This window comes from Xyrauchen texanus, chromosome 6, assembly GCF_025860055.1.
Source record: "Xyrauchen texanus isolate HMW12.3.18 chromosome 6, RBS_HiC_50CHRs, whole genome shotgun sequence".
Classification (NCBI taxonomy): domain Eukaryota; kingdom Metazoa; phylum Chordata; class Actinopteri; order Cypriniformes; family Catostomidae; genus Xyrauchen; species Xyrauchen texanus.
In genome coordinates, this window is record NC_068281.1 from 34,398,739 (window position 1) to 34,542,917 (window position 144,179).

The following is a 144,179-nucleotide window of genomic DNA, read 5'->3' on the forward strand; positions in this document are numbered from 1 at the left end:
GGATGGGGAGGAAGTTTATCTTAGATGACAATTTGCTGACTGTTGTTCATGAGACTCTCTAGAAAAAAGAGTAATGTAACACCAAATAACAGGCATTTTAGGGTGAACTATTCCTTTAACCCAAAATTGTTTATCTTGCACATGTGAGGCTTTTTGTGTGAGGTCTTATGTCAAATAAGACACCAGCAACTGAAATTCTTGTTTAATGACACTAAAGATCTTATCGGATCTTTTAATTGGAGAGATTCATTATAGAGAACTGGCTTGAAAGTGTGGTATTATGGTCTGTTTGTCATTCACTCCCAAACATTACATAGGTATTCATTCATATGTTTTCTGTGCACTGTCAAACACTGCAAAACCTGAAAGAATCCCACAGAGTTTGTGTAAGGTTAAGGGTAAGCTAAAGCAGGTAGGGAACTTTCAATGTGTTATGCTGAAAATGTGTGTATGGCTCCATCTATGCAGCTTCTTACAACAAACTGATAGATTTTCCCTGACTTTTTTCCTGTATTTATGGCTAATTAAAAGTAAAACATTATTAAATCACTATGACCGAGCAGACCACATTTCTGAACAATGTAAATGTGACAAGTAAAACCCCAATTCCAAAAAAAAGTTGGGACAGTATGCAAAATGCCAATATAAACAAAAAAGGGGTGATTGGTAAATATAGTTTGACTTGGATTTAAACATAAACAGTATAAAGATGAGGTACTTCATGTTTTACCTATCAACAGCATTTGCTTTTTTTCTGAAATTGAGGACAACAACACATTCCAAAAAAGTTGAGTCAGGGGCAATTTAGGACTAATAACAACTCTGACAAGTTGAAATAACAAAGTGATGTGAAACAGGCGATGTTAAACTGGTGAGGCAATCGTGTTAGTGTATATAAGGAGCCTAAAAAAAAGCCTTGTCATTCAAGAGCAAGGATGGGTCGAGGTTCGCCAGTTTTATTACCAACAGAAGTAATCGGGCGCATTGAGAACAATGTCCTCCAAAGACAAATTGGAAGGATTTTGGCCATTTCCTACAGTGCACAATATAGTTAAAAGATTCAAGGGAGGCCGAAAACCACTTCTGAATGCTTGTGAACCCTCACACGTCACTGTCTTAAAAAACATAATTCGTCTGCAATGAATATCATGACATGGGCTCAGGAATACTTCGGTTGACCTGTTAGTCAACACCATTTGCTGCTGCATCCACAGATGTAAGTTAAGACTCCACTATGCAAAGCAGAAGCCATACATCCTTACTGTCTAGAATATACAGTGTGTGTTATTATATTATAAACTCTCCTTTTGATGATGTTTTCAGCATGTCACATAATATTTAGTACAGATAATATGTACAGACTCAGAGCTTGTTTCTCACCTTTTTTCTTCTTTGAATGTATTTTCTGACATTTTGTCATTTGACATGCAAGTGGCAGCTTTACAGGTCAAATACAGAGGTTTGCGCTACAAATATCTGACGGACTGAGTATCAGAATTTACATTGTTCTATTTTTATCTATCATATCATTTAAAATTTCCCTAATACATAGTATCTTTAATATCCTCTCGATATAATCAACACGTTTATTAAAAATGGCAATGCTTAGTAAGCGTGAGTCTGTTCTATTTAATGATTTGCAGGGTTTGGGAACTAACTTTTAAAAGTGTACTTAAGTTCCCCTTAAGTACACATGAGGTCGCTGCACACCACTCATATCCCGGGCAGCCTCAACGCGGCAGCAGACGCGCTATCACGACAGGGCATGCTCAGCGGAGAGTGGAGGCTCCACCCCCAGGTGGTCCAGCAGATTTGGGAGCAGTTCAGCAAAGCACAGGTGGACCTGTTTGCTTCTCAAGATACCTCCCACTGCCTGCTCTGGAACTCCCTAAAGGAGGCTTCCCTCGGTACAGATGCGCTGGCACACAGCTGCATCTGCTTTAGATGAGTTTTAGATATACTGAGCAGCTCTTTGTTTGCTGGGTTGCCCACTGTGTCATCAACGCCATGGCTGGCCTATCAGACCCAGGCCATGTTCAAGCACACTCTACGAGCAGTGTGGCATTCTCATGAGCACTGGCCAACGGCACCTCCCTAGCTGACATCTGCAGAGCGGCGGGCTGGGCAACACCCAATACCTTTACGAGATTCCACAATCTCAGGGTTGAGTCGGTCTCATCCCGTATTTTCTCAGGTCCGAGCATGCATAACTCCTGTAATGCGGAATGGCTGACCAGGTGTTCAGCTTGCACTTAGCGCCCTACCCCTCCACTGAGGCAATCATGTGCACTCTTTCTCCCAGGAGAGTCCACTAAACTCATGCTCCCTGGATGTCTTTCCTCCCTAGCTTTCTGGTCCATGAATTCAGCAGAGGAATTTCCCGACCAGACCCACTACGGTTACTAACTACTCTGTACTGGAATAGGTGCTCCACAGGGTTTGGCCATCACAGATGAATCCCCCTGTGTGTATTTTGAGGGGGACATTACCCGTGGTAATCCCAGGACTTGTCCCCCTCAAAATATATTGTTATGGCCCTGGGTGATGTCGTTAATGGGGCCCCCCTGTGAGTTGTGGGCCCATGGGCTTCAGACTGTCCTCAGGGGCGGAGCCAGGTGTTTTTTACAGGGGTGGCTGGGCAGGGGCCAGCGATCAGTCTGTGGTGGCACAGAAATTTTCAGGCAGTACATGTTAAGTCTTGTGCTCAAAAATGGCAATTGCGAGTGGGGTGGCCAATGGGGTCACCCCTCTAGGACACCCTCTAGCTCCGCCACTGCCCTTGCTGTTATAATGTGATTCTGTGAGACCAGGTTGAAATGTGATCATGTTTTACAGTGTGTTTATCTGAGTGACATCAGAAAGAAATACAGCGTTAATTAGTTTCGATAAATTATCTTTTTGGGCTGGTGTGGAAGTTTTGAGATGTTTATTTTTGTATGTTGAAAAGTACAATAGACGTAATCTCAAAAGTCAAGGCAAATTTGATTCCTTTTGATATGAGCCCTTAAAAACACAGCAACAATATTTATTGCCATGAATCCCACTTGGGCATTATTCTAGTGAATTAAGACATTTTCACTGTAACCCTTTTAATGCTCAGAAAACAACAAGAAAAAAAAAACACAAACAAATTAAAATTTGAGGTAAAATTATCTTGCATATCTAACTGTTTTCCACCGTTCTCCAGCACAGGCACCGATGCAGCGCTGTAATCTTGGCTGGCCTGTGGAGATGACTTCAAACCCTATAATCTTCCGGCCCCATAATTAGAAGCACCGGGTGCTGGTCTGACTTTGAAAGAGAGGAAGAGGGAGAGGAGAGAGAGAGAGGGCTCTGCACATTAGGGCTGGCTTCAAAGCTACTGTCATACAATGCAGCAAAGGGGTATGACTAGTGAGGATGTATTTTAAAAGCAAAATTGAATTATATCTCCCAGTTTCTGCTGAGTCACCCCATTATCCTATTCGTCCAGCTAATTTTGATTTGTGCCTGCATGTCTTTTGTGTGAAGCCTTAAGAGTATTTTAGGATATAATTTTTTTCCTGCTCTCTGCCCTCTGTAATTTGGCAGTTTTTAATGACACTAGCACCAGGGTTTTTAACCCTCAGGGTCCATGGAGAGGATAGCTTGTATAAAAGAAAAATCTTAAAGCTTTGCACAGTAACGTAAAAATGTGCTTCATGTGGTAACCTAAATAACCACACTAAAATAAACTAATCTAAGTGGTTTTATACAAAAAAAGCAGCAAGACATATAATAATAAAAACATAATTATACATATATGTACATACACACAGACACACACCTTCATACATACACACATACACATACGTAGTGCAAAACTGATACAAATCCGTTATATAAAGTACAAAAATACAGAATGTTATGTACAGTGCAATGTAATGGCACAAGAGGATATGTTGGATAATATAAATAGACAAAACTGTGTATTGCACATAGTTATTGCTCAATGGGGTGGCTTTAACTGTTTATGAGATGGATAGCCTGAGGGAAAAAACTGTTCCTGTGCCTGACGGTTCTAGTGCTCAGAGCTTTGAAGCGTCGGCCAGAAGGCAACAGTTCAAAAAGTTAGTGGGCTGGGTGAGTGGGGTCCAGAGTGATTTTTACAGCCTTTTTCCTCACTCTGGAGGTGTATAGTTCTTGAAGGGGGGCAGGGGTCAACCAATAATCCTCTCAGCAGTCCGAACTGTCTTCTGTAGTCTTCTGACGTTTGATTTCGTAGCCGCACCAAACCAGACAGTTATTGAAGTGCAGAGGACAGACTCAATTAACTGTATCAACAGCGCCTGTGGCAGGTTGAACTTCCTCAGCTGGTGAAGTAAGTACAACCTCTGCTGGGCCTTTTTCACAATGGAGACAATGTGTGTCTCCTACTTCAGGTCCTGTGAGATGGTTGTGCCTAGGAACCTGAATGACGCCACTGCCGCCACAGTGCTGTTTAAATGGGTGGGGGTGGGGGGATTGGGTCATTGTTGGGGTGTTCAGTAAGTTGTTAATCAAAAATCAACATCAAACTCCAGTAATAATCCAGCTGAATCCAGTGTGATGTGAACATTAGCATCACATTCTCAGCCGAGTCAGTTGAGCTTTTGGCTTATTATTCATTTGTCAGCTGAAAAAAAGGGTAATTTCATAATGATTACACTCAAGGTCTAGAGGTGAATGAACATCAAAATTCACTAGGACATTCTGCAGAAAAAAGTAGACTTGTATACTTTTTACAGTGTAGTTTATCAGATTATACTATACACATATTGGTGATTCATGGATAACCCAACTTTAATAAATATGAAAAAAAAAAACTATACATATAAAAACTCTTCTATAGGCACTTGACGAACACACACCCTTTCAAAACCGCTTCAGAAAAAAAAGTTCAGAAGTCTCTTAATCTCATCAGTGTGCTGATTCCATCTCTTCCTGTTTCTTAAGCACAGAGTTATGCAATCCAAGCGCCATCTCTGTGACCACGTCAGAGAGCTTAACTTAACTGGTCTTGTTGCCTGATCTCTATCATCACTACCAACTGTGCCCTATCAATAGTGTTTAAGCACTCATACTTCTTCTACTACACTCTTTTGACACAAGGTCTTTATTAGCACTCACAGCAACACAGTAAGACAAAGTTTCATAACGGTACTGTTCACTTCTTCAACATGGCCATAAAGGAAAACTTGTAAATTCTGTTCTAACTCTCTTCCAGTCAAATTACACCATAGACAAATAAAATAACAAGAAAGAAAAAACATCTCAAGTCAGTTTACATGCTTCTCCTTAGATCTTGTAGATTTATGGGCAAACACAAACCAAATGGAGGGGAATGAATGGAAATGGATCACTTACGTATGTCTGGCAGCCACTCAACAAACAAGGACTTATATTTTAGCTAAATATGAAGATTTCAAACAAAATATGAGGCTGTTTCTCTTACAAGAATTACTTATAAATGTGTATGTAAAGTTTCTTGCTGCATGCATATAGTGCCCATATTCTGTGTCTATGTTATGTGTGATTAACATTCAAGACCAACTGATGTATTGAGGTGACATCTGGTTTTGGTTGGTCATTGGGAGTCAATTAGTTGGCCATAAGGCAAAGTGACATCCTACATACAGGAACAAACATCCTGGCCTCTTATTAAGTCCTCAGCCACTGGAATGCACTCCATCCCATGTGACAAGGAAGTACAGTTTAATGTCAAAGATATGTGTGTAAGTGCATGTTTATCTTCTCCATGTGTACCTGAGATAGAAAGAGGGAGATGATAATGTGGAGTCTAAGGGCTTGGCTCAGAGGCAGACAGTTTTCTGTAATTACAAGCATGACAGGACATGATAGGGGACGAGCTTGTCGGCTGCAGTAAGCCTCTATAGAGTTGTGTGCTCCTTCGATCAGCTACTATCAGCCCCATACTACACCTCCCACAAGTCAGCACAACAGCTATTGACAGACAGCTACCAAAATATAGTATGTTGAATCAGCATGTACTGTACTCAGAAAATTGCCTGACTGCTGCCGGTTCATATTGACAGGAACTTGTAGCAACAAAGGTCATTTTTAATGAGCAACATGATATAATTAGCAAGCGCGATCGTTGTCGATGTGTTGCAGCATCAGTTTAACTCCAATTGTCTGACATGGAGAGTGTTCCGTGACTGCTATCGGGTCCTTAAATAACATATAACATGTGAGAAAAGGCAGCCTGTGGACTTTTTGGTGCCCCCTAGGGTAAGATGGTGCCCACTCTGGGGGTTGGTGCACTACACAGACAACATGATCACGCAGGAAGTCAGCATGTTTTTTCAGAGAGTTCCGGTACCCTAGGCCCACAGCTAAGAATGGCCACAGTTCTCCAACCCGTGACCCAAACATATAGTTATGTTAAGTCTCAAAGCAGTAGTTCAGGTGACAATGCCTGCTCTGATTGCTGCTCTTCATTATATCCAACATAATATCCAGATCTGTTATTTGCAAACTGTTCTATTGTCTTCACTCTTTACATGCTCAATCGTCAGTCCCATGACTGATATGGACCATTTCAAGGACTATTTGTTGGTCTTTGTTCCTTGAAAATTTCCTAAGACTAGTCATACTCATTTATAGTGACTTTTAACATGATTAACGTTACTAAATTTAACACTTTTGTCATAAAATGCCTTTATTAAAATGTTGACCATGTTGTTCTGTGGCTGCCTCCCTGGATGCCTGGATGTGTTTAGATCTCTGAAAAAGCAACCTCAAATGGCTGCATTGAAGAGAGACAGCTGTAATAACAACTGTAGCACACATCTTATCTCTGGTAGGTGAACAAAATGTATGTTTAATTGTAACTAATTGTAAGTTTGACAGGTAGAGCTCTAAAACAGTCTATAGATAGCTCCCATTATACGCCCACGGCCAACGAGCCAGCGCCCATTCCTGCCACAGCCAACGAGCCTCGTTCATGACTGCCATTCCCACAGCAGTGCTCCCAGCCATAAGGAAGAGGGGGCCAGCACTCCCAGACATGGAGGCCGCTCCCCCATCACTGCCAGTGTCCACGACCACAGAGGTTGTTTCACTGTCCCTTCCTGTACTCACAGCCATGAAGGCTGTTCCCCATCACTGCCAGTGTCCATGACCATGGAGGTCATTCCCCCGTCACTGTCTGAGCTCACGGTCACTGAGAATGCTCCCCTGTCACTACCAGTGTTCACGACCAAGGAGACTGTTACTCTGCCACTGCCTGTGCTCACAGCCACTAAGACTGTCCCCCGTCATGGCCAGTGACCGGGCCTTCCACAGCGTTGCTCCCTGATCCTTCCACGGCTTTGCTCCCTGAGCCGCTCCCTTCCTGAACCATGTCCAGCAGACACAGCCCAGAATTCTGTCTCATCTGCCCTGAGGCCACCAGACCACATCCCTTTCTTTAAGATCTCTTCCTGGTTTCCCTCCCTCTTTGTACTTTATGTTCTGTATTAGTATTCGTTCTGTGTGTTTGGTGTCTTGTTTGACGTTCCCGCTTTTGGATTTCTCTGTCAGTCTGGGATTATCTACCCATGTCTGTCTTTGTGAGCGTGCGGTCTGTTTTATTCCCGGCCATGCACTCTTCGGTCTGTTGTATTTCATGTCTGGAGTATAGTGTCTGGGTCCTGACTTCCTGTCTAGTTAATTTCCAGTCTGTGTCGGAACCTGGACATTCATACTCTTTGTCTGTCTCTCGTGTCCGCGGACATGCATTGCACTCACTTTGTGCCGCATGCCTGGGTCGCAAAGCTGTCTTCTTGTTTGTGCTGAGGTTCAGTCACTTTGGTAAGGTGTTGGGTGTGTATGGCCGAACTCTCGCACTCTGCTCTCGTCTTGTTTGTCGATTGGCATGAGTGTATATCGCCTCAGTGTCTTGGTGATGTGCGCTCATGCCAATCAGATGTATTTGCTGTCCAGTGTCAGTTCGTATTGTATTGTTCTCTGGTCAGTACCTGTGTATGTTCTTCTGCGTTCCAGTCATCCTGTCACCTTCCTGGTTCCAGTGCGTTCTGGTTTGTTATGTTCCCTGTTTTCCCTCTGCCCGATTCCCTGGATTACTTTTGTCCCCCTCGTGGGATTTTGTTTATTTTTATTGGTTTTTCACTCTGCGTTTGGGTCCTTACCTCTCCCCAAAACTTGTGACAGTTTCATGACACTTTAAAATGAATAGGAGAAATGGGAACACCCAATTCGTTGTGTGTAGAAAAGAAAGTCCTGTCTTAAAGGTAAAAGTGCCATTCACCTTTTAGATACAGACAAGTCCTGTAAGTCAACTCGAGAATGCACATGCACATTTGCTGAACTCTTTGGTGTCATCTGAACTAAAGAATCACAGTTTATGAGACCATTGTGGTTATATTTTACTGCTGATTTGAAATGTTATTTGATCATAATCCTGACCAACCGTTTTTAGGGATTTCAGTCTTTCCAAGTACACAGGAGCTGTACTTTAATGCCACTGACATCCATGGAAAATTGCTGCAAGCTATCCCAAGATGGCTGCAAAGTGGACTGACTTGCCTTAAAAGGGACTTTCTTTAGACTAATTCCCAAAGGAGCATACATATTATGCCTTAAAGAAAGTTTGCAATCAAAAACCCTAATGTTTTTTTCTAATCTGTATGACTTGCTTACTTTGCGAAACACAAAAGGAGAAACTGATTGATATTCTATTATAAATATTAGCGCGAAACAACGGGTTGTTTGTCACCAAAACAAATCATATGGCTTCAGAAGACTTGGAATATGGCACATGAATCACATGGATTACTTTTAAGATACTGTATTTCTGCATCTTTTTTAAGCTTAAAAGTGAATCACTATCCACTGCCATTGCATTGAAAATACAGACAAGGTTATTTATGAAAACATTTTCTTTTGTATTCTGCATAAGAAAGAAAGCTTTGAAAGTTCAGACTGACCTAAATTTTCTTGGAAGATTTTCATTGAACTTTTTCATCATAAAAACTTTTTGCATTGGACATAGTTTTAGAAGACCTGAAAAGGTTGATTAAATTGTAACTTTTATTATACAAAGTGAAAACTATTACATTTTTATTCATTTAGCAGATGCTTGTATCCAAAGTGACTTAAATGCATAGGAAATTGTACCCTTTCGTACAATGTACGATTTTGGCCACGATTCTGCCGTCTGAGACAAATTTCGGGAATCCTGAAAGATTTCTCTAGTTGCACGGCAAAATTGGCAATCTTACAACATGTTCACATATGGTCGATTAATAGCCTTTGCGATGATCTTTAGCCTCCAAAATTTGGGAAGTGTCTGAAATTTTGCATCACAGCCGTATAGTGTGACTGCTATTACGACGGCCAGATGAGATATTCCCCTCCTCTCTCACACTCGGAAAGAAATCTGCTCCACATTTGCACTATAGCAACATTTGTGGCCAGTTATCTCACTACTTGAGCACTTTCAATGTTTTTTCTTCTTTTCATTTTATATAAAAAGTTTTAATAAGTAAATAAGCAGAAAATACAAAAAAGAAAAGTGTAACATGTCAGCAATATGAAAGCATTATTCTCTGAATTAAATAAATACAGAGCTTAGGCTACAAAATTAAAATTAATTATTTTCAATTTTGTTTTCTTTACATTTATCATACATTTTCTTTACAATGTTATTTTAATTACTATTTTACTTTTAATTAATGTACTTTAAGCGTCTGTAAACTTCTTTAGTTAAGATTCACATCACTCCAATTTTATTTATAAATAAATAAAATAGAAAAATGGAACAATTTATACTGATAAGTATTTATGGGGCATTTTAATCCAAATCAGCAAATACAGTTGATACAATTACAGAAATTGTTCAGGCCACAAGTCTTTTTATTTCCACAATGAATATTTGCTTGTGGTAGCTTATTATTACTGTAGGCTACCTCCCCCACTGTCGTTCATTCTAAACATCTGTCATTTTCTGATTGTAGGCCTATTTGACAAAATCCATCTTTCTTGTAAATGTTAGCCTATGCTCGGGATGGAGTGGTATTGGAGCAATGGAAATGCTGATGTCCTGACTTTCAGAGAGAGAAAAATGCTCCTCCGTGGAGACATATTTTGAGAGAGCTAGAACACTGATTCTGGTCATATTTTTTATTAAGCTAATTTGATGGGTTTTGCAGGGGTTTGTTTCTTCTTTAACATGTTTTATTTGACTGCAGGGACACTGGACTCCTTACAGTTTCTAAGACTCTCATTAAACTCTGATATTATCTGACATGTTTGAGCAGGCAGATATTAACAGCACTTCAGAGGACGAGAGTGTACTGTATGTATGAAACATGCTGATGGTTATTGTTAACAACTCATAAACATTTGTGATTCCAATGGAGAGGTTCATAAATACATCCAAATATGATATAATGGATTCAGACAAATTCCAAATACTGCAATCCGGACAATCATGAGACACTCTTATGACACAATATTGATTACCAATCCATAAACAAGCTTCATAGTATGTTATAACCACAGATGTATTTTGCAGCACCAGTGCAGGGTTTGTCAAACACATTGAAATATCTTCTGGAATAAGCAGCCCTACAAGGCAACAGAAAGAAGGGTGGTCCTTTTTCCTCTACCCTGATGTTAACCTCTGCAAAAATGCACATTAAACCATTTCAGAGTTTGTTTTAAAATACATGTGGGCCAGGGAAGAAGTTCCCTGTTATTACTGTCAAAAGAACATGCCTTTTATCCAATTCACTGCAATAAAGCTTGATTTCTCCTCCAATGGCAAACAATAACTGTTAACTACTGGTGCATTGAGCCAGAGGCTTAGAGTGCAGGGCTGCAATTATTTGGAAAGTGTACAGGGGACAAATTTGAGAGGAAGCATATGAAAGAGACAGTTAATACTCGGTATCCTAAAATGAACTATTTGCAAAATGACAGTACCTGTTTTTTCCTCTGAGAGCATTTCCTGTATTACCTCCTAGTATAAAAACTACTTTGTGAGGAAACAAACAACAGTGTTTAAAGCTGAAGTGAGCTTTTTAGCACCACTAATGGCACCAAGCGGAAATGCAAAAAATAATGACCGTTTTCAAACAGGTTTCCAGCCAAAGGGATAGTCCCAACCCAAACTCAAGCCACTGGTTGCGTCAATGTTGCTGTGCCGATACTAAAACAGAACAATTATTTTATAGCACCACAGAGCCAGTGTTTACAATCGTCAGCGTAATCGAACTACTTCTAGTTGTCTGCATATTGTGCTTTGATTTTATTTAAACACATTTCATCCTTATGATCTATACTGACAAAATAAAGCCAATGTTAAAGAGAGATTCTATGCTATAAGACATTTTTTAAGGGGATTTTAGGACTCACTTCACTTTGTGTTTGCAATACAGCTAAATTAAGGAGTACAAATGGACTGTCTAGCTCCATTGTCAACCACACCTTCCTTCAGTACAGTGGAATTAACAATAAGTAGTGTGATAGGCTAAGTTTACATAGAGGATAATTTCCCATCGAATTCCAGCAGCAGTGTGAAAGTTTGAGGCTGACTGAGTGACTGTGGCCTGGGGAAGAGTTTCCAGGGTGAGTCAGTAAGAAGTGTAGTGCTACTGTAAAACAAGACATGATTGTAATAGCTACCACACTACACTCCCATGTCCTCATGCTGCTGCTAATGATTCCAATGTCTCAGTCAAGCGGTTGCAACTGTGTACGTGTTGACACAATGAGACTTCAGCCAAGACTTCTCCCTCTGGGGATAATGAGCTTGTCAATATCGCATGAAACAGCCTCACAGTACAACCCAATGTGGCGCCAAACACTCAGTGAATAAGAGCATTATAGAATAAAGCGCTTTGAAAGCAAAAATGACACTACTAAAGTGATTCCTTGTTGAACATGTAATATTTACAATGAAAGATCTGTACAGTGAGCAAAATCTAAGCAGATCAAAGGTGACTGGTGAATATTAACACTAAAAAGTCAAACAACGTCCAAAACGTAGAGAACTTGCTGGCTACTGCCTATAAAGGGCTGTTCAAACCGAATGCAATCTTGTGCAAAAAAAACTAGACAAACTGTGAATTTGGAAAAAGTATTTGGATATTTCTTGTGCTAAACTCCTTCTGTGCTTCAGTTTATGGGTGAAATGTCCACAGAGGGATGCCAAAAGTGAGTTGTTATTTACCGTAAATGTAATACAGTAAGAGGAATGCCTGCTTTAGTAACAGTACCTCCAAACCCCAACCCTAAACCTAACCATCAGTGGAGTGCAACCTTAGAGGGGAAAAACACAGAGAAGGTAATAGCGCTTGAAGTGAAGCAAAAATGTCCATCTAGTGTATGTTTACAAATAAAAAAAAATGGAAAAAGAGAGTAGACGCACACAAAAAAAAAGGGTTCCGTATGAACGGCCCTTAAGGCAGCATGATTATAAGAGGCTGATTTGGAATGATCTTCGCAGCAATGTTGAGTGTATTGCAAATATTGCTCCTCACTCAAACTCACTGGAGATTCAACTAATAATTTATTCCAGTAGATGTTGATGATAGCATCAGTGGCAGAGCTAGGGCATGGCCAGGGGAGGCCGTGGCCACCATGGACCGAAGCCTGGACAACCCATTGGCCATCCCACTAGCAATTGCTGTTTTAGTAATTTCTTTTGGTCATTTTTTGGCGTGAAATCATCTCTGTACAAATGTACAAACTTAACATGTTTGCACACCAAGGTCGCCAAACCTCTCCGTCCCGGGTGTCATTGTATCCATCTAAGAAGGCTTTTGGAACAGCCTTCTCACTGGGACCTTAAAACGCTGCCTGTGTAGGAAGCTCACTACGTTTCAGAACAGAGCAAATACACACACCAGAGGTTATCTTCAACTAACTAGTCTAACACAACTAATAAAGCAGACAAACCATAGTCTCTTTATACAAAAAGTGCAAATTTCAAAATAGAAATATATTTTTGGGAATTCTTCAGGGATAAGACAGAATACCAGCCCGAAGCCGCTCAACATCTCAGTCTACAATTCAAAACAGTCACTCTTCTCCTCAAGCCTCTTATTCAAGTAAAGTGCTTCTAGAGTAAAAACTATACGGTTAGAGCTTTCAAGTGTTCTCTTTTTCTCATTTCTTGTTTGCAGTATCTTCTTTAGAAGGATTCAAGTTCAAGTCTTATCCCAATGAGTCCTTTCCGAATTGACAAAGGAAAACAAACTCCAAAGATGTCAGACAAACTCCAGCTTCCCTCGGCCACTATACTTTCCCCACTGGACCAACGATAGAAGTCTCTGGCTACTAAGGTCAGAGTGCCGAACCTTGTCACAGGTCAGGCAACTGTTCTCATGGCCTCCGACTGGCACCATACACTCTAGGTCCAGTTTGGCCACCTGACCCTTGGTGAGGTGCTGGCTGTGGAAGCTGTAGTGAAGTCGGGAGAGCATCTCTCGCCGCTGCTGTAGCAGTTTGCGGTTTTCACTACGGAGCATGCGCAAGGCCAACATAATGAGGAGGACCAAGATGAGGCCACCAGCGATGGGCACGGTGATGACCGCAGCACGGAACCATACCTCCTTGGAAGATGAGATTTCTTGGAGTCGTGCTACCACATGTCGATTCCCTTCGGTTTGATGTCGACTTCTGTCTGAATAAGAACAGATGCATGTGTCAAGTCTCAATGAAGACATTACAGAAAAGCACAGACAGAAGTAGTTTTATTTCATTCATTTTTGGGAGACTAAATTGAATACTTAAGCTTCAGTTTATCTCAGAATAGCCAAACATCAGCCAATGTATCTTTCTATCCCTAGCAATAACTAAAGACCACTCTTTATTTTATTAAGATATCATCATACCTTGACTTTCTTCTCCTCTGTACAAGAGATCTTGCAGGCCTCTGTAATTGCACATATCCTCATGGCAACACTGAAGTGTAGCATGTCCATGGATGGTTTCATATGTTGACTCTGGATGGCAAATGTCTCCTGAGTTCAGGAGAGGGTCGTAACACCCGTGAGTGAGAGGAGACTTGGTGCTTTGAGGGTCTAAGATGCGTGTGAAGCAGGAGTTCAGCTCTGATTTGCACATGTAACCAGTAGCCACGCAGTGGGGAGCATCGCAGTAACATCTTATTTCTCCTGTTAAAACAAAATAGAAATGTAACATAGTCCTGCCTATGGCACATGTTTTGATGAAAAGCAAAACAGAGGTTAAACAGAGAAAATGACAAGTTTGGCATTCAGTTTCCATTATTAATCTTTACATTTTAATTCTGACATTTATTAATCATTATACATTATTGTATAATTATTAGCCTATATATTATTGAAAGTTCATTTGGTACATATGACTAACATTTCATGTTCTTTTAGACCTTTGTGAAGATGCTGGTCAATGATAGTAATGCAAAACATAACGTTTGTTACATTTTAAATTAGTGTTCATATTACATTACAATTACTGCATAATAATATTGCACTTAATGTGTATCTATGCTAATTACGTGTAAATACCCTGTAAATATTATTACAATTGAAATAAATCACATATGCATGAAGGCTAATGTGTGTAACATGGACACAGGTCGCTTCATTCACTAACCTCTAGTGAGGAGAACAGCCATCGCGCAAAACTCGAGCTGAAGCCACATGGAAACGAGACTGCTGTGTCGCTCCATTTGAGAAAAACACTTTCGTCCTCCGTTTTAGATTTTCATCGAGACGGACTTTAGACCCATTAAGACTGCATTACTGTCCGATACGTTTTCCAGCTCGCTCTGTTCAATACTTCACGTACCATTTTTAGATGGAATTGATCGCATCGTGGCTCCGTCTTCGCGGTTCTTCAAGACTTCCAGATAAAATCATCTGCGCGCAGAAACACAGAAGCGCGGTTGTTTGAATACGGGTTAAAGAGACTTATTAGGCATAATCCATTTTCAGTTTAAAGATCAAAGCATTATTCTTATGCTCGACAACTGTTAAAACGGAAAACCCCTTTTGTAGTCTGCTCTTGAGCACTGTTAACTGTTGAAGACTTGAGAATGAGAGAGCAGAGTCCTATGAGTCATAGGGCCAGTGGGGCTTGTTCATTGACTTGCATGTAGAGGCTGTGACTATTGCCTCCCCATGTGCCCATAGTCGGCAAATACAGTTTAACCCTCATGCTCTGTAGGAATGTACTTGACTTTCTAATCGTTTGGGGTGCCAGTGAAAGTATTAATAGTAAATATACGTTTCTTTCTATTGAAAATATAGAAGATAGTTTGCCGAATCTTTAGACAAGGGACAAAACATGTTTTAAATATTAGTTATATATATATATATATATATATATATATATATATATATATATATATATATATATATATATATGTATATATAATTTGATATAGATATATTCGTAGACAAAGATAACGAACCATATGAAAAACAACGTTTATGAAGTGACATTTTTCACTTCATAATTGACATCCTGTTATTTGTGTCAACTCCGTCAGACACACTAAAAATCATGCTATATTAATTTTATCCATCCAACAAGAGTGTAAAGTCTTAAATATCAAATAATGCTGTTTGGAAAAGGAGACGTGTTAAAAAATAAAATTAAAAAAAAATGTTTTTTTTTTTTATAAAAAATTATATAATTATATAACAATTCTGAAGTTGACGCAAAATGAGGACATAACTTTGATAGGCAGTTTTTATTTTATTTCATGGAAAATATAATTTACATTTTACTTTCTTGTTTGATATCTTGATATCCTTACCTTACCTTACCTTTCATTTAATATTTATATTTATAAATGTATTGCATTTTTACACCAACATTTTGTTTGGCAGTTTAACATTGTGACCTCTTGCTAAGGACAGGTTAAGTTACCTGCCGGGCAGGGAGGAGAATTTATGATAAAACAGGACTTAAATATTTATCTGTTTCACTTGAAGTTGTGTGGATACTTTATGCTGCCTTGAAATGCTTATTGGAGCTTCATATTTCTGGCCACTATTCACTTGCACTGTATGGACCTACAGAGCGGAGACTCAATCTTTGTGTTCAGCAGAACAAAGAAAGTCATACACATTTAGAGTAAATTATGAGAGAATAAATATTTTGGGGTGAACTATTCTAAGTAATCAATTACCTTCTATGTTCAAATTTGCACATGTAATTCCAATAGAGAAAATCAAACCAGAGTTTACATGCCAAGAAAAAAAATGTCCCCTGTACTTTAGCAAATTATTCCACTTTAATAATAACTAGCAAGCCTTCTATATTTACCATTGTAAACTGAATTCTAAACACTTCCTCTTTCCCTGCATTGTCATTTTCCACATGCAATTAAACTGTCCCATGAGGGCGGACATGAGAAACTCTAGAATCTCTCAAGTTCTTTCTGAAAAGTCAATTACAGATCGGTTAATTAAACCAGCCAAATGACAAAATCAAACAAGTACCAAAACATAATGTGGTAAATGTTTATTTCCAGTAACTTTTAGAAACCATAATTTACAAAGCAACATACCATCACTAGTCTGACAGTGATCTTCATTTACACAGTCGAAAGCATTTTAATTCGTCTAAGCTCAAACTGCTCACTGGAGGGCAGTGAAGACAGAAAGGATAGTGGATCAGAAACTATGAATGCAAACATCTAAAAGGATGCCCCTTTTTGCATTCTTGTCACACACAAACTGACAAATTGAGTAAATGCTTACAGAATTTTCAAAGAACTTGTTGATATTTTATGTGAAAGCCGAGAAAAACATGATCTGGTTCTCCCTATTCTGCCCCGCTGGCCGGCTTGCACAGGCCCATGGTCCTATTCCATACTTGAAGGGTGCAATTTTGATGTGCAACATTAGCTCATGAATGAAATACAGAATCTTTTCACTGCATCATCCTAAACTTGGGAAATAAGGGAATAGCTTAACTCAAATCTATGAGTTAAAGTACAGCTGAGCAAATCTATATGATTACAAAAATGCAAAAATAATCAAGAGTGCTGGGGTGCAGCATGAAAGTAATCTAAGTTAGATGTGTTAATTGTACATAACAGAGACAATAGAGGCATATAGTGACCAAACCATTTTACCAGGGTCATTATCTTGGAAAATGTGCATGTACCACAACGGCAAAAGCTTTTAAGTGCCTGTCATCAGTTCAGAAATCCTTAGCACCGCTTTTGTTTTTCTTAGTGAAACAAGCTTGTTGCGATTTAAGGAAGATAATTTATAAGTTCTATATAATCCTGCTGAGAATCAGCATGTTATGCCTAAAGTTTAAGAATGAATACTCAGAAGTACATTGAGTTTATTTCAATTGGTCACTTTGTTAACAACACCACATTTGGAAATGTCCTTGTACACTGATAGCCCTTCTGACATTATTCAAAATCACTGTCAGTCACTGCGGGACGGAGGTATATTAAACCTTCAGTGTGACAGTGAACTTTAGGATCCATAAGCAAAACCTTGAAGAACCACCACATGAATCACCAGATCCAATGTACAGTGTGATTCCTCAAAGGTTGCTCTTGGTTGGAGAGTGCTTCTCTGCACATATCTCATCACATGTGGATTGGAGAATAGAGAAGTGATGTACATCAAAGGATATTCAAATTAATTTATGATATCAGGACTTTATTGTGCCTTGATAAGCATGTTTGTCAGCTTCCCTTCTCTCAGTCCTGTTTCAGGCACTACAGCCAATAGTTCAACTGCGGTTCTGAGAGCTCGGCTCAGAGCAGGGGTCCTGAGAGCCAGTGGCTGGACTAATTTGAAGAGAGTGCCATGAGCTCCATCATGATCTCTCAAACCATGAAGGAATTCTGATTCTTCAGTTTGTCAAGTTCTTTGATCTGCTGTCTCAAAAACAGAATTCTGTGTGGAAACAATGAAAACAGTACTTTAAGGTTCATGAAACATTTCTTATTTCGTTTCAATACTGAAACAAATCCAAGATGACCTTGGATGACACAAGATGGAAAGATATTTGATTTAGTCTCAATCTGCATTACATACCTTTGCTCTCTCAATGTGGCCTGGATTTCACACACTCTCACTAGTGAGCGAAGGTTTTTCAGCTCAGTGCAGATCTCTGACATGTAGAGGGTTCCCATGTTGTGGATGTCCTCACACAGCCGTGACACCTGGTTGACAGGAAATTGAGAAAGAAAATAATCAGTTACAGTTGAAATCAGAAATTTACATAAATTGAGTTTAAATGTATTTGGCTAAGGTGTAAATCACAATTCTTGACATTTAATAATAGCAAACATTCCCTGTCTTAGGTCAGTTAGGATCACTACTTTATTTTAAGAATGTGAAATGTCAGAATAATAGTAGAGAGAATTATTTATTTATTTCATAATTCCCAGTGGATCAGAAGTTTACATACACTTTGATGGTATTTGGTAACACTGCCTTTAAATTTGAACTTGGGTCAAATATTTTGACCACTTCCAAAGTGAGGAAAAAGGCTGGAAAATCACTCTGGACCCCACTCACCCTGCCCACTACCTTTTTGAACTGCTGCCATCTGGCTGACACTTCAGAGCTCTGAGCACCAGAACCGTCAGGCACAAGACACAGTTTTTTTCCCTCAGGCTATCCATCTCATAAACAGTTACCCAATTGAGCAATAACTATGTGCAATTCAGTTTAGTCTTTTTATATTTATCCAACCTCTTCTGACATTACATGTGTACTTGCAAACTGTAGTCTGGCTTATTTATGGCGGTTTTGGAGCAGTGGCTTCTTCCTTGCTGAGTCCTTTGCTGTTGTTCTGGGATTGATTTGCACTTTTCGCACCAAACTATGTTTATCTCTATGAGACAGAATGCATCTCCTTCCTGACTAGTAGAGATAAACTACAATGTCAAGCAAAGAGGCACTGAGTTTGAAGGTAGGCATTAAAATAAATCTACAGGTACACCTCCAATTCAGTACACCTCCTATCAGAAGCCAATTGTCTTAAGGCTTGACAGCATTTTCTGGAATTTTCCAAGCTGCTTAAAGCCACAGTTAACTTGGTGTATGTAAAATTCTGACCCACTGGAATTGTGATATAGTCAATTAAAAGTGAAACAATCTGTCTGTAAATAATTGTTGGAAAAATGACTTGAGTCATGCAGAAAGTAGATGTCCTAAACAACTTGCCAAAATATAGTTTGCTAATATTAAATCTGTGGAGTGGTTAAAAATTAAGTTGACAACAACCTAAGTATGTATACTTCTGACTTCAACTGTAGATATCTGATGTCTGATCATTGAAGATTCCAAACCTGCTTTACAAGATCTTGTTAACATTTGATAAACGTATGCTTGCACCTGCTTCTCTACATGTTCTGCAGGCCAGCCTTGAACATGTCTGATGAGATTTTCATCAAAGTGCAACACTAGAGAAGGAGTGAAAGTGCTCTGGGTTCGAGGGGTGCTGACTGGGGTAGAGATGATGCTGCTGCTGCTGCTACCCGCACTGCTATTAGAGCCCAACATACTCTCTTGACTGCTATAAAACAAAAATAGCACATTCATTAATCTATAGGAAAACATCTTCACCCTCTTAATCAGTAAAAACACAAAGGGCAACTATTTATATAAGAGAGATCAATATTTGGTTGAATAACCCTGAATTTGAATCACAGATTTCATGTGTCTTGGCATGGTCTCTACCAGTCTTCCACATTGCTCTAGATCTTTATGCCACTCCTGGAGCAAAACTTATTGATCACCTTGATAGACCTGGCAGTGGCATGGAACATTGTCCTGCTGGAAAAGAGCCACAGTGTCTCGCACCCACTGTGAAATTTAGTGGAGGATCGTGATGATCTGTGGGTGCTTAAGCAAGGCAGAAATCGGGCAGATTTGTCTTGAAGGATGCATGAATCAAGCTACGTACAAGGTTATCCTGGAAAAAAAAAACTTACTTGCTTCTGCTCTGACAATGTTCTCCAACTCTGCAGATTGTTTTTTCCAGCAGGACAATGCTCCATGTCGCACAGCCCGATCAATCAAGGTGTGGATGAAGGACCACCGGATCAAGACCCTGTCATGGCCAGCCCAATCTCCAGACCTGAACCCCATTGAAAACCTCTGGAATGTGATCAAGAGGAAGATGGATGGCCACAAGCCATCAAACAAAGCTGAGCTTCTTGAGTTTTTGCACCAGGAGTGGCATAAGTCACCCAACAGCAATGTGAAAGACTGGTAGAGAGCATGCAAGACGCATGAAAGCTGTGATTGAAAATCAGGGTTATTCCACCAAATATTGATTTCTGAAATCGTCCTAAGTTAAAACATTATTGGTATGTTGTTTAAAAATGAATATAAACCGTTTTCTTTGAATTATTCAAGGTCTGATATACAATGTAACTTTTTTGTTATTTTGATCAGTTGTCATTTTCTGCCAATAAATGCTCTAAATGACAATATTTTTATTAGGAATTTGGGAGAATTCTTGTCAGTTCTTCATAGAATAAAACAAAAATGTTCATTTTACTCAAACACATGCCTATAAATAGTAAATCCAGAGAAACTGAAAATTTTGCAGTGGTCACATTTTACCAGAGCTGTATTTAAACATATAAACCCAGCCTTGAATGCACTCACACATTGAACAGGTAGATGGTGCTCAAACATAACTTTTCATAGGCTGCTGCCACATTGTCAACAAATAAATGTATACATGGCAATCCTTGCTGAAACAAACTTTAGGACTTCAAGGAAGCACGCCCATGTTTTCTGATTTTAATCATCAGAAAAAGAAAAATAAAAGGCTATTTTCTTACAATGTTAAGACGAATGAAAATAAATGATCATTACATTTGCCTGTGAAGACGGGGATCACTGAATTGTTTGTCAGAGTTGGTTGACTGCTGGGATGTTGATCCTGATCTCTGAATTGATGCAGTAACCTGAAATTGAAGAGGAATTTTCTGCATCTGAACTGTGTGTTGACTGAGAGGTTAAAAACATAGATCCAAAAAAAGTATAGGGACACTTAAAATGTGTGTTACATTAGATTAAAATTGTTTACACCAAGAAGCATTTATTTTAAAGAGAGCAGTTCACAAAAAAGAAAAAAAAGTTTACATTATAAAAATATAATTAAATATATTCAGATCATAATTGATGTAATTATAGTAATGATTATAACTGATTTACTTTTTCAATTATATTTCAATAGATACAATTGAAAAAAAATATGGCTGATGTCCAATCATGGTTTGCAGATGCTGCTTGATTTGATATTCAGTACCCATGTAAAGAAATTCATACAAGCCTGGCTTAAATGTCCAGATGAAACATTGGGACATATTTTCATTTCCACATCTAAGGAAAAAAGTAGTAAATAACTGTTGGCTGCTACTGACCTTTGGTTGAGAGAAGAGGGTTGCAAAGCTGTGCAAAGGTTTAGAGACAGCATTGGTCTGAGGTGTGCTGACTCTAGGAGACAGATACGACCTCGGTGAAGAGGCATCTGAAGCCAGTGACATGGGAGACTGACCGGACTGTTGAGCTGTTCATTAGAAACAATGAACAAGATAAATTATACTTTGGACCCCAGTAATTATCTCATGTAATCAACAGTCCAAACATTTAATTAGCAACAGATAAAATGTAAAAACCTGGGACCTGTGGAATTCCCACATACACACATCGGGAATTATACAAAAATAAAATCATATGCAAAAAAACATCATATGGAGGAAATTTTGACAAACTTGCGACTCCAGGTACGTCTTTACTTGCTGAGCAAAGATTTCTTGGATCGTGATATTTTCAATTCAAGGCCATCTGCTTGGAATTGTGTTTGTTTCCCTTCCAGAAAAAACAAAAGCAACCCCCGGACATATTTAAGCAAAACACACGAGCGGTCAAAGTATATTGTGGTAATTTGATGGTTATTTTGTGAATTCCAGTTTAATTAAATTTTATTCTAAAATTGGTGTCTGATCAAATTAAATAATTAAAACTTTAATTTTAAATCATTTTAATTTGTTAAATTTTTCAACATACTGCATTATTTTTATCAAATGAATTGCTTTTACACAATTCTCACAGCACAATCCAAAACAACACTTTGAATTTTTGTCAAATCAAGTGCTGGACAACAGAACATGACATATGTGAGATATTCCTTTAATACATGTATTTTGAAATATTAATTAGTAAACATTACATTACTATATAGTAATACGCTGTTGCCTTTTCCTAATTTCACGCATCCAACTAAATCAGGATTAATTTAGGAATTTCTGTGCTTTTGACAGTAGTTTCTCATCTCCGGATAAGCGGTTTGATACATGGCCCAGTGTGATTATTAACCCCCAAAAAGCTGATTAATTTAATAAATATTTAGTCTGTATGTACTGCGTGCTTCAGAGTGAATATGTGCTCTGCTCTCTGTCATCTACCACGTACACACAGAGCTTGATGATCATGATGAATTGTGTTTAGTGTATTAACAGGTTCACATATTTTTAAGTGTGCAGCACGTTAATTATATATTTAATTACATTGCAGCCTTTTGCCATTTAAGAAACACAAGAGGACATATGATTCTGTCCATGTTTTCCACATTGCAGAAATATTTGGGCCCTACATGTGGTAACTGCAGTATAGTGAAATCCGATTGTTTAATTATTGAAAATTAATTCACATCCCAATTTATATAGGAAGCATCACCACGCTACCACCTTGGTGTGTGAATTAATGTCGTCATTGTCTAAAGATTACAACTCAAATATTTTTGTTATAAACACAACAGCAATGTTGGAATGAAAGAATTACATTTTGCACTATATCCATACTTAAACTATTTCGTCAGAGCAAAGCAGAGATTACAGCCGATGAGCAGAAAATGTAGGTAACAGAGATTCGTTCATGATAGTCAACTGTTGATGTTTCACAATGTGCAGGCTGTGACAAAACAATACAAATTTGAGTATTTGACACTTTTGCTGATACCAGATTGTTACCATGTTTTTGTAAGAAAAACATTTTATTGACTGTTTAAACATCTGCCATTTGAAATGCTAAAATTTAATATAATTTAATATCCTAATTTTGGTTAAATAAACATATCTTGTTTCTGCACAGGGTTCTGATCAGTTCTAGCTTTAGCCATTGAGAACTTTCTGCCAACATGTTTGTGTCCATATTCCTGTGTGTGTGTTTGTGTGTGTGTGAGTGAGTGAGAATGTTAAACATTACTAACACACTGGTGTAACACAAGTCATGACTAGGACTTCAGCAATACCTTGTGTGGACAACTGAGCAGCTTGGGAAAGCAGAGTAGTGATGTTGAAAGTTGACGTTCCAGCAGTGAGAAGTTTATGAAGCAGAGACTGCAAGGAAGCTTGTGTGACAGCAGCTGTGAGGACTTGAAAAAAGACAAAGACAAACACACAAACAATCAAAGCAGTGCTAAAGACTGAAAGCAAACTGAGAAAGGTTATTTCTGTGAATATAAAAGCAATATTTTCTGCTTATTATACATGTTCTCAAATGGACAGAAAATGCCACATATTGTACACAAAAAACAGGTGTCAAGACAACCAAATAACAAAAAACAGCTAGAGCACAACATTTATAACAGTTTGGGTGTAGGCCTAAGCAAGTATTTGCTGCTCTGTGAATACATTAGGATAGATCCTTCTTTGAAGATCAAAAGGCAAGAAATTAGGTAATTTAAGAATGTCAAGGAAATCTATTGAATGGCCTCAGGCAGACTCAGGCAAATTTGCCATTGACAGACCAAAAGCACTGATTTCAGCAGAAGCCTATTTGGAGCACATCTCATTCAACTAGGGTCTAGGGAGCATCTCTTCTTGATCAAGGGCAGACCACACACTTAGACCCCGTTTACACCTGGTATTAAGATGCATTTCAGAAGATTCGATTACAAGTGGTCAGTGTTAAATACAGGTCTAAACGGGGTGCAAAATATTTTGTGATCACAAAAATCACATACGTCATCAAAAACATATGTGACTACATTCCATATGATGTGCAAATGCCTGAATGCATCCCGGACAGCATTGTAGCGCCACCCCTCTCCTGTCAATCAACCGCTGCACTACAACAACAGTTTAAACTTTGCCCTGTTATGAGCGGCTTTAAAGGAAATAAATAGGAAAATAAATTGGAAATGTTTTTGAAAATTTGAAAAAGCAGATACATACACAAGCATGAGGACTTCATGTAACTTCAGTGTTTTTGATATTGACGTGCAGAGGCACAGATGACAAGCACACACGTCTGAAGCTCAGGTTAATACTAAAATAACAGCGAATTCTGCTTGAAATGTTGCGTTTGTGCTGGATTACATTTTAACTGAATCTGAGAGAAATGGCACTCTGTTTTTTTTTTCTCTCAAGCTTTCTATATCTTTTATGACTTTTTTTGTGGTTTATTATCATGCAGTAACACACTGACATAGTGATTGATATTGTTATCAACTAAATAAGAGACCAGAGAAACCACCCTTGAAACATGAAACATGAAACATGTGTGATCAATAGCACATTTTGCAAAGCCTTGAGAAGAAAATGGCAGCAGCAGCAACTAGAAAAGTTTAAGGACTGCTGAAAACTCTTGAATGCGAAAAGATTTATAAAACCAAAAGTGTTTAAAATAAAGATTTGGGTTCTTCAGGAGTTAAACGGCAGTTGTCGCATGCCAAAATTGGGCTAATTATTCTTAAAATCAAGAAAGAAGCAAACAATACATTTCAAATCAATCTCACCTTTCAATCTCTCACATTTCATGTTGTCATTAGCCTTGGATTCAGAACAAACTATGCTTGGACGAGCTTACCTTCATTGATTTTGCTTATATCAGCATTGGCATGGTTCATCTGCAGGGTGGCTTGCAGTGCAGGCAGCAGCTGTCGGAGGAGTGCTGGGTCCTGGAGCAGAGTGGAGGCTGAAGCCTGCAAGGCAGGAGACACAGGCACCGTGGAGGACGAAGAGGAGCTGGGTGTAATGGAGGGGTTTATGGAAGAAGGCTGAGAATAACTGGAGTTTGATATCGGCTTCTCCGCTAGAGTTGATTCTGATGGGAAGAAAGAAGATTGAGGAGAAACAAAGACAAATGTGTTATAAATAGGGCTGAAACGATTAGTCAATGTTATTGTCGACAAACATTTTCACTGTCGAATAGTGGTTTGATCTCATTAAACATAACATGAGATCACATTAAACTCTAATGATGATGCACAAGAGCAGCACAGCAGTACGCGTCTGATTGAGGAGATGAAGAATTACACAGTTCACAGTCCAGATGCACTCTAAACTTTCACAGCTTCAGGTGATGTAGATCAAAAAGTATGAGGGAATTATAATGCAAAATCTGTACTCGCAGAAGTAGAACCAAATATAACCAAGTATAATTTATCTTGTTTTAAGGATTTTTAGACAATTTTAAATGGAAAACGAGACAAAAACTCTTGAAAAGATGGACAGATGAAATGAGTGACACTTGATGGACCAGATGGATGGGCCCGTGGCTGGATCGCTAATGGACACAGGGCGCCACGTCGAGTCAGGTGCCAGCAAGGTGGAGGAGGAGTACTGGTATGGGCTGCTATCATTAAGGATGAAGTAGTTGAACCTTTTTGAGTTGAAGATGGACTGAAACTCAACTCTTAAACCTACTGCCAGTTTCTGGAAAGTACTTTCTTCAAGCAGTGGTACAGGATGAAGTACTCAACATTCAAGAAGGCCATGATCTTTATGCAGGACAATGCTCCATCACATGCATCTAAGTACTCCACTGCTTGGCTAGCCAGCAAGGGCCTCAAAGATGCCCCAATAATGATTTGGCCCCCTTCCTCACCAGACTTAAATCCTACTGAGAACTTGTGGGCCCTTCTCAAACATGAGATTAACAGTAAGGGAAGACAATACACCTCTTTGAACAGTACTTGGGAGGCTGTGGTTGCAGCTTCAGCGAAAGTTGATCGTGAACAGATCAAGAAACTGACAGACTCCATGGATGGAAGACTCATGGTTATTGAAAAGAAGGGTGACTATATTGGTCACTGAATATTTTTGAAAGGCCAAAAACTTTATTTAATTGTGATTTTGTGTTACTTATTTGTTGCACCATCTCTAAAAATTAAGAATAAACTATAGAGTTGGGAGAAATCATTTTTGTAATTTAGTTGCTGAGAAAAGACAAACCTTGCTTTTTCTTTGTTAAACATTTAGGTTTGAGGTTCAATAACATTTTGGTGTTTGTTCAACAATAAAATGAATCCTGAGGAATACAATTTGCCTAATAATTGGGCACGCAGTGTAGAAGTATTTTTAAAAGATGATTTTGTCCTCATTATTTAATACAAACTTTTAAGTTTGGCACAAGCTGAATAATCAGTTAAGAACTAATGATTAATCGTGGCAATAATCGCTAAATGGTCATATAATCGTTCTAATATTTGTTAGATTAATAGATTATCAAAATAAACGTTAGTTGCAACCCTAGTTATAAACACCAAACTCATAGGAAATTATATTTTTACTTACTAAAACCACTTTATTAATAAATGTGGTCTAACACCACCTGGGCCCCGTTTACACTTTACATTTTGGTCTGTTCTCACTCACAGCCAAATAGATCGGCTCAGAAGAAATGGATTAAACCACTTGAGAGGTATGGATTACTTTTAGACTGCCTTTGTGCTTTTTGGAGCTTCCAAGTTTTGATAACAATTCACTTGCATTGTATAGACCTTCAGAGCGGAGATATTCTAATAACAAATATTTTGTTTTCTGCAGAAAAAATAAAGTAATACACATCTGGGATGAGAGTGAGTAAATGAGTGATTTCTTTTTATTTGTGGGTGAACTATTCCTTTAACATCCATCTCATGTTATCTGATCAAAAGAGGTTAATCAAGACAGAATTTGTGATTCTAGAGCAAACTTATATGATCTACATTAACTCATTTAGCAGATGCTTTAATCCAAAGTGAATTATTTGTTTGCTGTATATAGATACCTGGCATATCGAAGATATGTGAATACAAGTATGGGTTTTTTGAAAATTTTAATTAGAAAGATATTTTCATTTAAACCCATACCTAACTAAAACCCAAACCCTTTGCTGTTGTCCAGGATGCATCAACACATTAACGTTTATACTACAAATCAGTGGTGCCAGATAAATGTAATGAAGGTGTCCGTAAATATCGATTTAAATTAATAGGTTTCATTAGCCTAATGTTCTTTTTATTTCTAGTGAAATTGATAATAATTTTTAATTACTCTAATAAACGTATCAATACATAATAAACTGATTAAAAAAAAAAAAAAAAATAAAAAAATCACATGTACATAAGTATTCACAGCCTTTGCTCAATACTTTGTTGAAGCACCTTTGGCACCAATTACAGCCTCAAGTCTTTGAGTTTATTTGAATAAATCTATTTGAGTATTTTTGGGCAGTTTCTCCCATTCTTCTTTGCAGGACCTCTCAAGCTCCATCAGGTTGGATGGGGAGCGCCGGTGCACAGCCATTTTCAGATCTCTCCAGAGATGTTCATTTGGGTTTAAGTCTGGGCTCTGGCTGGGCCACTCAAGAACATTTACAGAGTTGTCCCGTAGCCACTCCTTTTTTATCTTGGCTGTGTACTTAGGGTTGTTGTCCTGTTGGAAGATGAACCATCGCCCCAGTCTGGGGTCCAGTGTGCTCTGGAGCAGGTTTTCATCAAGGATGTCTCTGTACATTGCTGCATTAATTTTTCCTGTGATCCGGACTAGTATCCCAGTTCCTGCCACTGAAAAACATCCCCACAGCATGATGCTGCCAGCACCATGCTTCACTGTAGGGATGGTATTGGCCTGATTGGTGGAGTGCTGCAGAGATGGTTGTTATTCTGGAAGGTTCTCCCCTCTCCACAGAGAAACACTGGAGGTCTGTTAGAGTGACCATCAGGTTCTTAGTCACCTCCCTGACTAAGGCCCTACTCCCCCGATCCCTCAGTTGGCCGGGCGGCCAGCTCTAGGGAGAGTCCTGGTGGTTATAAACTTCTTCCATTTATGGATGGTGGAGGTCACTGTGCTCATTGGGACCTTCAATGCAGCAGAAACTTTTCTGTACCCTTCCCCAGATCTGTGCCATGATACAATCCGGTCTTTGAGGTCTACAGACAATTCCTGGGACTTCATGGCTTGGTTTGTGCTCTGACATGCACTGTTAACTATGGGACCTTATATAGACAGGTGTGTGCCTTTCCAAATCATGTCCAATCAACTGAATTTACCACAGGTGGACTCCAATCAAGTTGTAGAAACATCTCAAGGATGATCAGTGGAAACAGGATGCACCTCACCTCAATTTTGAGTGTCATGGCAAAGGCTGTGAATACTTATGTACATGTGATTCATTTGTTTTTTATTTTTAATACATTTGCAAAGATTTCAAACAAACTTCTTTCACATTGTCATTATGGGGTATTGTTTGTAGGAAAATAATGAATTTAATAAATTTTGGAATAAGGCTGTAACAATAAAATGTGGAAAAAGTGAAGCGTTGTGAATACTTTCCGGATGCACTGTATAAGAATTAATGGTAATTTGTATTATTTGTGTGAAATTGTATTCCTACTTGGAAATATAAATTGAAATGATTTGATATCTCGAGAAAAAAGTCCCCACTAACAGCAATTAATGGCTGAAATTACGGGACAACTCAAATTAACTGGCACAGCATCTGCGAAGATCATCTAAAACAAACACGGGTGTAGTCAATATTTTTACATAGTTTTTTTTATCATAAGTTGTATTTAAAAGCATAAATATTATTAAATTTAACACCAAAGTAAATTTACAGCACATATTATGGTGACTCCAGCGCTGCTGGCGCATAAGCATTTCATTGTAAATGCTAGAAATGTCCCGCCTCTTACTGAAACAGAAAATATGATTGGTTAGCAAATATCCAATCGCATCTGATGGGTTGCTCAGCTGAGTAGGACTGCCTATCTTTCCCGTGCCTTCACTTCACCGCTCCCGCTGCTCTGCACGCTTTTAGAGAGAATCTGTACACATTAAAATTTTTATTTTAATAATAACAATTCACTCAACAGTTCTGCTCCAACACCTCAGTAGATTGAAAAGTTTTGGGTCAAAAGCCTACTTGTTCTGGCACCCATTCTCATCATCACTCATTTAGTTGAGCATATGCTAAATCCTTAGAAATATATAGGTAAGCATATGGTGTATGCTTGCATATGTATGCACTAGACTGCACTACTACTACAAATGCAAAGTTGTCACATGAATTTCTGGTTTGAGTGATTCAATCATAATCTTTGCTTTGGGTCCACTTGTATTTGGCAAACTCCAAAATACAAACTATTAAAATACCTGTTTACACTTGTATTTAGTGCTTTCCACTTGCGATCAGATAACCTGAGATAGACGTTAATACCACGTGGTAAATGGGACCTTGAAGGGACCAAATAAAAAAATGCCTGTGTTTCTGAAGGTTCTAATACTTACTTGTACTACTGAGGGCACTTGTGGAACTGGCCTGCATTGCCTCTTGTCTGTAGTCTCTGTCTTTGGGAAAGCTGTTAACCACAGTCTTTGAACCTTCTCTTGGTCTCTGTTCTCTGTTCAGACAGGATGTTTGGGGTCAGTTGATGGTTGGAGAGAGGCAGTGACAGTTATAATAACAGGAAATCAAAAATGTATCACCTCTCCTGCCATTCTTTAGGTTTCTCCCACTGAGAGACCTCTGTCCTGCAGTTATAATAGTACTTTTTCCCAGAGGAACTGATGTGCTCTGACCAGTCATCTGCTGGCTCACGAGGCTGTAGCAGACAGGAAACATGTGGGTTCATTTAGATGGACAGAGCAGAGATATCTCCCAGGAAGTGAATGTGTAAGTAACTGTCATTTAAAAGAAGTGCAAATAGGAATGGGTTAGGAATTAGGATTGTCCACTAGTCATCCAACAAAGGACTAGTCGATTAGTATGTTTATGATTTTAGCAGGGGTACCATAAAGGGGATGTCAGCAACCTAGAACCCTCTCTAAACTCATTGCATTGAAAGTAGGGATGCACCGAAATTTCGGCCGCCGAAAATTTTCGGCCGAAAATGGCACTTTCAGCACTTTCGGTTTTCGGCCGAAAGAGAAAAAAGGCCGAAAATATGAGCCGAAAATATATACCTCCTCGCCCCGCCCCTCAGTGCTCAGATTTCAATCTGGATCGATCTAGCCCTTATCACAGCGCTACCAAACAAAGGCGATCATGTCAGCGGTGTGGACATTCTTCAAAGTTTCTGATAAGGACATCAAATTTGCGATCTGCAGTGTTTATTCAGCAGAACTTTCAAGATATATATATATACAGAGTACAGCAAGAGATTCTACAGGAAAATGTCACAACTAGCGCAGCTACAACACAACTTGAGACGTATCTAGCAGAACTACGCCAGAAGCGACAATCCCCTTGACTACGGGCGCATAAACAAAGACCGCTTTCCTTTGCTTGAGCGGATTGCGCACAGGTATTTATCTGCCCAAGCACCAGCACAGAGAGTGAGAGACTGTTCAGTGCAGCATCTCATGTTCTTGATGAGCTTCTGACAGGAGAGACTGTTAGAAAGTTTAGCAACTTTTGTTCTTGAAGAGAAACCTGTCACTTGTACTTAAATAGAAAGCGGTCCAATATGATGTGTATAGCAATTACATTACACTTGTTCTTCACATGAGGATACATCTGTCGTTTACAGTTGAGGTTGGATTTAGTTCAATTACTGCTGTTTTGCACAATAATGTTCACTTAAAGTGTACATACGTTTACATAAACAGAATAGAGCACTGATCTATATATATAATTATATATTATAGTTATATATAGATCAGTGGAATAGAGGCCCTCTGCCATTCTGTGTTCTACCTGTTGTTTTAATTAAAATTACTGTTGCATATTTAAACGTTTTGAAAGATGCTAGCTAAGTTCATTACTTGACTGTTGTTTTTCATATAATAGTTTTCTAAAACTTGACATTATTTGGATAATTGTTAATAATATCTGTAAAATTAGATTTTTACAGAACTGAAAGAAGAATATTTAATATAGTTTTAATATATTTTTTGTCCAATTTTGGTGTGCTACTTTCAATAAAAGTGTGATTTATTTTATTGGTTTGTAGTTTTTCAATTCAGATTCATTAAATTCATGAAATTAATGAAAGAGTATAAAATTAATACAATTATACACAACATTTTTTTTTTTTTTTTAAATAGGTAAAAATTTCGGTTTCGGTTTTCGGCCAAGTGCATCCTGGATTTTGGTTTCGGTTTCGGCCCAGAATTTTCATTTCGGTGCATCCCTAATTGAAAGCTCTGCTGTAATAGTCAAACTACAATCTTTTGCAAAAAAAAATTCCACCTTCTGCAAAAAACAAGACAATTAGTCAGTCTGCACATCATGCTGTGAAAACTGTTCCCCTTATTATGCATAATCCACAGGTTTCTCTTTGTTTGTTAGGACTATGATCATCTTGTGCAATAAAAAGGCTAAACAACTGTAACCTTTTATTAAGTTATCCTATTAAAAACCTTTTGCTTGGCATCAACTATATATCAATACACCATGAAATATCACCATATATCAGTTCACTATCACAAGAAAGCATCTGGTTGGTGTCTAGTGTCCAAGTTATACAGGGCTTTCTTAAAGGGATAGTTCAACCAGTAATGAAAATGATCTCATAATTTACTCTCCCTCATGATATCCCAGGTGTGTATAACTTTCTTTCATCACCAGAACACATTTGAAGGAAAATAGAAAAATATCTTGGCTCAATACGTCCTTAAAATGCAAGTGGATGGAGATCACATTTTTGAAGCTCCAAAAATCAGACTTAAATTAAACTGTTAAATGAATGTCTTCTAAAGCGACAAGTTCACTGGTACGGAAAAATATAAATGAAGTACTTTTGTTTTTCTTACAAAAAGAGAGACATTAAGTATTTAGATTTTTTTTAATGTCATTCACAGGTTTGATTCCAAAGGAAATCACATATCCCCATTTTATTTTTTGATTTATATATTTGAAGCTGAATATGTAAAAATGACTTGTGTATGAAGCACACACGCACCTAAAGAGATGACAATTCATATGACAATAAATCAATTAAGCCCTAAAAGACAATTAATCGGCATTGCCATAAAACTGACAATTAATCGGCATAGTCGCAATTATTTGTTTGACAATTAATCGTCATCCAAATTTCATAATCATCACAGCCCTTTTTGGGAGTAAAGAAACAGATAATTACAGATCAAAATCCAAATCAACAAATCTTCTATACAGCAATTCATCTACTCACTAAACAGTGCTGCTCTTTCATGTGTGTCGCACCCGTCAGTTCTCATGTCAACATGATTACATCACAAGCGCATGCTGCTGCTGACTGGAAGCGATGAGGAGTTCAAAAGATACTTACATTTTTATGTTTTTCTAACCAAAACCATATAGCTTTAGAACACATTAATATAACAGCTGGATTTGTATAAGGGCTGCACGATTTGGACAAAAAGTGATATCGCAATTATTTTGAAAAATATTGCGATTTGAACTGCGATTATGAAGGTTAATGTTTTCCACATGTTCAACTGCTACTGGGGTTTTCACATTTGAGCCCTCTTAAAAATAACCAAACTGAGAAACTTTCATTTCAACCACAAACAAATAAATATATAAACAGTGAAACAAAGTCTTCTTCATATCCAAATGTTACCATCCACAGTGTACCTGTTTTTGTCCATTTTGTGACAGGATCTCAGCCCACTAATCATCATCATTAGTTTTTGAAACACAGTCAACTTGCTCCAATCAGGATTTTAACATCCGATACCGATCTCCAATTTTCTTTTCATCTCATCACTCTATACGATCATTTAACTTTTATCAGCAGCTCTGTCACAACTGGTTATATGTAAGCTTTCTGCTCAATGTCACTGTTAACTAAATTTCCCTGTTGGTAAAACCATAGTTGATGCCAAGTTTTTGCTGTCAAAAATAATGTTGGTTGATTGAATAATTCAGTATACACAAAATATAATTTTAAAATATAAATGTTACTCTTTATTCCAGGCCTTAAAAACTAGTAGGCCTATACTGAAGTTGAACTGATAACCCATTGGTGTAATTAAATTTAAAGTGAAAAGCTTGGTTAGTTTGTCAACATTTAATTTAATTATTTGTATTCATTATTTTATTATATTTAAATTAGCAATGCATTAGATTATAGTAACTAAATATTTGATATAGATGTATTATATGTATGTTCCTTTTCATTTTGTTGGAAGTTGTTAATATTAGTTCCGCTTTCACTTGTTTCCGTCGAGAGGGAAACAAATGACAGGAGAATGAATAGTGCATGTTTTTGGACTCTACAGGTGTTTCTGTTAATGCCGTTTGTTCAGCAATCATTTAATAAAGATGTTTGAATTATACCCCATCTTGTATTCTGCGATATTATTATAATACCCGTGCCTTGCAGAGCCGGAGATGCTGCTACCGCAGATAATAATAAAAAAACCGTTTCACGCAGGACGCACCAATTTAGTGTAAATAAAGAGTTTAGCACACGTATGTAAACGGAACCGAACTCAGAGCACTTCTGTTACTCTAAGCATGAGAGGGAGTTGTGGAGCACAGAACCGCTCTGAAAACACTGTAACAATGCGCTAATTTAATATAGACTGAACAGAGTAGTGCAGCGCAAATAAATTTTGAATTTATTTAATTAAATCGCACAAGGTCATATCACGGTTTCGATTTTATTTCAATTAATTGTGCAGCCCGAATTTGTATGGCTGACGTTTATGCTGAATGCCTGGGTTTTTTGGAGCTTCAGGTCAGATCATCACCCACTTGAATATTAAGGACCTACTAAGCCAAGATATTTTTCTTCAAATGTGTTCTGCTGAAGAAGAAAGTCATACACATCTGCGATGTCATTAGGGTGAGTAAAGGATGAGATTTTTATTTTTTTTTTGGGTGAACTATCTCTTTAAAAGGTTCTCTCAATAACAATAGTGTTTAGTTTGAGTGAATACCCAACAGCATAAATATAGCATCAAACAAAAACAGTTTGAAGAAGTTCCCAGTTACCAACGTCTTTGTAAAAATGCACTATTCACAAACAGGATAATTGAGATTATAAGTAACAATATAATCTCCAAGACTGATATGAGTAGTGTAAATAATAGATTTTTTTTAATTATTATTATTATTATTCTAGAAGGGGTGGGTAATATGTGGCAAAAATGTATGCTTTGATATTCTTGTCGATGACAATATTTATTATATGGGTCCCTGTAATACCCTATTTTGATTGTCAATGGCACCATATAGGAGTCTGATATTTTTCAGTAACAACCGCTCATCTGGGTATTGCGAGCCATCGTTCCTGCTTCACTAGTCACTGTGCCATTTCTACTAGTAGGCTAATCAAATAATTTAAAGTCAAATCAATGTTTCATGTGCATTTATTTATTTGTCAAGTACTCTTGTAAGAAGATGCATAATGAGCATTCAGACAATTATTAATTACAAATAAACACACAGAAGTCCGACACAAACCAGAGGTGGAATTCAGCTGTTCAGCGATTTATTTCTGCTCACATAATTACAATTAATGTTTCATGTCTATTTATTTGTTTATTTGGCAAGTAGTCTGGGTAACGAGAAGTCATATGCCCATTTTCACAGAAAAAGCACCAACAGAAGACACATTCCAGAGGTGGATTTCAGCTGTTCAGTCATTTCATCTCAAATGATATATTCAATATATAAATATAAATTATAATTCAATATTTTGTTCATGTATTTGATTAGTAGCCATGTAATAAGTGAGAATTTACAGTCAGCCCTTTGTTATCGCAAAATAAACCCAGACAGGATGATCAGGACCCCTAAGCGAAGATGGGTCTTGCAAGGGGTTTATTTTGCAATAACAACCAGCTGACTGTACCCTTTCACACATTTTTGTAGATTTACTATTGATGATAAAAATAATGTAATAATGTGCATTTCCTACCATGGCGTGGCATTTTGCATAACCGCAACAGGAATGATACCCAAAAATTGTTATCTGTTGACACATTTCCGCTGGTAAATCGATTTATCCACTCTATCACCCACCCCTTTATTGAACTATTACAATTTCTTTCTATTTAAAAGTTTAGCAATTAGTAAAAAAAAAAAAAAGACAGAGTACACCTTTAACACTGACTAGTCTTTCGGTCAATCCACTGGCTAGTCGATTTTAGAAATATATAGATCTCTACTTCCATACAGTCAAAGAAAATTTAAGATGACTTACGATCTCTGAAGTTCTGTTCTGATGAGGGTGAGAGCTCGAGACATGATGGGAGTTTTCTTGAGGAGAAGAACTGATGCCTGAAAAATTAACAAGATTTGAAAAAACTACCATGCTTATGAAACTCCGAAGCCTTTCACAGAATATTAAATAATTGTATTGAAATAACATATAGTCAGGCTTCTGTACTTCTGTTTAACACACTGAGCATCTAGTTTATAGGCTTGAGATCAGTCCAGTGACTGAGATTTGGAAACATGGCCTTATGACAGGATGAGCTACAGTTTCCACAGACTAATTATATGACCAACTAGACATGGCTTTATAGTCTTTGAGATTTTCACATTTTTGTTCAGTAAAAAAAGACGGCCAAGTAATTTGAGTATACCCATGTTAAAGTATGGTATTAGAAAACTAGCAACAGAGTCAAAAAGTGATGCTATAGGCTCTATAGCAAAGTAGAGTATAGGGCCTCGGAATAGTCACGATTACAAGAAAAACAGCACTGTGCACCTGCTGCAGCCTCATGCTTGTGGCAACAACAGGAAGTAGAATAGCGTGAATAGCGCACAAGATGTCTCAGAGAGAGTATTCTGTGTTTGTGTAATGTGCTTGTTTTACTTCCTGATAAAGTATGGTGATCATATTTACTACATGAACATTAACTGCCTTCATCAGTACTTCAACATCAGTAAGTTTTCTCAAATTATCTCAAACCCAACAGCCTCAAAATGTACTTTAATACCCTGTCATATCCATGTCTGATTTGAACTATTTTAAGAAACAGTTCACACAAAAATGAATTCTCTCATCATTTATTCACCCTCATGATATCCCAGATGTGTATGACTTTCTTCTGCAAAACAGAAAGATTTTTAGGAGAATATTTCAGCTCCGTTCAAGTGAAATCTCCAAAAAGAACATAACGGCAGCATAAAAGTAATCCAAACAACTCCAGTGGTTAAATTCATATCTTCAAAAGCAATATGACAGGTGTGGGTGAAATACATACATTTTAAAATGATCTAATTATTAGTACATTTACTATATTGAATACAAGGTAACCGTGTTTAATATATGTTTATGTATTTATCCTTAACTTATAAGCGATAATGTTTTTCTTTATTTACCTATACCATCTGCATTTAATATTCTGCAACTATGACACCGATATTAATCCTATCAGGGGAAAATTAAGTATTTTTCAATTTAATTCCAACTTTTAAGTACTTTTTAGTATAAATTCTCCTCCTTGCTCAGTAGGTGGCAATATGCATGATGTAAATAGCCAAAAACAGAAGAACTACTCTTAGGATAGAAGTGAATGCATAGGGGGCTGTTTGTAAGTGGAGATTATTAGTAAAAAAATGACTTCAATATGAATCTGTTTCTCACCCACACCTTACAAATCACTTCTGAAGACATGGATCAAATCACTGGAGTTGTATGGATTAATTTTATGCTGCCTTTGTGCTTTTTGGAGCTTCAATATTTTGGTCACCGTTCCCTTGCTTGGTATTGACCAACAGAGTGGAGATATTCTTCTAAAAATCTTAATTTGTGTTCTGCAGAAGAAAGAAAGTCTTACACATCTGGGATGGCATGAGGGTGAATAAATAATTCGATTTTATAAATTGTTTTGGTGAACTATTCCTTTAAATCAAATAACCCATCCCAAATCCTCATGGTAGTTCTGTTGTGACAAGTTGAGATCTAACATTGTAACTTTTAGAGAAACACATGAATTCTAGCACTTAAGGACAACAAAGTTTAGAACATAAGGGCATCACAACACCTGTACTAACAGACGTAAAAATTAAGAAATAAAGACATTTCCCCATAATATGTTGGGTTACTGCTGAATTAGGGCAACATTATCCATGTCCAAGCTCTTCTTGCTCATGTTCTTACCGCTCTCCCTCTCTCGGGGCCGATGAATGTGCAGTGCTGTAGTTTGGCTGTGTGTCCCGTCACTGTGCTTTTTGTCTGGACTGTCCGATCGCCGCAGCATTTTAGTTGGTGGTGTGGAGTCTGACGAGTCTCGCATCTTCTCATGCCGATGGTCATTTGCTGAATGAGCCTTTGAATGGTTTTTGACAGACTGCAAATTCCGATGGATGAGAAAATAACTACATATGAGCCAAAGCCAATGAGATAATTTAAATAAAAAATAAAAGCAAATGAAGCAGGTAAAACCTGATACTTTTCACAGGAATTCAAAGAGGATGTTGACAAACTAGAACTAGATTAAGTGCACCCTTATCTGTGTTTGTGTTGACTAAGTCAATATAAAATAACATTTGACACTATATCTGATAAGTTCACAAGCTGATAGTGGTAATTTATGTAACATAATTTATAACTAATGGTATTGGTAAATGTAATTAGGGAAGCTCACTTCAAAACGAGCTAGCAAGCTAAATACGTAATTTGCAAAGAGACGTAAGCTCACTTGAAAAACTATTACTGAACTTTATAACTAGTAGTATAGTTAAACTAGACAATAACTATGCCAAATATTGAAAACTGAACGCTATATGCGTAATTGTAATGTATGTCTTAGTTTCAGTTATCTAGCAGGAACTAGGCCTGTGAGCACTAGTGTTATGCTACAAGTGAGCTACAGCCGGCTAATCCACAATTTCGTCTTCTCTCCCAAATATATAACTACTTGTGGTGGTAAAATACTTATCTATGTACCTGGCAGGCTTGAGGATCTCTTCGATCATTACACCTGTAAAAGAGAGAAAAGTTAATAATGTCAGAAACGCTTTTTGGCTAGTCACCTACAATGCTAACTTACTTAAAATGACTTAAAACACACCAACTCGCTAGCAAACTTAGAGGAACCAATATAATTTGAAACAATTTCTTCAAACATGTGTAGTTTAAGGTTTAAAAGATAGAGTGAAGAGGGTAAACTGAAGGTAAATGTGTGTTTACCCATCATTGACTCTGGATGGATTCGTTGCATGCATTACCATTAATGCTGCACGAATGTGGAAAAGTGTTTTTACTGAAGCAGTTCTGCTGAACTACAGCTCTCAATCGCTTTACAGATTACTGTCGCCAACAACACAGTTTGATCTGTAAAAATAGCTTTTGCTGCAGTGCTGCTTCGCTATTCGGGAAAGGGCTGACGATCCATTGCTTCGTTCTGCTCGCGACTGCGCCCCGCAAGTGCACGAGCACAACGCAGCTACTAGTGCCAGACCCGACAGTTTGCTAGGGCTCGTCACCGGCCAGGCGCGGGACGCGCACGTGCACGAGGTATTTTTTTGCTCGGGCTAATTTAGATTTTGTTTTGGCAGCTACAGTTATGTTGACACATTATTTTATACAATTATTAACTTACTCACGTGACTAGTTATTTAGCTTTAAAATAAACAAGTGGGGGTGGGGGTGGGGGTCAGGGTCACAGGCATGCGATGTAGGCCTACATTTTAAGTCGGTGACTTCTGAACAAATAATTTGTTTACATTTTCAGATAAGCAATTATAATATGCTTAAATTAGCCTACATCAATTAATTTAATCTATTTTACATGTATTACCACAAAATGATATGATGTTCTATAATATCATTAGTAGGTATCCCAGGTGAACAACACAATAAAATTAGCTAAGCAAATAAAATCTGAAAACGAAATTTAGCCACAACATGAAGAAAAATCCACATCAAAACATTATTAAACTGCAAAACAAAATTAACAGAAAAAAAGAAGGCTTAATTTTGTTGTGCTTATTTCAATTTTGTTGTGACTTATTTCCATTTTGTTGTGCTTATTTCCATTGTGTTGTGGTTTAATTTTATTTTGCTGTGACTTTTTCATTGTACCTTGGCTTAGATTTGTTGTGGTTTAATTTCACTGAACTATGGCTTTTCTATTATCTTGCGGCTTAAATGTGCTGGCATTTATTTCTGTTGTTTTTTTTAGCTTTTATTTGCTTTGCTAAAATTAATCTGGGCCACCATACTAAGGTAACAAATTAGCTTTGTATTTGTTTTAATGAGATAGTCAGGGAGAAGATGGGCTCACACAGAATTTGTTACTGAAAAAACTATGAAATTAGCTCTTTTTTTCCTTCTCTGCACTGGAAGATCTGTCAGTCTTCAAAAATGAAAATAAATAAAAATAAATTGTCAGCTATTTACTCAAATTGAGTAACAAAATTTTGAGAGTTTATTTACTTATTTGTTTGCTTGTTAGTTGCAGAGGGCTGCTGTCTGTGTGATACAGGAGCTGACGAGGTCGAACACGATGCTGTTTTATTGAGTACTTCTGCTTGTCTATTCCATTTGGGTCAGTATTGATGATGAGCAGACAATTATACCATTTTAAGTCTTTGCTTAGACTGTGAGTGAGCCACTATCACTGTATTTTCCTTCATTCAGAATTCAGAAGACAACTGGACTATTAGTCAACGAGAGTGGGCTATTTGAGAGTAAAGGAAGTGGAACCTAATTGTGCAGGCTAGGTAAGCTATGTATAAGAGCAATATATATTTTTTATTACATACTTGCCCAGACAGATTGTGACTTGAACAACATTTTGTAACTGTCTGGAGATTAGGAGCCATAGTCAGACTCAACCCTGTTGTAGTAAAGATTGCTTGTACCTATAGGAATATTAGGCTAAGATATATGCAAAACATGTATGTTGTTTTGCCATATACTGTATGTTGGGTCCATTCGTTTGGTCATTTGAAAAATCTGTTACACGAATACCAAGTGAACCGCAACAATGTGCTGCAAGGAATCCTTTTATCACATATAGTAACTAACTGCATATTAATATGTATTTCTTGAAAGTATTAAAAATGCATTAGTTTATTGAAAAAGCGACTAACAAATGAGGATTACATCAAAAGCGATTCATTCTAAGGAGGCAATAATAATAATAATAATAATAACAACAACAAATATTTAATTTGAAGTAAGATTAAATATTTTTAATTATAAAAAATCTAAAAGTGCAGATCACTATAGCATGATATTTGCTAACAAGATAAACACATTTTATTTGTGACAATAAAATCATGGAGTTTAAAGGGAAATACTTACCACTAGATGGAAGTATCCTCATTTGTGAAACCACTTACAATTACACATTTACATAATTTCAATCTTTATTTGGGTTTAGTCTATATATATATATATATATATATATATATATATATATATATATATATATAGATAATGTTTTAATTATCTATGTTTTTAATAATGTTTTAACTTGTGTAATGCAAATAATATCTATTGCATCCAGCATTATGGATCAAAGGTAACAGTTGTGCAAACATTGTCAAAATTCTTTTTATTTTGTTTTTTGGGTGATTTACCAAGGCATTAAAGCATATCTTCTAAATTGTATTTTATTCACAGAGTCATCAAAGATCCTTCTTCTATTGTCATAGCACCATAGAGTGATGATTAACTCAGCTGGATCAGGAGGTGAGTGATGTTATAGTGCTGTGATTCTGAATGGTAAATTATAGTAGAAGGGTGATTGTGCTTGTGAATAATATGTCTCAAGGCTTAGGACTGTTTGCTGAGGTTATTCAATGGCATGTTAGAGGCCTCATTTAACTTCTAGGTTGGCCTTACACCAACTCAACCTGTGATAAAAAAAAAAAAAAAAACTCAACCTGTGATCTGTGAATGTAAAGTAATTTTTACTGATATGCTCAGCTTTGGTTAAGAGGAGGATGTGAACAGGTGGACAACAGCTGGACTAGACTATGCATCAGTTTCAACAGAGGGTGAAAGTTGCAAACTTTTACTTTGTGCCAGTAGAGGAAATTATTTCAATGAGAAAAATCTGTCTGATTGCAGGAGGACTACTTGATTGAAAGAAAATGTATATTGTATATTTCCAGCAGCCTTCACTCCAACACCTTATCATTGAGTAATCATGCTAAATTACAAATTTTTTTAAGCTCGCGAGATGGATGAGATTTCGATCGCTGCATCGGAGAGCGCCGTGGTGATGTCGGACGCCGAAGACTCGATTGGGCTAGCGCCTTCGGTTGTGCTCTGCCGACGCAGAGCTGACCACCATGCTTACCCGGGCCACCACGAATGTCAGGCTAGGGTGGAACCCTCCACCTGTCCCTGAGCATTCATGGCTTGACGCTTGATTCCCGGGGTCGGGGTGCAATTCACGGCCACGCCCCCGGTCCCTTTCTTCCCAGAGGTGCAAGATGAGCTGACGAGGTCGTGGGGGACACATTTTACTGTCCGAACCCGATCCCTCAGCTCGTCCACTCTCACTACCCTCGATGGTGGGGCGACTGAGTGTTATGCCGTGATTTCTCAGGTGGATAAAGTGCATGCAACGCACTTGTGCCTGCAAAGCGTCGCCACCTGGCAGAGTCGACCAGCACTCCCTTCCAAGGCCTGTAGGACTACGTCATACCTGGCTGCCAAAGCCTACAGCGCCACTGGACAGGCCGCCTCCGCCCTGCATGCCATGTCCCTCATGCAAGTCCATCATGCCAAGGCACTGAAAAAACTGCACGAGGGTAGTTCTGACCCCGATGTGTTGCAGGAACTGCACTCGGTGACCGACCTCGCCCTACGGCGACGAAGGTCATGGTGCGAGCACTCGGGCAGACGATGTCCACTCTTTAGGTCCAGGAACATCACCTATGGCTGAATCTGGTCGAGATGAGGGACGCTAACAAGGCACGCTTCGTGAATGCGCCCATCTCCCAGGTCTGCCTTTTCAGTGACACCTTCGAGGACTTTGCCCAGTATCTAGAAGCGGTGAAGAAACAGACAGAGGCGATACAGCACATCTTGCCTCAGTGTGGCACAAGAGTGTATACCCCTTCTGCTTGCCGAGCCATCCCCCTGCAGCAGCAAAAGCCCATGCGGCTCCACCCCATAGTGCCCCCACAGGAAGCTGACACCCCCAGCCTCACGGTCTGGCAATCTGACCCCCAGGAAGGCTCCTAAGCACCCCTAAGATGGACGACCCAAGGAGGAAGATGTCCACCGGGACCATGGAGCTGGTGACCAGACCACTCCATCCCCTGGTGGAGGGCCGGGAGGTGAGTCTTGTGTTCACTTTTGTTTTGTGTTCGACGGACCCTGGACGGGCTGTTGTACCCACATTGTCAAAAAAGAGCGGTTTCCTCTTGCCTTGGGTCACACAGCCGGTGCCCATGGCCACCGTTACCATGGCAACTGAGCACTTGCAGCCAGGGCCCCGCGAACATGGTCCCCCCACTTTGTGTGTCCGACTGCACCACATAAACCACATCCCCGGCCAGCCGGTTGTGACGAGTCTCGGCGATGGCCCAAAAGACCCTTCTCCTCAGTCCCTGACCCGCCCTACGCCAGGCACGTGGAACATGGTAAGTGCATTGAGGTTCCCCTCAGCGCAGCCACCTCGGGATGAAGCGATGCTCCTCGACATGCCGTTTCCTGTTCCCTTCCGCAGCGAGGCCCCACCCCCAGGTATGTCAAACGTGATTGTCCCCTTAGATAGCGCTTTCCTACCCGTCGTATTGGCTGGCCAGGACTGTCCGACTCGGCTACGTGATTCAGTTTGCACTGGTTCAGCGGCATCCATTTCACTTCAGTGAAGGGCGAGAACGGAACCGTCCTGCGCACGGAGACGTCCCTCCAGCTGAGATGAAGAAAGGGTTTTACAGCCTTTTACAGGACCTGCGAGTTCTGAACCAGGCCTTGCACAGACTGCCATTCAAGATGCTGATGCAGAGGTGCACTTTGGCGTGCGTCCGGCATCAAGATTGGTTCGCGCCAACATTGAGACTGAGTTTAACTCCATGCCTAGAAAAGAGATGCTCTGGACCAGGGAGAGCCTCTTTTCCCAGTTGTCCTGAAGCCCTAAAGGCACAGAGCAACTCTCGAGATGGTGGTAGACCTGAAGGATGCATACCCTCACGTCTTGGTTTTACCTTGACACAGATCCTTCTTAAGGTTCACATTCGATGGCCAGGCATATCAGTACAAGGTCCTCTTCTTCGGCCTGTTCCTGTCCCCTCGCGTCTTCACGAAGATTGCAGAGGCAGCTCTAGCCCTGTAAAGGTAAGTGGGCATCTGCATACTCAACTACCCCGACAACTGGCTGATTCTAGCGCATTCTCGAGAGTTGCTCTGTGCCTTTAGGGCTTCAGGACAACTGGGAAAAGAGGCTCTCCCTGGTCCAGAGCATCTCTTTTCTAGGCATGGAGTTAAACTCAGTCTCAATGTTGGCGCGCCTCATGAGCGAGCAAGCGCAGTCTGTGCTGAACAATCTGAAGTCATTCAGGCAGAGTACGGCGGTTCCACTGAAACACTTTCAGAGGCTCCTGGGGCATATGGCATCCTCAGCGGTGGTCATGCCGTTCGGGTTGATGTATATGGGACTGCTTCAGCACTGTCTTCAGACTTGAGTCCCGAGGTGGGTATGGCCCCGTTGCACACATCGCGTGGCTATCATGCCGGACTGCCACCCCTTGTTCAGCCCTTGGACAGACCAGTGCCAAGTGTGTCGTGGTTATGACAGATGCCTCCAAGTTAGGCTGGGGTGCCGTGTGGAACGGCTCCTGAACAGGACCACGGCTGTACAGGTACATCAAACTGCCTCGAGTTTCTGGCAGTATTGCTCACCCTGCGGAGGCTATTGCCATTGATCCAGGGCAAGTAGGTGGTTCACAGGTGCCGGTTACCTTGGTAGCCCCCTGAGATGTATCTTCCGCGGTACGGTCTCCCTTTCAGTTGACCCGCCTCTCCCTTGGGCAGAGCCCTCTCTGCCCCGGTCGCTGTGTTTGTAGAGCTCCTTCCCTTCGCGGCAGGATCTACCTCCACGCCTCTACCATGTGCGACTGTGAGCCCATGTGATGTATTAGCCACATGTTAACCTCCCCTTCAGGGCAGAATATGGTCTCCGCTGGATCTTTTCCCCCTGAAAGAATAGGATAGGAATATAACACCTTCCCCGCCACATATAATGAGTGTTAAAAGGCCCCAGCCGTATAACTAAATACTCTGTGGAGAGAAAACAGAGAGAAAAGGCCACGGATGGCACGGCCTGCTCCTATGCTTGATACATCGGGATGTGGGGAACTATAAGATGTTTTGGTGTATTCGGGGGAGACTATATGCTGTCCAAGTGTATCTGCTTTTACGCACGCTGTAGCCTGCTTGCACTTGCATCGGCAGTTCACGTAACACAGTTCAGCTGTTGTGGCATTTTTTATAGAGACCCCTACTGTCACTACATCGACACAACGTCGAGTTAGTGACAGACGGGGAACATCTCTATTCCCTGATGGAGGGAACAAGACATTGTGTCCCTCTTTCCACAACGCTGTACTACCCGCTGAAATGTCCAGGACCTTGTCTCGGCTCCTTAGTTAACGAATTGATGCATTCCAGCTCCTTTTAAACCCGTATGTCCAGGGGAGTGGCATGCAAATTCCACTCGCCAATTCTTTTTGGCCTTTACTCAAAGATCTGAGGTGTTTTGGGGATCCCAAGATTGACCCCTAGTGTCACTACATGGACACAACATATAAGTAACTGTAATCCACTACAGTTACAATTTAAATAATTGGTAATTATAATACAGTTACATTCAAAATTATTTTAATTACTGAAGAAATAACTTTGCATTTTAATATCATTTGTTTCATTTCATATTTAGCGCTTTCAAAGTATTTAATATTTTAAGATTTAGTCCTTTTAGCATATAAATGATGCGATCCAAAGTGTATTTGAACAGGGGTGAAGCACTTTCTTATTATGTGTTACATTCATACGAGCAGACAGAGAAGTTTGAAGTATGTTTGCTCAAAAACTTCTTTGTGAATACACTTTATTGTATTCCTCTTCTTCATCTTTCACTTCTCATCTTCAGGTGTGTGTAGGCTGCTGACCTCTTTGCTTTTTGGGCTGGAGTCTCACATGGACACCACAGAGGACATCACTTTTCTACAGGACATGCTCATGGGCAATACTCTGCATCTTCTTATTAAGGTCAGACTTTATTTTAGCTGCAAGAAATATATATGAGTAGGTTAGTGTTGTTAGCCCACTTAAGTGAACGCTCTTAGCAACTGGGTGAAATTCTGCAGTTAAAGTTGTTCCATCTGCTTGACCAGAACAAGATTAAGCTTAATTTACTCACTTAATCACTCACACATTATCTTACTCTCTCACTCATTTGTTCACTCACTCAATTACACAACATTTTTGTTCATTAATTCATTCAGTCACCTTCTCATTTACTTTAACACTCGCATATTTATTGACTCAGCCATTTGTGCACTCACTCACTCACACATTTACTCTCTCTTTTAATTCCAAAGTGCTTTACATAGTATAGGGGGAATCTCCTCAACCACCACCAGTGTGCAGCATCCACCTGGATGATGCGACGGCAGCCATAGTGCGCCAGAACAGCCACCACACACCAGCTATTGGTGGAGAGGAGAGAGTATCGTTATGTAGCCAATTCAGGGATGGAGATTAATACAATGCCATGGTAGATAGGCCAGGGGCATTTGGCCAGGACACCGGGGTTACACCCCTACTCCTTAGGAGAAGTGTCCTGGGATTTTTAATGACCACAGAGAGTCAGGACCTCGGTTTAACATCTGCCTTTTTTACAGTATAGTGTCCCCGTCACTATATATTGGGGCATTAGGACCCACACAGACCGTAGGGTGAGCACCCCCTGCTGGCCTCCCTAATACCACTTCCAGCAGCAACCTTGGTTTTCCCCAGGAGGTCTCCCATCCAGGTACTGGCTAGGCTCAACCCTGCTTAGCTTTAGTGGGCAACCAGGAAAGAGATGCAGGGTGATATGGCTGCCGGTTTTATTCATGTACATCATGTACATCACTTTTTAATTCATTCACTCAATCAATTATTAACTCAAATTAATTTAGTCACCTACTCAATCATTCTTGCATTCAAATATTTATTCCCTCTGTTTGTTAGTTCACACACTCATTCATTCACTCACACACTCAATTACCTACTCTTTTATTCAGTCTCACACTTACATATTAATTCACTCAGTTATCATTCACTCCTTCACTCGTTCGCTCACTTACTCACTCAATTACTTTCTCAATAACTCTAATGCATTCAGTCACCCATTAAACTCACTCTAACACTCACATATGTATTTCCCCACTCTGTTGTTTGTTCACTCACTCATTCATTCACACTCACTCACTCACTCACTCACTCACTCACTCATTCCTACACTTGCTTATACCACGTATCTGTTAAATGCTTGATTCAGATTGGTCGACAGATATTCTAAGTTGTGCAATTATTTACCAGTAAACGCACGGCTATGAATTAGGTTCAAGTCTTGACCGCATAATGGTTCCATATCACTTCGCCAATAATTTCAATTATTTCAAACAGTACAGGCTACCACAGCAAAATAACCAATTAATACAAAGACATTTGCTAAGTGCATTGGATAAGTATGACAATGTCTATAATATCCTAAATGTATTTCAATTTCGTTTGAAAAGCTCCCACGCCCTACCCCTCTCTCTCTTTCGCAATCACCTCACCCACTCTCACACATGCTGACATTAACACACCTACATACACACACAAACAAATGCACACACACACACATACACACATACACACACACACACACACACACACACACACACACACACACACACACACACACACACACACACACAGATGTAAACACAATAGTTCCCTTTTGATTCATTTCACTTAACATTGCTTGCTATAAGGAAATACTTTCTCCTACAGCGAAAATCGGTTATTACAATTTTTTAGTGTAAACTCGCCATAAGTAGATTTCAGCTCCAAAGTGTTTGTTTGTACGTGTTTGCTCCTTGAAAACAAAGGACAATTCACACATAAAACTCACCTCTGCAATGCCTTTTGATTATTTTATCAAGACATTTCTCATGGTATACTGACACACACACACACACACACACACACACACACACACATACATATATGGCAATTAAAGAGGTGAATGAAGAGGAATCTTCATATGTTTTCTGTGGGTGTTTTATGAGAATGTGGGACTTTCAGATAAATTTGAGGAATGCCTATGGTTTGCATGTTCCACAATATATTGTTACTGTTTCGTGCAGTGTGGGACTCGCACTGGTCTGGCCTTGGTCTTGACTTGGTCTCAGTTTAGGTGGTCTTGACTACAACAATGCCCACCAGTTTAGACTGTCGGATCAGCTCTTTAATTGTTATGGAAGATCCACTAAAGACATGTCCATCTCCAAACAAAGCTCTCTCACTGGATTGTGGATGCGATCGCCCTCACCTACGAATCACAGGGCGCAAATTGCCCTATTGGTGTCAAGAGCATGGCATCTTTATGGGCATGGACAAATGATCTGTCCTTGCATGGCATGTCTTGCAGCATTCTGGTCTTCACAAAACACATTTGTGAGTTACAACCAAGACGTGGCATGCATCTTTTCACAAGTCCTCTCTTGAGTGCTTATTGACCTACATTCAGTGGTGAACCTAAGCCATTTATATGGGTAGGTTACCTAATATATTAATACAGACACCCGTATGTAGGCTGTCGTTGGATTACACCCCTTAAAGTTACAAGTACATTCAATAAAAGTAAAATCTACTTTTCTAACCACAGTTGTGAAAATTAAAAATTGTACTGTGTATTTTTATATGGTTCATATGGATTCCCAGATTAGATTAATTTACCATCTGGTTTTCACCACGTGGGGCTATTCATAAATTAATTATACTCTTATCTATAAGTATCTATAAATATCTATGAGTCTTCACCCTGTAGGTCTGTGACATCTAAATCTGAAGAAATGGTGGTTGAGCGCCCACTTATGTAGGCTGACAGCGCACCTAGAGGGCAGGGCTCATACACCATAGCCAATCAGAGGATTGACGTTATTGTACAAGGGTTTCAACTCGGTCGTAGGAAAAATTATTTCCCCACAGCAGGCAATGTCTCGTTCCCTTCATCTCAGGGAACCGAGTTTACATATGTACCTGGAGACGTTTCTATATTATCTGAAATATCTGTGGGAATCAGTCTCACTCTCATGCTCCCCTCTCTTTCGCTCTCACTCGCACACAAAGACAAAGACAAAGATCCCCCAATTAGCCTTAACAGACTGTAGGGGCAAGTGCTGTTAGCGAGCACCTATGAAGGCCGGAACGGTACACGAGGGGGTGGGTGGCCAGCACCACGCCCGACCGCCTTTGTCTCCCCAGTGGCGATGTTTTTACACACCGCACCAGGTACTCATCAGTCTTGATGAAGCAGGTCTAGGATTGATAGTTTATTATTTATGGACTCTAATAGACTGACCTCCACAGTTGTCGTTCTTTCCTCTGAATCAGCAGAGTATTCACACAAATTTTTCTGGGGTTAAGTCATGTTGGTTGTCTTAAAGAACTACTCGTCAATGAAGAAAGAGTTTCTCTTTTTTGATTACTCTTAACACAAATGCACACAAACGCACACACACTCTACCTTGTTACTCCAGTAAGTGCAAATCTCGGTCTGTATCAAAGCAAGATGCTGAATCCGTGGCGGAAGAAAGTAGTTCCACTCACAAGAGCGTTTTAGGGATGAAAACCATAAAATGTCTTGACATAAAACCCTGAACGATGTCTTAAGGTGTGGTAACCATGGTATAAGTGGATAGCTGTGCGTCGTGGCCTTATTCCAACCTCAGGTGTGCCTTTTTTTTCAATAATTCAACAATCCATCATTCATTATTCCTTGCATATTTAATCCCTCACTCTGTCTTTCTATCACTACCTCAGTAGATGAATTTATTCATTCACTTTCACTCTCACTCATCCAGACATTCATATCTACATTCACTCACTCTCACTCACTTACTCATTTCTTTCATCACTCACTCACTTACTCATGCTCAAATAATTGGCACTGGTATTTGTTCATGATGAAATCTGTTGTAAGCTGAATTCTCTAAACACTGCAGCGAGTGCACACCCAGAATCATCATTTGCTGGCAGACGGGTTTAATGAATCCAGCACATGCTGTCTGCGACACTGAGAGGGGGAGGTGTGGATAGAAGGAGGGAGGGAGGCAGGAGAGGTCGAAGGGGAGACTGCGATAAAAGCGCAAACAGAGCTCAGCTGGACTGCTTGGTGCTTGGTTCAATGAGTCATGTGTAGCTGTTAGGAAGTACTCAGTGCTCTTGCTGAAAGTTGGTTGTGTAATGCAAAGACACAATCAGATTTTCCATTTTATCGGGTGTAGACTACAAAACTGCTCTAAAATTGATTTTGATAGCAATGACTGTCAGTGATACAGAAAATACTGGTCAGATTTATGAATACCTACATTAAATACTCAAAATGTACCAATATTTAGAGTTTCCCCAGTGGTCTATGAATGAACCATCCTATCATAAGACATATACTCACTAAAGCATACAAACACCCAACTCCTGAGTGACCCCATCAAAGTTTAGTGTTTGTTACATTGATAAGTGTCTTTTTAGAGGCAAGCTTTGTAATTATTTACGAGCAATTCATTTCAGCGTGAGTCTGAATTATCTCAGATTGATATTCCATTTCTCACAGCACAGCATGTTCCAGCTAATGTTAGAGTCCAGAATCTCAGCGCAGAACATAACATGCAACTAAAGGATTATACTAAGTATGCATGAAAAAAACGTTCTAGCTTTTTCCAAGGCATGGACTGTAAAGGATATCGGACTCTTTTTCTGTTGGAAAATAAGCAATTACCAACAAGAAGAAATGTTATAAGAAATGTAATTTAAGAATCTGATTTAAATGTAGCATGTGATCTGACTCAGAATACATGTCCATAAATGAGTTTTTGCAAATCACTTGGCTTTTAATATTTCCCTGCAGCAGTAATTGGACAGAATTACAAGTGATTTATGTTATGAAAATAAATATTTTATTTATTTATTTAGCTTCATGGATTCAAATTATTGTTTGGCTTACTTCTATATAAGGTGTGAGATTTGGAGAGTATGTGCACTTTAAGACAGAGACAGCCAGTGTGTAGAGAAACTTTATGTGCAGTTTTGTATATCCGGTCTCTGCTCCATACCTACATCCCTACAATTGGAGGTTTTTACTGTGTGATATCACTGTTTAAAAAAAACGTTCTTTTACTTAATACAGCTGTTATGAAACATGTTCATCTTTATGAGCCCTGTAATCTGTGTGAGGGCCATAAATATGATTACATCTTTCTTGGCAAATATTTTAATAGCTTTCCCATTGCCTGCACAGTACATAAAGTCCCGCCAATGGACAGACCAATGGCCAATGGCTTCTTGTTGAAGCTCGATATTTTTGTTTAGTTTGAATGACTTTGAATGATTTAGCACAGTCTTGTGGCTTATTTGCTCAACAGATTCTCAGGCCTGGTGACACTGTGTGATATATTGGTCAGGTAAAACATAGAAGTGTTGTTTAAAAATACATATAAAATGCAATTCACACAAAATAAGTACTTTAATACATCTCTACTGTGATAAACGTGATCAATTCCTGAGTTTCAAGTCACTTTGATATTTTTTCAGCTGATGCCATTTGCACCCTGATGCAAATAATAGTATATGCTATTTACACCCCAGTGCAAATAGTGGCAGATATGTTTTGCTCCCGAAACCTGGTACAAATAATGGTAGATAATAATTGCACCCTGGTGTAAATAGTGTCAGATTCTATTTTCACCTATATTTAAATGCTATCATACAGTATGGACATCACTGCAGTGCATTTATTGTGTTTATGTCCCACAGACACATTACATTAATCCCTACCCCTAAACATAACCCTAACCTTACCTTAAATAAATAACCTTGGTTTCAATTCATTAACCATGGTTCATATTTTTTGTAAATTTACAGTAACCAAAAAATGATCCATGGTTAATATATTACAACTATATTACTATACTAACACAATGGTTAATTGCATTAAAACTCTGGTTTCTGACCAAAAAACATGGTTACTACAATATTAGTAATAGGGTGATGCAAACTGCACACAAGCGATGCCGGGCCGTGGGAACGTGTGAGATCGACAGACCCCGCCCCGGATCAAACCCTTCTTTGCACTCCTCGACATTTATCACTATGGCCAAATCACTGTGATAAAATCAACATTTATGTTCATTATTATCTACTTTTTTACGTAGTATTAAAGGAATTTTTATGAGTGGAAACTGGAATTCGGATGGGACAAAGAGTCGGACAAAACACAGATTCGAACTGCGGTCGTTAGGACAACAGTACACTGTCTGTCCGTCTGTCTGTCCATCTGTCCGCCCGTCTGTCCGTCCGTCTGTCCGTCTGTCTGTCTTTCTGTCTATCTATCTATCTATCTATATCTAACTACCTACCTACCGCCTCTCCCTATAAACAGATTTCACAGTCTGCGTAGGGCACCATCTGCCTAGGGGGGCAACATCTTACCCTAGGATAGCACCAGAAAGTCCACCTTACTCGCACTTTATATGTTATTCAAGGACCCAAAAGCAGTTTTGGAGCACAAATGATTGCTTCGCGCTCATATCATGCGAAGCAACCCAGAGAATATCCAAAGAAAGTCATAATTTTGCAGTGGTCTCTTATTTTTACTCAGCTCTGGAAAAAATAAGAGACCACTGCAAAATTATGACTTTCTCTGTGTTTACTATTTAAGTAAAATTAAAATTTTGGTTTTATTCTATAAAGTACTGACAAAATTTCTCACTAAGTAAAAATATTGTCATTTAGAGCATTTATTTGCAGAAAATAACAATTGGTCAAAATAACAAAAAAGATGCCGTGTTTTCAGACCTTGAATAATGCCAAGAAAACAAGTACATATTCATTTTTAAACAACACAATACTAATGCTTTAACTTAGTAAGAGTTCTGAGCCTGATTTTCAATCAAAGCTTTCATGCGTCTTGCATGCGCTATACCAGTCTTTCACATTGCTGTTGGGTAACTTTATGCCACTCCTCAGAGTTGGGGAACATTGTCAGAGCAGAAGGAAGCAAGTTTTCTAAGATGAATCTGCCAGATTCCAGCACTGCTGAAGCACCCCAGATCATCACCAATCCTCCACAAAATTTCACAGTGGTTTCGAGACACTGTGGCTTGAAGGCCTCTCCAGGTCTAACCATTAACCATATGACGACCAAGTCATTGCTTCAGCAAGGCTGAAATCAGGCAGATTCATCTTTGTGAAGGATGCATGAATCGTGCCACGCACAAGGTTATCCTGGAAGAAAACTTGCTTCCTTCTGCTCTGACAATGTTCCCCAAATCTGAGGATTTTCTTTTCCAGCAGGATAATGCTCCATGCCACACAGCCAGGCAAATCAAGTGGGGCATTTCCACTGCACGGTACAGCTCAACTCGACACAAATCTGCTCGCTTTTTGGGGGTTTTCAACTGTGGATGGTACTTGGTACTTTTTTAGTACCACCTCGGTCGAGTTTCCAAGCGGGCCGAGCAATACTAAATGTGACGTCAAAACCTTGCAGATCACTGATTGAACATAGAGAATCGTCAATACCAGCGTCACTGGATTTGCGACACGGGATCCGCTAGTTTTAAAGTTTGCTACAGCGATAGCAGTATCATCTGTTCACACGACTTTCAGATTGTAAAAATAAATGGCTTTGGGCAAAACCACACCGTCGGTCAATAAACAAGGTGCAGATGTTCCTCTCGTTAGCGATGAACGAAACAACGCAAAATGAGAAAGACTTTCAGGAAGAATCTCAGCTGTTGGCCGTACACAGCTACCACCGGACCTACCAACAGTGTAGGGAAAAGTAAGAAAAAATCAAGGACCACAACAGACGGAGTGGTTCAAATAGAAAAAAAGTGGAAGTGTTTCAATCAAATGGACGCTATCTATGGCAATAGACCAGCGAACAATGGGAGGGAGAGTGCCCTGAACTCGGCCACGACGTTGTTGGAATCCACGATGGAGGATGGCACGTTTTGTTACGTTAACTCTATACTCTGCTTGAACGCTTCACTTTATTTAGTTGACCTGCTACTGGAAAGCTTGCTTCTAAAACAACCAGGCCAATTTAACTGTTACACTTGTGTAAAATCACCACGCAACCACTGCTTTATGCAGCACAATGAGCTAGCAGCTAACAGCTATCAGTCAGTACTTTAAAGAGTAAAACAAAAATGTTCATTTTATTCAAACACATACCTACTGTATAAATAGTTTATCCAGAGAAACTCATAATTTTGCAGTGTCTCCTAATTGTTTTATCCAGTATATATATATATATATATATATATATATATATATATATATATATATATATATATATATATATATATACATAAAATGGTGGCCAAAAGTTTGGAATATTGTACACATTTTGCTGTTTCGAAGGGAAATTGGTACTTTAATGGCACTCCAACACCTTATCATTTAGTATTTCAAAAAATAAACATTCATAAAACAACACAAGTTAAACAAATACAAATGTTTGAAAATATTTTTGCAAATTAATTATGAAGGCGTGTACCCTCTCGTGTATTCAAGGTGCAAGTAAAATCATTTTAATGATTTTTACTGGGTGGTTATACCACTTGACATTTTAAAAGTCAATCAATATTTGTGTAAATAATGTATAAATGCTTGCTTTTTTTAAAGTATGAAACCAACATGTACAGAATTTCATTTTGATGAACATACAAACTCTACAAAACAATTTTTTTAAAAGACGTCTAATTTTTATTGCATTCAATAAACTTATTTGTCACATTTTGCTACTAGATGAAGGGGTTGTTGGTCTGCAGTCTAACTCCACTTCTCCTCTGCTCACAGGTCTATGATAGGCTGCAGAAGTACAGGGCTCTATGTCCTGCTCCACTGCTGGATAGAGTGCAGGGCCTGGCTCAGGATGTAAGTGCTCCTTTGGGGCATTTTGTGGAGTTTGTCTCCAGACCTGAGTGATCAGACAATCCAGTTGGGCTGAAAAAGGATTCAGTTGCAAGAACTTTTAGTCATACAGGATAATCTCTGATGTTAATGTTATCAGTTAGATTGTAGTTAAAGACAATTCTGCCATCATTTACTCATGTTGTTTTAAACCCGTATGACATCCCTATGACACATAAGGAGACGTTACACAGAATATTAGGCATTGACAGTCTCAGTCACCATTAACTATAATTGTATCTTTATTTTTCTCCATACAATGAAAGTGAAAGCTGACTGAGACGAAACATTCTGCCTAACATCTCTTTTTGTGTTCCCCGGAAGAAAGTTTTTTTTTCTTGTGTGAGCTTTCTCTTTAAGCCTCTGTCCATTCTTATTACAGTTATCTCCCTTTAATATTATTAAAACTTTTATTATAAAAGATTTAATAAATCCTCTTCCTTGCACATCTTGCGAAAATAATAAGCCCTTTCTTTGTGCTGGTATCAGCTCAGTTCTGCAGAGACTCTCAAAACAGCAGGTTATCTCCAGCCTGTGACTATGCCATATTTCATTAAGGCAAAGAGTAGGTTTAAAGTGATATCACTTTCCATCCTCTGCCTGAAAACGAGGGGGATATTTTGGAGCATTAAGCCATTAAAAGCATTTTCCTTACATCGCAGCTCAGTGTAAAATTTCAGTTTTGGAGATTTAATGTATGTTTAATGTCAGGTCCAGTGTCACTTGTAACCACATCCAGTCTAGCTGGTCTCTGTTTGGCTGAGCCACAACAGAAACAGCAATTTTTCCAGGGCTCCTGGTACAGTGGCTTTTTGACCTGCTAAGTAAACACTCGAATAGTATTGTCAAGTAGGCTTGGATAAATTGAACCAGACTCTCAAGGATTGCCAAATCATACTGGCACCAAATTGGTTCTTGATACCTGGAGCATAAACTAAGCTAAATAAGATGGTCAGTGGTTAAAAGAGACTAATTCTTGCCAAGATGGCATATTAATTATTTTTAAATTATATTATACTGTCATAACATGCTGTATAGTGATTATTAAGTGGAGAATGATGAATTTCTTTCGCCTTTCATCATATTTGCCTTGCAGTTGGCAGAGGAGCTGCATGCCGTAGTTGCCTTCTCAGAGACGACAGAGCTTTTATACCTCCTGTCCAAACCTCATTTACAGGTGAGAAGAGAACATACAGTGTAGTTCAGAAGTCCACATTGAAAATCTTTGATTCAAAATCAGAATCATGAGATTCATCATCAGAATGAGCTTTATTGCCAAGTATGCATACACATACAAGGAATTTGTCTTGGTGACAGAAGCTTCCAGTGCACAAACAACAACAAGACATAGATAATAATAATAATAATAATAATAATAATAATAATAATAAAAAGTAGAATAAAAAAAAAGTGAATAGAAAATAAGGTATATATAGAAATACACAATAAGACAATATGAAGAAGAAGCCTTTATTTTTGTCACACATTATACATTTTGCACATATACAATTAATATTATTTATTTTTTTTATTTTTGCATATCCCAGCTTAGCTGGGTTCAGAGCACAGGCTCAACCATGATACGGTGCCCCTGGAGCAGATGGGGTCAAGGGCCTTAACCGGTGAGCCACCACTGCCCCATATATATATATATATATATTTTTAAGCAATATCACACTCACAAGAGTGCTATATGGCCCTACATCAGTACTGCTGTGATTCGGCCACAGGCCGAGTGCCGCAGGTAATTACAGCAGTGCTGATGTAGGGCCATATAGCACGATTGCGAGTGTGATATTGCTTATATACAACAGTTCAATGAACATGTACATTTAAAAAAAAATTTAAAAACAAGTACGGTCTTAAAAACGCATTTGTGTATGAACTACTTTATTACATGACCAGAATCTGGTTCAAAACAAATGATGCGTCCAAGTCTCCATTAGTAATTCAAAATTCTAAAATTCAAAAACAAACTTATTGGTCACATTTTCTAGATGAAGGGGTTGTTGGTCTGCAGTCTAACGCCACTTCTTCTCTGCTCACAGGTCTATGATAGGCTGCAGAACTACGCTGGACATATACATTTGGCATTTAACATTATTCAAACAATTTTGAAGCAATTTGGGTAAATATAAGATTACTATTTTAAAGTCTTTTGAAAGAGCCACACCTCCTTCTGCCAGGCGGTGGTGCTATGAGTGTGACCCAAAATAGTCACATCCATGTAATTAGCCCCATTACCAGAAATACAGCTGAATTACATCAAAATCACGCAATGCACATAGAAGATATAAGGCACTTCCTTTTTCCCATTTTTTGCCATAAATGTATTACTTTGCCATGAAGACACTATTCAAAATATACAAAATCTGTTCGCTAGTAAGCATCTACAATGTTATGGCATGATGTTGCACAAATTTGGTGCCAGTCACATGAAACACCTAGGAGGAGTATTTAAAAGTTCAGAGCCTAAGATTTTCAAGAAATCCAAATGACAGACTTCCTGTTGGGCGGAGCTAATGATTGTGAGTATGAAAGTTGTCCGGCTTGATAAGAAAAATATATGCACCAAGTTTGGTGACTGTAGGTGAAAAGGGGGTGCTACAGATGCCATCTTACATGACCATTAAAAATGGTCAACCATGAGCTTTTGTGGGATCAGCTAGATTGTAAGGTGCATGAGAAGAAAAGCCCACATCTATGGCAAGTGCAAAATTTGCACACACATCAAAAACACCCAAATATAGGAAGAAAGGTGTACAAATACACAAGAGGATAAGTACATCAGAGTCTCTAGTTTGAGAAATAGAAGCCTCACATGTCCTCAGCTGACAGCTTCATTGAATTCTACTTGCTTAACACCAGTTTCATGTACAACAGTAAAGAGAAGATTCAGGGGTGCAGGCCTTATTTGGAAGAATTGCAAAGAAAAAGACACTTTTGAAACAGAAAAACAAAAGGTTAAAGTGGGCAAAGAAACACAGACATTGGACAGCAGATAATAGCTTTTGTGGGATCAGCTAGATTGTAAGGTGCATGAGAAGAAAAGCCCACATCTATGGCAAGTGCTACAGGAAGTGTGGGGTGAAAGGTCAAGTGCTACAGGAAGTGTGGGGTGAAATGTCACCTGAGTTTCTGGACAAACTGATAGCTAGAATGCCAAGGATGTGCAAAGCTGTCATTGCTGCACGTGGAGTATTTTTTTTTTATGTGAACTCTTTGAAGTAGTTTAAAAAAAAAATTGTAAATTTTTTATTTGGTGACTAAAAGTACCAATTTAGTTCCATAAGAGCAAAATCTGTACATTATTCCAAACTTTTGGCTGCCGGTGTTATTCATTTTTAATTGTTAATTTTTAATTTTATTGGTTTTATAATTTTTGCTATCATTTAATATTGTTATTTATTGAAAAAATATGTAGATCTAGATTATATTGATATATATTTTTTATATATCCTTAAAATTGCTTTAAGTTGGTCTAAGTACAGTTTAGTATGAGCCCAGAAGTCATTTAGCCTTTATGTGGCAATAGGTGCAATTATGTGCAATAGGTCTCAATTTCTTTTATTTTTGCATTTTTTTCTCTGTTTTCTTTCAAAATAAATGATGGCGATGATGGGCCCAAGCACATCTGGTCCATTTCCACCTGATGGCTTCAGAAAACAATGCAAGGTGGACACGTGCATTTGGCATTTGACATTTTTTTAAACAATTTTGAAGCAATTTGATGTAATATAAGAGGACTGTTTTAAAGTCTGTTGTAAGAGCCACATTTCCTGCTGCCAGGTGGTGGCTCTATGACCGTGACACAAAATGGTCAAATCCATGTGATTAGCCCCAAAGACTAAACATTTATCTAAATTTTATATAGAACACAGAAGATATGAAACACTTCTTGTCTCCCTTTTTTGCCATTAATTTAATGCCTCGCCATTGCAACACAATTCAATATATCAAAATCTGTTTGCAATTTAGCATCTTCAATGTCTTGACATAATGTTGTTTAAATGTGTAGACAGTCGCATGATTTAAGAATGGTCCAAAGAGCTTGTTGTGTTCTTCAGTGACAACAAGGAAATCTGACGTTTTGTACAAAGGAGTTCAAATGGACTATAGCACAAATTTGCTTGCATTTGATTAGTGACCTACAAGCAGGGTAGAATCTATAATATATATTACATGCATTTCTATTCCTTTCTAGATCTACATGAATTAGTACAAAAATCCCTGATTTTCAATGTTGACCTCTGGACTGCATTGTATATATAAAGAATAAATTATTCTTAAAAATTCTGATAACAGCATGCCTTACTAAATTATCTCAAACATTTTTCTTAATTTTTCTCCTAGGGTCTTCTCTCAGTGCATGACACGGTGGCCCAAAAAGACTATGACCCCCGGCTGCCTATTCTGCCGCCATTACCTGATTACAAAGAGGACATGGAAGACTCAGTACAGATCATATGCCTGGTTAAAAAACAAGATCCTCTGGTGGGTCCATCTGGTTAAAATAAAAAATTAAATAAAACAAAATAAAAATTATACGAATGCAGCCCATACCTGTATACAGTGCTGTGAAAATGGTTTGTGTTAACAGGGGTATCAAAATTAGAAAATCTGCAATTAATGCATGTGTCTGCCTTGAACTGTGATATAGTGTGAAATACCTCTACATAGGGATAATTCAGAACACACAATGTGATATCTTAAAACTATTGTTTGACTAAGTTCGATGTAATTTACTGGTTAACGTTCCAAAAATGATACTGTGAGTTATTCTTCATGGTTATATTAGGGTCATGGCACTAAAATTGATCTTGACAACTTCACTAAATTGTTTTTGATTAGAATCACCAAAAAAATATTATGACACGCACTTAGAGTCAAGATTTGGATTATAATAGTAAAGTATCAAAGTGGAACCTGGATCAGTCTGTTCCTTAGCTGTACCTCCAGAATCATATTTTCCATCACTGAACAAAACCATCTGCACTAACATTTGTGTTACTTAGATGTGATGCTTTTGAATACAAATAGGAAACACAGTACAGCACTGACCAAATGAAATGCATGACATAAGAACGAACCCTCTCAATCAAGGTTCAACTTTTTACTGTGGGTTATCCATCCTGTTCTGACACACATTGTGGCAGCCTTCCCAATCATAATGCATATCTTGTAAAATGCCTTTTTCCCCCATTATGAGTCCTTTCGTCTATAACATCTGGTGAGTAGTGCCGAATGAGGCAGCCATTTGAAAGGAGCCTTATGAATGCCAGAGAATGAACGGAAAGTGTATCATCATTTTTGTTACATCCGTGACAAAGAGTCCATTTCGAGCCATCCGCACACTGGACTGAATGTTCTTTTTTTTCCATCTGTTGTCTGCCATGATTGTGATTGGACAGTCTATGATGAATTAGTAAAGGGCCTCATGTTATTTTACAGAGACTGATGTGTACTGTTCATGTCTTAAGTCACAAACCAGTCATCAGTTTAGAAGTCATTCAACCAACAAATAGAAGGAAAGTGAAAACAGAAAATATCAGTCTCATGTCTGGGTTGCGTTCTGTTTGTCTTGTGTGTGGATATGCTTGTGTCATACATTAAAAAATGTAGATCTGTTTTTGATCTATCTATGCATTAAGCATGTCCCAAAAATGTGTGCCAGAGTATGTCTGTAAATTCAAACCTTTTAAACAATATCTATCTATCTATCTATCTATCTATCTAATGAGATACCAATAAATATGGCTGTATTTACCATCATCAGGGTTGATCTGTGCTCAATGACCCTTCACGATTGCATGTTAAAGCGCCTTCTGTAGTGGCAGTATGACCTGTGTGTGCATTTGAACTCTATCAGACTCTCACATGGGGGCTAACTTTTTATAGATGAAGAATAGTGTTAAAATGGGGCTACATGAACCTTAAATCTGATTGGCCTGTCTCTGAACAGGCCATTTCAGAGAAGCAAGGACCAGAACCCATTTATTTTCTCCACACCATGGGTAGGGAGCTATAAACATTGGTTCATGGTTTCTCCATTCTTTATTTAAAAAGCAGCTCCCCTCATGTGAAATCACTAGAAAGTTCTTCACAGACCATTTTGTGCCTCTGATAGGGGGGCTGAGCCCTGTAATTAAGAACAACAGGCCATTTTGGCCTCTTCCGTGGTCAAGTAACTATGCAGGGCCTCCTAACTCCTCTATCAATGCCCCATGTAGCCTGGTTAGCTTTACCATCATGTACCTCATTGTCTGCTTTCCATAAGCTTGTTGGAGCTTTAAGAGGCCTCATGAAACCAGTCATCTGAGAGGCCCTGTAAGGACTGAAGTGTTTGCTCCACCAAAGTTTGGACTACAGTTTATTTCAGGACCTCAGCAAGTTGTTAATTTATTTTGGAGGGTTTAACCTAAACACTATTTAGCTGTAGTACGGTGGTCACAGAGGGTGTATTGGCAATGGCCGTCCTCAGAGTCGATGCACATGTTTTGTTACATGAATAAAACACCAATGATTCTTTTCTCTAAGTGAGAAGTTATGTGATATGAGATCATGCTAATGGGTATTGAATTGAGGCAAAACACAGACATGTATCTAATCCATCTATGTCAAACCTTATGTGTGTTTGGATCAGATGAACCTGAAAGATTAATTACACCGGCTGCTGATTTTTTCCTTCAGACACCAAAAGAAATGTATCAGATGTTTGACATATAATGTCAACAAGCTGTGTGATTAAAAAAAAGCTCTCTTGTCTAAATCTGTGACTTCAAGAATAGTTTCCTCATCAGGTTTGGCGTTTTTCGTCATGATCTCATGCAACATTTAATACGCAGCCCACTCTGCATAACTTGTTAAAGATTCCTGTTATGATACTCACACCTGTTTTTGCACATCTCTAAAGATATTTTTATCCAGATGTACTTGGAATTGTCTTCACAGTCACATGTTCATTTAAAAGGCAAACTGATTGTTTGCTTGTTATTGATCCCTCCAGATATTTGAACTTAAGTTTTAAATGTCGCAACCTTAAGATTTGTATTTCTGAATGACAGCTTACTGACCCTTGATAAACATTTCTCTGTTTCAGGGAGCCACCATAAAGAGAGATGAGTCCACTGGAGGACTAGTGGTGGCTCGGATCATGAGAGGAGGAGCTGCTGATCTAAGTGGTGAGAAACATTTTCAATGTAATACAACTATATAACCATTGTGTCATTGATCAACCCTCTTAAAAATAACCATTCCAATTAGATTGCAAAAAGCATTATACAGCCTGATGCCAAAGAGCCCAAAAGTCCCCCCAAATAACTTTTTATTTTATAGCTCTTCTGAAAACCATACTGGTACTTTAAGTAATAATAATAATAATAATACACACAAAAAAAGAATAATAACACAACACACCCCAATCCTCCATGTCACGGCTTCAGATGGTCCAAAATGCCGCAGCCAGGTTTTTAACTGGGGTTCGTAGACGAGAACACATTACTCCGATATTATTGTCTTTAAATTGGTTGCCATTGTGTTATAGAGTTGAATTTAAAATTTTGCTGCTAGTTTTTAAGGCTTTGACTGGTCTGGCACCATCCTATCTGTCAGATCTTGTAAATGTAAAAAAGTCAACAAGAGGCTTGCGATCCTCAGACAGCATTATACTGTCATATCCCAGATCGAGATTGAAGTTGCAAGGTGATCGTGCGTTTTCAGTGGCCGGTCCTAGGATATGGAACAGTCTTCCTTTATCTGTGAAGTCTGCAACGTCTGTACATAATTTTAAATCTAAGCTACAGGCTTATCTTTTAACTCTTGCATTTCATTCATAACTTTGGTTTCGCTAAACCCTACCCTAGTGTTTTATTGTCTGTTACTGTATTGTGTGTGGTTTGTTTTATACTTCTTCATTTGTACAGCACAGTGGTCAACTTCTGTTGTGTTTATTTGTGCTTTATAAATAAATAAATGAAATGAAATGAAATGAACGCACACACACAAACAAATCAGAAACACTGATGTAAAGAACCTGTAATGTAAGATCAAAATATAATGTAACATCAAGTGTTTCAATCTCCAAGGAATCACAGAGCCAATTCAAAAACACTTAACTATAAAAAATAAGAAGAGGGTATCTGAAGTGATGAGCCTAATGTGTCGCAAAGAACTATCAGAGAACGTTTATTTATGAGAGTGAAGTCTTCAACTCAGATTGGTCTGTTAATCCCTGCACTTAGTCTTGAAGTCTCTTGAATGGATGAACAAATAAATAAAAATAGCACTGGCTAAATGATAATGTGATAAAGTGTTTCTTTAGGTTCAGGCTTTTCAATTTTTTTAATTGTTTTTTTAGCCCTGTGAACTTCTAGTAAGTACACTTTTGTTTACACCCTAAATGTGTTTACTAATGATAGTGCATATATAGTCTAATAGAGCATATGCATGCATCACAGTTGATTTTTTTGTTTTTTTTGTTTTTAATGTCATGAAAATTCCCACCAAAATTTCATACTATAATATATAATACATGTAGTTAACATTTTCCTTATCTTAAATATACTAAATTGAATAATAATTTCACACTTTATGGTAACACTTTAATTTACAGTGTTACTAATTTACAAGTTACTCATATTTCATGTTACTATTATCATTTACAATAGTAATATGTAAGTACATGCAGCTCTATAAATAATTACACTAAATATATGTAGTTCATTATTTTTAATATAACACTTTACAATAAGGTTCCATTCGTTAACATTAGTGAACGCATTAGGTATCATGAACTAACAATAAACTATATATATTTATTACATATATTTAGTAATCTTTGTTAATGTTAGTTAATAAAAATAGAATTGTTCATTGTTAGTTCATGTTAGTTCATAGTGCATGTACAAATGTTATCTAATACAAATTTTCATTTTAAAACTGTATTAGTATACTGTATGTTGGAATTAACATTAAGATTGATAAATGCTTAATTCATGTTAAATAATGTTTTTAACTAATGTTAACAAATGGAACTTTATTGTAAAGTGTTACCATTATTACTCAGTAATTACCCATTTAAATACACAGTAACATGAACGCTGAATAAAGTGCGACCAAATATCACTTTTCTCATGTTTCATCTCAAGCATACTCTCCACTGACACTTTTTTTCTACTTGGTAAACACGTTTTAGAAAAAAAATATAGAAATCATTTTACCACAATAAATATGGAAATGTTTGTTTATTTAGCATTAGTTTAAATTATCATAGTTTAGACATGTATAGACATTTTTATAATGGGTTTTAATATTGTTTAATATTGAAAGTTTGGTCCTTGGACAGGGGTTATACAGTAAAATCTATACGTAAAAAGCATTTGAAAAGTACCAAGAATAAATGTTTAAGGCATTGTAAAGAAAATAAAAAATAATAATCAATTCAGTTGTTTCCAAGTCAGTGTTATATTCATATTACAAAACAAAGTTTTGATTCTGTTTGTTTAATTAAAAATCAACCCTAGTGCCTGAAGTTTAATAAACAGCCATGTATACACTTCATATCATGCTTATAGCTTACTTCATTTCCAGATATATTTGTAAAAACCAGAGGGAAAAAATACATTAAGTTGTGTAAGTACAATTTATTCTGCGATGTTGTTGCTTTCCATCTAATTCTGTCACTGGTTTATGCTACAGGTCTTATTCATAAGGGTGATGAGCTCAAGGAAGTCAATGGAGTTCCAATGGAGGACAAGAACCCAGAGGAAATTGTTCCCATACTAGTATGCCTCTCTTTGTGTGTGTTGGTGTAACTGTATTTGAACTTTTTGTGTGTGTGTGTGTGTACGTGCGTGCGTGCATGTGTGCATGCATGCACGTGTGTATCTATGCATCAATTTAATGTGATGTGTTTGTTTTTGAGGGTTTTCTTAAGGACAACAGTTCTGCATTCTGTCTCAGTGCATGTGTGTTATTAAATGTGAGATTCAATCTGTAGCTTGTGAGCTTGCTTTGGACCTGTATCTCATAATCACATCCTCCAGGCCCAGTCAGAAGGAGCAGTGACCTTCAAAATAATCCCAGGCACCAAAGAAGAGCTGGAGAACAAAGATGCCAAGGTTCATTTATCCAAATCACAGCATACATAGAGCACAGTTTTTTGTTATGCATTTTACACTCCACATAATCAAAACCAAATTTGGTGACATCCATATGAGTGTGTGGATTGTTTCAGACCTTTGTTAGGGCACTTTTTAACTACGATCCCAAAGCAGATCCTGCTATTCCATGCAAAGACGCTGGGTTGGAGTTCAGAAGAGGAGATGTGTTACAGATCGTAAGCCAAGAAGATGACACCTGGTGGCAGGCCAGACGGCATGGTGACGCCAACCTCAGGGCTGGACTAATTCCCTCTAGACAGCTTCAGGAAAGGTAAGAAAACTCTTGCAATCAGATTCTTTCTAAGATTCACTTCAAGTCTAGATTGACAACAATGGGATTTTTGCCAGGACAGTTTTCTACTGAAGTCTGTAAACAGCAAAAAAATGCTGTGCTTGTGCTATTTGTGTGTCTGCCCAAAACCATTCCAGAAGGGTTTACCATAGTACTTGATATGACTCTGAATAGACAACTTTGTGATATTGAGAAATGTGTGCAACTTGTTGTATTGAAGGGGAATTTCACGGGGCTGACTATGTTATGACTATGTTAATGGTTTAAATGTGGTTCCTATGTTTTATCTGCAGGCGAGTGGCTTTACAGAGACCTAAAGCTCTGTTTCACCCAAACAGAGTGTCATTCATCGGTAAGCTTGGTAATATCTGATCAGTAGACATAGCAGTATTCAAACAAAACCCTGCTGAAAAGATCAGCATGAATTTTCTGCTGAAGCTAGTTGACCAAGGAAGACTTACTGGTTACGAATGGTGGAGACACCAGCATCCTATACATGGTAACAGCATCCAAAACATAACGTGTGCTGGTTACCAGCAGCGCTGGTCTTTTCAACAGCTGTTATGATAATCACACCTTTTTTTGCACCTCTATAAAGGTATTTTCATCCACATGCTTTTATTAATCAAATTAATTGCATATAACAACATTTCCTGAAAAGGGCCCCCGTAAAGATACTTCAGTCTATAATAATCAGAACATTTGTAAAAGGACTTATTATGTAATAAATATAATATTTTAAAGACATTACATTGTGGCAGACAATACAAAATGGCTTTAGAAGTCAATATGTTGTTTGGTTTATTTACAGTTGAAGTCAGAAGTTTACATACACTTAGGTTGAAGTCATTAAAACACAGATTTAATTAGCAAACTATAGTTTTGGCAAGTCGTTTAGGACATCTACTTTGTGCATGACATGAGTCATTTTTCCAACAATTATTTACAGACAGATTGTTTCACTTTTAATTGACTATCACGATTTCAGTGGGTCAGAAGTTTACATACACCAAGTTAACTGTGCCTTTAAGCAGCTTGGAAAATTCCAGAAAATTATGTCAGGCCTTTAGGCAATTAGCTTCTGATAGGAAGTGTACTGAACTGGAGGTGTATCTGTGGATGTATTTTAAGGCCTACCTTCAAACTCAGTGCCTCTTTTCTTGACATCATGGGAAAATTTAAAGAAATCAGCCAAGACCTCAGAAAAAACAATTGTGGACTTCCACAAGTCTGGTTCATCCTTTGTAGCAATTTCCAAATGCAAATAAAATAAGACATTCTTTAGCTTCTAACTTTCTCTCCGAGTGATCGTTTTACACGTATATATAGCCAAAATCACAGCACAGCCGTTGTCTTTAACTTATGTTATAAAATCAGCATTTTAGCAGTGCAGAGCAGCAGCTTGGAAATTGCTTGGAAGTGACTACTGGTTAGCATGTAGTCTTAATGAGTGGCATTTCAGTCACTATTTCATACTCGTACATACATATGTAAATGAGAACAGCTTTATTGGGGATTCGGCTGTATAAAAATACAGTATGTGAGTACAGAAATTAAGAGAGAAGCAAACAGATGTAAAGAGCTAACACAAGGCAGAATGCAAATACGATGCGATGACGTCACGCATACGCAAATTGACACATGATGTCATCTAGATATTTAGTGGCTTTTTGAGCAGGCTTTAGCTACTTTTCATTGAAAGTAGTTGGTGACACTGATCATACCGCTCAGGAAGGAGACTCATTCTGTCTCCTAGAGATGAATTTAGTTTGTAGCGAAAAGTAGAAATCAATCCCAGAACAACCGCAAAGGACCTTGTGAAATGCTGGACAAAACAGGTAGACAAGTATTCTTCAAAGAGTAGACTTCAAGTGTAATTGAGCACAAGCCTATAACTAGCCATTTCACTGCTTTTCAGCATCTCTTGCCATATATTTAGCATTTTTATTCCTGATGGAAACAGACTGGATGATATTGTCCAGTTTAACCATTTATTTTTAAATCAATAGCAAAAAAAAATAATCAAATTTATGAACTCTTGTTGGAAGAGGTGTGCAAACAAAGACAAGACTCAACACACCTCAGAGAGTGATATGTCTCAGAGAGTGATGTGGAAATGGTTGTGGAAATGTCACAGTTACGATAACTACAAAGTATGTTAGTCTGAGATGAGAGGGTGCCTGGCATCTTCCTAGAGCATCTCTCTAAAGATGTGAGCTGAATAAACGACCTGATAAAGTCTGAGGTAGTGCTGTAAATCACAGTGTTTCTGCTGGACATTTAAAAAAAATTTTTATTATGTGTGAACATGTTCATGCTGAGGCACGGAAAGATTGCAAAAGCCCTGTTATTCCGTCTTTCATTGTTAAAGATTTGTAGTGTGTGGCTACAGGAAGACATGACAGCACTTCTCCAGATTTATAATGAGAAGCATATATAAAATAATGAAAACTACACATAAACTCTTCCTTTACTTTTAGAATGCATACTGTTTTACTATAATTTAAAATTCAAGTGGACTGGATTCCAAAACAACATCAGTATCAATTGACAGTGGCTTGAGTCTGTATTAACTTCCTGGGCATTTTTGACCAATTTCAGTTTTGTTTTTAATAGAAATCTGAGTGGTACAAGACTTTGCAACTTTTCCTAGAATTGCAATCTGAACATCCAAAAGAAAATAATAATAATAAGAAGAAGAATTTAAGAGACACACACGCACACACACACACACACACACACACACACGCACGCACGCACGCACTCTCACACACATGCAGGCACGCACACACAAACACACACACACACATAGATATAATGATGTTTATACTGTACAAACTATATATTATATTCCCTAACCCTACCCCTACCCCTAAACCTAACCCTCACAAAAAACTTATTTTTTAAGGGATTTGAATTATGGGGACACTAGAAATGTCCTCATAAACCACATTTATAGCATAATACCCTTGTAATAACCAATTTGTATCCTAAACAAAAGTCCTCGTAAACCACTCAAACCTGCCCCCCCCACACACACACACATACACACACACACATACACGAATGGGTGAGACTAACTTGTCTAAAAACTTGTAAAATAAAAGTTTTAAGTTGAATGATGCAATCTGCACTCACAGACAATAATTAAAAACCTGTGTTTTGAATTTAGTTGCAGAGAGACATTCATATTAATCCAAGAACAGACACAAACTTAGCCAAAAACCTGTAGCAAAACTCACTTGTACACTTGTAAATCCAGATCAGTTTTTCAAGATTTGTCATGACTTCATTGGCCCTGGCCCCGCCCAACACCGGTAGTCTGCTCTCTCGCATCTGACATTACCGTGACATTATCGTCCCATGTCTGTTTTGTATTACATTGTCTGTCTTTGTGTGAGCACACAGTTTCTCTCCCTATTTTAGTCTACTTGTGTTTGCTGTCCATTGCCAGTTTGTCTTGTTTCCAGTCTTGTGTGATCTAATTCAAGTCATTTTTATTTGTATAGCGCCTTTCACAACACACATAATTTCAAAGCAGCTTTATAGAAAATCATGCATTAACAGAAAATAAAACTGTAATATCTATAATGTCTTAGAGTCATCATTCTGACATCATTCAACAAGATTGTGTATGATCTGTAAGATAAATGACTAATATATTTGAAGTCCATCCTGGATTAACTGCAGAAGTTCACATAGAGGCATGCCCAACACCCGTAGTCTGCGCTCTCGCATCTGGATTTATAAATGCACAAGTGACTTTTTACTTTTTTTTTTGTTTAATTTTTTTAACTATGCAGCTTCCTTTAAACAAACATATTGCATTTTCACAATGAAAAAGAAAATCTTACCTGAACACTACATGAGCTATAAATACTATCAAATCCTAAATACACTGACACTCTCATTAGATCTGTGATCATTTATGTATCAAAATCTAAATGTAACATCTATATGTTATTGCAAAGTCTTTTTCCTACAGTATAAACTTTTGAGGGAATTGTAGATGGGTGGAAAAGTGAAAAACCAATAGATGGATCTGGAATATTTCAATCATCTCATCTTGAAAAGCCATTGTAGGTCTGTTCAAAGCGACAGTCTTGCCTATAAAAGCTCCATCTGTGTGTTGGATGCAAGAAGAGTGACAGCTGCTCCGTGACTCAGAATCACCACATGGTGATGATGGACGAGGTCAATTCATGGCCTAACCTATAACACACTCACACAAAATGCTCGAGTCCGAGCACAAGGTCACCAAAATGCCACATGTTAAACTCAAGACTGCACTAACATTTTTACTGGCTCTGTAAAAGCATGAAACACATAATTCCCCAATGAACCGCAGGTGAGGACATGGCCAGGACAAGTTGAGCTTGGTCACAGAAAATTGCAATTACTATTTAGAAAATCCACCTTGGCCACAGCTTGACGGACAATTGGATTGAATGTCAAATTCTTGTCCCCTGACTCCCACTGCACTGTGGGTTTGAAAGATCAGGCCCCACACTCTGCAAACTTTGGATTTACTATACTTAACTAGTCCCCTTTAAGAAAAATAAAGGCATGTTCACTCTCTTCCAAAATAATTTTATTTTTCCTCTTTATGCAGTTATATTTCTTACATACCTTGCTATCATTTCAATGTTTACATCCTAAAACCACCAAATGAAAGAGCAGAGATGAGGAGAGGTGTTTAGATTTTTTATAGGAACGGGCCACTCTTTTTCTTGCCATCGTGATGTTCCAAATTTAGGTAGTAAAAATGACATCACATGCTCACTGATTATACAGTAAGATTGATTGATGAAGTGCTTAGTATTTTGTTCTATCTATGTATTGTTTCTTTCTATAACATAAAGCATTGATACCTGGGCAATCTCAGATTGAGATTTTATTTTTATTTTTTTAATTCCACTAACCTCTGCAAATGTCAAAAAATATATTTTCTCTCAATTTTCTTGTGGGTGCAATTTCTAAAAAAGCCTCCCTCTCTTTTTCTCTCTCTTTGCCCTCTCACTCACACTGAACAGACAACATGGAAGGTAATTTTTCATCACTGTCACGTAACAGTAAGCCGACTCTAATTTGCCAGTATTTTTGTTTTAAATGTTTACATCATGTTTAGAAACAGTAATGTAAGAAATTTACCCCATTCTCTCACCACTTTTTGATTAAGGGTTGCTTTAACTGCATGTCACATTTATCTTAAATTAATTAGAGTGCATTTTTCTCTTCTTTCTGCCTTGCATTCACCCGATCACCAGAGGATGTGGACTATGGAGCAATAAGTGGCATACATATAGGTAAGGATTAATTTGTCTAAACTGTTACCTTCTCGCTGTCTAGTTATTTTATACTAAGCACATGATGGGTTGCACCGATTAGTTGTGGGTCACATGACTTCAAGGGATATTTCACACCAAAATAAATATTATGCCATAATTTACTCCCCCTCATGTTGTTCCAACCTGTATGACCTGTTTATTTTGTGGAACACAAAATAAGTTAGAGGGTATTGTAGTCTCAGTCATCCAAATATTTTGATATTTTTAGTATTTTAAGCAAATTGTTGAAATGGTACACAATTGCATGTGACATCAATTAAACATAAATTAGATCAGAAGTTATCCAAAAGCACTCAGATTAGATGAACTTTAAAAAAAAAATTCAAGAGATTACTTACTGACTGCGATTAATGTAATTTGTAATCAGTTCCAGATTACAGTTCAGAAGTAATCTACCCAGCACTGAACATGTAACTGCCAAATATTTTAGAAATCAGTAAAAGTCAAAATTAAATTAACCTGGAGAGCTTTGCTATCACAAAGCATGATATGAACCACACTGTAAACATCAGACATCGTCTTATGTCTGTGTCATGGTCCTGTCACTCTGTCAGTCTGGGTTATTTTCTGACAGGACCGTGATATTATCGTCCCACGTCTGTTTTGTATTTCATTGTCTGTCTTTGTGTGAGCACACAGTTTCTCTCCCTGTTTTAGTCTACTCATGTTTGCTGTCCAGGGTCAGTTTGTCTTGTTTCCAGTCTTGTGTGATCCAAGTCAAGTCAAGTCATTTTGATTTGTATAGCACCTTTCACAACACACATCGTTTCAAAGCAGCTTTATAGAAAATCATGCATTAACAGAAAATTAAACTGTAATATCTATAATGTATTAGAGTCATCATTCTGTAGTTTGATCAAATGCGATTTTGAATCGTGTTTAAAAATAAGTAATTCAATAATAATTGTATTTATAACCCCAGTAAGCAAGCCGAAGGCGACTGTGGCAAGGAACACAAAACTCCATAAGATGTTGGTTAATGGAGAAAAATAACCTTGGGAGAAACCAGACTCACTGTGGGGACCAGTTCCCCTCTGACTAAACATTACTATAATGCTAATATTACTTATGTATAGTACAAGTCATAGTTTAAAACTATTAAACTAAGTAAGTGTTAAGGGTCAGTGTTAAAACGAGAAAAGATTTTACATGAACTGTAAGATTAACGAATAATGTATTTGAAGTCCATCCTGGATTAGCTGCAGACGTTCACATAGATGCATAGTCCTTGTTAGTTGGCTGATGAAGGGTTTGTTGGCAATTAATTGATAGTCTTTGTATTCCATTTCAAGAGTGTCCATCATTAAAACAAGGTGATGCAGGCAGAGATCAGTTAGGAGCATCGCAGTTCAACCTGCCGGTAATTTCGGTGAGGTCTATCCTAAATCCAAGGTTTAGGCAATGGCATATGATGAAACCCATGTCTTATGGTTGTAGTTGGCATCAGTTCATCCTCTGAAGTCAATCGTAATAGACTGAAGTGATGTTTGGCTGGCACCGGCTGCTATTATTCATCATCACTCAGAGACACGTAGCAGTGGAGTCCAACACAAATGCAGCCGGTTTTGGTGATCTCAGGATAGGAGTCCACAAGGTTGATACAGGGAAACAAATAGAATAATATTAGCATAGATGCAATTCAATTTATTGCAGAGTTATAGATCATGATCAACGTTTCTGGTTTCTGGTTCCGGCAGAGATTAGGTGTATGTCTGGCTATAGGGCCAGTGGTGGCTCAGCGGTTAAGGCTCTGGGTTACTGACCAAAAGGTCGGTTGTTCAAGCCCCAGCACTGCCAATATACCACTGCACGGCCCTTGAGCAAGGCCCTTGACCCTATCTTCTCCAGGGGCACTGTTTCATGACTGACCCTGCGCTCTGACCCCAGCTTAGTTGGGATATGCAAAAACAACTGCATTTCATTGGCTCTGTACCTGTACTCTGCACAATGACAATAAAGTTGAATCTTAATCTTAAATAGATGAGTCTTTAGTCTTAATCTGAGGGAGTGTGTCTGCATCTCGAACAGTGTTAGGGAGACTATTCCACAGTTTAGGAGCCAAATAGGACAATTATCTACATCCTTTTGTGGAACAGGCCTAGAATTTTGCGATCATAATGAACATGATGGATTATTGCACGGTAGAAATCACTTAAGTACTGTGGAGCTAGACCATTCAAAGCTTTGTATGTAGTTCACAGAATTTTTAAATGAATAAGAAATGTAACAGGTAAAATGGGGCTAAAATGATCACATTTCTTGGTTCTAGTCAGCACTCTGGCTGCTGCATTTTGAACCAATTGAGGTTTATTTATTGATCTTGCTCGACATCCTCCCAGTAATGCATTACAATAATCTAGTCTTGAGGTCATGAATGCATCAATTAATTTTTTATCTAGTAATTCTTCAAGAGGCTGAACTATGGTGTCTTGGAGGTGCTGTCATTGCCAGACATCACTCACAATGCTGGTTGTGCCCCAGAGTCCCACAGTGACTCCATTGGCTGATCATTCAGGGAAGACTAATGATGGCCCTGTCTCAGTGTGGGCTCTGTATTCTGCATCCATGTGAAAAGTGGCCTGTTTGTCCACATTTAAATTGATGCTGACAGTTTTAACCTACTTGCTTCTCTTTGCTTCCCTATATCTAGATCATGCTGTCTTATTAATGGCCTCTATTGCTGCTCTGATCATCTATTTAATCTCAGCATTGAGTTCCTCTATGATATTTGAGTGTTTGGGATCTCATTTTGGGTAACACTTAATTCTTTAGCTTCCTTTCCTTTTACAGTTCTGATGGCCACAGCATTACCGTGTTCTTTTTCTGGCTGTGCGGTGGGGGCAAGCGAGTTCTCAGATTGTGGTTCTGTATGGAAGTCAAGTATACGGGGAGGTATACCTGCGTATAGATTATTTAGTTTATCTTGTCTTTCTCCTTACAGCTTAGCAGCGTCATTCACAACTTCATTGAGGTGCTCATCTGTTGTCCTGATGTCACTGAGGAAGGACTTAATCTGAAATTTCAAAGTGTCACTCAACAGTTTCAATTGAGCGAAGGAATTTACATTGGATGGTTTCTCTGCTATAGCGATCATCATCGCCATTTACTTCTTTCCATAGCGATTTCTTTTTCAGTTCAGTTGCCCTGAAGACGAAATTCTGAACTGCTCTTTGGGTTCTTGGGATGTTTTTGAGCTGGTGGTACAAATCAGCTGTGCTGTCATCCTTGTAGTAGCCCTTTAGGATTGTACACAATGATGGCAGTGTAAATCCACTCTTAATCTCCAACATATCTCTCAAGGACAGACCTGGAGTTACGACTCTTATTACAGCCTCAATTATTTCAGTTTCTGAGTGGCACTTATCTAGTCCCACTCCAATCTGGCTAATTAGATCAGGGTAGGATAGCTTGACTTTTTGCCAACTTTCTCCAATTTGCCCCAAATCTTAAACTCCCTTCTCAGTGTCACCTCAGTCAGCTTGTGTGCTGGTTCAATTTTCTTGTCATACTTTGTTTTACTTTTAACATGTCTTTTTTCACACTTTCATTCACACAGCAACTTTATTCATCAATATTTTGTGGGCAGCTCAGATACTTCTCTTCCAGCCCTCTCACCTGAATGGGTCCCTCTGCTGTCAATTCTGCATCAGTGATGCCTTGTCTTACCTCACTCACAAATGAGAGTAAATCTTTGAAGCACTGGCTGGCCTCACATTCATCCTCATCCTCCTCTATTTTATTTGGACTTACTTGAGGGCCAATCAGCATATAAGCCATCACATTTCATGTATCAGCAAACCTCATGAAGATGATCCTCCTCTAACTGGATGAAGAGTTGCTCTCCGCCACTGTGCTCTACTTCTCATTGTCTGGCTTGCCAAAATATATGACATGTATAAAGGAACAGATGCCTTTTCGGATGTAGCACATTCATTTATTTATGTTGGTGGGGAATATGTTAGGGAAGATTATAACATGAAAAATAATTGTTAGCAGAGCATCTGAACACTCTGGCATTCACTGCCCATAACTACATCACCTGTAGTAATGAGGATATTTTTTAACAGGTCTCTCCGAGAGCTCCCCCTAATGTTTGAATATGTAATGTCACTTATTATGTGCTTAAATAAATTGTACTATTAATGCTGTTTCCAACCAGAATGAACTATTTGAATAAATAAACATTTTCCAGTCTGAATAAACAAAAAAACCTGGATGAAAATATATTCAATTCAATAATTACATATCTTTTTACTAGTGCCACAGACATTTCACCCAGAAACTGGTCAACAACACTTCCAGCTCCAGCCTCAGGGGGCAGTGGTTAACATTTCTATGAGCACAGATCAATTTCAGTAGCAGAAATTTCAACCTACTATTGTCAAATTTGCAGTGTGATCAGTCTGACCATTTTCTCCACTCACATGCTCTCTGTTAACATCAACTTACCTGAAACTGCTGTACCATGTTTGTTGAGCTAATACATAAATTAAACACTGACATGTCAATTAGTATTAAACCTTTATGGATGAGTAGTTGATTACTAAATAGTTGTAGTTGTGCAAGCTCTACAGTGCATGGGCATTTCATCCTGAAGCCCGACATGTGACTTGTACTGTTTTGGTCACAATGCTGATGAATGAGGAGGTTGTTAGAGATGTCAATATCAGCCTCTTATTTTTCCATTGCATATAGTATTTGTAGTCCAGCATTATGTTCCCACACCGTTATGAGGATGATGTTTATTTAAGATGAGGCTCATTAGTTTTAGATTTAGCCTGATCTGGTTTGAGCATTCATGTTTATGGGAAAGGTTTTGATGGCTCCAGACTGGGTGCTTTGTGCTGCTCCATTAGTGACAATAACCATCAGAAAGGTGAACATGCACTATGCTCATTTAGCAGCATGGCTACTGGATGAGTCTAACAGATACATGCCTCGTTTTCAGCTTTTTGGCAAACCTTGGCCCCAATTCAGAAGTCAGTTTGTCTACAACGAATCACCAGGACACACAATGTCCAAACTAGCATCAGTGCTTTTGCAGTCCCTCAATAAAACATGCTTAAGATATTACAATGGGGCCAAGCCATTTAGTGCTTACTTTGCCAGGTCCAGAATTTCAGATTTATCACAGTGGTGGTCTAACAAGTATGTGATGGAAAATTGGAAGCTTTTGCCATGGATGGAGAGCTCTGATAGCGCTGGATGCTGTTTGAACAATTTTTAGCATTCTTCTATAAATCTATTCAACAAATCCCTTCTAAAATGTAGAGGTGCTGTTCAGAGTAACGACGCAGAGATACAATGCCCAGGGAAGTGATGGATATGAAAAGGGTCATGGCGGAGAGGTGTGGTAGGATATTAAACTGGGGAAATCTGGAAAATGTATCAGCAAATACCAACAAGACTATTTACAATATATTGCAGTACCACATGCTAATGCATGGCTAAAATTCCAGATTGTTTGCTTATTTTTCCAGATATTTTGGATGTTTTTGGTGTCAGGTAGCCACAGCTTGTGTGTGTTAGTAGACTCTGGTTTTAAGGCAATCGCAAGTCTTCATTAAACAGATAATGTTTTTAACATGCAGTCTGGTGCAACCGATCACATATGATATCTCATGCATTTTATCAACCGCTTGTGACAGATGATAATATAGATTGAGTACTTGGTGTGGTTTAGTGCAGTATGTGGTTTCTGAAGAAGCATAACAAAAATATATTATTGAATTCCCCGTCATATAAGCAGGCTCTCTTTCCAAATCCCGCAGCATGGGATGTGGTGTCTTTGTTGGGTCCCTGCTCCCTGCTATCTATGATTTAATGGCTCATCAGAGGAGCACCATGCCTCGCTCAAGGATTGTGAGGCATCAGACTGGAAATGTAGAGGGTATCCAATGTTTTCAAGGGTATGTTTCTCTCTTTTATAAAGGTGATGTGTGAGGTGATGTCAACATACTTTTTTTATCACATCTTAATATGTAGAGACTACATCTATGTTACTAGTGTAACCCCCGTTCCTTGATGGAGGGAACGAGATGTTGTGTCGATTGTAGTGATGCAGTGGTGGCTCAGTGGTTGAGGCTCAGGGTTACTGACCAGAAGGTCAGGGGTTCAAGCCCCAGCACCACCAAGATGCCACTGTTGGGCCCTTGAGCAAGGCACTTAACTCCAGGTTGTTCCAGTGGGATTGTTCCTGTAATAAGTGCATTGTAAGTCGCATATGTACATATGTATATGTATATGTATGTAGTGACACAAGGGGCTTCTTTCGTGAGCCTCAGATACCTCTGAATACGAAAAAGGCCAATGCCAAATTAGCGAACAGAATTTGCATGTCCCGCCCCCGGACATACGGGTATGAAAGGCGGGGATTGTGCATCTGTTCAGTCTGCACTGAAGAGCCAAGAATAAGGTTCGGCCATTACAGCGAACACATGTTGTGGCAAGGGGGACACAACGTCTCATTCCCTCCATCAGGGAACGGAGGTTACACTAGTAACCTAGACATCGAGTCAGTGAGTCTGTCACTGACTCGATGTTGTGCCGATTGTAGTGACAAGTCCCTATTCAATAGCGCCACTGAACCGTGTTACATGATCTGCTGATGCTGGTGCAGCAAGCTATAGCGTGCCAAAGGAGCATGGGCATCAGACTGCACGTAACCTTCCCCAAAGTCCCACTAAGACATCATATTGTTTTTTAGGTTCCTGGGATCCGATCAAGGATTTCCCTTGAGGGGTGGGAACAAGCGATGTGACAAGCATGGGAGCGCCAGCCACAGCCTTTTCTCTCTCTATGTTTCTCCTCATAGAGTGCTAGATGCGGCCGGGGCCATCTAGCTATAACACGCATCGGGGAAGGCATTCTTTCAGGGGGAAAAGACCCTGCGGAGATCACATCTCTTCCAGGCTGGGGATGTGAAAATGTGGCAAATACGTCACATGGGCCTGTTACGGAAGTTATGGAAGTGGCGAAGTGGTAGGTGCTGCCTAATGAGGGAGGAGCTCTACAAACACAATGACCGGGGCAGAGGGGACTGCCCAAGGGAGACGCGGGTCTGCCTGACAGGGGGACCGTACCACGGAAAATACATCCCAGGGAGTTACCATAATAATCGGCACCTATGGAGCACCTATTCCAGTATAGAGTAACTAGTGGGTCTTTAGTGGGTCTGGTCGGGAATTCCTCCACTGAATTCACAAGCCAGAGGGCTGGGGAGGAAGAACATCCAGGGAGCGCAAGTTTGAGGACTCACCTGGGAGTAAAAGCACACAGTGGGTCTGGGTCCGATAGGCCAATGCGATGGTGTCGACTACTCAGTTGGCGAGCCTCTGTTTGGAGACAGTGTTCCCTTTCCGCTGTCCGTCAAAGTAAACAAAGAGCTGCTCATAGAGACTAAAGCTCTGCGTGCGGTCCAAATAGGTACATGGCACATACCGGACACAGCAACAATAAGGCAGGGTCTTCCTCCTCCTAGGAGAGTGCTTGCAGGTTCACTACCTGGTCCCTGAAAGGGATCGTAGGAACCTTGGGCACATAGCCCGGTCGAGGTCATAGGATGACATGAGCATCTGCTGGACCAAACTCCAGGCAAGTGTCGCTGACAGAGAACGCTTGCAGGTCTCCAACCCTCTTTATGGAAGTGAGCGCAATCAGGAGGGCCATCTTCTGGAAGAGGACACTTGGCTCGACTGACTCTAGCAGCTTGAAAGGGGTTCTCTGAAGGCCCGTAAGGACCACAGAGAGATCCCACGAGAGGAACAGGCATGGCCTGGGAGGATTCAACCTCTGGGCGCCTCCCTAGGGACTTACCGTCCACTGAATCTTGGAGGGGGACAGCCGCCCCTCAAGCTTTCCCTGCAGGAATGAGAGCACCGACCCGACTGCGCACCTCTGCGGGTCTTCAGATCAGGCAGAATTCCAATTTGCGAACAGATGCCACTTAAGGGCGTAAAGCTGCCTGGTATAGGGAGCTCTGGCTTGGTTGATAGTGTCTATGACAGCTGGTGGCAGACCACTCAGATCTTCCGCATCCCATCCAGGGGCCAGACGTGGAGGTTCCAGAGGCCTGGGCGTGGATGCCATAGGGTGCCCTTTCCCTGAGAAAGAAGGCCTTTCCTCAGGGGAATTTGCCAGGGAGGTGCTGTCGCGAGGAGTATAAGATCCGAGAACCAAGTCCGAATAGGCCAGTAAGGGGCCACTAGAGTGACTTGTTCCTCATCTTCTCTGACCTTGCACAGCACCTGTGCAAGTAGGCTCACTGGGGGAAACGCGTACTTGCGCAGCCCCCGGGGCCAGCTGTGTGCCAGCACATCTGTCCTGAGGGGACTTGCCTCCAACCTGAGGGAGTACCAGAGTGGGCAATGGGAGTTCTCTTGGGAGATCTCACAGGTCTACCTGTGCTTTGCCATAATGGTCCCATATCAGCTGAACCACCCTGGGGTGGAGCCTCCTCTCCCTGTTGAGCGGAGCCTGTCGAGACAGCACGTCCGCTGTCGTGTTGAGGCTGCCTGGGATATGAGTGGTGTATGACCTCAGTTGGTGCTGACTCCAAAGGAGGAGATGGCGGGCGAGTTGTGACATGTGACGAGAGCGCACGCCGCCATGGCGATTTATGTTCGCTACTGTCGTGGTGCTGTCTGTATGGATGAAGACGTGCTTACCTCGGATCAGTGGGAGAAAACTCTGCAGGGCAAGAAATAAAGCCAGCAACTCTAGGCAGTTGATGTGTGTAAAGTGATCAATGGAAAGGAGGAGGCGAGAACCGGCTTTTCAATATAAATAATAGTTTAATGATAAACTTAAAACACAACAAAAACACACACATGACGGACATGTCCGTAAACGATCTCTCTCTCCCGCACGATCCTCTGCAGTCGACCTTTATCCCTCACTGTGGCTTAATTAGCCTAATACGGGACCGGGTGTGTAGGATCACGACCAGGCCCTGCCCTCCGCCCTGCCACAATGTGCCAACGTAACTGCGGGCCTGTCCAGGAACCCTGTTTGGAGGTGGGTTTGCAGGAGAGCCGTGGCATGCAGAGCATAAGCGGCCCGTCTGGTGGTGCTGTAGGCTTTGGACACCAGGGACGACGTCGTCCTATAGACACACCACAACTGCTTTTTTCACTTGGGGGACCTCCGTGTACCTGTGGACCACCCCGCCATTGAGGGTAGTGAGAGGTTGGTTTCGGGCAGGTAAAGGTGCCCTCCAAGACTTTGTCAGCTCCTCATGCACATCTGGGAATAAAGAAACCCAGGGGGTTACTGAGGGGGTTACGGGAAGTTCCAGTCCAGCCCAACGTTCTTGGTGGCCCGGACATCTGTGCCTCTGTCTCAGAGTGGGCGAGCAGACCCGAAGGTGGCAGCGATATTCTTATCCAGCTCTGGGGGTCTGAAGGAGACATCGGACTGGCCGTGGGGGCGAGATGAGCTTGCAGGGGGGGCGGGTGGTCTGCGGAGATTTACCCGGCAGAACCGCGCCTGACAAACTCCTCAAATCGCCTCCATCGCCAGCCAGGTCAGCCTCAATCCCGTGGAAAAAAGGCGCGACGTGAGGGCGGCAGGAGTGGCGTTTCCTTTAAGGAAGGAAAGTCGTGACCGTAAGTTGCCATAGTCACGCTGTCAATGAGAATATGAAACATTCATAGACGCTACCTCAGTGTGCCCATACACGTGAGGCAGCATATATGACCATCAGAAGCGGAGAGATATCTACCGCATCCAGGAACTACTCAAAGGAGGAAAGGCATCATACCTGTATGTCCTTGGGCGGGCCATGCAAATTCTGTTCGGCAATTTGGCATTGGCCTTTTTCATAGTCAGAGGTTTCCGAGGCTCACTACAATCAACACAACGTCGAGTGAGTGACAGAAAGGGAACTAAAGTATAATTTAGCCATTTATATGTTGATTTCGTGAATGTTGTAAACTTTGCGGTGCTATCAAAACATTTTTCTCTGTTTGCGGATCCCGAAAAGCCCAACATGCAAAATTGGCTCTACATATGCAGTTGATTGGGGTGGGACTATCTAGATGTCCAACCAATGGAAAACAGGGGTTGTATACTGTATGGACAATCTGTCTGAAAACTGTCATTCTTTTCGTAATTTAATTTGATGACATTGGTGCCACAGAAATTAGACACTTTCCTGTACATAAAATAACTGCAGTTTTTTAGCTGCAGTAAAAGTGTGGTAATTTGGACACAGTATTACTGCAGTACTGGAAACTGCAGGAATACTGCATCCAAATTACCACAGTTGTACTGAAGTACTGAAAATTGCAGGAATACTGCATCCAAAATACCACACTTGTACTGCAGTTCTACAGTTGTGCTCTAGAACTGCACTCTGCACTCCTACAATTAATACATTTGCTGTACTTCCATAAATTCTTCAAAACTTGACCAATGACTGCAAACACAATACAGGTTTTTAGCAATCAGCAATTTATTGCATTCAGTTTTTTAAAAAGGTTTTAAAAATGTGCCTGTCCATTAAGACACCTGAGCATCAGCAATGCAATCTTTCAAATTAAACATTCACTAGCAAATATAAAAGTATAAAATAAACATATACACTCACCTAAAGGATTATTAGGAACACCTGTTCAATTTCTCATTAATGCAATTATCTAATCAACCAATCATATGGCAGTTGCTTCAATGCATTTAGGTGTGTGGTCCTGGTCAAGACAATCTCCTGAACTCCAAACTGAATGTCAGAATGTTGTTGCCAGACGGTCCGGTCTGAGTATTTCACAATCTGCTCAGTTACTGGGATTTTCACGCACAACCATTTCTAGGGTTTACAAAGAATGGTGTGAAAAGGGAAAACATCCAGTATGCGGCAGTCCTGTGGGCGAAAATGCCTTGTTGATGCTAGAGGTCAGAGGAGAATGGGCCGACTGATTCAAGCTGATAGAAGAGCAACTTTGCCTGAAATAACCACTTGTTACAACCGAGGTATGCAGCAAAGCATTTGTGAAGCCACAACATGCACAACCTTGAGGCGGATGGGCTACAACAGCAGAAGACCCCACCGGGTACCACTCATCTCCACTACAAATAGGAAAAAGAGGCTAGAATTTGCAAGAGCTCACCAAATTGGACAGTTGAAGACTGGAAAAATGTTGCCTGGTCTGATGAGTCTCGATTTCTGTTGAGACATTCAGATGGTAGAGTCAGAATTTGGCGTAAACAGAATGAGAACATGGATCCGTCATGCCTTGTTACCACTGTGCAGGCTGGTGGTGGTGGTGTAATGGTGTGGGGGATGTTTTCTTGGCACACTTTAGGCCCCTTAGTGCCAATTGGGCATCGTTTAAATGCCACGGCCTACCTGAGCATTGTTTCTGACCATGTCCATCCCTTTATGGCCACCATGTACCCATCCTCTGATGGCTACTTCCAGCAGGATAATGCACCATGTCACAAAGCTCGAATCATTTCAAATTGGTTTCTTGAACATGACAATGAGTTCATTGTACTAAAATGGCCCCCACAGTCACCAGATCTCAACCCAATAGAGCATATTTGGGATGTGGTGGAACGGGAGCTTCGTGCCCTGGATGTGCATCCCACAAATCTCCATCAACTGCAAGATGCTATCCTATCAATATGGGCCAACATTTCTAAAGAATGCTTTCAGCACCTTGTTGAATCAATGCCACGTAGAATTAAGGCAGTTCTGAAGGCGAAAGGGGGTCAAACACAGTATTAGTATGGTGTTCCTACTAATCCTATAGGTGAGTGTCTATAAAACATATAAATATCCAAAAAACAAATAAACAAAATGTAAAAATAAGTTAAACATGAAGAAGTTAAAGGCATCCTTATTCACAAATTATCAGAGCAAGTGTCATGAATATGTGATACAGTACATGCAGTGCACTGTACAGTACATGACCTCTATATTACTGTACTGTACTGTAAAGAACACCCATCATTGGCAATGTTGCTTAAAATACTAAATTGCTTGATTTTTATATAGTTAATCTGAGATTTTGAAAATGCTGAAATATGGTTTTTATTATATTTGTTTATATCTATGGAACTGTTTGCCTAAACCTATTATGTTTGGGTCAAATCTGAACCGGGGGTAAATAATGCTGGTTTTCAATGCAGCTGGTAATCTTCTCTTGAGTGAATGGTATCTCTCTCTCTCTCTCTCTTAAAGAGTTAATAAATATTATTACTGCTTTTACTTTATCAAAATCAGCAAAGAGTTTACCTTAAAATGACATGTGCATAAAGATATGAAGGCAATAATTTTAGGCAACCATTTTTCAAGTTCTTTTACTTCCAGAAGTGCAGAAACAGAAACTGGGAGGCAGTAGATATCTAATAGGCCTACATTGCATACAACAGGTTTTCAGCAAAATATTTATAATTTTGATGATGTAGAGTTTTTAGAAAATAATTTATGAAATATGATACGCACAGCTTTATAGAGTAAATATTTGCAGATATTATGCACAGACCTGCACATACTGCCAAAACTTTGTGTAGTACTCACACACACACACATACACGTCATAGACTTCCCCTGATTTCATAGCAGGCTAATGATATTTTCTACCCCTAACACTACCCCTAAACCTTACCCTCACATAAACCTGTACACATCAGTACACAGGACCACCTAAAATGTCCTCGCTACTCCTGAAGAAGTTGATTGTTTTTCTTTCAGACTAATTAAATTTGTAATTAATATGAGCATCAGCTTATTTTAAGTACTGTATATCCTTATAGTAAAGCTAAAGATTTACTGTATATCTATTGAGCATGTGTAGTACCACAGCTCACAAATATGTGGTGCTCTTTCTAATTAAAATTAGAATACAAGCCTTTATTCCATACAAGCCTTTATTCAGTGTGACAATATGTAGGTAAACGGTGACAATTTTCATGTTCATAATTTATAGATGAGTGTGCTGTAAATTTTACTGAAAATCAATTGAACTCTATACGGGTCATTTTTGACTCGAACATCACAGGTGTCATTATTTTTAAACATAGCAGAAGAGTTAAATAGAGTTTAATACTGATGAACAAATATGATGTACAGTATTGTCGTTGGGCATACTGCTGAAGTTGATTGTCATCTAGTTTTGTGTCATGTTTCTTAAAGACAGACTCAGAGGTTTCTCTGTATGAAAAGTTTTTTTAGGCTGAGATCCATTGGTCTTGACTAAACTGCTCTGCCATGTTACAGACTCTGGAAAACAACATGACCACCAGAATTACCATGTTCCTTAGTCAATCCTAACAAAACTGCTTCCAAAACTCAAAAAATCCATGTAATTTATAATAAGACTGAAAATGTTTTACCAGCTCAGTGTAATTTCACTGATGTCAGAGCTAGGAGATGTCCATGTCATTTCAGTAAGTCTAGGCCTAGCAGTGCCCACAACATGGCTTCTGCCGAGACCACATGTATGGTCTGCAGTGGTGACTTCTGCACTGTGTTATTTTCTGAAATTGGTCAAGTGGCCATGTTCCTGTCATTATTCCGACACGGGAAACGCTGCAGGCTACAACTCTCTAATCTCTAGATAAAGTCAGCCTCTGCCATCCGTCAGCACCACCATCTTGTCATGATCACCACACATTGGCAGTATTATTAAAGACTGGGCCTTTTGAAATGTATTTAAATGTTTTGCCAGGCACCCAGGCACTCAGTTTTCTTGAAAAAGATGGAAACATGCAGTAATGTTTGTTACTTTTGCCCAGGTCATCTGGACAGAGAAGAGCATGAAGGCTGATGGAATTATAGCATCATAGAAGATTGCTCTTTATATATATATATATATATATATACTGTTGCTAAAGTAACTCTGAAATTCCTCTGCTATGCATTAATTAATCACCAAGAAATATTTTTACACCGTATGAGGTCTGAAAATGTGCAGTTCATGCCTTAAGGAGCTAATTCTACATGATTTGACCCTGAACTGTAGTCACGTTGATTAAATTATTATTTTTTTTTATGTTAATGAAACCAGTTGATTTAGATCACATGAAGCACATTTTAGGTTACTTATCCAAATGTTTTTGTGTAGAATATAATGGAGCATTTTTATATATTATATATTTGATGTTCTTTTCTTATTTGCTTGAATCTGCTTCGTTATCCTTTGCTTATTAAGAAAAGAAACAAAACGCTAGAAAGACAAACTACTGTCAAGAGATTCTTATATAGTGGGAGTCCAGTAGGCCACTCAGATACATTTCTTCTTCAAGTCTTGGTTTAATAATCTCTGTCAAACTTTCCTAGCTTCTTTTTGATTTATTTATACAGAAGCAGTTTGACCTTCAGGCTGTATTTTTACTCTGTGCGGGACATTTTAAGCATCTGGCATCATTTAAAGTATTCAGCAAGATTGATATTTGTGAGGCCAATCAAACAAGTGAGATATGCTTTACATCTGTTCATCAGTTTCTCAAACAAGACTGCTATGACTTGCCACTAAATGATTTCCATGGACATAGATGAACATCAATAACTATTCACATCAATATGCTCTGTAATGTATTATTGGTAATTACTGTGTGAATAGGACAATTGTTGTATGACCTCCAGTTTTCATTTCTTACCACATCAACAAAAGTGCTTTCCTGTCTTTTGAGAGTGATTACATAACATTTTTACATTTTTGTTTATAAAATGTGTCAGTTATGTTTAATATTACATCACAATAGTGTCATGGAGTCAGGAATGAGGACCCAATTGCAGGAATGAGGAAACATTTGGATTTTATTAAATAAAAGGAAACAAAGGGGGAAACAAACTCTCACAGGGGAGAACATCTCGGGTTACATGTGTAACCCTTGTTCCCTGAAAAAGGCGGAAAGAGATGTTGCGCTGCTAAGCGCTACGGGGAACAGCTTTCGCTGTGAGCCGAGCTGAATAATGTGTGGAACACGTCAATGAACATTGACCGGAATTTATAGCCTCGGCTGATGTAATCATTAGATGCACCTGAGGCCAGGCTATAAATGGATACGTCACCAGGTGTCGTCAGATACTTCTTTCTGAAGAGCAGTCCTGGGACGTCCCAGTGCGGCAAAGCAGCGCAACATCTCGTTCCGCCTTTTTCAGGGAACAAGGTTTACACATGTAATCCGAGACTTTCCCTTTACAAAAGGCTTCACTACGATGTTGCGCTGCTAAGTGCTACGGGGAACGCAATACCCACGCCGCCGCACTTGGGGCTGTCCGGACCCCTACGGTTGTGCAGTGTACTCACAAAAACGCAAGAGGTCTCAGACATGAGCTTGAGATGTCGACTCAAGGGCATAAGAGCCCAGAGTAGAAAAGCATCTAACCCACAAAGTTCGATGAATGTGTGCGAAGAGAACCCTATTGCAACACAAACTTGTCATAAAAACTGATGAATGTGAGTGGAGAGGACCAGTCTGCCGCATCACAAACTTGTTCAGGCATGAGCTGAGATGTCGACTCAAGGGCATAAGAGCCCAGAGTAGCAAAGCATCTAACCCACAACGTTCGATGAATGTGTGCGAAGAGAACCCTATCGCAACACAAACTTGTCATAAAAACTGATGAATGTGAGCGGAGAGGACCAGCCTGCCGCATCACAAACTTGTTCAGGCATGAGCTGAGATGTCGACTCAAGGGCATAAGAGCCCAGAGTAGCAAAGCATCTAACCCATAAAGTTCGATGAATGTGTGCGAAGAGAACCCTATCGCAATACAAACTTGTCATAAAAACTGATGAATGTGAGCGAGGGGACCAGCCTGCCGCATCACAAACTTGTTCAGGCATGAGCAGAGATGTCGACTCAAGGGCATAAGAGCCCAGAGTAGCAAAGCATCTAACCCATAAAGTTCGATGAATGTGTGCGAAGAGAACCCTATCGCAACACAAACTTGTCATAAAAACTGATGAATGTGAGCGGAGAGGACCAGCCTGCCGCATCACAAACTTGTTTAGGCATGGGCTGAGATGTCGACTCAAGGACATAAGAGTCCGGAGTAGCAAAGCATCTAAACCATAAAATGTGATTAGTGTGTGCGGAGAGTGCCAACCTGCCGCACCACAAACTTGTTCGGTGTCAACTCAAGGGCGTAAGAGCCAAGAGTGGCAAGAACATCCAAACTATAAAAGTTTAATGAATGTGCGTGGAGAGGACCAACCTGCCGCACCACAAACTTGCTGCAGAGGGAGACCTCTAGCCAAGGCTTTAGAGGAGGAGAGCCCTCTGGAAGAGTGCGCCCTAAAACCTACTGGCGAAGCTTGAGCGCGCCTCGTAGGCCCGGGCAGTAAGGTCCCTCACCCAAAGTGACAACCCGGTCACGGCTTCAAAGTGAAGAACTGCTGCCTTGACTTTACGCCACTAGCAAATGCGGTGGACATAATTCTGAAGGGCACAGACTGGACAAAGTCTGAGTAGTCTTTAGCTGCTCCGGCATTACAAACGGCAGGGAGCAGAAGGCTTAGAGAATGACTGGCCAAGGGTCGAGAAAGGCACCTTGGGCAGGTAGTCAGGGTGAGGGTGCAAAGAATGCTCTTGGTCCTACCTGGGGCAACTCAAAACAGGCCGGCAAAAGAGACAGAGCCTGTAGGTACCCAAGTCTCCTTAGAGACGTAATTGCCATATGAAAAACCATCTTGAGAGTCAGCAGTCTACCAAACGCTGAATCTAGAGGTTTTAAAAAGGGGGGTCTTACCCTATGAAGAGGTCCTAACAAGGATGCCTCTTAGAGGGCACCCCGCCCACCAAGGCGTGGCAAACCGAAGCGGAAGCCACGTAGAACCTGGCAGTGGTGAGGCAAGTGCCCGCTGACAGTTCTTTCCACAGAAAATCCAGAACTGAAGCAAACTGGCAGTTAGCTGGTTCTGTAATTTGAACTTATTAGAAGGAAACGCATGCAGGCGCATTTGTGCCATGTATGCGCCACCACGATCAGCACCCCCGAGGGGGGGGGGCTGGGTGACTCGGGGAGAAGTAGAGGAGACATTGCGCTATCAACAGAGGCGAAGAGGTCCTCTTCTGCCCTGTAAAATCTACCCAGATCAGTTCCAAGGGAGGGAGCCCTAGCGCTTGCAATGGTCTCGATAACTTCAGGAGAAAGCCCTGTGAACCTCAGTTGGTACCCTACAGGGGCCAAGCATGAAAGGTTTCACAATTCGGGCCGGGGATGAATATGCCCCCCGAGCCTGAGAAAGAAGGTCCTACCTGTTCGAGATACGCCCAAGGCGAGCCGTCGAGGAGAGATATTAACTCCGAGAACCATATCCTGTTTACCCAGCGCAGCGCCATTAATAGGAGGCAAGACCCTTGCTGGTGAACATTGCCAAGACTCCCGGGAGCAGAGAAACCGGGGAAAGAAACGCATACAGACGCATTCTGGGTCATGTATGTGTTTTAACGTCCAGACCCAAGGGGTCTGGGTGATTTCAGGGAGAAGTAGAGGAGACATTGCGCTATTCATAGAGGCGAAGAGGTCCTCTTCTGCCCTAAGATCTCACCCAAACTTGTTCCAAGTGGAAAAAGCCCGGCATTTAAAAGGTCTCGATAACCTCAGGAGAGAGCCCTGTGTCCCTCAGTTGGTACCCTTAGGGGTCAAACATGAAAGATTCCACAATTTGGGGCAGGGATGAAACATTGCCCTGTGCCTGAGACAGAAGATCCTTCCTGTTCGGCATTGCCAAAGGCGAGCCGTCGAGGGAAGAGATTAGCTCCGAGAACCAAGCCTTGTTCGGCCAGCGCGGTGCTATCAGTAAGAGGCAGAAACCCTTGCTGGCGAACTCTGGGCAACTACTACCTTAGGGTGGAGTTCTTAACTCCCCCGTTGGTATGGACCGTAAATCTGCTCCCATATATGGGCATCCAGGGATATAACTGACCTGAGTGACAGGAGCTTGCCCTGGGCCCTAAGGAGAACCCAACGTGTCAGAAATACAGCTGACAAGAACGTGGGTCTCCTTGATGATTTATGTAAGAGGCTACCGCTGCATTGTCCACCCGCACCAAGACATGGCAGCCTCAGGAGGAGGTATTTCAGGGCCAGAAATACAGCCATCAACCCGAGACAGAGACTGTGACAACCGAGCTGACGACCCTCCTATCCCCTTAAGCTGGACGACCACTTAAGGCCGCTACCCCGCCCATCAGGGAGGCGTCTGTCATTAGCAGCCTGCGACAACAAGACGCACCTAGAGTGGGACCCAAGGCAGAAAACTGGGGTCTGAACCACATAGAAAGGGAACGAAGCCTGAGGCGCGTAACCCTATTTAGCCTAGGGGTTTTGGCCCTTGGAAGAAATCCCCTGGCTTTTGGCCACAAAAAAAACGGTCTCATGAGCAGAAGGTCCAGAGGCATCACTGTGGACGCATTCGCCCTGAGACCTGGAAATCATTGATACTGATAACAGTGCAACCTTGACCTAGCCTGACTTTGCTCAGGGTGATCTAAATGGACTCAATCCTAGCGGGAGACAGTTGTGCCCGCATTGAGATTGAACTCCATACGATGCCCCAATAGACAGTGTTCTGAGTGGGAGAGAGGACGCTTTTCTTGGCGTTGAGCCTCAACCCCAGAGAAACAGATGAGCTAAGACGATGTCCCTGTGCTGAACTGCCAGTTCCTGGAACTGCGCTAGGATCAGCCAGTCGTCTACATAATTCAGAATGCAGATGCCCCAGAGTCGCAAGGAGCCAGCGCTACATCATGCATTGTGAATGTGCGGGTAAAAAGGGCTAGGCTGAGTGAAAGAACCTGACCCTGGAAGACTTCGCCCCCGGAAGTGAACCTCAGGAACTTTCCATGTTGTGGCAGAACTTCTAAATGAAGTATAGAAGTGCGTCATAAGATCGATGGTGACCAGCCAAACGAGTTATAGGGCTTGAGACACGACCGTATGACAGGCATCATCTTGGACTTGAACACCCACGGGTAGTTCAAGCTTAAGATCTAAGCCAGACGCCACCCATCACCCTCCATGGGAAACAGGAAGTATTTAGTGTAATAACCTAACTCTCTCTCTGGAAGGGGAACACATACCATGGCCCCTTTAACCAGGAGATTGAGTTACATATTTTTTTTACATAAAAAGTAATCCGGTTCACGGTAGTAAGAACATGCCGTTGAAACACGGAAAAGCGGCGAGTGAATTAAATCCTGACGCCCTTATAAGACCCACAGAAAATAATATATCCGGCAGAAGTTCCCATGCTGCCAGGATCTCTGAGATGGGTATTATATTTTAACACTTCCTGTTGAGGGGTTGTCGAGTGTTTCGAGTCCTGAATAAAATGCAGGAACAGCGAAAACACCCAACTGGGAGGAACAGCATAGTGTGCAGAGCAGCATAGTGTGCAGAGCAGCACCAGCCTGACCTGCTGCTTGATAAGCCCTTCCCACTAAAGTGGAGGTTGTCCTACAAGGCTTTGAGGGGAGAGAGGGCTTCTTAAGTGACGATGCCGAGCCCGGTGAGAGATAGCCCGCAAGCGTCTCTTCGACCGGCGGCATCACATACCGCCGTGCCTCAGCACCCACGACAGTCGAATATAATGACGTCAAGGGTATGTGAACACGGGAAGAAAATATATATATTTCTTTTTTTTTTTTTTTTTTTTTAGGGGTTCTCCATGAGCGAAAAAGCTCTTAATGGAGGTTTATCAAAGAAGGGAAGGAACCAATGAGGCGTTCCCTTTCTTAGACTGGAACATAAAATCTATCCCCTAATTTGGAGCGTTTGGGGGTCTCTTTTTCGCGTGGCCAGACCAATCTGGCAACCGCACGAGTAACAACATCGAGCAATTCCTCCGTAGATTTTTTATCGCGGACGGAAAGCTCGGAGGCGGGAAGAGAATAGCGATCCACCTCATGATCCGAGAAGCGTCGAGATCATGTGAAGAAACAGCTGGGTTTGGGGAGAGAGTAGAGAAAGGGATCAACCCGTCTCTTGCTCCTCAGCCAAAACCATGCAAGAGCCCCACGAACGATCTTCTTTTCGAGAGTGCTGACTCCGAAGCAAGCGAGGCGAGCACGACGCACTCTGCCTGTTAAAGCAAATCGCAGTGCTCGCACCCACCCTGCTGCAACGCAGAGCAGCATGCTCCCAAACAAACAGCAAAAACTGATGTGTGTCGTCTTCAGCTATAGAGCGAGAAGAGGGAACACGCACCGTTTATGGCTTTCAGTCATTCTCTCTTTTTTAGAAATATATATATATAAGATTTTCTAAACAGAAGAGAAAAGAGAACAAAGAACAAAGTTCACTGCACACTGTCTAACTGATTCTAACTCCTAACAGAGGAAAGAAAGTTTTGACAGGGTGTGTGAAACACACAGAAACAGAATCGCTCTGAAAAAAGAGTTTCTGACGACACCTGGTGACGTATCCATTTATAGCCTGGCCTCAGGTGCATCTAATGATTACATCAGCCGAGGCTATAAATTCCGGTCAATGTTCATTGACGTGTTCCACACATTATTCAGCTCGGCTCACAGCGAAAGCTGTTCCCCATAGCGCTTAGCAGCACAACATCGTAGTGAAGCCTTTTGTAAAGGGAACAACTGATAAAACTGAAACGCAAAAAACAATGACAAACTCTTGAAGAACAACAAACAGAAAGACAAGATTACAAACCAGACTGGGAGACAGAGCAAGTGAACACCAACTGAACAACATGAGAAACAAAATTATACGAAAACACACAACAGGAAAAAGCACAATATAAACAGGTGGGCATATGAGGAACAGGTGAAGACAATTAACATAACAAGGATGAAATGAGGGAGAGTGATGTTGGTAACGAGGAGGAGGGGTCAGGGAAGTGCATGGCAGACAAACACAACGCAATATGCAAACACAAAAAATAAAACAGACACGAGTGCACAGTGATGAATGACCAAACACAGCCATGTGCACTCACACAGGATTGACAGAAGAGCGCATGGTAAGTGGACCTGAACCTGAAGCCATGCGCTCACAAAAGATGAGACATGGAGCATGAGTGTCCGAATTCCAATCCAGAACAGAAATCGAACTAGGCTGCGTAAGGATCCAGACACCATGCTCCGAACATGAAAACAAACACAGAACACGAGTGTCAGGATCCTGTCACCACTAAAAACATGACTGACAAAGTGACAGGATCCTGACAAATAGTGCTTGGTGTGATGTATAATCTTTGCCAAAAACTCTGAAACTTTGTTGTTGATCACACAATACTTCAACTGATTTGATTCGGAATGAATGTTTCTGATGTCTGAATGTTTCTCTGATGAATTGGATAGTTTATGAGATACGGGACTTTGGGATTCCATATGCAGTGATCCTACAGTTCTGTTATGTTGAAAAGTATTGAAACAATTTGGCTTTTTTTAAATTCTCCATTTCTGTTGAATGAAACAGTCTGTTCTCATTAATCATATTTAAAGCTGCATATCAAAAGTCTCTACATGGGGTTGGTGGGTTAAACCTAAATATAGTCACTGCTATATGTCAATCACTGTTCATACAGTATATCTGGATGCCTAATGTGGTGTTATACTGAAAGGAAAAACTTATATCCCTTGATATTAAATGTGACAAGCAAATTATTGTTAACATCTTAACAATTTGCTGTGACAGAAAAAGCATGAAATCTCATTTTTATGGTTCATGTAAAGGACTTGTTGTGTAATGCATGTTGCAGTAAGCGATTCATTTTTGTCTACTGTATTGCCACTGTTTTCAGTCCTGGTGTAGTTCAAAATCCTGGACTCCCAAAATTTTTTTGGGAGTGTGACTAATAGAGTTACTATATTTTATTTGTCTTGTCACCAAACACTAAAATTATGTAAACAAAAATCACCCAAACAGAATCGTAAGAGAATATACAAATTTAAAAATATCTTAGATCTTCTGTTGTTCACCTTTTAGATAGATTGTGTCATTGCGATCTGTCACCATCATGTCATTTGAAATTGCACTGTTTTGTTCAAACACAGAAAGGAGATATTTAGCAGGATCCCCAAGTTGCTCATTTTTCATACAACAAAAGTAGAAAGCAAACATAAAGTTTAATTGTCACGCTTTTGGGTGGAAGGAGGATGAAGACAGGAGTCAGAGTGAACCCATGTGCAGTTTTTATAACAAAACAAGACTATATACAAGAACTACAGAAAAAAAACTGAGTATTATATAAGGCAAAACAAAGAAGAATACTATCCAATTGCAAATAAAAAGAGGAAGTTTATATAGAGTCCTCTCTATATAGTTGGGCAGTTGACCATGGTGGAGCAGAGGGTCCAGGCGGACAGCCAGGCGATGAGGGAGGAGCCACTGGAGGTGGAGACTCCGAGGGTGGAGTTGCCAGGAATGAAGGATCAGGAGGTGGTGCTGGCAAAGGCTCAGGGGACAGAGCAGCAGGAGGCGGAGGTTAAGGGGGCGGAGCCACTGGAGGTGGAGACACAGCCCAGGCCTCCTCCCTGCCCAATGGCCCCACTCCAGACCCCGCCCCATCCTGGGACTGCCTCCCTGGCTGCCAGACCCCGTTCCCTTCCTGGAGCCGCAGCCCAGGCCTCTCGAACCTGCCCTCTTCCTGGAACTTCCTCCCTAGCCACCCAACTCTGCCCCTTTCCGGGATCCTCCTCCCCATCTGCTGGACCCTATTCCTAACTTTGGACTGCCCCCTTGGTTTCCCTCCCTTTGCTGGTTCTGTTTTTGATTTGGGGTGTCAGGAGCCACCCTGTGGAGGGGTGGTACTGTCATGCCCCTTTCTGTCTCCACTGCTCTAGGCATCAACTGCTCTAGGTCTACCGCACTCTAATCAGCCATACCTGTTCCCAATTAACTCATCAAGGACTCACTTCCTGATTTAAACTCACCTCCTTTCAGAGGTGTCTTCATGGAGACTCTGAGGATGGAGCTGCCGGGAATGAAGGCTCAAGAGGCTGAGCTGCAGGAGTTGGAGGGTCAGGGGCAGAGCCGCAGGAGGCTCAAGAGGCAGAGCAGCAGGAAGTTCAGGAGGCGGTGTCACAGGAGTTGGAGCCACAGGAGTCGGAGCCTCAGGAGGCAGCGTGTTTGAGCCGCAGTAGGAGTCTCATGTGGAGGAGCGGCCGGAGCCACAGAAGGAGGAATAGTTCATCTTTCACAGTGGGAGTGGCTGAGAACCTTGGCAGTCCTACATTCAATACACAGCCAGAGTCCACCACCACATCCCCCACCTCAGAGACCATGCCTGCCACGGATCACAAGTCAGCACCCACATGGTCTATGGGCCAGCACCCACACCTGCCTTGTCCGTTCCAATGTCAGCGCTTGGAGCCTCATCCTTCCCAGAGCCCGTGCTTGGAGCCTCATCCATCCCATAGCTAGCACCTAAGACTTTTGCGTCCCTAGTCTCCACTAGTGATCCTCAGCCTCCTGCAGCCTCGCCCTCTGAGACTTGGCCTCCTGTGGCTCTGCCCGCTCCACCTCCTGTGGCTCCATCTACTCCACTTCCTGAGCCACATACCCTGTGCAGCTCTGCTCACTGAGCTTCATACTGCTCTGCCCCCTGCGGCAACAAAGCACTACTTCAGAAGTAGGATGTAGGACAACTCAGATAGCACATGAGGGCAACATTAGAAAGTCTATCGAGAGCATCTAGAGTGTCAGATCGTAAAGAAATGCAGTAAAGCTCAGATATTGAGAATGGGTGAATTAACTGTTCAAACTAGCAAGTTATTATGACGAAGAGTGATTCAATGCTCCAGATAGCACTACAAGTCCTGTGGCTCCCATTCATTTTAATAGATGTGGCCCATCTCTGCTAAATAATCTCTGGTAGGGGGTGCTACATGACTAAAATCAGACCTAGATAACAGACCTAAATCAAGCGATTGTAGGTTGGCATTAATTCAGCGTGTTAACACGTTAAGCAGACTTCTAAATAAATCCTTTGGATTAATGTTTTTTTTCTAAATCAGTCTTTGCTATTTTCTTTATATTTCTGTGGGAATATAATAACAGTGGTATCAGAGTAGGATTTTATATATAGTCAGGAGACACAAAGTAATCGAACCCGGTGCTCCACCATAACAGAGTTTAGGCAAGACACACCTTATAGGGCTGTCAGTTGGGAAGAGAAACTAAATTCTAATTTTTACCTTAAAGGTTTTCTAAATTCGAATTATAAAGTCAGCTGATTTTTTTTAAATTGACGTAATTTCCTTAGTCCACAAGAGGGCTCAAAGAATACATATAACCATACAGCACTGTGTGATTTTATTGCAAAGAACATTCCTGGCTGTTAAAATAAACATTCCATTTTAAACTAAAGTGCATAAAATAAAAAATAATGTTTTAGTCAGTTAATATCTTTAAGTCAAAAGTAAAATGAGGGTGACTTTAAGCAGACTATACACGTTAAGCAGACTAAGTTGGCTTCAGAGTTGTGTATATTCACAGGAAGACGTGATGAGCAATGTGCATGATGAATGCTTGCAATGCACATTTTTGGACGAATAATGTACAAAAGATAACGTCCATCTGATTTGTACCAAAATTAAAGTGTAAAGAACATAAGAAATACACAGAGCTGTAAAATTTTCCATGTTGTGCTAGCTGTGTGAGTCTTGCTGTTGAGCAGCTAAATAGCTCATTTCTTTTGGTTGGTTTTGCACGCTATTATGACGCAAAAGATCAGCCTGAAAACATCTTTGTCACTTCCTGATATCCTTCCTACAAATATTTGATTGTTCATTGTGTCATACACTTGGCCAGATGAACACTGTATCTTGACTATGCAATCTTGACTATGCAAAAAACAACTATAGCTCAATTATAACTGTGCATGTACACTCAAAGACTTTAATTTTCACTGACATCCAGTGAGCAGCTCGGAAATGCCTTGTTGATGAGAGAGGTCTCAGACTGGTTCAAGCTGAAAGAAAGGATACAATTACTGAGATAACCCCTCTGTACAATTATAGTGAGCAGAATAGCAACTCAGAATGCACAACACAGCAAACATTGAGGTGGATGTGCTACAGCAGTAGAAGACTTCATCGGGTTCCACTTCTGTCAGCCAAGAACAGAAAGATGAGGCTGCAGTGGGCCTACCATCTGTGTACCTCAGCAGAAATCAAGATTTATCAGACCAGGCAATGTTTTACAGTCTTTAACTGTACATTTCTTATTGAGTCTGTACCCACTGCAGCCTTAGCCACAATAAAAAAATCACTGAGATCACATTCTTTCCCCATTCTGATGGTTGATGTTAGTATTAACTGAAGCTCCTGACCTGTATCTGCATGATTTTCTGCATCGCACTGCTGGCCGATTAGATAAATGAATAAGTAGGTGTACAGGTGTTCCTAATAAAGTGAACGGTAAGTGTATATGCACTGACTGTCTCCAGTCTACTGATACTGTTTTTAAGGGTAGTTGTCTTTGGGACATTTTTCTGCACCCTGGTGAATATTACTGATCTGCTGGGAATTTTCTGAAGGGGATGCGTTTGTGCTTGAAAGTTTTGCTCCACTTTGCTGGATCTTTTCTAGCAACCTAGTAAGTGCTTGTATTTCTCAGAGATGTACCAGGCAACTGGTTTTGCCAGGCTGATTGTTTTGACTACATCTTTCATTGAAGTCTTCTGATTTTTCAGTTTTGTTGACCCATCTTTGGTCCTCATGCTTGGCATCAGGTTCCAAGAATCAATTCCAAACCAAGACTAGACACTGACAGTTATCTAAAATATGCACTAACATACCAGTCATACACACTTGTCTAAAACAAAACAGATGCAAGTACTATCCAACTGTCCAAATATTTTTGGCCTCTTTACATGGTAGGGAATTTAAGCAAATTATACTGTAATTTCTAAACACATTACTCAATATAAAATAAAAGAGAATCCGAAAATCAAGCCTGACAGATTATGACCAATGTAAATTCAGTTCAATACAAACAATACAGATACAAACAATAGAGTCCAATTATTGTTTTAGAACTAACTACACATCATTTTAAGTCAATTGATTTAGTTGTCTTCTTTGCAACAGCTGGTTTAAGGAGAAGTTTCCGCTTTAGCAGAAAGGACAGCAAAAGTCAAGGGAAACAGAAGATGGGTGGAGGTCATCGCGGCATCTATACGTCAATATATCAGGAGGTCTTGCCTTACACCAGAAAACCTGATGAGCCCTATCGTCTTGTGCTTCTAACCGGTGAGATACATTCTACTGTGGCCAAAATGAGTGCGATGAGAGAATCTCGTCACAGTGATTGGCTTGTTTACATGATGAAATAATTATCTCATTATTTACTCTGTACACTTTATTATTTACTCAATGTAAGTCAGTGAGGTCCAAAACATTCATGCTTCAAAAAGGCAGCAAAAGAAACCCAAATGACTCTAGTGGTTTAATCCATGTCGTTTAAAGCATTACTATCGCTTTGTGTGTGGAACACACCAAAATGTTTGTCCTTATTCGCTATAAATCTTGACATCTGGCCCAATTGGAACACAGTGTACGTTTTAACTGCATGAAAACTATGCACCTGTTAAGACTCTGTCTGCTTTGTGAACAGCGCTCTGTGCACGCATCAAGCGCGTGAAAATGTTTGAATGATCTTCTCTCATGAACACTCAAAGGAGTCTGCAGATGTCAAGATTTATGGTGTAAGGATTAAACTTGAGTTTGAGATGGCATGAGGGTGAGTAAATGATGAGACCATTACCATTTTTGGGTGAACTGTCCCTTTAAGGACATACTTTCCTGTTCTATGCTGTGAAAGATTTATAGACAGAGAGAGAGAGAGAGAGAGAGTGTGGAAAGTCAAATTAACACATGGATCTATAGGCTATATATCTGTTTTCATTGTACTGCGTGGCCATAGATTTGAGGTCTGTAAAATGTTCACCTCGATGTCATTTCCATAAGCAAACTACATATGAGCCAACAGAAAAGACATGCTTATACTCTAAACATCAGTGTACTTCTTGAATATGCCAGTCAGCTTTCCATACAGCTGCAGCCACTCACTATTTTTTATGTCATTTAAGTCCCCTGTTAACACAGTCCATCAGTAGCAAGGGAAAAGGAAATGACCATAATCAAAATTCTATGGTCCATTGAGCAAAAAAAACAGAACTGTCTCTTCCAGGGTTCGATAAAATGGAAGTTCTCGCTTGCTGACGGTCTATATATAAATATTCCAAATTGAATGACATCTTGGCGGGTAGAATTTCTATTGTTTAAATAGTTTTAACTTTATGCCAAAAGCGTCATCATTGTTCTGGTGTTTGTATAATTACAAATGCATGATATTCTACTTAGAAATCTGATGAGGTATCTGAGATCATTCAAGCTTTCCCCCTTTTTTTATACACTGTCCAAACAAAAATGCATCCCTTTGATACATTTAGAGCATAATTTCTTAGATATTTCAGAGGTGTGAACAGCAGTTAGCAAGGGGTCTTTCTGTAAAATGTACAGGAGCTCAGTGATCACTTTCTCAGTACAGAAGGACTTCAATTGTGCCTTGACAAAACTGGCCAAAGAGCCAATATGTTCAAAGACTTCATGGATTTATTTAAAAGAAGTTAAATCATCTCAGCAATGTCAGAACTTGGTTTATCTGCCATTGAAATTTAAGAAAACGTGAATTAAAATATTGTGTAAACCTTCCCCGAAATATATTTTTCGATTTGTATATCATTTTGTTTCTGTCCCTACAGCACACAGTGTCTGTAAAAAAAAAATCACAATTTCTTTGTTGCCATACCTATACCTGTATTTCATGTTGCTCATTTTCATTGTTATACCTCTTTCTTGCTTATTTTTGTTGTTATAGCTACTCTTATTTTCTAATCTTTTTGGTGCTGTTGTTATATTTCTTTCTTGTTGCTCTTTTTTGTTGTTATACATGCTTTTTTTTCTGGTCACAAAGTGTCTCAAGATTCAAGAAATATATTTATTTTAATTGAATATTGATGGAGCAACATAATTTGCATGAAAAGAAATAACAACCACAGGTTGTTTTGAATTCAATACCCCATTTAAAGGTGGCGAGAGCGCCTTTTACCCGGCACCTGGGGTAAAAGTCTCCCTCACATGGATTAAAAGGCCCCAGGGGGGTTATACTGATATAGAGTTGATACCTGGGCAATATTTATTGGGCACTATTTGTCAACTTACACAAATACTTTTGAGACGGCAAGATGTTTTTTTTTTAGTAACAAATTAAGATATTATTCCATTATTCCAATTTTTTTATTTTACCCCAAATACTATCCTTTCACTTATTGGACAGATACTGAACTTTTTTTATATAATACATTTGAACAAAATTGAAAATGACAAATTAGTATTTTGTTTTATATCAGAGATCAAATTGCCTCAAAATCAACCTTATACTATGAATTTTCTAGTTTATAGTGACAAACAGGTGTTTAGGAAAGTGCCTTTGTAGTTTTTGATGCTTTTTTGTTTTTAGTTTTTTTAGTGTTTTGGGAGAAAATAACATCAAAGGAGCCTTTTACCCCATGCAGCCTTTAGCCCTGTTGTACCCTACCTCTTTCTGTTGTATTAACTTTTGCATTGTGAATCAACCTTGGTTCCCCTTCTGTCACTCACTCGAAGTTGTGTCGATGTAATGGCACTAGGGGTCTCTCTTGAGAGCCTCGGTTACCTCTTATCTTTGAGAAAAATTATTTGCATGTCGTTCCCCCAGACATACGGGTATAAAAGGAGGGAAGCGTGCATCTGTTCAGACAGATTTTTTCTTCTGAGCCGAGCGGTTGTGTTTCAGCAAGCTGAGGAAAACCCACTGCTGTTACACTCACCTCTAAAGAGCATAAGCTGTTGGCGCATTTCAGTGGCTTTTCTCTTCTGTGACATCACCTGCTTCTTTTTTCTCTGGCTTTCTTGTCTAACTCTTACTGATATGTTGCTGATATTATTAATAATAGCTTGTTGTTTTTATGTGAGAAGTTAGATATATGTGTTGTATAATATTAGTGTTTTGTGTATTTTTGCTCTTTGCATATGTTTACAAATTGTACAGCACATTGGTCAACTACCTGTATTGTGCTATATAAATAAACTACCTTACCTTAACTTACCTCCCAAGAATCTACCCACTGCCCGCTCTGGTACTCTCTGATGGAAGCCCCCCTTGGCACAGACGCGCTGGCACACAGCTGGCCCCAGGGGCTGCGCAAGTACGCATTTCCCACAGTGAGCCTACTTGCACAAGTCACGTGCAAGTTCAGGGAGGACGAGGGACAAGTCACTCCCGTGGCCCCTTGCTGGCCCACTCGGACTTGGTTCTCGGATCTCACGCTCCTCCTGACAGCACCTCCCTGGGGGATTCCCCTGAGGAAGGACCTTCTTTCTCAGTCACAGAGGTGCGCAGTCAGGTCAGTGCTCTCATTCCTGCAGGAGAGGCTAGAGGGGCGGCTGTCCCCCTCCACATTGAAGGTTTATTTAGCCGCCATAGTGGCTCACCACAACGCAGTGGATGGTAAGTGGTTAGGGATGGACGACCTGATCATCAGGTTCCTTAGAGGCACCCGGAGACTGAACTCTCCTAGGTCATGCCTGTTCCCTTTCACGGGATCTCTCAGTGGTCCTCTCTGGCCTTTGGAGAGCCCCATTTGAGCCGCTTGAGACAGACGAACTAAAGTCCCTCGCCTTGAAGACGGCCCTCCTGATTGCGCTCACTTCCATCAAGAGGGCTGGGCATCTGCAAGTATTCTCTGTCAGTGACACTTGCCTGGATTTCAGTCCGGCAGATTATCACATTCTCCTGAGACCCCGACCGAGCTACATGCCCAAGGTTCCTACGACCCCTTTCAGGGATCAGGTAGTGAACCTGCAAGTGCTGTCCCGGGAGGAGGCAGACACAGCCTTAGCGTTGCTGTGTCCGGTACGTGCTTTGCGCACCTATTTGGATCGCACGCAGAGTTTAAACACTGTGAGCAGCTCTTTGTCTGCTTTGGTGGACAGCGGAAAGGGAATGCTGTCTCCAAACAGAGGCTTCCCCACTGGATTGTGGACGCCATTGTGTTGGCCTATCAGACCCAGGCCGTGCCTGCCCCCTTGCGGGTTCGAGCACACTCTACGAGGAGTGCGGCATCCTCACGGGCATTGGCCAATGGCACCTCTCTAGCAGACATCTGCAGAGCGGCAGGCCGGGCAACACCCAATACCTTCTCAAGATTTTACAATCTCCGGGTTGTGCCGGTCTCATCCCGTGTTTTGACAGGTCCGAACACATAGAATTCGGTAATATGGAACAGCTGGCCGGGTGTATAGCTTGGGCATAGCGCCTTCCCCCTCTCCTGAGGTGAAGATGTGCGTTCTACTCCCCCGTCAAGTCCACAAGTCACAGATCCTGAATGTCATTCCTCCCTAGCCCTCTGGCTCTGAATTCAGCAGAGGAGTTCGCAGCCAGACCTACTGCAGGCACCAACTTGCCTGTACTGGAACAGGTGCTCCACAGGTACTGATTATTCCTATGATCTCCTGTGATGTTTCTTCCACGGTACGGTCCCCCTGTTGGCGGACACGCGTCTACCTTGGGCAGAGTTCCCTCTGTCCCCCGGTCACTGTGTTTGTAGAGCTCCTCCCCGTCGAGGCGGGACCAACCACCGCGCTACTTACATATGTGGCTGGTAAGCCCATGTGATGTATTTTGCCACATGTTAACCTCCCCTGCTGGGCAGGATGTGGTCTCCCTGGGATCTTTTCCCCCTGAAAGAATAGGATAGGATAGGAAAAGAACACTTTCCCGATGCATTTTATAGCGTTAGATGGCCCCAGATGGCCCCAGTCATTTTAGATAGGGACCCCTAGTGTCACTACATCGACACAATGTCGAGTGAGGATGGAGGGAACGAGACGTTGTGTCCCTCTTGCCACAACACTTTACCAGCCTCTGAAATGGCTGGGACCTCACTCTCAGCACCTCAGCTCAAAACCTGTCTGAACAGACGCACGCTTCGCTCCTTTTTTTACCCATATGTCCGGGGGAGGGACATGCAAATTATGTTCGCCAATTCTCATTGGCTTTTTCTCAAAGATAAGAGGTAACCAAGGCTCTCAAGAGAAACCCCTAGTGCCACTACATAAGCAAAACTTCTCGTTTCCTCCATCAGGGAACGGAGGTTCTATCGGGAAGACACACAGGCTTGAGTGAAGTTTGAGATGCAATTTACTTCATAGATGTAAAACGGGAGGTGATGTCTCGCTCTTTGGCGTAGGCCCCGCCCGGCAGTCCGAGGTAGTTGTACCTGGAACCGTCATGTCCTGCCGGAGATAGGAGGCAGGGGCGAGGAGCCTACCCCCCTGCGGGACAGGGCTCAACTGGTGGAGGTGGAGGTTGCAGTGTTAGCACACCGAAACAGCAATGTGATAGATTGTGAGCGGACTTATAAAGCATTGGCTTACATGCAATTGGCTAGGAGTTACCCAGCTAATGATGTGATGATGTGCACCTGCTGGACTTCCCGCTAGAACTACGCTCCACTTCCATTTATGACAGTAACCAAGACAGTTTGTTTTTTGCACTACATAACAATTGTTATTATTGATGACTATTATTATTACTATTATTGTTATAGTTATTATAATAATTATTATTATTATTGCATACCTGCTGAAACTGTATTTTTCTATAACATTTAGTTAAACTAATAAATAATTAATTTTCTTGCATATGAAACAAACAAGATGTTCACAAAAGTTTCAGCCCACCAAAGCAGTCTACTCATATATTCCAAATGAGCAGGTTGTTGTACAAATTACTAGTTTTACTTTTAATGTATGTCATTCTTTTGAGTTTTTGTTGGCCACGGGAACAGAACATTAACATCTATTTCTCTGACCTCTGATTGCCTAGGGATGCCTATGTAGAACTATTACTTAAAAGGCATACTGAAATGAAAACATACTGTATCTTCCTTAATGTGTTTGTTCAACTGACCAAAGACAGAGTTAGCAAATATTTCAAAGACCATCAACCCACAGGTGTGTTGGCAAGATGAGCTCTGGTGATGCATTGGTGGATGATGACAGCGAGGGCAGGCAGAAAGCCCACATGAGGTCAAACAAGAAGATTTAATATTTTAATTTTTTACACTCAGTGTGATTTTTTTCTTTCCTCTCACTCTGTGAAACTCGTTGGCTGTGAAAAAAAATACTGAGCCAAACATGAATTTAAAGTCAGAATGGCATTTTCAGTTTTCAGAATCAAGAAGGCCAGTTGCAACCAGTGATGCGATCACATACTTTAATTTCAAGAGACACACTTACAGAAACTGTCCCTTCAGTTTTTGGCTGGCAGACACTGGCATTTAATCTCTCTTGAATGGGCACTAGACAGGTTCTTGATTTTCACTACAGTAGTATGGGTTTTCCGTCTGGGGGTGTGCGGGCCAGAGCAGTGACTAGATCTGTGTTTTGGAAAGGGTACGAGTGGCGGGAGCCACAGCTTGAAATCAATACCGCATTACCCCATCATCCCAATGCTTACGGCCCACTGATGGAAACAGCAGATGCATGCCGGAATAAAGGAGCACTTCATGGCCCAGACAGTCCATGAACACTTTAAATACAGTACATGTCAGCCTACAAACAAGTACTACACTGATGCAGTTCATGTACCAATCAATCAGTCAAGTCTGCAGTCTTTTATATGGGCTCAACATAAAAGAAAAAATGTTTGGACAGAGATCATGACTGAAGTTTGATTAAAATGTATACTGTGACACTTGTGATTTAGATAAGCGTGTATTTACTGTATATTGAGTGAGTTATTCAGTGAGTGTGGACTGCAGATTTTATTGCTATGTCAGTGTTGATTAATTGAAGATAAAGTGTGTGTTTTCACATGTGTGTGTGTTGTATAGGGCCGAGTGGGGTTGGAGTTACTGAGTTGAAGAGGAAACTTCTACTCTCTGACCCAGAACACTTCAGTGTAACTGTGCCATGTGAGTTCCTATAACACATCTGCAATAAATTAACCTGACAGTATTTGTCTGATATGAACTATCAGTAATGTCGACTTCCCATTAGCTGATTGTTCAGCTGATTTTTATTCATAAGCTTCAAGCTAAATCTTTTGCTAGGTGTTCACAGCACCAGAGACTCAACTCCCTGCTGAGCAAGTTTAAAATTACTAGAGACAGTAGCTAGGCCTCGTGGCCTTGAGCTTTTTCTCACATTAAGCACTGACAAGCTATGGTGCTGCTCAGATCTGATGCAGAATGTTTTTTTTTTCACAGCAGAAACAAATTGATGCAAATTATGATTGTATTCCATGATGATTGTGTAACCAGTAGGGCTCTGAGTTGATTCCAAAATGATTCTGAGGCATTGGAAATCAAGAGTAGAATCGACACTGCTCAGGACAATCAATTCCACTCAGGGGCATGACATGTTTGGACTGTTTATTCCATCTAACACAACATTTTAACACATTCCAGAGGATCCTCAACAGCACCTTGTTTCAAAGTAGCTTTACAGAAGATCAGGCATTATCAGAAGTTAAAACTGTAATGTCTATAATGTCAATGAGTCATCACTGTGTAAAAGATAAAATACAATTGTTAATCGTGTTTAAAAATAAGTAATTAAATAATAATTGTATTAATAAGCCTAGTGAGCTAGCTGAATGCGACTGACCCCACTGATCAGCTGATTCAGTGCCGGCTGTGCTCCATCACGGCCCAGCCATGCCCTCCTCCTTGTCACACTCCTCCCTTGGCGGATGGCAGCAATCAGGGCTCTGCGAGAGCTCATCCCTCCTACCTCCCGAGTTTTCGGCACCGCTGTAACTCAACATAAAATCAACATAATCAAACGTGCAGCGCGGGCGCATGCGTCTCTCTTTCCTCAACGGGTGCCTCTGGCCGCCCCTTATCTCACTCTCCCGTTGATTCAGCGCCGGCCATGCGCCATCATGGCCCGGCCATGCCCTCCTCCTCGTCACAGTCATCTTGGCAGCATGCTCTAGCGTCAATAGTCTATGTCTGTCTCTCGTGAACACTGGTGCGCCTCGCGTCACACTCATGACCCTGTGTTCCCGGGTCGTGAGGTATCTTGTGTTTCATCCCCAGAGCATGGTGTCTGGATCCAGACTTCCCAGTCTGGTGCAGTTTTGGTCTGTGTCAGGGTCCAGACACTCATTGCAGTCTTGTTTTTGGTCACCTGTTTCGTGCATTACATGGCATTTGCCTCGCAATGAACGCTCAGGTTTAATTTAGTGTGAGAATGTGTGGCATCGCCTTGTTTGGCTACGTCATTTCCAAATTAGTGTTGTTTTGAGTCAACTAGTGAGATGTTGACCTTAAACTGTGTGCTACTTGAAATGTAGTTCATACTTTCAAGCAAGTAAACTGACATACAGGAAACAAGAACATCCATATTTTCTAAAACTAAAGCTAATGTGTGCTTTGATGCCACAGTTTTGTAAATGTTTATGAATAAAATGTTTGCAGACCATCACATTTTCCCACACTTAGTCCTAAAGACACTGTATGCTGAAGAGACTGCCAGAGTGAAGGTGGAGAACAGAATCAGCTTTCGACTACAACTTTGATGCCCAAGAATGATGTGGACAGGGGACGATAGAGTGATTAAAGAGAGGGACAATCACAGTTACTAACAGCTAGGTTGTTAATGCAGTGATAAAGGGAGCCTTGTGACTTTCCCTCCTTTCTGGAGCAATGCCATCATCCTGCCATGGGCTGGTGTTCATCTTGCTAGCTTCTCCCCTCTGGAAGCTCAAACTAACAGCTTGCCATATTTCTGACTGTCGTCCAAGCTTCCGAACTGTAAAGAAACAGGGTTAGGGTTTAACTCTGTCTGATATGTCTACATTTCTTTGATTTATGGCGTTTGAGCAGTGAGCGCAAAAGTCGATCAGTAAGACGGTGGCAATGATTTAATGCCAGTACATGACCGCCACAACTAATGACAACAACAACTAATAAACAGCTTTGATTCTGCTGTTGGATTTTACTTTGAGTGCTGTGGAACAATATCTTTTGTAACAGTCTGCTGCTGGCCCTAGAGCTCCATATAAAATCTTGTACTTGAAAGCTGCACTGATGACGTTGTATTTGCTGTTTAATGAATGGGAATAGCATTTTGATGATGGGCTTCAAGATCAATTTTGGCAATAATGGATCAGTTCAATTTTAATGCAGTGAGATTAGTAATTTGTCTTATCGCATTGTACGCACGCTCCATAAACAAAGTTGTATGTGTGCACACACACACATGCACAAATCACATTTGGCTTGACCTGTTGCCCCCCCAGTGGCAGTAAAAGTTTATAGTTTATTTTGGAGTATGTGGAGAACGTGTGGACAATTATAGTTAGGGTGTGTGGCGAACTCCTCGAGCCTAGTTAAACTCACCTCTGAGCATATTTTCTGTGTGACTCAGTCTAGTTAAACAAGGGCCAACATACTACCTAACCCCTGCTCAGTTTTGGTCACATGTTACCAGACTGCCTTTCCATCACGTTTCCTTCATAATATCGATGCATATTCATTTGTTTGTAAAATTCATAATATAAGTTGAATTGGAATTAGAACTGGAATAACAAAAAGAGGAATTTACTGAATTGCATTTCAAAGAAATCCAAACAACATGTTTTGCAAAACAACGTAAATAATAACATCACTATTTTTGACTAATTATACATATTTAATCCCTTATATGAATTAATCTTTTCTCAATTAATTATGCTACTCTTAACTGATTTCAATACTGTCAGAACAATTAACACAGCCATCAAAACAGATTTTAATTATGCCATAAAGCACCACAAAATATCCAACACATTGCTCTCAGACTTTCAAACTTCATAAAATAAACATGTATAAAATAGCAGCATTCTGGGAAATTAAGTGTTCATCAACCATGGACTAAAATTTTTTAAGTTAAATTAATAAACATGTAAAATAAAAGTTTTGTTGGAGCTATATTAGGTGTCTAACTACTATGTAGCCTACTTGAGCTTTTTCATAGATGTTTTATGTGCAGTGTACTTCCATTTAAAGTACCATCATTTAATTACATTTGTAGTTACACTGTTAACCATACCTCTAACCCAATCCTTACCCTAAAACCTAACTCTACCCCTGCACCTAAACCTATCATACTTCAAACTCAGTGTGAATTTTGTGAGAATTATGCAGAACAACATGTAGTTAAATAGTAAATACATTGTATTGTATGTAATGTTAGTACATAGTAGTTAAAGACACCTAATATGAAGTGTGACCAATGTTTCAATAGGTGGCATTTTAAACAGTGAATATTGATCATTTTTAATGTTTCTCAAAAAAAATAAAAATAAACGATATGTTGGGCGTATGATAACAAGTTAATTAAATGTATTATTGACCCTATACCCTTACAGCAGTTATATGAATTTCATTCCATTTTGAATCTACTTCCTTTGAGTCATCCTATTTGCTACCTCAATTCAAATTCTAATTAAATTCAGGAATTAAACTGGAATTTGAAAAGCATTCTTAATTCAATTCTGTATGGTTTTACATAAAACATTTTCATTACATTTACATTGTCGTGAGGTATATCAGCCAGAAAGTGTAACTCAATTTGGAATGAATAAAACCTTTGATTATTGCCAGACATATTTATTTCAACAGATACCACTCGGGAGCGGAAAAAGCAAGAGAGAGACGGGGTGGAGTACCACTTTGTCTCCAAACACACATTTGAAAAAGATATCCTCAACCACAAGTAAGCAAAACTCCCCTAAGTGGTACCCTGCCCAAGTTGTAGTTTATTATAGAGGCTAGTATTGGGTTGTGTTGTTTTAGTTTTGCTTGCATTGCTTACTTCACGGAAGTTAATAGTCATCTATGAATGTTAAGTAATACAGCTAATATTTCAAATGGTTACCTGTTTTTTTTTAATCCAACACTAACTGACTAATTAACTAACACTAACAACTCTATTCCTATAAGGTCTATAAAGATGCTCCTTGAATTGAAATCACATTTAATCCTTTTTAATGCTTAAAACGCAGAGATCATAACTAAAATTGACAGGAAATACTCATTCTCCCATTTTTACTCAAAAACGAGGGGAAATCTCTAAAGCATGTGTCCATAACTGTGTCATATTATATTAAATGAAGGGGATATTTTAAGAGCCCTCTGTGGTTTGAAATGACTTTGTGTCTTGTTAGTTGGACACAGGGAAAGAAGTCAAAGAGAGTAAGACAGGAATGACAGAGAGCAGACAGACAGACTTTCCAGGGAGGCGGGCTGCTTTTTGCATTACTCCACCGAATTATCATCATTTTAGATTATCATAAAAATGCCTTGGAGCCAAATGCTAAAGCCTAAGGTTACTGCCAGAAATCATCAGTCACAATTGAGCCTGTGATGACTAATATCAACTTGTTGACTGTTGAAAAATGTAAGACAAGTATATTTACATGAAACCATCAAGTAATTCCATTTCAATTGGGTAGAATTGCGGTTGACTTTCACAAGGAGACATAAAGGCATGATGTATGTGAAGACAAGGTTATCTGTTAATATCGAACTGGATAATCTGTCAATTATAATGCAAGTAATTAAGGCACAAAATTAAAAACTGGCTCATTTTCTATTTGAATGTGACAAACTTTGTATTTGACAAATGATTAGGAGTTTTGAGACCATTCCTCAACTGTCAGGTGGCTTCCATTAAAGGAATATTCCGGGTTCAAATTAAGTTCAACACAATTGACAGCATTTGTGGCATAATGTTGATTACCAAGGACTGATCCCTCCTTTTTTTTAAAAGAATAATTGAGGTTATAGTAAGGCGCTTACAATGGAAGTGGGGGTAAATGTTTGGAGGGTTTAAATGCATGAAGCTTATAGTTTTACAAAAGCACTTACACTGTAAAAAAAACTGCCAGGATTTTACAAGATTTAACTGTAATTTCTGACAATAGAATACTGTGAAGTCACAGTAAACAGTAATGATTTAATTTTAATAAATTGTCAAAATACTACTGTAAAATATACTGTGAATTCAACTTGTAGACAGGAAATTACTGTAAACTCACACTAAATTTGTTTACAGTGTACATTAATTCTTATGTTAAAACTCATGTATTATTTGAGCTGTAATGTTGTTCAAATTGACATTTTTACAGTAATTTTAGGGTCTGTTGACATTACATCATCATGGCTATATAACTTTACACAGAGAAGGTTAGTAAGTGATTTTGTCACACTAAAATCATGTTTGCATGAATATTGTTTATATCTTGTGGCTATACTTTTGAAACAGTGAGAATTTTAACAATCAGAAATGTACCCCCATTCACTTCCATTGTAAGTGCCTCATTGTAACCCAGATTTTGTATAATTTTTATTTTTTTTTTAAAAAAGGAGGGATGAGTCGAAATAAATTTTTGCAGTAATCAATTATGCCACAAATGTTGTCGATTGAGCTTGTATTGAACCCGGAATATTCCTTTAAATTGTCACATAAGAGATAAGAAACAGCATAATTTGCCAAAAAGTCTGGAAGAATGATCGGCTGAAAAATGCTACAACTTACTGTGAATGAACCTGATGTTTCCTGTGATAAGAGCTAAAAAAATGTTTACACCATTATTATGAAGAAAGGCTCAGGTCATATTTCAATCAAAAATACAAATATTTATTTTGTATAAAGTATATGAAGCCTGCTTTTATTTTTTTATTTGCATTGTGGCTTTATTTTTTATTTAAATTAGGATCATGCTGACTCTAATAGAAGAAAACAAAAAACCCATTGTGTCCAGATAGAAGGATTTTCTTTACTGTATTGCAATATTTTGATGACAGTAATGAGACTGAGACTTTTGGGAATGACAGTAATGAGAATGTGATTTATTTTCTTTTTTTTGTGGTGGTGGTGGTGGTGGGGGTATAACAGTAAAGGGAAAGTGATTTGGGGCATCAGAATGTGATTATTTGGTATATTATGTTAAGAGAATGTTTTTTTTATGTAATGAGAATACTATTTATTTATTATGAAATTAGTTAGAATGATATTTGTTATGAAAGTCACAATGTAAAATAGGACCCACATATTTCTATGTGACATTCACCAAGATTTATGTTTGAGTTCCACAAGATGTAGTTTCTTTTCATGTTATTTATGTCTTGTTAGTTATCAGAAATATCCAGAACTTGTTATCCAAATCTCTCCAAGTTTTCAAAAGGGGAGTAATTAAATTATATTTCAATTAAAATGTAATTATTAAAATTTTATTTCAAGTTAAGTTATAATCTAAATTATTAATCGAATAATAGCAAAAGGTCAATATTCTAAAGCTGTAGTTTTTGCTCTCTGATATGACTAATAGGTTTTTGGAGTACGGTGAACATAAAGGCAACTACTATGGTACGAGCGTGGATTCAGTTCGCAAGGTTCTAGCGGAGAGCAAGGTGTGCCTGTTGGATGTGGAACCCCATGTGAGTAAAACATCATTCATGTGTGTGAGTGCCACGAGCCTTGGATCAGGTATCCATGCATGAGGGTCTTCAACAGCAACGCCCCCTTTCAAGACAAATTATTTTATAGACTTTTTTTAATATTACTAAAGAACCACACATTCAGCATATGATAAAAATACCATAATTAGTCTTCGATCTCTCTATTTCCAAAAGTATTATTGAGATGGAAAAGGAGAAACTGGGATAAACAGAGTGAGCGAGAGCCAGCAAGCCCTATATTACATGTCATATTTGTTGACTTTGGAACATAGATTCAAGGGCAGGAATTATGTCATTCTGGACGGGGAGCTTCTGTCAGCTTCACTCCAATTGGTACATTTCCTGTGGTCTGATTATTTTTCATCAGCTTGTAACATTTATAGAAACATTCTCACTGTATTAACGAACATACTATATGGGCACATATTTCAAATGATGCATGGCTCAGGCAGAACGGCTCGTGCAGGATTTTGGAAATGATCAAATGTTCCATTGTAGTAAAGCTTACAGATGTAGTTTTCTGAGCATTTTAATGAAAATGGCTTTAAATGAAATAGTGAAGCTACAACAGCATGGACACGTTGATCCCACGGACAATGACTAAACAACTGTATTATTTTGAAGAATAGTTCTCATATCTGTTGTCATTTAGCTGTGTTTACTATAGCATAAATGTAATCAAATGCAATCAAAAAGCTAACTGTTTGTTTCTCCATTCTCTAATAGGCAATATCAGTCTTATACACAACTGAGTTTAAACCTTACGTTGTATTTGTAAAGCCCCCATCTATTGAGCACTTAAGACTGAGCCGAAGAAAAGCTAAAGTTCTGTCATGTCCGGATGAGCAGACACTCACAAAAACATTTACGGTAAGAGATAATAATGATGGCTGTTTCCTGCTGTCGCTAACAGAACATTGATAAAGAATAGGTTTTTTTATAGGTTTATCCACTTTAAAACCTATACCTAAAACGTTGTAAAATGAAGACTACCATCATATCAGAGCTCCTGTGGCTCAACTGGTACAGTATAATACAAGCAACAAGAGGGACTCATGAGTTTGATACCCAGGGAACACACAAAATGGTAAATGTAAACTTTGAACTCATTTTATGCATAAATGTAACAGTGGCTTAGAAAAATGATTTCATTATACATAAGGCAGGTCACCCCATCATAGTGGCAACCAGTTTAAGCTCACATGACCAGCCAAATACTACTCACTTTATCTTGGTAACACCCTGATCCCCCCTGTTGGTGAACACTCATATTTGACAAATACGCCTGCAAATTGGGTATTTCTGCAATGGCATCAGTAACCAAAAACATAATTATGGGTGATGCTTCATTCACATAAAGAGTATAAATATAGTATACATTTTCGATATAATATCCAAGACCACTGTCATATTTGCCAGTGAAAAAACAAAACAAAACGTTTTTTACCTTTGCATCTAATAAATTCAGCCTGATCTCATGAACATTATGTGACAGTGTTAACATTTTTTCAAAATAAAATGTACATGCTTCATTAAGCGTGTCGCTGCAGTTTCTGAGTGAAATGTCCAGCAGGGGGCGTCAAAAGCGAGTGGAATTATTTTTATGGTTAATATTAGATGGAGTTTTTGATGCATGATTGGCTGGGCTCGAACCGCAGACTGTTGAGTTCAAAGGTGATTTAACACACCCTGTAATACAAGTGTTATAATGGGTCTTTTTTCAAATAAAGCATTATAATAAAAGTATGTCTATATCATAACAGCTGTGTGTGACTAATAGTGCAAAAAATAAGTGTGTATAAAGTCATAATCAGCTATTGTAGTCCTGATTTGTGTGACAGTGAATAAAATGCTCAGGTGTTGTAGCGCCTCTAGTGTTAATTTCACCAGGAAACTTTAACAAAACCAGAACTGGGCACGTAAAATTCAGTTTACAAAAATGTACTTATAATAACATTCATTCTATATAAAAATTATAAATAAATAAATACATATACAATAAAAATTAGAGGATCCCACATACTCAATTCATGACCATCCTGATGCTACACCAGAGTCCAGTACACACCAGAGGTGGACAAGGTCACGTCCTGACACATCATCTTGACCCTACTTCGGCCTCTCTTTCAATTAATGCACCTCTTTGGCAAAGGTCCCTTTTAAAATCACTCCAGGGTGGGCTGCAGGTGTGCCCCATGAGCACACACAGGTTATCCCTACTTTCTGAGACTTTGTCTGGCTTGGGGTTGAAAGTTTCCTGGTTATCCCACCGAGACACATCTGTGTCATGCTATGAGCATGAGCACCTAAGTCCACTCTGGGGTCTTATAAAATACTTAGGTCATCTCTCTCACACCTGGATGTATTTGTACATACTACCAAGCTTCTGAGTGCCCTCCGATGCAAATGTGTTGCTCATCTTTCCATATTAACCCAAAACTTACTATATAACTGCACTTGACATGACTTGTTTTCATGATTTAGCGGCATGACTCTTCTTTACTGCCGTTACAGTACTTGCTCCATACAAGCCAAAATCTGTCTCACTTATAATGTCACAACATTTTTATAATTCAAAAACTGCTCAGAGAGACATATTTATAGGCAAGATGTGTTCTAGCAGACCATCTGCAGTTTTGTGCAATGTGGTAAATGTCTTCTCAATGTTAAAAATAGAGGACAGTCTCATAGCAGAAGATTTCTCACACTGACCAATGACCTGAATGAATTTAGTAGGAACTCTTAAATATATTGAACTTGACTAGTATCTTTACCCTCATGCCAGTTTTCAGAGTTGTGCAACTGACAATTTATTTACCTAAAACTGCATCTTATTGCAAGTAATATCTCGATTAATACCTTGATTATCTGAAATCAGAAGAAGGAAAACCGTCTAAAGCAGTGTATTTCCCCAACGTATTGTGTGAAGTCACCAGAATATCCTTCTGACTTAATCCTGTAGATTGAACGAAAATTCTTTCTTCTTGCCCTTCCTACATAGACAGATACAGTATATCCAATACTAGCTCCAAAAGTGCTTCAATGAGAAATCATTACCATCTTTGACCCACTTTATAGAGTTATGTTTAGGTTAGTAGTAGAGTTGGGGTACTCAAGTTCGGACTCTATTCCAAGTCATGAGTCCAGTTGTAATGGACTTGTAACAGACACGGTGCATTTTTACTCGGATTTGACTCGGACTCGAGCCTTTGGGAGTTCAGCCGAGTCCATGGCATTTGTGATGTAATGAAAAATAAATAAATAAAAATAATGAAACAGAAATGATTTAACATATCTCTGTCCGCATGCCGCACCCACTGAGGTCATAGGCAAAGCCAGAGTTTGTTTCACCGTGTTGAGCAAACACACATGCACACACATATGCACGTGCAGAGCAGAACACTCATCAGTCAACCAATACACATGAATTGTACTACGGAGACTACTGTATAACGTTGATTACAGTGGTGGCTGGCATGACGAACACATAAATCCAGGTATGTAGCCAATGTACTAGAAATGAAACGAGGCGATTTCACATGGCATGAGACCTCACAACTGGTAAAATCGCACGTGCCGTTTGTGCAGCCAATACGGTGCTCAAAACACGGCTTTATTTTGGTTAAGAACTTCATTAAGTCAATTCAGCCACATCATGTCTCTCTAGTTCACAGTTTACTAAAAATAACATATCAAAATACAAATTCCAAATAAATATAGCATATAGGCTTCTGTAGTCTCTTGAGGTCCACGCAGTGTTGTCAACTTGAACTGATCCTTGATAAATTAACTGTAACTTTTTAAATTGTCTGGAAAAGCAGTTAGCAACTATAAACAGATAAACAGTGCCTATTTATTATTGATTTTCTATTTTAAAAGCATTGACAAACTGCTTAAAATATGTTATTTTGCCGGGTTTTTTTCCACAATAAAATATTAAGATATTTTTGGGCAGCAAAATGTTTAGTTACAGAGAAGAGAAGCAAATTTGTTGCATCGCACATTGATTTGATGATACTTTATTAAAGTCTTCAGCAAATCAGCAGAAATATATCGTTAGTCATTGCAAATGCCCAAGTAAAAATGCATTTTCAGCAACAAGCTGAAAGAAGCCAATCCATGTCTTCCCGCAACACGTAAGCGAGGTGTTTTCTGACACTGTAAGAACTTCATTAAGTCAATTCATAATTACACATGCAATATGAAATTATATGGATAGAATATGCTACATGGAATTTCTTTTCTAAAAAAAAACTAAAAATGTGGTTAAATTATGAAAAGCAAAATGTAAAATAAAATATAAATTTTCACAAACTATATATACAGTTAAGTGCAGAAGTTTGCATACCCCTTTTGTTTTATACGTTTTCACACCCTTTTTAGAAATGATACAAATATAAGAGAAAAAGATTTTATATTTTATGTTGTACTTTCCTTCAAAAGCTACATTACGCAACATTTACTGTAATTTACTCAAATCATCCTGTTCAAAAGTTTGCATCCCCTTTGTTCTTGTGTTGCCATCTTGAGCATCAATGTATGTTTGCACATTTTGTAAGTTATGTATGAGCAAGGACGGCTTAAGAACCCATGGGCCAATACATCTTTTCACAACATTCATCATAAAGCACAATGACAGAGGGTAACTGGTGCATATTACTGTATGACCACGTGTAAATGTCAGTGAAGTGATGCTTCAGAGCATTTGTTGCTACATTTGTTCAGATCTATTACATTATTAAAAAGTAAAAATGCAGTTCACACAACACATTTACTTGAAAACACCTTACACCAAGAATACACTTTAATATTTTCTGAATATATTAAAAGAAAATATGTCATCTGGTTTTTAAGACTCATTAAAAGCAAAAATTCTTGAAAAAAGAAATGTTGGCATAACTAGTGCAGAATAGTCTTTTAGTGTTTTTTATTCTTTAAAAAATAAAACAGTGAAACAACAGTTTTAAAATTAGATTAATAATTAAAATCCCTTTAGTCCTCCAAATCAAATTTATGAGGTGTAACAAAATGTTTTGTTGTTTATGTTGACAAAAACCATATAACAGAGCGGGCATTTTTAGACCCTCAAGACTGAGCGTGAAGTTTTAAAAAAATAGTATATATATTTTGACATTTTTATGAAAGGCACATTTTGTTCAGGTCATGTGGTGTAACCCTGAGAAAACCTCTTTTTGCCTTTTGACTCAAAAATTCATAATATTAATAAAAAAATATTTTTTACCTTGAAAAATGTGTTTAAAAACTTTTTTGAAATGAATGATTGAGTTGTTCATGCTCTCGTCTATTTAAGGTGCAAGGAAAGTATTATAATAGACCTTTTTCACTCTCCATGTTTTGGAAATCGGAAGTAAATGTTTGCAGGGTAAACTTCAACAGCGGTGAATGGGAGTGAATGGGGGATCACAATCAATATTATTTTCACTTAACCAATTGCTCCAAGATAAAAAAAATTAAAAAAAATCCCAATTACATTTGAATGACATTCCAGAAGAGGAAAAATAGAGAGCAGTGGATTAAAACAGTAAAATGGGAGAAGATGCCAAATTTACTGTCACTCTCTCAGCTGCTGCAATAGAAACCCCCACACAGCTGTGGTCATTCATTTTTTTAAACTAATTCCAGGGTAATATAACTTAAAGCATAATGTTATAAATTTACACTCAATATTAAAAAAATATATAATATTAAAAAAAAAAAACAATGTTAGAAACACGTCATCACAGTCTTTGAAAATGTCTATACTTGTTATTTGGTTACACCACACGCATTTTTTTAAGAAATTTTATAAAATGCTATAAATGTTTTTCATAAATGAATGAAATACAGTGGGTACGGAAAGTATTCAGACCCCCTTAAATTTTTCACTCTTTGTTATATTGCAGCCATTTGCTAAAATCATTTAAGTTCATTTTTTTTCCTCATTATTGTACACACAGCACCCCATATTGACAGAAAAACACAGAATTGTTGACATTTTTGCACATTTATTAAAAAAGAAAAACTGAAATATCACATGGTCCTAAGTATTCAGACCCTTTGTTCAGTATTTAGTAGAAGCACCCTTTTGATCTAATACAGCCATGAGTCTTTTTGGGAAAGCTGCAACAAGTTTTTCACATCTGGATTTGGGTATCCTCTGCCATTCCTCCTTGCAGATCCTCTCCAGTTCTGTCAGGTTGGATGGTAAACGTTGGTGGACAACCATTTTCAGGTCTCTCCAGAGATGCTCAATTGGGTTTAAGTCAGGGCTCTGGCTGGGCCATTCAAGAACAGTCACAGAGTTGTTGTGAAGCCACTCCTTCCTTATTTTAGCGGTGTGCTTAGGGTCATTGTCTTGTTGGAAGGTGAACCTTCAGCCCAGTCTGAGGTCCAGAGCACTCTGGAGAAGGTTTTCGTCCAGGATATCCCTGTACTTGGCCGCATTCATCTTTCCCTCGATTGCAACCAGTCGTCCTGTCCCTGCAGCTGAAAAACACCCCCACAGCATGATGCTGCCACCACCATGCTTCACTGTTGAGACTGTATTGGACAGGTGATGAGCAGTGCCTGGTTTTCTCTACACATACCGCTTAGAATTAAGGCCAAAAAGTTCTATCTTGGTCTCATCAGACCAAAGAATCTTATGTATCACCATCTTAGAGTCCTTCAGGTGTTTTTTCATGTGTCTTGCACTGAGGAGAGGCTTCCGTCGGGCCACTCTGCCATAAAGCCCCGACTGGTGGATGGCTGCAGTGATGGTTGACTTACTACAACTTTCTCCCATCTCCCGACTGCATCTCTGGAGCTCAGCCACAGTGATCTTTGGGTTCTTTACCTCTCTCACCAAGGCTCTTCTCTCCCGATAGCTCAGTTTGGCCGGACGGCCAGCTCTAGGAAGGGTTCTGGTCATCCCAAACGTCTTCCATTTAAGGATTATGGAGGCCACTGTGCTCTTATGAACCTTAAGGGCAGCAGAAATGTTTTTTGTAACCTTGGCCAGATCTGTGCCTTGCCACAATTCTGTCTCTGAGCTCTTCAGGCAGTTCCTTTGACCTCATGATTCTCATTTGCTCTGACATGCACTGTGAGCTGTAAGGTCTTACATAGACAGGTGTGTGGCTTTCCTAATCAAGTCCAATCAGTATAATCAAACACAGCTGGACTCAATTGAAGGTGTAGAACCATCTCAAGGATGATCAGAAGAAATGGACAGCACCTGAGTTAAATATCTGAGTGTCACAGCAAAGGGTCTGAATACTTAGGACCATGTGATATTTCAGTTTTTCTTTTTTAATAAATGTGCAAAAATGTCAACAATTCTGTGTTTTTCTGTCAATATGGGGTGCTGTGTGTACAATAATGAGGGAAAAAAATGAACTTAAATGATTTTAGCAAATGGCTGCAATATATCAAAGAGTGAAAAATGTAAGGGGGTCTGAATAATTTCCGTACCCACTGTAAATATGGACGCAAAGATTACATTTCGAACTTGTCAAGTTCACCTCAGACACCTCAGACAAACTTATTTGCCAATGACCCATAAGAGTTACTACCTAACTTGTGCCATTTCTTTAATATTTTTCTGACCATAGTAGCCTACTATCATTCACATATACCACCTTTCTATTCAAATTATTTTACAGGAGGAGGACTTTGATCATATAATTGCCATTGCCCAAGATATGGAGAATAAATACGGCCATTTGTTTGAGAAAGTCATCATCAATGATGACCTGGCCATCGCATTCACTGAGCTGAGAGACGAACTCAAAAAGATTGAAAGAGAGAGTCACTGGATCCCCAGTACATGGACTCATGTCTGAGAGAGCAAAGTAGGTAAACTAAGATCACTTTTGAAATGTTTTGGAGATTTTCAGCATATAAAAAACACATCATATTATTGTAATTATATGCTTATAAGCCAGTCATGAATTAAATCCCCTCATAACCACCAAACTCATGACACTGGACTGAAGTGATCTTGTTATTCCTGTGCTTGAAATAGGTTTGTTTATGTTGAGAAACAAATAATTGTAAAGAATTTTCATCTCACCCAAATTCCTATGTAATGATGTACATTATGTTATATTTCTGTATGATTTCTATACAGTTATTGCTTTTGTGCACAGTTGTGGCTTGTGTTCTGACATTAATTACTTGCAGACTCTCCTGAGCAAAGATGTGTTCTCAATTTGGTTTAAGTGGTGTGGAGCAAGACTACAGTTTTTTCTTAAATTGTGACTACAAGATTGAACTCTGGATTAGACCTTTGAAACAGATCCAGGTAGCTCCACTATGTACCAAACATTTCCAATCCAAGTGTGGATTTGTTCTTGACATTGAATTCAACTCTGGGCTTTGCAATGATTTAAATGTCTCAGTATTCCTGAGGAACATTAACTTTACAGGTAGATGAAGTAAAACGGATCAATGCTGCGCACCTCAACTAATCTTACCCATTTTTTAAAGGATAAAACACTTGCAAAGAGTGATTCCCATGACAATTCTTCTCAAACATTTCCTTTAGATCTGGAAGTTGGGAGGAAGAGGTTTGTTGGAAGGTCACCTTAGTTGTTTCTCCAGGAGCCAGAGCAGGAAGTGGAGTTTATTTTCACCAGCACTCAATATATTTAAGCGGAATTAAAGAGTAATGGGGGTCCAGTTGGATGGCTGCCTGGCCAGTGTGGGGGACAGAACTCCTCGTATATCTGCCTTTTACCTTCTAATGTAAGGATGCTTGAAATGGAGAAGCAGACATCGATCCTTACACCCATCCATAGTAAGACAGATACAGTTGTAAAAAATTACAGAGTGACACATCTGCACTTAAAAACACATTAATGTATACAAGATTTACTTCATATTTTCATTGTAGCCAATTGGCATAGTCCAAATCTTAGACAGTACTCTGACTGGATTTTACTGTGTAAATACATTTGATGGATACTACAAGGCTTTCTGATGCATTTTGCTCTATAAGAATGGCCAGACTGGTTTTCACAGAGTTTAAGTCTAAAATATACTGGTAGATGACCTATAACATCCATTTTTGGTTAGAATTTAAATGTGGGAAAGCATATATTGTACAGCAAGACTACAGAGAAAATGGCACGATGCTTCTGAAAGTTCATGTACCCTAAAATCGAGAAAATAATAAAAAACGAAAAAATATGTTTGCATCAATTCAAGCCTGAATGCATTTCTTCTATTGAAAGCCTAGAGTAAAAATAAATGTTTACTCTTGTGCTACTGATAGCAAGTTGCTCGAGAAGCCTCAGAGACACTGGTCCCGTGGAAACCAGGAAGTAACCATGTTCTCATAAACAATGTTGAGCCCGATTCAGATGTTGGATTTTTGCTCTAAGATTATAGTTTTACTCCACTAATTGTTAGGTTTAGGGTTGGGGTATAATAATAATAAAATAATATGTAATAAAAATGTATTCCTCTTTACTGTGTAGCCCTGCTAAAATATTAGTGTAGACCTGTTCAAATATTATAGTGTAACCTTGATTAAACATTAAGGTATCTTAATTTATTGTTTATTTGTTTACTTATTTTACATATTTGATGTATATAATGTGTAAAATGAATATACATGGTAAAAAAAGAAACGAAAACATTGATGTGAAGTGAAGGTTTACATGTACGTAACTGTTAGGATGTCTATGATTGGGGAAGAAGGAGGGGCGAAGAGTCGTAGAAAGAACCAGATAGCGCCCTGAGATCCAGGAAATTCTCAGTGGTTCCTCTGGCAACGGTGGAATGTTCATGAAATCATTGTGGACGTGGAGCGTGTGACGAAATACTCAGATTGCAAAGAGTGAGGTTTCCATTTAGTTTGAAGCACGCGCACCATCAAAGTAACAGGCCTGCAACGTTTATTTTATTTTATTTCAAAGACTTTGGGTGTATGTTTGATACTATCAAATGAGTATTGGCATTCCAAAGGGTGAAACATATTGTTATAAGTTATGTTTATGGTTAATGAGTCACATTTAAACGATGTTTCTTATGTGATGTGATATTTGAAAGTGAATAAATGAGTGTTTATGCTACTATGAGTCTGAAGTGAAATATGAATAGGGTATTGTGAATACTGTAAAAACTTAATGTGTTGTATTTGATCATTTAAGGGTTGTTTTGTAATTCTAAAAGGTTATTGTTTATTTTATTGATTTCATTTATTTAAGTTGATTAATTAAAAAAGACTCAGAGGTTATATTTTATATTACATTGTATTGTGTTTTATTATTGAGGTAAAAGGTATTTAGATATAGTAAAAGTAGTAATGTACATATTTACTTGATAAAATAAATAATAGTTAATTTAGTTAAGAGTTTAAAGTAGGTTTTATTTGGGGGTAAAGACAGGGAAAATTAAATGCACAGTGAGATAAAAGAGAATAAGAACTCTGGGCCCTTTCCATTTAAGTGTAGGGAGAGGAGCGCTACAACTGTTTTACATCATTTACAACTAAAAATACAACTTGCTTTTTGTGCCACTCTGTGGACATTTCACCTGGATACTGGAGCTCACACATGCCCATACATTCAACAACACTTCCAGCTTCGGGAGGAACTGATTAGAGTTTCGGGAAGCACAGACCAATATCAGCAGCAGATCTTTCAGCCTACTGTTGCCAAACCTTTTTGCCTTTACTAGTTCTTATCAAACGAACATGCAGTGTGACAAATATTGGAAATGTAGTCTCTAAATTAATAGGATGTCATAAAATCGCATGCAAAATAATAAGAATAGTATCAGCAACAATGCTGTTTAAACAGTATAGCATGTCACACCACAGGACATGTCAACTTTCCAAATGTATTTCATGTCAACTACCCATAGGCCTATGCTATATATATATATATATATATATATATATATATATATATATATATATATATATATATATATATATATATATATATATTTAATAATGCACCTGCTAAGCTATCCAATTCAAGGAGCAATTTCTTAATAATTACACTCATACTTTTAAGCTCAGAGTACTGTCATTTTCCACTCTATGTTTCCATGTATCTGCGGTGAATGCTAAATGAATGTGTAGTCAGTCATGACTCTTCCAAATGTCAATTAGTGTAGTCTTCTTTGCCTCTGGTTATTAACTTCTAATGAAAAGAAAGAGGCTTGAAAAAAAAATTAATGGAAAGCTGAATACTGTATTTGTCTGGTTTTGTGTGAAGGTGCTGGTTGGGTAGACAGCCCAGGCTTTGTGGCTTTACGAGAGGTCAGGTTCCTTCACGGGGTAACGTCATCACTATTAAAGGGCTATCTGAACAGCGAGGCTGGAGTGTGTTAAGCAGACCAGGATACCTCATGCGTGCACACACATACAATGAAACTGTCCAACAAAAATATGGCCAGCCCAAATAGAGCTGCAGACAAGGATTTAAAATAACTGACTGATTTAAATATACTATCATTATATGGTGAACAAATTACGATGTGTACCTTAATGATTATCACCAAGTACAGCACCAGAAGCATTGTTAGTACAATGTTAATGTTAACAACACAAGACAAAGCACACTTTATTCCCAATGTCAGACTGCTTTCCAAACTACAGTCACGTTCTGGCCAGCTTTAAATTCAGACCAACCTCTCATGTTTAGGCCTACAATTTCTAATCACACAGGGATGAATTTATATTATTTAAGCCTGTGTCTTTTTTTAATCAAACTGTCTCAAGATTAGTGCTAAAAGGCAGCACACTAAAAAGTGTGCTCTAAATGGTCACCAGTGGGCCACACCTTCCCTTGCGCAAAGCCAGAGTTACTCCACAACCCTCAGTCAGAGCAAACTGTAAGAGATCCCACACGGCATATTATTTATATTCATACTCTGTATAACATAGAAATAAAGGATGTAGATTGTTGCTATCATTCGCATTGTAGGTTTGGCTTGCTTTTGGCTTGTTTGCACAATTAGCGCAACTACCCAAACTACTGGGTGTGCTCCATTCAGAAGTGATCATACCTATGCCCCCTTTGAAGACTTTACTGTGAGCACTTCGGGGGGCTGAAAGGTGTGAAACTGAACTTTTGAACAGAAGTTTGGAGTGAATGCACTTGGCTGCATAGGAAAGCTATAGGATGTTCTCTGGCTCCCTTGCTCCCTAATTAGTGAATGATTTAACTTACAGTGTGTTGTCTGACTGAACTGTTCTCAAAACAGTTTGAAATGCTCCTTATATTCATCCTAACTCCATATAAAGCCTCTGAAAGCAAAATTTGAAAATACCCATTGATTCTCAATGATATAATTCACAATGAATATAGGATTTCTAAAGTAAGGAAGGCTCATTGACCTCACAGGAAGTCATCGTGTTTAACAGTGTGCTGTTTTGTGATAAATCGTTGAAATTTTCACAAAGACATATTGAATAGAATTAGAGATGTAACTCTTTTGATACAAACAGGTTTCAATGTAAAAACGTAATGAGGATTCTTACCAAATTTTAGTTTGTTGGCGTTTCTCCCAAAGACAAACTTTACTGAGAGCGGCACCATGTTGTTTTGTCACATGACTCAGTGCGTTGAAAGTTTAACCCTTTAATTACAACATAGAGGTTACTGAACTGAGATCAGTCAGTGTTAATGAAATTAAATTATGAGTAGTATATAGCGAAGCCAAAACACAATGTACGTGGATGAGGACACAGGTCACACAAGGTTTAACTAACTAGATTAACCAGCTTCCTCAGAAAGACAATGCTGTTCCACCAGCTAGATTATTACCAAACCAGCACTAACCAGCCAAGACCAGCATGGGAACTGTATGCTGGTTAAGCCATTTTAGCAGGGTTTGACGGCAATATATAGTTGCCAGTACAGGGCTTTGGACTGTGTGCATTTTTGTGGTGTCATCAGCCAGTCTGCATTGTTCTGGCACCTCCAAATTAATCAGTCACATTTTGTGGAATTTACGGCTCAGATGTTTGGCTGGATAAAATGTGCAAAGATGGTAGGATACAGGTTGTGTACTTCAGGGGCATCATTAGCAAGCTGACCAACTCCTATTGAGATGAATGGGAATGCTAAAGGATAGCTTTCTAGAAGTATTAAAGGCCTTCTTATTCTAAATCTAACTAGTATTTATTGAAAGCAAATGTTTTAAGTTGCTTTGAGTTTAAAAAAAATGACACATTTAAAAGACAAATATTTCAGTTCAGCAAGTTTCCTTGTGTACTGTGACAAAAAGCACACAATGTAAATGTTTTTATAGTACCAATAAACCAATGACATAATACCATAGAAAGTGGTAACATTTAGTTCAACACTCAACAGATCCAATTACAAAGCCAAGCTCCAGAAACAGACAGCTTTTGTACCAGCAAAATGTTTTATTTTGTCTTCTCATAAACTTGTCCCACTTTGCAGCATCTGTGTTGGCTCAATGCAAAAATGGCTTTGTGATTTTGCATGCTAGAGCTAACAGTTCTATAGCAGACCATTCTCTTTCCAAGTGTGGATTAGTAAAAAACCACCACTCCTCCCCGACTACAGAAAAGTTTCAATATTTGTTTATTGAGGTTGATAACATCATCAGCATACAGTTACAAAGACTGCTCAACCACTCTGGTGCACCACACAGGTGCATGTCAAGGTTTTTAATAAGTCGCAAATTCCTTTTTTACCAGTGGCATTATTACGTTGGCTATGAAAGTGATGAATTCCCCAAAAACTTGTACTATATAACCAAGCAAGACTTCTGTCTCTTGGCGCCAAATGGCGAACTAAAGCATGTAATCATTCTGACAGTTGGACAGTTTCAATTAAGAGTTATTTATGGAGACCTGAGGAATACAAGACACACTCTGGAGAAGCAGAGGGATTCAATACATATCGAGTGCCAATCATAACAGATTGGGGCAGAACATGCCATTCTTACAGCTGACTAGATGAGATTGATCTATGTAGTAAAATGAACCACCATACACTGGGTGAATCTGACCTCATCATCAGCATCAGATGTTAAGCAATTCCGTGATCAATATAGATGAAGATGGATAAAAACAGACCACCTCTTAGAATGAAATATCCTTGGGATGGAAATATGCCACAAATGTTAAAGTTTTTGAGAACTTCACTTAAACTTGAATCACCAAACTTTCTCTTCCTGAATGACAAGCTGAGCTTGGGTCATGATCATAACCATAAAACCACCGTCTTGTGTAATTCATTGTGTCCATTCATATATAAACACAAACCCTCATTTTGGTATTCTGTCCCCTGCTAGTAAATGAAAGAGTGTGTGCTTGTATTGTTGGGCTCCTCCTTTCTAAGCATGCAACCCTGAAACCAGTGCACATTCCCACTGGGAAGGTTGTAACTGACTGATGCCATACATTCAATGTAATATTTTCCAGAGACAAATGTGCAACAGCCAATAACACCTATCTTTACTGCTCCATACTGAATAAAAATACAGAAATGTACCATAGATCTTCACTTTATTTCAATAATTGGGTAGTTGACATTAAATAATTTTGGAAGTTTTACATGTCATGTGGTATAACATGATATACTTAATTTTAAACTATTTTAAATAGCATTTTGCTGATCATTTTATATTTATTATGCATGCAGTTTTTAAGACCTCATATTAAGTGAGATACTACATGGAGTATGTGTACTTTACAAAATGCATTTGTCTCACAGCAGGACCATTTTTGACCCCAAAAAGGTTGGGTTTTTTTTACCTAAAATGTAAAACAAACCAAAAAAAAAAACTTATGGACATGTTATGCATGAACTACCCAATTAACTCTCCAAAACCCAGTTGATATGACAGTGAAAGCTGGATCAACAAATGCTTAGATCCACCTCTTACCTCTCCTATTGTCTCCTGATTTTCAAATCAAATCCCTTTATTGTCACTCAAACTTGCTACAAAAAAGTGCTACAGTGGGTGAAAGTCTTGGGTGCAGTTCCAAGCAAACATAGCAGTCATGACAATCTAAAAGTACAATACAAATCTAATTTACACATAACACAATTTACACATCTTGTGATCAGCTGGGAATAAATATGCAAGATTTTTGTTGACATTCAGGCTGTCGGGTGATAGTCAGTTGCCAGTGTGTTATTAAGAGAAAGTATAAAATGTGAGAGTCCATTCTGAGACTAATAAAGTGAGTGCTGGTGTATGTATTGTGAGCGATCAAGAGTTCAAAAGTTTGATCGCTTGTGGGAAGAAGCTGTCATGAAGTCGGCTGGTGTGGGTCCTGATGCTGAGATACCACCTACCTGATGGTCGCAGGAAGACCAGCCCATGGCTGAGGTGGCTGGTGTCTCTGATGATTCTTCAAGCTTTTCTCACAAACTGCCTGGTGTAGATGTCCTAGAGGGAGGGAAGCTCACCTCTGATGATGTGTCTGGCTGTTTGCACCACCCATTGCAGGGCTTTGCACCAGGCAGTGATGCAGCCAGTCAGGATGCTCCATAAGTGCTGTTGTAGAACAGTGTGAGGATGTGTGGTTCATTCCAAACTTCCTCAGCCATCTCAGGATGAAGAGGCGCTGGTGAGCCTACTTCACAACGGCCTCTGTGTGGACGGACCATGTGAGTTCCTCAGTGATGTGGACACAGCTGGACTTGAAGCTGCTGACTCTCTCTACCAGTGCTCCATTGATTGTTATTGGGCTGTGTTCTCTGTCTTTTCTCCTGAAGTCCACCACAAGCTTCTTGGTCTTGCTGACATTGAGGGAGAGGTTGTGCTCCTTTGGGTGTGCTGCTAACACATTCCTGCAAAGCTCCAGTGTTGAGGGTCAGTGATGAGATGTTGCTGCCCATTCTGACCACCTGATGTCTACCCGGCAGGAAGTCCAGGATCATGCTGCACAGCGAGCTGTTTAAGCCCAGAGCCCGGAGTTTCACATCAAGCTTGGAGGGCACTATGGTGTTGAATTCTGAGCTGTAGTCTACAAACAGCATTCTCACATATATGTTCCTTTTTTCCAGGTGGGAGAGAGCAGTGAGTATTGTAGATGCAACGGCATCATCAGTAGAGCAGTTGCTGCGGTAAGCAAACTGCAGTGGGTCCAGTGAGGCAGTGAAAACTCGGTTTCCCCCCAATATGAAAACCAAACCACTTGTTTTTCCATAGGATGTGATTTACAGTGATATACGATCACTTCTTATTAGTGCAGAACCTTTGGGTAGAGCCGTGGGCCTGTGGGTTTAATGGACTATGACCAGAGTGCACATAAAGGGCCAGAGAAACTGTTTACCTCTGACCAAATCATTCACTGGGCCAGTCAGGTTGGATCTGGGATTACAAAAATGTGCTTTCCCTTACATTTCTCTCCTGTGTTGTATTCGGAATGCATGAATAATATATGTTCATAGGCAATGCATGGTGTATAAGTGTAACAGTGGGATTTGTGGCAGATTTTTGTGCAGAATTAAATTTTATACCTGGTATTTTCTCTCCACTTTGTAACAAGACTTGATGTGTTTGTAGAGAAAACAAGTGAAACATCAGGCTTTCCTTCCTCAATGTTAAATAGCTGTATCTATTTGTAGGAAAGAAAGAAAGAAAGAAAGAAAGAAAGAAAGAAAGAAAGAAAGAAAGAAAGAAAGAAAGAAAGAAAGAAAGAAAGAAAATATTTAGAAAGAAAGGGTTTAAAAGACTGAAAGTTTGATTGCAAGAATTAAAGAACATTTTAGAAAGAAAGAAAGAAAAATATTTAAAATGTGAAAGATTGATTGTTTGATCGATAGAAAGAAAGAAAAGTTCATTTCTGGTGGTTACACTGTCCATTGGAATCTTTCTTCATTCATTTCCATATGATTTGCTGAGACTCTCCATTAACAAGTTTAATGTCTCGAAAATGAATCCAATGAGAAAGACCTCTTTAATTCTCATGTCATTGTGCAGCCAACCAAAAACACTCTCATGAGTCACTTGATATTTGAAATGGCAGAAACATGAATGTAATTAATGTTTTTGTAAAATATCCACAAAGAACTCTATTTACTGCAATCGTAACCACCCTCTACTTTAGGATCATCTATTCATATGGATTTAGTTTGGCATAAAAAAGCATTGGGCAGCACCTATTTTCCAAGAAAAACACTCCTTTATGTGGCTGCTGCAATACGATTGCCCATTGAAAGTGAAACTCTAAGAAGCAGGACACTTTCTCTCTGGAGTCTTACAACATACCTCAAACCGTTCCTGAAGATTCAAACAGATATTGTGTGCAGGTAAGCAAGCAGAAGTGTTGCTACTTTGGGGCTATGGCAAGTACAACATTTGTTGCCAAAAACATCAGTTGAGAGAAGAACATGAGACCATATCCGTCTCAAACAGTTATGTTATGTTGTGTTAGGAGATTGCTCTTTCCATCACAGAGTATTCCACACAAAATCAGCAGGTCCTCTGAGGAGGTGGGATTCGGACCATGATTTCAGCGCCGTTGATTGTAGAAACTCCCATCACAGTGATTTACAGATGTTTATTTTCCTACACAATGAGAGGCTGTGAAAGAGGCAGCAGCCATCTGGAGTGGCCCTTGGATGGGTATTAATTCAATCTGCCCTGTTAATTAAATGTTATGGCTTTTACTCAAGCATCAGATGCCTGAGAAGTGGCTCAGCCATGCATGTTGCAGTGTTCTGCCTGAGAGGCAAAGTCATCTGCCCAATAAGGACTTACACTGCGGTGAATAAAGTCTGTGTTTCTCTTTTAAACACCTTGTACTTAAAACGTATTTGTTGAAATTCATCAAGTGTCTATATTGCGCCCATTGTAATCATTCAGAGTGTAGGCTTGAATATTTTGGCATTGTTTTGTTCGCTCTCAATAGACACATCAGTGCTACATTGGTGTTCTGATTTGTTCTGTTGTTCGCTTGTATTACAGATACAGAGGTGGTAGTTTAATTCTCAAACAAGTCTGCATTGTGGTTGTTGACCACCCTAATGAAAGACCACCATGAATTGGTAACATTTAATAATAATGGTCCGTCATTAATAGGTAATTATGCAGGAATTAATGCAGGATTAATGAGTAGTACTACATTAACACTTTAGTTACTACTATTAACTAATATGGAAACATGATTGACCAATCAGTTTATAGCGAACAGATAGACTGAGATAGCTCACTGTTAGATAATCAATAATTACTGAATTTGATTTTCCTCATTGGGAACCATCAACTAAACATGGCTAATTTAAAATAACTACTTATTAATTACTAATCAAAACATTAACATGTGGCTAAAATGTGAATGATTATGTTTTTATTGTGAACATGATTATGAAATGCGCCTTCAGAGAAACATGCGCCTGTCACGTTTATGTGTTTTGTTCATGTTTTTTCATGTCTTTTATTTTCTAGTTTAGTTCCTGTTTCATGTCATGTGTTCCTTTTTTCATGTGATTCCCGTTTCCCTCCATGTTCATGTGTCTTGTTTACATTGGTTCATTGTCTGATTACTTTGTTATCAGTCTTGTCCTTGGTTAAAGTTCATTTTGGTTAATTTTTGTCTCATTATCTTGTTTATAGTTTAGTCTTTTAGTCTTAGTGTTAACACATAAACATGAAGGAATTACTAATTATTTTAAAGTGAGGGTCATGGTAACACATAAATAATTAATGAATACACACTTGAATATAGACAATGTTTTTTTACAAACATTTTATTAATAGATACTGCAGGTTAATCTTGCAAGAACAGTTTAATTTTATATGACTTGCATTTTTTCTGAGTAACTTAATGGATCCAATGAAAAAAAAAAGAATGAATGCATGAAGCTTCTAATCCAATCAGAGTTCGCCATATACAATGCTCGTGCTGAAACTGAAAGAAAAGGGAGTACAGTTTTGCTCTGCCCTCCCGTCACACCGCCTGCATTCAGTAAACTTTAAAATACATTCTGTTCTGTTCAGAATGAACATAGGCAAAGGAGGAAACATGTCAAATTAATTTGATAAAACTGTACATATTTACAGATTTGAATGTCTAGCGTGGAAGTCTAGTGGAGATTAACACACTTGTCCTTTAAACACATAATTGTATTATTTTACTTTATGTTAAGAGAAAAGACTTTTAAAACATGTAAAAGCATTATCCTGCTAAAGGTTTGTAGCCTATTAAATTGTGTTAAATTATTTCAGTGTTTCATAATTCAATACCAGAAATGTTTTTATTTAATATCTGTGAATGTTTGTGAACTATCTGTTTGATTAAACTAATAAAATGTAGGAACAAACACTTGAGTATATTTACTATCTGACAAGTAACACCTCAGTTACTATTAATGGTTTATAGTGTGGTTTCACTTTAGAATGTCCAGAAACACTTTAACTCCCAAGAAAGGAAACAGTAAGATCTCATTAACTAATAATTTGTTACCATGACCCTCACTTTAGAATAATGGTCCAGATCATTAGTAATTTCTTCATACTTTTATGAACAAAAGAGATATCCCAAGGAATACACAGGTTTGGTACATACATCCCTATATGTCTGTAAGGTAAGCTAATTATGATCATGGCCGTAACCAACATAGACATTGAGGGGGATATGCCCCCTAACAAAAGTTCTAATGTAGTACTATTCATTTGTCCTGCATTAATTCCTGCATAATTACCTATTAAAGATGGACCATTATTATAAAGTGTTACCCATGAATTTCCATGCTGGTCCAGGCTGGAGTATGCTATTTAGTGCTGGTTTAGTGTTGGTCTGACTGCTAGAACAGCATTAGTCATGCTGTTCACCAGCAAGACATTCTGGTCAAGCTGCATGGTCATTCAGGTGAAGTCTTGTTGGTGAAGCTAGTTAAGAAACCTGGTGGAGATACCAGCATCCAAAACACAGTATATGCTGATCTTTTCTGCGAAATTCAAATCACTTCTCCCGGGCTCTGAGAATGCTTGTGCGACATGCTTTCAGTAGCATCAGGTAGGAAGGTGATCACAGTTTAATTCTCATTTGTAAGTCAGTTGGGATAAAAGTGTCTGCTAAATGAATAAATGTAAATTAATTGATGCAATGTCTGATGGGATATTCCATGTCATCAGTAATAGGGACGATTTGTAATTTACCGGAACATTTGGTAGGAATAGGTTGATCTCCTATGTCATGTGTTGTTGTAGTATAGATGTTTTCAAACCTAGGATCAGGGAGCCCTAGAGGGCCGCAAGGGGGGAACATTTAAAAAATGTAAAATATATAATGAAAACATTTATGCTTAAAATAGTTAACATTTACTCAATAAATCATAAATCAATCATGATTTGATGAATAAATCATGAGATTAATTGAGATTATTCTATTGACTGTCCTTATTTTTAACAGTAAGAACTAAAATACATTTTCATTTAGTTTTGTAAATATGTCTTCAGTACAGTGACAATATAAAAGCCAATTATTTGCATTTGGAAAATTATTTAATTTAACAACATACTGTCCTTATAATATCATGCTCACTATTTTTCGCACACAGTTTAACTGTGTATTTATTCATAACAAATATGTAGTTTCAAACTTTATAAATCAGGAAGGGGATGCCCTCTCATGTGGATCATCATATTGTTTGAAAACCCCTTTTGTAGCAGCTGAACTATAATTCTAGTACTGAGCCCAGGTCTATGGTTAATAATTGGTTATATCAGGGAAGATAAGTCTGAACAGTGACACATTACAATATCTGCACTTGATCATATTATAAGCACAGCCTTTTATAGGCTATAGAGTTAAGCGTCCATGACAAACATATTTACTCTACGTATTAACTTAAGTTCATAAAACATAACCACTATATATGTAAGCTGGAAAAGTGACATTTTAGAAGATTGTGTTGGACTGCTAGCCCTTTCAATGAGGAAAAAATAACTTACAAAATTCCACACATGCAGCCAAATTTTATGCTATTCCACCATGATGGGAGATTAATTTTCCATTGCAAAATATCCTAATTTGTGTGTCTGGTCTTCCATTTTGGAGGATTATGCCTTTGGTTGTTTATCTTGGTTCACTTAAGAATATCGGGAGTATTCTTAAGTCTTTCTAAACCTGAAAAATGAAGATGATGTTAAAAGATGGATATTTTCTCTAAGGTCTTTTTATCTGGCTGAAAAGGTACTCTAATACACATACATACTGCCTTACAGTCTCTGACTAATATGTCAATAATTTAACCTACAGCAAAAACAAATGGTTGTAAATACACCATTCAGTTTCCATCAGATTAGGATGATGTTTACCACATGGCCCTCTACCATGCTACGAGGTGCCAGCTGCCTCACACATGGGCCAAGAGCAGTTTGACACCATAAGTCACTATAGAGCTGGAGAATTATGGCATCATCATCCTCAACATTTTCATGACGAGCTCATTATCATCCCAACACCTCATTATGCTCCATTTGGGCTCAGCATACTCTAAACAGGGAGTCATAAATAACAGTAATTATAATAATGAGAGCAGTAATTGCAGGTGCAGTTTCCGCCATGTCGTTAGCAAAGCTCCATGTTCGACGCTGACCCATGATGAGTCTAACAAGAAACGTGAAATAACAAAAGTTTTTGGAGGCTCACCTCTCATGCAGTCAATTGGCTGTGAAAGGCATAAAATTGCCCATTGCTTGTCGACGGAAACCAGCATGATGCTAAGTAAGACGAGGTTAATGTGCTACAAGGGGATTTCATCTTGAAGCTGAGACCTGGAGTTATGACCGAGCGTAAAAACATTAAAATGTCAGCGTCCCAAAAAGAGCTGGAATGGGGGACCAAGTCAGTGCTATCAGAGCAGATTTCAGACCCTAGTAACAGAGACGTATGAAGCTTTGTTTACAGAAGAAATGCAGTCCATTTGAAAAACCCAGGAACTGAAGAAAGTCTTGACACATTCTCGCAGCTCTCAGAAGGACACATTCATTGATTGCTCAACTTGCAAACATGACACTAAGGATGTGAAACAAGATGTGGCCCATGAGGTGAGGGAGCCATGTGGTGCATGGTATATGCACAACTCTGTGGAATATCAAGTGGCAGGCATGCAGTGTTTGGACCAGAGGACTGGTTTTGAATGAACATATGGGAGCTATTTGTTGGGTTAATGATGCATTAGTTTGAAAACTTGATCGATGGCAAAGTCATAATTATATGATGCTGTAGTAACTACAGTGTTTTAAACGCAGATAGGAGTTTTACTTACTCAAAAATGTTCTGAGGGCAGAATGGAAAATTATTGGTTTACAGCTTCAACCAATGAAAATGAAGCAAAGGCGGGGTCAAGACGTTTGAATGTACGGAGGGAATCAGTTGGACTCGGGAATACAAGACAATACCTGTCAAGTGGGAGAACGCATTTTTTGCTAGGTAAGTGAATTTACTAAATATTTTTGTTAAAATGTAACATCCTCTAACGTTTACTAAGATAATTAGCATACATGCACATAACTAATAATCATAGTCTAAATATTGTATTGTATGCATTTTAATTCGACTCTTTCATCAGTCAACCGGTACAAATCTGCAATATGGAGTAACTTTTGTAAAACATGCTTTTCCAATGCTACGTAGCTCGCTGTCTGTGAAGTTGATGCGACAACAGAAGTCGTTCAAATCTCAGTGGCATTTCGACGGTAAAATTGATAACTGTTACATCTCCCGCCCTAGCGCTGCTCTCAGGGCAGGAGTAATCAATAGGTTCATTTCGCTGTGTTATTGTTAGTGAACTACGAGCTGCTCTCAGGGCAGGAGTACGCAATAGGTTCATATCGCTGTGTTATTGTTAGTGAACTACGAGCTGCTCTCAGGGCAGGAGTACGCAATAGGTTCATATCGCTGTGTTATTGTTAGTGAACTATGCGCTGCTCTCAGGGCAGGAGTAATCAATAGATTCATATCGCTGTGTTATTGTTAGTGAACTACGCGCTGCTCTCAGGGCAGGAGTAATCAATAGATTCATATCGCTGTGTTATTGTTAGTGAACTACGAGCTGCTCTCAGGGCAGGAGTAATCAATAGATTCATATCGCTGTGTTATTGTTAGTGAACTACGAGCTGCTCTCAGGGCAGGAGTACTCAATAGGTTCATATCGCTGTGTTATTGTTAGTGAACTATGCGCTGCTCTCAGGGCAGGAGTAATCAATAGGTTCATATCGCTGTGTTATTGTTAGTGAACTACGAGCTGCTCTCAGGGCAGGAGTACTCAATAGGTTCATATCGCTGTGTTATTGTTAGTGAACTACGAGCTGCTCTCAGGGCAGGAGTAATCAATAGGTTCATATCGCTGTGTTATTGTTAGTGAACTACGCGCTGCTCTCAGGGCAGGAGTAATCAATAGATTCATATCGCTGTGTTATTGTTAGTGAACTACGAGCTGCTCTCAGGGCAGGAGTACTCAATAGGTTCATATCGCTGTGTTATTGTTAGTGAACTACGAGCTGCTCTCAGGGCAGGAGTACTCAGTAGGTTCATATCGCTGCTTTTTGTTTGTGTTATTGTTCTGTATAAAGACGTGCATGTATTTATAACTTGAATTTCGTACAGTGGATTTGTTTGGGAGATTTGTGGTCCAATTTTGGAAGGACATTCTATCACCACAACAGCGAAACCAACAACAAGGCAGAGAGGTCAACTATTAAAATTATAACACCTTGTCCCTCAAATTACTTAGTGAATATTTGTAATGAATATCATGTTATTTACGTTATATTTAAGGATGTTCTAAATGTTTTAACTTTTGTACACAGATTTTCTTCTCACAATGAAATACCAGTTTCTTAAGGGAAGGATGAATAGCAGGATTGATCAGCTTCGCATGCTGTAATGCATCATTGCAAGAACAAACATTGCATATCAAATGAAAAGTCACAATGAAAGTACAATTGCACAATTAGTTAATTATGGCAGCTGTAATTGTAATCTTGATGATTTATTTGATTATGTTTGGCATTATTAGACATGCAACATTTTAACTGTAAAATGTTGTAAGATTTCTGTATCACCATTTTTACACTCTTGATTCAGCAAAGTTGAATGATCTTATCAAAATATCAGAATCCAAATTCAGAATTCAGATTGATGCAACAGAGGGTTCTGATGGCATCCACTGCAATAATCTTTCAACCTGTATGCTTACTCTACACAGGAAGTAAAATGGCCCGATTTAAAAATGCTTAAATATGCGGAATGGTCATGCTGTACGTCAAGCCAAAGTTTGGTAGCAGTCCAATGTTCTACAATCTGTTTACTTTGCATCATGTGATATGTTACAGGATATGTACTTCACTTCCATGGTTGTTGTAATTCAACCATGTCTCTCAAACTCTGTATTATCACAATCGTCTTAACACAGTACAGTCTTGTGGCAAAATACTTTTCTTGATTTTAACAGATTTCACACTGTCCTGGATTATGCTTTTCTAGGAATAAGGACACTGCTTTGTGGTTCTTAAGTGCTGTCATTTGGTAGTGAGTAATTGTCTCCTTTTCAATGTCCCAAACCTTAGTGGTCATGTAGGTGCTGAAACTGGGTGAGCCCTTTAAGAGCCACCTGCAGAAGAGCAGACAGAATTATACCTGTCCCAGTTATTGTCCTTGCCCTCAATATATTTAGCTGCTCTCAAATGGGTTAAAAGAACAATTTTCATCATACTGTAACTTATGTGCATGAAGATGCAAGGGTAAACCTTGTTGAGCTTCAGACACAACTCAAGGTGACAGAGCTTTTGCGGTGGCAGCCCCTAGACTTTGGAATGAGGTCCATTGGTCATAAAATCATCGCCGTCTCTATTCTCTTTCCAGGGTGCCTTAAAAAAGTATTTCTTTTCCCTAGCTTTTAATTAATTGCATTATAAATTGTACTAGGTCAATCTTAACTTATCCTGTTTTTATTGGTTTTAAATGCTTGTTGCATTCTAAAGCTGTATGTATGTGATTTTATTTATTTTTTGGAACTCCATGTATAGCACTTTGGTACCCAGTGTGGTTTTTGAAAGTGCTCTATAAATAAAATTGAGATGAGAATTGAGTAATGGAGCCACCCTTTTAGTTTCCCTAAATTCAGCACATAAACCTTTTAAATCATGAAGGACCAGTTGAATATTATGTCCTGTTTAAAATCAGCTTGGGTCATGTAAGAGATTGTTTAAGGTTATATAAGTGAATTTCAGATAAATCATTTCTAGTCTCCTCTTAGAAAATTCAATACACCACATTGTCTAAGAGTTTTCATCATCTGGTAGAATATTGAAGTACCTGGTGCATCTGTCTATTGGACCATTCTTCAGCTAACTAATCGGCAAAACAGCAAATATGAGAAGATGCTAACATTGCTATGTCATCAAACTCAATTTACTGTACTCTGTGGATATAATTCAACTTTGGTAGATTTATTAGCAAAGAAAAACACATGACGCAAATAGGCTCTTCTGGGATTTAACATTTTGTTAGACATGGAGATATGTTGATTAGCAAATGTTTAAGGAATTATGAGCAGACAATGTTAGGTTGGCTGGTCACATATGGAAATGAAATTACATCAGGCAACCTCCAATTTCTTTACAGTCTGGCCTTTATAAAATGGTATTACAACTTTTAGTGCAGCACTATTGATACATATTTCTCATGTAACAACTAAATGTGCAAGCACCTCAATGCAGTAATCTGACGCAGCTCCTGTCATGGCCGTAACCAGCAATGAGGTCAGCGAGGTCCAGACTTCTGTAAATTTTTTATATTCAAAAATACATTTTGAAGCTGAACAACACATGACTGCAATTTTTAATAGCCTTAGGTCAGTTCATATCAGAAAAATTCACTAGACCGTGCAACGCATTGAATCTTTAGTTTAATATTTGTTCAAAAAGTTTTAATATCATAAACAGGCTGTAAATTACAGAGGTCCAGACTGCTGCTGTAGCTACCTAAATATGTCACGTGGCACCTTTTACTTTCTCAGTGCTGGTAAGGATGGAACAATCACAGCCATTTATTATCACTGGATGATAAATTATTGTATAGATACTGCAGTTGTCAGTTTTTTGTTATTCAGTAATTATTAAAAAAAAAAAATGTATCTGCTGTAAATTACTGTTAAGAGATTCAGACCGATGCTAAAACAGCACATGCACAGCACTGTCATGTTACTTTTCTCAGTGCTGGTTAGGATGGAACATTCATAATCATTTAATATTGTATAGAAATTATTGTATATAAATAGTGATGTGGTGGGATTCCATCCACAGGTGCAAATCATTGCAATTATCATTATTAATTAAAAATGACTATGAAGTGTAAAAATGTCTAAAACATATATAAAATACATCCTGAGATTTGAATGCGGATCAATTAAGGATTCGTTTTTTCTTAGCCGTCAAGCGCCCCCTGGAGGAAGAAAGTTTTGTGACTCAAAGGTAACAGTTTCGCAATTTTGGTTAGTTCCAGAAATTGTATAACTTTTAAAAAACATAGAAAATCACACATGAGTTACTGAAGAAACAAATCCACAAGTCTTCTATAGGAAAACTGTATATTCATGCCCAGGGGCACTAAGGCAGCTTAAATTGTTGACACGAAATCCCCCCGCACGCAGTAGTGACGTCATGCTGTTTATATTTAATATAGAATTTACCATCTATAAATGTAATTAATCTTAACAAATGATACATCTTTTCAAAGGTCTAAGGGTTCAACATTGATATCCGATCTCTGTTTCACGATAGCAATGCTCCAGAAACAGCAATTTAGTTATTTGTGCCAGGAGTACAAATGAAAACATGCAATATCAATACGGGACTTCATACATTTGTTATGAAAACGCAATCGCCAGATGAATCCAGTTCGCCACACTTATGATCAATTTTCCATGACAAGCGTTCATTGAAAAAACATCCAATAGCACTTTTTGTCCAAAAGTGATAAATCTGAGAAATTTGTATATATTCTCCATTGTTTACTTGAGATTTCGCCTGAAAGAATTACCATTCGTCATCGTTCTTCAACAAACTATGCAATCTGAGCAGCATTCATGAGGAAAAACTGTACATTATCTTATTTATTAGAGTCCTGTAAACAAAATGAGCCTGTCTCCAAAGTTTATTTTTAAAAATGGGGCATAATTTTATTCATAATAGCCAAGCAGTGCAGTCAGATTTTGTGTCGTCTTGAAAGACGGACCCTTAATTTTACTCTGTATGCTTCCAGTGATTTTACAGAGAAAAAATCTTGCAGGAAACCCATTTTTAGTTAGATCATCTTCAAATTTGAAACGTAACTTCTTTAGACTAGTGGCTTTGAGAAAATTGTATTTCTGGTTTGTCTTGGTACTTTTATTATGTTTTTTTTTTTTTAAGATTATATAAACATGTTCAGCACAAAATATTTCCATTACTATAAACTTCAGCTTCTCTAACTTAAAAAAATAACAACATATAATACTTCTGTGAAATAAAGCCCAAAGTGTCTTTCAGAAGATACTAAAACTGTGTCCATACTCCAAATGGTCCAGTAAATACAACCATTTCAGTTCAGGTATGTCATTTTTATGATTTGTGCTCAAAAAGGGGGGCAAATCAACAGGTTAATCCAGCCCTGATGATCCTCATGACATCTAAAATGTTCAAAAACAGTAGCACATTGCACTAGTACAGTATCTGTAGTTCAGACCACAGGATGAAATATGTCAAATATATAAGCACTGGCCATGAGGAAGGCTATGCTATTTCATTCATTTTAGTAGCCGATGGTTTACAACATCAATGGTAAAACATAATTGTAATTTTGTTACAATTCTTGGCACCCCACCAGGACCTCACAATTTTTTTAACCCTGGTTATGGCCCTGGATCGTCTAGGTTACGTATGTAACCTCCGTTCCCTGATGGAGGGAACGAGACGTTGTGTCAGAGAAGCGACACTAGGGGTCTCCCTTGAGCGCCGATATTCACCTCTGGACTATGAAAAAAGGCCAATGAGAGTTGGCAACCAGTATTTGCATGTCCCGCCCCCGGACATACGGGTATTTAAGCGGCGCAAATACGGGAGTTCATTCAGGATTTTTCTGAGGAGCCGGAAATGGTCCGGCCACAACAGTGGCTCGGCTCAGCGACGTGGCAGGGGAGACACAACGTCTCATTCCCTCCATCAGGGAACGGAGGTTACATACATAACCTAGACGTTCCCTTCTGTCGCTCTCTCCACGTTAGTGTCAGAGAAGCGACACTAGGGGTCCACTTATAAAAGTGCCATGCGCTGAGCCGTGTACGTGAACTGCTGATACAGGAGCGAGCAGGTATTCTTACGTGCAGGACGATCAACTGTATCAGGCTGCACGTACCCTTCCCCAATGCCCCATTTAAGCCATCAGGATTCCTTATAGTTACCCTGGAGGGGAACAAGGTGCTGGCCGCCAACCTGGGAACGGGCCAAGCCTGGCCGGGCCTCTTTTCTCTCTATGTTTCTCGCATAGAGCAACTAAGGCCGGGGCCCTTACACGCATTGAGGGAAGGGGGTCTTAGCCCTTATTCAGGGCGGAGAAGACCCTGCGGAGGCCACGCCTACCCGAGAGGGGAGGCAAGTTTAAGTGGCAAAACCATCAGAGGCCTGCTTAGGGCCTATGTGGAAAAGTCGGTGCGGTGGTGGATCCAGCCTCATAGAGGGGGGAACATACAGCACGGCAGCCGAGGCAGCCATGACTGGCTAAGGGAAACACGGGAGTCAGCTCGCCAGAGGGGACAGAACTGTAGTGTTACACACAGGGGGAGTCCGAAGGAGGCCTTACCTGTGGAGCACCAATACCAGTACGGGGTAGCTTGCGGTACCCGCAGTGGTTTGGGTCAGGGAGTTCCTCCGCTGAACTGTGACCCACGAGGGCTAGGGAGGAATCGACCAGTGTCCCAAACCTGAGATCTCCTGGGAATGAAGGCGCACTGTTTCCCCTGGTTAGGGGGAAGGGCGTTGGTGCAAGCGATTCACCCGGTCAGATCGTGGGCGTGCCACCGAGTTCTACGGGCTCGGTACCTGAGAAAACACGGGACGATACTGACTCAACTCGGAAATTGTAGAATCTCGCAAAAGTGTTAGGTGTTGCCCAGCCCGCTGCTCTACAAATGTCTGCTAGGGCAGTGCTCCTAGCCAGTGCCCATGAGGACGCAACACTCCTGGTGGAGTGAGCTCGGACCCGCAAGGGGGGGGCACGGCCTAGGTGTGATAAGCCAGGGAAATGGCGTCGACAACCCAGTGGGCGAGTCTCTGCTCGGGGACAGCTTTCCCTTTCTGCTGTCCCCCAAAGCAGACGAGAGCTGCTCAGAGTGTCTGGTGCTCTGTGTGCGGTCCAGATAAATACGTAAAGCACGTACTGGACACAGCAGTGAAAGGGCTGGGTCTGCCTCCTCCCTGGGCAGCGCTTGCAGGTTCACCACCTGATCCCTGAAGGGGGTGGTAGGAACCTTGGGCACATAGCCCGGTCGCGGTCTTAGGATCACAAGAGTATCTGCCGGACCGAACTCCAGGCAAGCGTCGCTAACAGAGAACGCATGCAGGTCCCCGACCCTCTTGATGGAAGCGAGCGCGATCAGCAGGGCAGTCTTGAGAGAGAGGGCCCTGAGTCCAGCTGAGTCAAGCGGCTCGAAGGGGGGTCTCTGGAGTCCCGTAAGGACGACCGAGAGATCCCAGGAGGGAAACAGGTTAGGCCGGGAGGGAGTTATCCTCCGGGCACCTTTTAGGAACCTGACGATTAAGTCTTGCTTACCAAGAGACTTGCCGTCTACCGTGTCGTGGTGGGCCGCAATAGTGGCGACATACACCTTGAGGGTGGAGGGGGACAGCCTCCTCTCCAGCCTCTCCTGAAGAAACACGAGCACTGACCTAACTGCGCACTTCTGCGGGTCTTCGGCTCGGGAAGAACACCAGTCCGTGAACAGACGCCACTTTAGAGCGTAGAGATGCCTGGTAGAGGGGGCTCTGGCTTGATTGATTGTATCTATGACGGTCGGTGGTAGGCCGGCTAGATCTTCCGCATCCCGTCCAAGGGCCAGATGTGGGGATTCCAGAGGTCTGGGTGCGGGTGCCAGAGCGTGCCCCATCCCTGAGAAAGAAGGTCCTTCCTCAGGGGAATTCGCCAGGGAGGGGCTGTCGTGAGGAGCGTGAGGTCCGAAAACCAAGTCCGGGTAGGCCAGTAAGGGGCTACCAGAATGACTTGCTCCTCGTCCTCCCTGACCTTGCATAGCACCTGTGCAAGAAGGCTCACTGGGGGAATGCGTACTTGCTCAGCCCTGCAGGCCAGCTGTGTGCCATCACGTCTGCCCCGAGGGGAGCCTCTGTCCAGGCATACCAGAGCAGGCAGTGGGAGGTTTCTTGGGAGGCAAACAGGTCTACCTGAGCCTTGCCGAACCGGTCCCAAATCAGCTGGACTGACTGGGGGTGGAGCCTCCGCTCTCCGCCAGGCAAGCTTTGTCTTGACAGCGCGTCCACTATCACATTGAGGTTGCCGGGGATGTGAGTGGCGCGCAGTGACTCCAGTCGCTGCTGACTCCAAAGGAGGAGACGACGGGCGAGCTGTGACATGTGGAGGGAGCGTACTCCGCCATGGCGGTTTATGTAGGCTATGACCGTGGTGCTGTCTGTCCTGACTAGGACGTGTTTGTTCCAAATTAATGGAAGAAACTTCTGCAGGGCCAGAAAAACAGCCAGCAGCTCTAGGCAGTTGATGTGCCAGCGCAGCGGGCCTCGGTTCCACCGGCCTGTGGCTGCGCTCCCATTGCATACGGTGCCCCAACCCAATTTGGAGGCGTCGGTTGTGACCAGAACGCATCGGGACACCTGCTGCAAGGGTACTCCTGCCCTTAGGAAGCAGAGGTCTGTCCAGGGTTTGAAGGTTTGGCGGCAGGCAGAGGTAACTTTATGTTGTGCGTGCCGCGCCGCCATGCTCGTCTCGGGACTCGAGTCCGGAGCCAGTGCTGAAGTGGTCTCATATGCATCAACCCCAGCGGCGCGGCCGCCGCGGAGGATGCCATATGCCCCAGGAGCTGTTGGAAACGTTTTAGCGTGACCATGGCACCTGGCTTGAAGGAAACGAGGCATTTCAGCACTGACTGAGCATGCTCGTTGGAGAGACGTGCTGTCATTGGGACTGAGTCTAACTCCAGACCGAGAAAAGAGATGCTCTGGACCGGGGAGAGCTTGCTCTTATCCCAGTTGACCTGAAACCCCAAACGGCTGAGGTGGCTGAGCACCTGGTCTCTGTGTGCGCATAGTAACTCTCGGGAGTGGGCCAGTATGAGCCAGTCGTCGAGGTAATTGAGTATGCGTATGCCAGCTTCTTGGAGCGCCAAACCACCTGGCCGTCGAACGCGAACCTTAGGAAGGGGCGGTGTCGAGGGTGAATTGAGACGTGGAAGTACGCGTCCTTCAGGTCTACCACTGCGAACCAATCTAGATGCCGGACGCCAGATAGAATTTGTTTCTGGGTGAGCATTTTGAACGGGAGTTTGGACAAGGTCCGATTGAAAACTCGCAGGTCCAAGATCGGTCGTAAGCCGCCGCCTTTCTTGGGGACAACGAAGTAAGGGCTGTAGAAACCTTTCTTCATTTCGGTTGGAGGGACAGTGACAGTGGTTCGTGACTGAGGAGGACGTCTGATGTTGGCGTCCTCTGGACTCGTCTGAACCGGCCGGCCGGGGAACAGTCGTGGGAATGGAGGCGGGGACACCGCGTCCATGGAGCCGGGACTGTTGAGGCCTGAAAGCAGAGTGCCGTGAGAACGGCATTTGCGGGCCAGGTGACCCCAGAGACAACAAGGAAATAGCTCTATAGAGTGTAAAGAATTTAACAAAAAAAAAATTCTCCTTCCGGCCCTCCACCGGGGAACGGAGTGGTCTTACCAGCTCCGGAGCTAACGTCTCGGTCTCTGGGTCTGTCATCTCAGGAGCGCCTGGGAGCCTTCTGGGTCCTCAAGGGGGTCCGTGAGATGATTGGCGTCCAACTTCTGCGGGGAGCTCAACGCTGGGGCTGAGAGCTGGGCCCACTCACTTGTTAGTTGAGGCGGAGCACCACTTTCTTTCTTTCTTGAAAGCCGCAGGAGGACGCCCTCGGTGAGCAGACAGGGCATGGCCCCTGGCGGCAGGTTTGCGGCAGGGCGGGATGCTTTTTTGCTTGAAAATAGCCTTGGTCTGTTTCTTCACCACTGAGGACTGCTGGGTGAAGTGCCCGCGGAACCAATTAAGCCCAGGGAAGCATAGCGGACCTTCTTGCGTCAGGCTCAGACTGGGTGGAGACCCGAAGGTGGCGGCCCAGGCGAGTTATCCGCATTCGGCGCCGCTGTTACGCTCTCCGATGCAGCGGTGATGTCATCATCCAATGCCGGGGAGCTCGAGGGACCGGCGGTAGGCTGTTAAGCGGACCACACTAATCCCGAGCTCGGGGGAAGCAGACAAGCGTGCCGGGGAGGTGGGAGGTTTTCGAGGGGATTTACCCGGCGAAAGCGTCCCGTTATTCTCCCCAGATCGTTCTCCATCGCCCGCGGCGCCTGCCTCAATCCCGTAGTAAGGAGGCGAGGCGCGGGGGGCGGCTGAAATGGCTCTCTCTCACTACAAGAGAAAGCAGAGATCGCAACGCTGCCGTGGTTATGTTCTCACTCTGAAAACATAACCCATTGGAGAGCATGCTCATCCCGAGCTCGGACGGAAACAAGCAAGCGTGCCGGGGAGGTGGGGGGTTTCGAGGGGGTTCACCCGGCGAAACGGAGCCCGTCACTGTCCCCAGATCGTTTTCATCGCCTGCGGCGCCTGCCTCAATCCCGTAGGAAGGAGGCGAGGCGCAGGGTGGCGGCTGAAGCGGCTTTTTCTCACTACAAGAAAAAGCCTACGACCGCAATGCTGTCATGGCTATGTTCTCGTACTGAAAACATAGACCATTCATAAAAACGCTGCCTGCATGTGATCGCAACCCAGGAATGCAAGGCAGTTTTTATGGCCGTCAGAGGTGGGGAGAATCAACGCATCCAGAAACTACACAGAGGCGGAAAATCGTCTTTAAAAAGACGCGTCCTGAGAAGGACATTCAACGCCGCTGTGCTTTGCTCTTTTAGAGCGAAATTCACTCTTTTAGAATAACTCTTTCGAGTTGTCTGCGCTGTCGAAGCGCTCAGGGGCAGGAATGCACAGCCGTGCACGAATGAGAAAGCCGCTGTTGTGCGCCGTCAAATCCAACAGCATGCAGAGCATCAGAGGATTAAAGAGGAACTTGGTGTGTAACTGCATGCACGACCATCGGCTCCGAAGAAATTTTCTGAATGAACTCCCGTATTTGCGCCGCTTAAATACCCGTATGTCCGGGGGCGGGACATGCAAATACTGGTTGCCAACTCTCATTGGCCTATTTTCATAGTCCAGAGGTGAATATCGGCGCTCAAGAGAGACCCCTAGTGTCGCTTCTCTGACACAACGTGGAGAGAGCGACAGAAGGGGAACCAGTGTTTCTCATTTCCTTAAAGTCAGCATGAAACCCATTTTACATCCTCAATGTGACGTATATCCAATATAAAAAATACATAATCAATGAGAGAGAAAGTAAATCAGGGTGGATCATGTGAACGTTCCATATCAGAAACTTGAAGCAAGTTTGTAGTTGATTCGATTGTGGAGAACTATTCCCCTCCTGAAACACTGCCAACACCATGATTTGAGGAGGCTTTTTGACCAGAATGTGGAAACGTTCACCCTCGAGTGCATCTTGATGCAGTATATCCCAATGGCAACACTTAATTGCAAGCCTACGGTATATTGTTATTTGCAATTATTGCTGTAACCTTTATTACATTAAAGTTAATTGGAGTTCAATTACTGCATTGACTATTGGCAACATTTATTGCCGCATTAATTACCAGATTAACCTAAATAGCTTTTTGATTGTTAGATAACATTAAAGCTGTGCTATGTAAGATTTTTTTGGTCACTATTAACTAAAGTTCATTACTGAGTGAGTACATAAAACATCCATGTTCAATACCTTGTCCTTGTCTTACCCCTATTCACTATGGTACGTCTAAAACAAAGATTTTTTTTCACAAGCATACGTCTTTCGTCCTTACGTGTTTATGTCATGTCTTTACTAAGCTAAAAAAGAATGTCCAGCTGTGGCGCGAGAAGCAGATGCAACTGCTGTTCAGTCAGTCCAGTCACGGTTTAAGCAGTCAAAACAACAAATTAAATCACTCTACTAATGGATTTAACTGTTTGGCGAAGTTGTTTATCTGCTATAATGCTTGGCTATATTTTCTGGTAGGGTTGTTGAAGTTTATATTCAGTACTGCCGCTCCCTACACTCATACTATGCAGTCTGCATAGAGCACCAACTCCCTAGGGGGGCACAATCTTACCCTAGGAGGGCACTAGAGAGTCCACCGGCAGCCTTGCTTATATTGATTGTCATGTTTTAATGAATCAAACTATACTCATGTGTACTGAACGCAATGTGTTTACAAATTCTGTTTTGTTTTGTTTCCGGTGAAAATACGGTTGCATGTTTACTAACATGTCTCTAAATTGTGTATCGCTGTCAAAGGCTCATCTCAGGTTGTCTATAATGTAGC

At 39.9% G+C, this 144,179-nt stretch overlaps 3 protein-coding genes across 4 annotated transcripts; 1 reads left to right on the top strand and 2 right to left on the bottom strand.

Annotated features, from left to right (window-relative positions):
* Positions 1 to 9,683: 9,683 nt before the first annotated feature.
* Positions 9,684 to 15,034, bottom strand: LOC127644610 (BMP and activin membrane-bound inhibitor homolog). The gene is made up of 3 exons (XM_052127874.1): positions 14,608 to 15,034; positions 13,863 to 14,144; positions 9,684 to 13,651 (listed from the first exon to the last, which is right to left on the bottom strand). The coding sequence occupies exons 1-3, from the start codon at positions 14,681 to 14,683 to the stop codon at positions 13,236 to 13,238; spliced, it is 774 nt and encodes a 257-aa protein (XP_051983834.1). The 5' UTR covers positions 14,684 to 15,034; the 3' UTR covers positions 9,684 to 13,235.
* Positions 15,035 to 16,470: 1,436 nt separating this feature from the next.
* LOC127644601 (WW domain-containing adapter protein with coiled-coil-like) lies at positions 16,471 to 38,541 on the bottom strand. 2 transcript variants are annotated; one of them, XM_052127856.1, is made up of 13 exons: positions 38,308 to 38,540; positions 38,065 to 38,098; positions 37,276 to 37,465; positions 35,368 to 35,444; positions 29,717 to 29,832; positions 29,519 to 29,631; positions 24,831 to 25,067; positions 23,272 to 23,394; positions 21,383 to 21,528; positions 20,832 to 20,923; positions 19,338 to 19,518; positions 18,030 to 18,157; positions 16,471 to 17,888 (listed from the first exon to the last, which is right to left on the bottom strand). In XM_052127856.1, the coding sequence occupies exons 1-13, from the start codon at positions 38,346 to 38,348 to the stop codon at positions 17,819 to 17,821; spliced, it is 1,548 nt and encodes a 515-aa protein (XP_051983816.1). In that variant the 5' UTR covers positions 38,349 to 38,540; the 3' UTR covers positions 16,471 to 17,818. The 2 variants fall into 2 exon arrangements, with proteins under 2 accessions (XP_051983816.1, XP_051983817.1); XM_052127857.1 differs by lacking the exon at positions 23,272 to 23,394 and having other exon boundaries at positions 38,308 to 38,541.
* A 1-nt stretch (position 38,542) lies between these two features.
* LOC127644616 (MAGUK p55 subfamily member 7-like) lies at positions 38,543 to 119,747 on the top strand. Its single transcript, XM_052127880.1, has 20 exons — positions 38,543 to 38,634; positions 39,575 to 39,667; positions 39,760 to 39,842; positions 40,750 to 40,818; positions 45,236 to 45,354; positions 54,205 to 54,282; positions 55,415 to 55,495; positions 58,672 to 58,812; positions 61,418 to 61,499; positions 64,015 to 64,100; positions 64,362 to 64,436; positions 64,553 to 64,749; positions 65,064 to 65,111; positions 78,504 to 78,520; positions 96,129 to 96,290; positions 102,980 to 103,060; positions 106,757 to 106,850; positions 109,468 to 109,576; positions 110,324 to 110,467; positions 117,241 to 119,747. The coding sequence occupies exons 4-20, from the start codon at positions 40,794 to 40,796 to the stop codon at positions 117,418 to 117,420; spliced, it is 1,719 nt and encodes a 572-aa protein (XP_051983840.1). The 5' UTR covers positions 38,543 to 38,634; positions 39,575 to 39,667; positions 39,760 to 39,842; positions 40,750 to 40,793; the 3' UTR covers positions 117,421 to 119,747.
* Positions 119,748 to 144,179: the final 24,432 nt, after the last annotated feature.

What these genes read in the sequence shown, in the direction of transcription:
- LOC127644616 (XM_052127880.1), top strand. Translation starts at nt 40,794, where the DNA reads ATGATTAACTCAGCTGGATCAGGAG. An exon ending in TAACTCAGCTGGATCAGGAG is followed by an intron (nt 40,819 to 45,235) that starts GTGAGTGATGTT and finishes TCTCATCTTCAG; the next exon opens with GTGTGTGTAGGCTGCTGACC. An exon ending in CACTCACAAAAACATTTACG is followed by an intron (nt 110,468 to 117,240) that starts GTAAGAGATAAT and finishes ATTATTTTACAG; the next exon opens with GAGGAGGACTTTGATCATAT.
- LOC127644601 (XM_052127856.1), bottom strand. Translation starts at nt 38,348, where the DNA reads ATGGTAATGCATGCAACGAATCCATCCAGAGTCAATGATGG. An exon ending in GAGATCCTCAAGCCTGCCAG is followed by an intron (nt 37,466 to 38,064) that starts GTACATAGATAA and finishes CGGAATTTGCAG; the next exon opens with TCTGTCAAAAACCATTCAAA. An exon ending in CAGAACATGTAGAGAAGCAG is followed by an intron (nt 18,158 to 19,337) that starts GTGCAAGCATAC and finishes CCTGTCAACCAG; the next exon opens with GTGTCACGGCTGTGTGAGGA.
- LOC127644610 (XM_052127874.1), bottom strand. Translation starts at nt 14,683, where the DNA reads ATGGAGCGACACAGCAGTCTCGTTTCCATGTGGCTTCAGCTCGAGTTT. An exon ending in GGCTGTTCTCCTCACTAGAG is followed by an intron (nt 14,145 to 14,607) that starts GTTAGTGAATGA and finishes TTGTTTTAACAG; the next exon opens with GAGAAATAAGATGTTACTGC. An exon ending in CAGAGGAGAAGAAAGTCAAG is followed by an intron (nt 13,652 to 13,862) that starts GTATGATGATAT and finishes GTTCTTATTCAG; the next exon opens with ACAGAAGTCGACATCAAACC.